The sequence below is a fragment of the Lactuca virosa genome, chromosome 1 (assembly GCF_052849685.1).
Source record: "Lactuca virosa cultivar CGN04683 chromosome 1, Lactuca_virosa_CGN04683_v6, whole genome shotgun sequence".
Taxonomy (NCBI): domain Eukaryota; kingdom Viridiplantae; phylum Streptophyta; class Magnoliopsida; order Asterales; family Asteraceae; genus Lactuca; species Lactuca virosa.
The window spans coordinates 83,807,743-83,951,921 of NC_136426.1; the positions used below are offsets into that span (position 1 = coordinate 83,807,743).

The window sequence follows — 144,179 nt, forward strand, 5'->3', positions numbered from 1 at the left end:
GAAGCTATGGAGAAAAAGAAGAAGGACCTTCTCTATTGCTTACACATGCCGAGTGGGCATCTCGTTCGAAGCAATCTGGCGAGAGAAACTCGTCAAACACTTCAAGAGGACGAGGAGGACATGGTAACCGAGGCCGGGGACGAGGCCGAGGTCGTAGACGTGGCCAAGGAGGTGGTCGCGAGTACAATACAAATCGGAATGACGATAATCCTTCTCGAAAGGATAAAAGTAAAATCAAATGTTTTACTTGTGAACAATTTGGTCATTATGCTTCGGAGTGTCCAAACAAGAATCGAGGTGAGGAGGCAAACCTCACTCAAGCCAACGTAGAAGAGCCTATTTTAATGATGGCAACCTCACAAGAATATGCACACAAAAAAGTGTCTCTAAGAGAGAAGATTTGTGTTAATCTTCTTGCATCGGGAGAAAGTCGAGTCGAGTCTGAGGTATGGTATCTCGACAACGGTGCTAGCAATCACATGACAGGAGACCGCTCAAAGTTTCGCGAACTAGATGAGCACGTTACGGGCCATGTGAAATTTGGGGATGGTTCGACCGTCGCTATTTTGGGAAAAGGGTCGATTTTATTCGATAGCAAAAATGGCGACCAAAGACTCCTTAATGAGGTATATTTCATTCCAAGTCTAAAAAACAATATTATTAGTCTTGGACAAATGACGGAGGAAGGGAGTCGGGTCATAATGGATGGGTCGGATCTGACATTGTTTGACAGAAACAAAACTCTACTTTTGAGAGTTAAACGATCCCCAAACCGGTTATATAAAACTCCTTTAAGGACCGGTAGACCGACTTGTCTTTTAGCAACAAAAGACGAACCAGCTTGGATATGGCATTCTAGACTTGGTCATGTTAACTTTCTCGCCTTAAAGAAGTTGTCCGAAAAGAATATGGCAATCGGAGTCCCAAAGATTGAGCACCCAAACCAAGTATGTGAAGGGTGCGTTCTTTCCAAACAAACCCGAATTCCTTTCCCGGATCATGCAGTTTTTCGAGCTCAAAAACCTCTACAACTTGTTCATGCGGACTTATGTGGTCCGATCACACCTACGTCTGTTGGAGGGAGTAAATATTTTCTCCTTTTAGTAGACGATTTTAGCCGGTGGATGTGGGTTTACATGCTATCGGAGAAGTCTCAAGCCTTGAGCGCTTTCAAACGGTTCAAGTTGATGGTTGAAAAGAATTCGGGTTATAAAATAAAGACACTTCGAACGGACCGAGGGGGAGAGTTCACTTCAAAAGAATTCTCATTATTTTGTGAAGAAAATGGTATTCAAAGGCATCTTACGACACCATATTCGCCTCAACAGAACGGAGTTGTAGAAAGGCGAAATCGGACCGTTATGGACATGGCAAGAAGTCTGCTCAAAGGTAGAAATGTTCCGGGAGAGTTTTGGGGAGAAGTGGTTAGACATGCAGTTTATCTTCTCAACCGCCTGCCAACAAAAGTACTTCCCGACAAGACGCCTTATGAAACATGGTTTGGCAAAAAGCCCAACCTTGAACATCTAAAAGTTTTTGGTTGTGTTGCTTTTGCTAAACTTGTAGGTGGTCACTTGAAGAAGCTTGATGATCGAAGTAAGAAGATGGTGTATTTAGGTGTGGAAGATGGAACTAAAGGCAACCGTTTGTTTGATCCACAAGACCGAAAGTTGCGAGTTAGTCGCGATGTTGTTTTTGACGAAAAAGAAGAATGGAATTGGTACAAAAACAAAGAAGAAGAGATGGCGACTCCTAAGACCTTTACCATAATTGAACCACAACCCCAAATACACCTCGAAACACCTCAAAATGACCCCGAAATCAATCTGGAACAACCAAACAGCCCAGGAATCGATGCTATCCAAGTTGGACAACCATATGCTGAATTTGACGAGCCTGAACCAGCTCCACATACTCCTGTCTCAGCCCCGTTTTCTTCAACCTCGCCCCATATGGAAAGCCCTTCTAGTGAGATTGGGCCAAGGGGATTGCGTCCGTTAACCGATATTTATTCTGAAACCGAAAATGTGTTCCTTGAACCTGGAGAATTGTTGATGATTGCAGCGGATCAACCCTTGAATTTTAAAGAGGCGGTAACCTCTAAGGCATGGCAGGAGGCTATGCAAACAGAGTTGGATGCAATCGAGAAGAACAAGACATGGCAACTTACCGATTTGCCACCCGGACACAAATCAATCGGTTTGAAATGGGTGTTTAAAGTGAAGAAAGACAACTTGGGAAAAGTGGTGAAGCATAAAGCTCGACTTGTAGCAAAAGGATTTGTACAAAAGGAAGGAGTCGACTTTGATGAAGTTTTTGCACCGGTAGCACGACTTGACACCGTAAGGCTCATTCTTGCCTTAGCAGCTCAACATGGGTGGGTTGTCCACCATCTCGATGTCAAATCGGCTTTTCTCAATGGAGATCTCAAAGAGGAGGTTTATGTCACCCAACCAGAAGGTTATGTTGATAGAGCAAACAGTCATAAGGTGTTTAAGCTTCATAAAGCTCTTTATGGTCTACGACAAGCTCCTCGAGCTTGGAACATTCGTTTGGATAAAAGCTTAAAAAGGCTTGGTTTTACAAAAAGTTCACAAGACCCAGCTGTTTACAAAAGGAACTCAAAAGACAAAATTCTTATTGTTGGTGTCTATGTTGATGACTTGATCATTACCGGGTCGAACACTAATGATGTTGTCGAATTCAAAGAACAAATGAAGAAAGAATTCGAAATGAGTGACTTGGGATTACTTTCTTACTACCTTGGAATCGAAGTTTCGCAAAAGAAGTGGGGAATATCTTTGCGACAAACGGCTTATGCAATGAAAATTTTAGAGCAATTTGGGTTGCTGGATTGCAATCCGACAACGTCACCAATGGAACCTAAGTTGAAGGTCAAGAAGGATGAAGATGGTGAAAAAGTTGATCCAACTGAATATAGGCGAGTGGTAGGTTGTTTAAGGTACTTGACTCACACTCGACCGGACTTGTCATTTTCAATTGGAATTGCAAGTCGTTTCATGGAGGAACCAACCACTTTGCATTTCCAAGTTGTGAAACACATCTTGCGATACGTAAAAGGAACTGTTGATTATGGAATCAACTATGGAAGAGGTCGTGAAATTGAAGATTTGGTTGGTTTTACCGATAGTGATCTTGGAGGTGACCCTGTTGATAGCAAGAGCACAAGTGGAATGATTTTCTATCTGGGAAGGAATGCGATAACTTGGCAATCCCAAAAGCAAAAGACTGTTGCTTTGTCCACGTGTGAAGCCGAGTTCATGGCAGCTACAACAGCAGCATGTCAAGCCATTTGGCTTGCTAATCTCGTGAAGGAGCTCACGGGACATCATATTATGCCTATCACCTTATATGTCGATAACAAGTCAGCAATCGCATTGATGAAAAATCCTGTGTTTCATGGTCGAAGCAAACACATTAACATTCGTTATCACTTCATACGAGAATGTGTTGAACGTGGGCAAATTATAGTGGAATATGTCAACTCGAAGGATCAACGGGCGGACATCTTTACAAAGGCTTTAGCATACGTGAAACATGGTGAAATGCGAAACATGATCGGAGTGACGAATCTCGAGCCAAGTTAGGTTTAAGGGGGAGAATGTGAGTGTAAACCTACTTGGGTGTGAACCTGCCATGAGTAGCTGTACCACCCTCTTTTGTTGACAAATGAATGGCTCCTTTGTTGACAATAAGAACTCAAATGGCAACTTCGTATGTTCACATAATGAACACAATAAATGGTAGCAGTAGTAATTGTAGGCTTGTTTAAGTATAAATAGAGGCTCTAACCTTAGTTGTAAGACACCACAAACAGAGAGTGTAGTGTGTAATACTTAGAGTGAGTATTAGAGGATTGTTTCTTTTTCTTATAATATTGAGCGTGTAAGCTCTTCTCTTTTGTTCTAGTTCTGAATAAAAGTGTGTTTCAACCCCAACAAGCAGGTCCGAGTTTGGAAAGACCAAAATCTGAAATTTTGGCATTCCAACTTTTATCTAAGAGTACGTTGGCGCTTTTAATATCACGGTGTAGCACTCTTTGTGTAGTCTCATCCGGATTCTGAAGATACTCTAGCCCACATGCTGCCCCAATACATATGTTAAGGCGTTGGATCCATGAGAGATTAGAGCTACTAAGATACATGTCGAGACTTCGATTCGGTAGATACTCATACACAAGGATATTCTCACCACCCTCTTCACAAAAGCCCAAGAGAGTGATCAGATTTTCATGTCTGTAGCGAGAAAGCATCATGATCTCTTTCCAAAACTCAGGGGTCCCTTGTCCAAATCTTGTATCTAAGCGCTTTGCTGCAACCATAACCTTCTCACCAGAGTGAACAAGCTCTCCTTTATAAACTTTGCCAAATCCACCTCGACCGATATTGCTGCTCTCACCAAAGTTATTGGTTGCCAATTTTATAGCTTCTAGGGAAATTTTAAGGTGTGCAAACTCTTCTATTGAAGACATTTTTTATGATTTTGGTAGATATTGAAGGAAATGGGAAGAGCTCCACATGCACAATTCGAGAGCAAATTAAAAGGTAAAAAGCTACGGTTTGATTCTACTTTTCCGGCCACTCCTTGTTCACCAAAGACGCATAGAGGACTTAACTGGGTTTAGTTATTCACGAAAATGCCTTGCAGCTACCAATTATCGGTCAACACGACAAACTACATGTACCCAACCAGAGGCGGCTGCCCATAGAAAAAGATAGAAAATATACTTTTAGGGGCAATTTCGTGAATATTCAACATAATTTTTTTTAAAGGAAAGGCACCGGAAGTGCAGGTAGCTAGCCGTAGTAAAAAGACCGAAAAATAAGAAAAATAAAATAAAATAGATAAACAATAGGAAAAAGTGATAAATTGTTGTAAGTTTAACAAATTTCGATATATATATATATATATATATATATATATATATATATATATATATATATATATATTCAGGTTCATTTGAGACCATTCTAATTTTGTGAAACCGTGAGACCAAATCTAAAAATAATTTTAAAATGCAAAATAAATGGAAAAATCCAAAAATTCTTTTTTTAAATATTATTTTCGGAACTTGAATTAACTAAAAAAAATAATAAATAATAAAAAAAATCCCGTTTTTTTTTGAAAAATACGTGAAATATTCTAATAGAATATTACACTGACATATTCTTAAAAATAATTTTAAAATGCAAAATAAATTGAAAAATCTAAAAATTCTTTTTTTAAATATTATTTTCGGAACTTGAATTAACTAAAAAAAATAAAAAATAAATAAAAAAAATAAAAAAATGTGTCTCACGGTCTCACAAAATTAGGTTGTCTCACATGAACCTAACCATATATATATATATATATATATATATATATATATATATATATATATATATATATATATATATATAGAGAGAGAGAGAGAGAGAGAGAGAGAGATTGAGAGAGAGATCATATATTCACCAGAACCCAATAACTAAAAGTGGACCACTAGATCAAATTTTTTAAGGGTGAGATTTTTTATGACAATCTCATAACTAACGCTAGGCGGTATGGATGAGGGAAAGAGTACGTGAAGCTTTCCCTCTTAGCTGAACATCATCCCTTGACTGAGGGAAATGTGGTGAGGGAAAGAGGTGAGAGAGCCCATTCCCTCACTCTCTCTCCTATTCCTATTGGCCAATTTTTTTTATCTTTTTTAATACTTATTAAATTATATACCTACTAAAAATAAATAAATAAAAATACATACATATATATATATATATATATATATATATATATATATATATATATATATATATATATATCAAAACTTATGTTTTTAATTCCCTACAAAATGAGTATAATATTTATAGGAAATATTTTTTAAAAAAAACAAAAAAAAAATAGTGAGGGAAGTTTCCAACGCACTCATTGGGTTTAGGTGAAAGAAACAAAAGTGAGGGGAATGGTCTTTTGGCCCACAAAAAGTGAGGGGAGTTTCCCACTCACACCGTCCAGTCTAACAAAAAGCTGAATGGTGTATATAGGTTTTTAACAAAAATCATAAGGGTAAATTGTGTATGAGATTATCACACCCTTAGATATCAGATTAAATACCATTTTTTCTCTCTTTCTCTCTTCTCTTTCACGTACGTCGTCCTCGCCGTCTCCTTCCTTTCTCTAACCATGACGTCTGATCCATTTTTCCCTCTATTGGCGGCAATAGTATCCTCGTCAGATCTGGAACAACAATCAGACTTGGTGCATGATTGTACAACAATCGAGAGATGTATTGATCACTCGATCTCAATCTTGAACCCACAATATGCGCTAATCCACAACTTACATAGTCTTAATGCCTTAAGACAAAATGTCTAACTTCCAAATCTGATTAAGAGAATGAAAACTCCTCACACGAAATCGTGGTGGAGAGGTTGAGAATATATAATTTATAAAAGTTACACTTTACAACCTTGAACAATAAACAAATATACAACTAAGTACAACACTATTATTGTCTAATATCCCCTTTTAAGCAAAACGGTGGTGGACCAATACGAAGCTTTTCCCGAAAGAACTCAAACTGATGACGTGACAACCATTTGGTGAAAATATCAGCCACTTGAAACTTGGTAGGAACAAACTCGGTGTGAAGTTTGCCGGATAAAACAAGCTCACGAATGAAGTGATAGTCAAGTTCAATGTGCTTAGCACGTTTGTGAGAAACCGAATTACGAGTAAGAAAGAGAGCACTTTGATTATCAAACAAAAAAGTCGGTGGATCTGGTGGAAACGCATGAAGCGCTCTCAATAAATGAGTGATCCAAACGACCACCCCGAAAAGCACGAACACCACATCTACGAGAAGAAACTGGTGGCCCCATGTGAGCCGAAAAAGTTATAGGTGGAGAGGCAGTCCCATAAAGGGAGTGCAAAAACCATTCATGGGCTTCGGCTTGTGCAAGAAGATCTTGGGCGGTAATTGTAGACCGGGAGACACGAATTACAATGCAAAAGTCTTGATAAATGGACCCAGACCACATAGGAACCAGTGGACTTTGTCTGGTTCCATTACGGGATGACCAACAGTTGAGAGTTGATCGTAAATATTCCAGAACCGACGGCCAAATTCAGCAACAGAGGATGATCCGTTGGAAAAATGACGAAGTTGGTCACGCAAAGTTCGAATACTTCGACAGAAGAGTGGTTGTATGCTTCCTCAAGAGAGACCCGGAGTTGGCGGACAATAGAGCAACCATGAAACATCCGAAAAATACGGTCCAAAATTTACGTTTTTAAATCATAAATAAAACAGTAAGTATTAATCATCATATAAAAATCATAAATCGTGTATCTCATAAATGTTATAAATTACTGTCAATATATCAAAATCATGTGTCAAACATCAAAGTAAACCATCCCAGGCTAGAAGTTGTGGTGCATGTCATGCAGTCATCGAGAGCTCTTCCCTTTGCTAGCGGAAGTACCTGAAACCAAAACTAAAAATTGTATGCACGGAGTTCAGTGAGTCTCCACACACTACCATATACCATACAAATAATCACATAATAGCATACATTGGGCCTTGCCCATTACATCGGGCCCCGCCCGACATCAGACGAATCCGACATCGGGCCCCGCCCGGTATCGGACCGAAGTTCGGCATCGGACCGAAGTCTGGTATACATATAACATATCAACAAGCATATAACATATATACATAACATAAACATATAAACGTTCCTCGGGCTTGCCCCGACATCGGACCGAAGCCCGGAAGACATAACATATAACATATAAGCTAGACATTCCTCGGGCTTGCCCCGACATCGGACCACAGCCCGGAACAAATAAACACCCACATGTAAGAATCACGAATGCATCAAGCATACAAACATTCCTCGGGCTTGCCCCGACATCAGACCGAAGCCCAGAAACATATAATCTACATCGGGCTAACCCCGACATCGGACCTAAGTTCGGAATACGCTAACAAACATAAACGGGCGCACATTGGTGCCTTCGACCCGTTCCTACTGGAGGAAAACTCACCTCATAAGCTGATTGCTGAATCTCTCGGTAAGGAAATCTCTATCGGCAGCTTTCGCGACTCCCCAGCTAACATCATTACAATAACAATTAATCAATATCCAAAATGACTACTTTACCCCTGGTCAAAGTCAACATTCTGGTCAAATTCAACGTTCTGGGTTAACTCAACTTGCCGAGATCTATAAATCAAGAAATCCTGAAATCGCGATCCAACTCGTTGAGTTGCCTTGCTACTCGAAGTTGTGATAAAGCGAGTCAACTCCTTGAGTCCCTCCTCAGACTTGTCGAGTTCTACCTGGTACAGAATCGGGACAAATCGACTCAACTCGTCGACTTCCCCTATGGACTTGACGAGTACCTCTGTCTGTTTAGGCCTTCTTAAGGGATTAAGCCCCTACTCTTCAGATCTAAGTTTCTTATTTCTCATGCACACTGAAAACGTCGTTTTAAGGGTAAAGTTTCCAACTTTACCCGTTAATACCTCTACTTCATGGGTTTAGCTCAAACCCTAACCCTTTAGGACCTAAATCTTGGTGCACAAGCCATCCATACACCAAACTAACACATACAAAGATCTAGACCCAAAGCACTCCATGAACATGTAAAGCTTCCACCTTTCACTCCATGCATGTCCTTTTGGAGCTTAAAAAGCCAAAATGACACCCTATGGCTTGCATGGGGGCTTCAATGGTCATAAAGTTTTGCACCTTTATGCCATGAAAACCCTCTATGATTCCAGATCTGATGGTCCACTCACTTGGGACGTCCAAATCCCAAAGGTCAAGATTCTTGGACCAAAAACCCTACAAAATGATGATAAAGTGATCTAAAAAGCTACTAGGCAAGTTTAAGACTTCCTTACCAGAAAATGATGAGGAAGAAATGAGGTTTCTGGATCTACAATCTTCTTCTTGAATCCCCAAACTTCTCCTTCCTTCACAAGGTTCGAGACACACAAGGTTTCACTCAAAAATGGCTCACAAGCTCAAAATTGCATTAGGGTTTCTGAATCTAGGGTTTGGGACTTGGAGGCTGGAAAATAGGCCAGCAACTGGGGATTAAGATGCTTAAATATGGTGCAAAACCCCGAAATTAGGGTTTCATTCTGGTAGCCCTACTCATCGAGTTAAGGGCTCTAAACTCGTCGAGTAGATTGCTTAAAACTCGTGTCCCTTTATAGTCTCTACTCAATGAGTTTTGGCTACCAACTCATCGAGTTGATTTATAAAAATGAATGAATTATTATTTAAATGCGTACCAAGAACCAAGCGTTACAATTCTCCCTCACTTGTCTTAGACTTCATCCTCGAAGTCCGCTGCATCGGAAACAACTCCGGTAGTGCTCCCTTATTTCCTCCTCGAACTCCCTAGTCCACTCCGAGCCCTTGTGGTCCTGTCATTGCACCTTTACTTGCTCCACCCTCTTGTTCCTCATCTCCTTTGTCTTCTTGTCGAGAATAGCTACCGGTCTCTCGATGTAATTCAGACTGTCATCAACTTGAATATCCCTAGGCGCACAACCACTGAGTCATCCACTAAGCACTTCTGCAACTGAGAAACATGTAAAGTGTTGTGGATCTGTTTGAGCTCTGCTAGAAGATCCAAACGCCAAGCAACCCGGACCACCTGAGCCAAAACCCTGAACGGACCGATGTATCTGGGGCCCAGCTTGCCCCGCTTCCTTGTAACGACCCAAAAATCAAGGGTAAAAATTTCATTTTTCATTATAGTCAAACACAAATGTTACTTCATCCAATCATTCAAACCATTAATTAAATTAAAACGGTTATCAGAGTTACGTCCCTAAATCACATAAAGCCGAAAAACACGGGTGTGTGCGCTGCGATCAACTCGAACCCTTCCTTTCCAAACCAAAGATACATGAAACCATAAACAAAACTGTAAGCACGAAGCTTAGTGAGTTCCCCAGAGCATACCCCACATAATCCACATAATCCACATAACCGCATAAACCATATCAATCACATAGGCCATATCAGTCATATAAGGCATATCAATCACATAAGCATATAAGGATGTTGTGGGCTCCTCCCTCGGTCTTACTCCAGGATTCCATGGGCTCCTCCACATGGTCTTACACCTAAGTGACATGGGCTCCCCCATGGTCTTTACTTGGAAAGCCATGAGCTCCCCCACATGGTCTGACATCCAAGCGCCAAAGGCTCACCCATGGTCTTTCATGCAAGTATCACAAAGACAACTAGCATATCACACATCATATAAACAACTAGTATACCACATATCACTTAAACAACTAGTATACCACATATTACATAAAAAATACATACAAACATATAAGGATGCCATGGGCTCCGCTACATAGTCTGACATCCAAGTGTCATGGGCTCCCCCATGGTCTTTACCTGAAACGCCATGGGCTCCCCCACATGGTCTTACATCCAAGTGTCATGGGCTCCCCCATGGTCTTTCATGAAAATATCACATAAAAAATAGAATAGCATATAACATATAACCAACTAGCATACCATATATCACTACATCAACTAATATGCCACATATCACAAAATGGGTCGTGCATTGGTGCCTTCGACCCATTGGTATGGTGAGGAGACCCACCTCACACTGTTGAAGTCCTGCGGATAAAACCCTAGCTGCTGGATGACAGATTCCCAAACTGTCCATATCAAAACAACACCCAATTAATAATTGGGTTCCAATACATAACCATAAGTCCATGCTTGGTGTAAAAGACTATTTTACCCTTAACCTAACTTGGTCCAAAACCAAGGCCCAAACTCAAACTCTGAAGCCTAAAGACAAATAATCAATCAAGGCCCAATATATGTCCTAATTTTCCAAATTGGGCCCAAACCTCTACATGAGCTTATCTTAAGGCCCAACCATCTATTCTAGGTCAAATAAGTAGCATCCCGATGGTCCAATATCTCATAATCATCAAGGCCCAATTATGGCCAGATTATGGTCTAATTTTCTAAATTGGGCCCAAGCCTTTCCAATGGGCCTTATGCTAAAGCCTAATAATTTCATTGGCCCACAAGCTTGTTCCCATTTGGCCCACGAAGGCCCAAAGCAACTTAGTCCAAGAAATGGCCCAACATGAACCCAAACCCAATTAGGGTTTTTTTACATAAAATGACGATTAGGGTTACATGTTCCTACTTAACTCATTAAGTACATAATCCATTAAGGACTTAATCCATTAAGTCCACCACTCCACTAGTCCAACCATACTACATGGTCGGGCGTAATTCAAAATTCCAAATCTAATGGTCCAAACGCGGGTCCCGACAAATCCAGAATACACATTTCCAAAATTAGGGTTTTCAAACTTTAATTACAAGCCAATTAATCCAAATTAGGTCTTTAGGTTAATTAGGGTCTCATTAAGTCAATTAGGGTTAAATAAGTCGGGCACCACCTACTACCACCTCGGGTAGTGGTGGTCAACAGCGGCTCACGACGGCGGCCACCACCTTATGGTGGTGGTTATAAATTTCCTTGATTATTCCGGCCACTTATTACAAGTGTACAACAATATCCAAAGATAAACACACACACACACACAAAATAAGATACACACACTTATAGCCACCCTTGTGGTCGCCGGCGGTGGTACAAGGTGGCACCCACCACCTCACGGTGGTGGAGATGGCTTTTCTCGCGAATTCTGGGCAAACAACCCCATACACAAACACACGCTCATAGAAAAATTACACACACATACATTTTTTGTTTGCAAAATGGACCCAGCCACCCACCTGGTGGCGTACGGTGGCGGAAGTGACACAAGAAGGCGGCAGCAGTGGTACTGTCGGCAGAAGCAACACTAGGAGGCTTCCACAACAGCGGCTAATGGCTTTTCACAGCCGCAACAAAAGCCTAGCGTCTGGCAACAGATTACCTTTAACGGAAACTGGCAGCAGCACGACGTCGGAAAGAGATGGAGAAAGAAAAGAATAGAGGATGGTGGCAGTCGAACGGAAAGGTGGCGGCTGGAGTAGTCGTTAGAACCGCAACAGTAAAGTACTGGAACAGAATCGGAGAAGGAGATGGGAGAGGTTTGCTCTTCTTTAACCACAAACGACAGCAACGACAGGCATTATTCGTCATCGTTGTCAGTAATGGAACACCAGCAGCAGTGGCTCCATCGGCCGGAGATAGCGGCGGCAACAGGTTCGTGGTGATGGCTTCAGTGGTTGGCGACTTCAACTGTGGTGGTGGTGAGGCTCCAGAAGTCAAAGAAGTGAAGTTGGTGGCTGAAACATGGCTAGGTTTAGGGTTTGGACGGGGGTGACGGGTTATATACCCCGAGCCCCATAAAACATTATCCCAACATGGTGAGTTGGGGTGCCTCAACTCGGCGTGTTGGTGTATGGGAAGGATACACTAATTTTTAGGGTGTTGCACCATATTTAAAGGCCTTAGTGCTTTGGCTGGCCTCTTTACCAACCTCCTCTGTCCAGAAACCCTAATAGTGTGTAACATCTTCCTTTGTGAGTGTGTGAGCTTGTGGAGAGCCTTGATTATTGATCTTTTTGTACTTTTTTGAAGAAGCTTTGAATTTGAAGGTGTATAGCTTAGAGGGAAGACTTAGAGCCAGAATCTCCCCACTTATTGTAGTCTCTTGGAGGTATCAAGTTTATACATTGCTTTGTTATTGTTTAGATCTCTTTTTTTGGGGGGTTTTATCTTGATTTTGGGCTCATGGTTGGGTTGTCCAAGAAGTTGAGTGTTCTAGGGGTTGTCGTGTAAGATTTGGCCATTTTATGGCCTCATTTGGCTTAAAGTTGCAAACTTTACTAGATTCTAGATCCCATTCATGCAAACAAGTCCTTTATTAATCCCTTCTTGAGCCTTAGGGTTTATTTTTAGCATGCATGGACATAAAGTTGGAAACTTTACGAGATTTTCCATCCTTTGGATGACAGGTCTGCATTTTGGGATTATGTCTTTGGAGTTTTAAGGGCTTATGGGTAAAGTTGGAAACTTTACCCTTCTAGATATCATTTTGTTGGAGATCTGAGGTTTGGAGCTCCTAGATTCGATGGAAATAGCTTAATGCATTAAGCTTGGATTTCTGGCTAACTCGGCGTGTTCATTAGTGAACACGGCGAGTTGCTAAGATTTTTCCCGATCTTTGCAATTAATAGAGAAACACGGTGAGTTAAAGGACAACTCGGCGTGTTAGGTCAACTTGGGCCGTTGACTTTGACTTTTGACTTTAGTCTTTGACCAAGTTTAACCTATAAGGGGTTTTGGGGCATTTTGAGTTGTATTTAAGGAATTGTTTTTGTTTAGGGGTTGAGTAGCGCTGATATTCAGAGCCGGGAGCTAGTCGGCTATTGTACAGTTTTCGAGGTGAGTCTTCTCACTACATTGGGTCGAAGGCACCAAGGTCGGCCCATTATTTGATATGAGATGTTTAGTTATTAAGCATACAATGGTTTGCTAATAAATCTATGTATAGACTTATGTGAAGACCATGGGAGGAGCCCATGGCACTTGGCAAGACCATGGTCGGACCCCATGGCTCGGGGATACAAGACCATGGGGGTAGCCCATGGCATTCCAAATGAAGACCATGGAGGGAGTCCATGGAAACTTATATATATATATATATATATATATATATATATATATATATATATATATATATATATATATATATATATATATATATTTGTGTTCATGGAAATATGTGATTTTGTGTATCATGTGTTTTGGGAAACTCACTAAGCATGTGCTTACAGTGTTTGTTGGGTGTTTCTGATACTTCTGGTTCTAAGGGCAAGGGCCCGGCTTGATGGCGCAGCATGCATTCTCTAGTATTTCCGTATTTAGTTTTTGATACTTTATTCTTTTAAAACATTGTGGTTATGTAATGAGATTTTTTGAAACAATGGTGGTTGGCTTTTATAAGTATAAAAGTTAAAAATTTTCCGTAAAATTTGGGCTGTTACAAGTTGTAAAATTTGAGTTGTTAAATATAGGTTATCAACAACCCTCTATACTATCAACAGTTCCAGTGGGCTAACAGCACACCCTATTGATTAATAGTACACCTCACGGGTTATCCGCAACCAAGGGGACTATTGATATTTTATTTTATTTACTTTTTTTTATAGTTTATTTTAAAAAATTTAGATGTTTTTATTATTAATGCATTGTATATTCTTTATTTTCTTTATGATGGATCGTACCGGTGCTTTTTATTTTTCATAAGGTATTTTCCAGGTTTTCGGTGTTTGTTGCGGTTGGGGGTTGATTGGAGACGGGCTTAGTGGGCCCTCGAGGCATTGTTGGGCTTGGTGGATCCATAAAAGGAGATTTGGGCCTTAAGAGTTAAGGACTTGGATATTTTGGGCTTGTGAAGATGGGTCATAAACTTTTATTTTGGGCTTGGAGTATCCATTTTTGTAGCTAAATGATGATTGGTTGGTTTAAATCACATGGATATGGAGGGGACCAAAGGAATCTTTGGTAGTGGAAGGGTGGAGTGGAGGAATGAAGAGCCAATAGTATTACAGCAACACTTGCGCGGGTGGAATTTCCGCCGCGCGGGTACCCGCGCAACTGCCCAGTTTAGGCATTTTGGTCATTTGGCACACCATAACCTTGGGGCATGAGATCTAGCAGCTATCACTTCGATTTATACCATTGGAGAGCTGAAGAAGGCGATTTTGGAGCTTGAACCCATTTCTTTTCATCTTTCCAAGTCATTGGTAGTTTCTTTCTGCAATTAGACTTTTGTGATTGTTATTTTGTTGCCATGAGTGGCTAATTTCTCTATATTGGTTAACTTTGGTTAAAACCTTTGAATGTTTGTGGGTTTTTGAAGGATGCACGCTAGATTATCAATTATCTTATGTTTATGGTTCTAGATCATATTTCTTATGCTTGTTTAATGCTTTGAACATGAGCTTGGCACTTGAATGAGCTATTGTTAGTTTATTTCTTTGGTTTTGCATTGAATCATTGAATTAACTTAGAACAAGGGCTTTATGATGGTAAAAATTATCTCTAGTTTATGAATCATAGCTCCTTTATGGATGTATAAGCATTGACATCCTCTATGAATTGGGGATTCCTTCTTTCTTAAGGCTAATTAACTTATTGGGTTCAATTGCTTCAATTAAACCCATAATCTTGATTAAGAAGGTGTGTTGTGGTCTTCCCCAACTTCCATACTACCTAAGAGGAATCTTGGCATATCATGCTTCATGATTGCTATAACCAATTTGGGATGAATGATAAGCTTCATGTTGAATCCTAATGATAAACACACAAATGTTCATTGTGTTGAATTGCCTTAGTTAACCAACTCTCTCCAATATTTGAGCATCTCACTATCTTGCTTAATTGCAAGTTTTGAGTTATTCAAAACTTTTAGTTTTCAAGCAATCATAACACCCCTCCTTTTTAGTTTAATTGTATTTAATTAGTTTATTTGCACTAGTTCTTTTAAATTGCATTGGTAATTGAATACCATTTCCCTGAGGATCGATACCCCTTTTTACCATTATATTACATTTTATTTGCAAACAAATGGTGTAATTTGCTTGGTGGACTTGACATCCCACCAACTATCTGCAGTCCCATGGACTCAACAACAGTCCAAGATTTATCAACAACTTAGTTCACATATAACAACAATCAATAAATAAGACCCAGCTAGTCATCATTAATATACTATCATACAGACAAGTATATCAAAAAGACTCACTTCGCAGATAGAGGTTAAGCGCAACAGGTCTCACATAGTGCAGACCGATGCCAAGAGACACCTAACAACAGTAAGAAAGTATCCTCTTATTCTACACCCTAAAAACCTTAAATTGACCAAAAAGTCAACCCATGCCAAAAGTTAACGGTCAAGGTCACAGTCAACAGTCAACATCACCAACAGTTGATTCTCATGTCGTCACCAGCCTATGGTCATGTTGTGGCTAACAAACTCAGCTCCGATCCAAAACTCTAGATTTAAAAAACTCAATCGCGATCAAAACCATTGTCACATTGTGATGGCCATGCCCTCACGTCATCACAGAGTCCGCCAAAACAATCGGAAAAACCCATCGTCATGTCGTGACATTTTAATGGCCACGTCATGTGTCACACCCCAAAACCGAGAACGACGGAAACGTTATGGGGCGGAGGACATCATGTATAGTATCACAACACAGTAATAGTAAATAAGTAAACAAACATCATCCATTGCATTAAATATATAATTTTAATACATGTGTGTTCTTTGCAATGTAATAGACACCAAAAATGAAAGATCAAAGACGAGTCTTGTCTGTGCTCCGTCTTCTCAAAAAACCTGTCACCGGTACCTGTCTACTGATAACCTGAGAATACAAGTTATTTTGAAAGCGAGTATCAACATTTAAGCTGGTGAATTCATAAGTATTTTAATGTCTTTGATTTGTAAAACCGTAAGGAAAAGACTTGTAAATGTTTGGTAATACAGTTCGTATAAGTGTGAAAACCCTAGGAAATCTTATATTTCCTACTAGTATAAAATGTAGTCTTCTACCAAGACCCGACTGTTTTGTATGTTTGTTTCTTGTAAAAGTATGTAATTTTCCCATGTGTAACTATTATTATCAAAATATAGTCTACTTCATCGTTTATGTGAATGTGTCACAAAGTAAAAGTAAAAGGGAAACATTATATAAACATGCAAGTATTATCCTTTGGTACTAGGATAAACACGGCATAGTAACTTGCCGAATAGTATTAACCGTAGACATCCGTTGATGTGCATTTTCCCTCTGTAGCTAACAGCTGGTTGCAGAATGGTTAGTCCCGTACTTATATAACGGTATCTACTAATATAATATGTAATAGTAACTCATCATATAGTATGTAATCGTATCTCTTCCTATAGTATGTAATAGTTTCTCTTCAAATAGTATGTAATAGTTTCTCTTCATATAGTATGTAATACAATTGTATAGACTCATGAATGAACTGACTCTTGTATGTTCCATTTGTACTGAGAATAGTAGGTAGTATTTCCTAAACTATACCTATTATCGTTTGCTAGTAATGTAGTTTGAAGTGTCCATGTAAGTTTGTACACCTTTGCTATACAAGGTGTTGGAGCTGAAATCACAGCCATCCTATTCTAATACATATATATATATATATACTTACTACATAAATGTATAGATATGATTCCTATGAATATATAAGTGAAAAATAGGTTTTGAAATCCATTTAAAGGGTTTGAAACAAGAAAATAATCATGACTTGATGTCAGTTTGTAAAGCGATTCAAAATTTGTTTGTTTGATAAAACGGTTTGAAAGTATAGTAAATCCATCTGTTTGGTAGTTATTAATCACATGTGATTGATATAATAACTATGATATTCAACTTGTATTCCCCCCATAAAAGTATTTAAAAGCATGTAAGAGCATTTAAAAGGTTCTTTAAGGGGTATGAACTCACCTGTAGTGAGTAGTTTGTTCGGAAGTGCCGAAAGTGTTGGACAAGGTGCTAGTTGTCAAGTAAAGACTTAAACACACACAATGATCCTAGTTATCATATAATAAACATATTTATCTAATTAGTCATTTAATAACTAATTAATCAAGTTAAGACACCCTAGGACATGGAAACACTTTGATTCAAGTGCTATAGGTACTAAAGGGTTGCACCTAAGGGTTGTATGGCATGGCATTGGAGTTTATGGCCCAAGGACCACTCCTTATGGAGTTTACAGCCCATGACCATTTCCCCATGAGTTTATGGCCGTAAACTCATGGTATTAAATGCCATTTTGTGTAACATCTCAAAAATCAGGTATACCTTGCGAACCTTCTTCTTTGAATGATTGTCATAGTTAGCCCTTGATAAGAAGATGTTAGGTTGGCAGGTACGCGGGGCGTACTGGGGTGTACGCTCAGCGTACTTGACCAAGTTCTAATCGTGAACGATCGCCAGGTACGTGGGGCGTACCAATATGTACGTGGGGCGTACCTGGCCCATAAGAGAAACCCTAATTCCTTGAGCCTCCCTATTTAAGCAACCTTATGGCCCTTTTGTTGGCCACCCTTCCCAGAGCATTATCATTTCTAAACCCTAAATCTCGTTCATATAGCAAGGGAGTGTCTAAGAGAGCCTTGTAGTGTGTTCTTGGCCATTTGGAGCAAAGTGAAAGCCTTGGAAAATGAGGAGTTAGAGCTCAAGCTTGTAGATCCGAGATTAGCAGTGAAAGAAGCTTCATTTTGAGGTAAAAAGCTTCAAGCTTTACATCTTTTCTGTTCATACCTTGTAAGAGAAGTTTTAGGGTTTTTGTCCCCAATTTGATAGCTTTATGATTTAATGAGCTCTTAGAAGCCGAGATCCGTCCCATTCTAGCCCATTTAGGGTTGTTATGTGATAAAGTTCCAGTCTTGGTTGTCAAAAGTTATTCATGCATGAGATATGGACCTTTAAAGGTTGGAAATGGGTTGATTTGGGTGTTGGTGACCTCTATAGCCATGCAAAGGCTTAAAGTCACCGACTTTATGGATTAAGTCGTATTAGAGAAGTCAGATCTGGAATTTGGACGCAAGTCTTAACTGATTAAGACCCAAGAATCAAAGAAGACTGAAACTGGGAGTTACGCCGGGCGTAATCCCAGTACGCGGGGCGTAGGAGTCACGTTCCCCCGTTTCTGAGAGGTTGCCGGGTACGCCCAGCGTACATGTCCGGTACGCGTAGCGTAACCCGAAGAGGGTTGACTTTTGTTGACTTTTAGGGTTTGGTCAATATTTGGGTCGTTGAGCCATGGGAAGGGTATAATGGTCTTTTGCCCTTCTAAGAGTGCCAAGAGAGAGTTTAGTCTAGCCTTTGAGAGTGATATTGATTAGAGTGTTTATCCATGTGATTAGGGGGAGGCTAGACCAGATTTCACCGAGTCAGAGATTTACCGAGACACCCGAGGTGAGTCTTCTCACTATACTTTACCTTGAGTAGGTAACCAGAGTTATGTGATAGAGTATCTTGTATGTTGTCTATGTGATGTGTTGCACTACATCATTTCTATGTGACTTATGCCGTGTGTATATCAGAGTTAGGACTGGAAGGTCCGCAGAGCTAGGACCAGAGGGTCCACAGAGTTAGGGCCCAAGGGCCCATAGAGCTATAGCCTCGAGTGGCTAATATGTGTTATACGTGGTATTTTGGGGAACTCACTAAGCATTTATGCTTACAGTATTTTGTGTTATGTGTTTCAGGTACTAGTGACGATCGCGGGAAGGCGCCGTCATGATTCGTACACACACACCCAGAGTTTTATATGTTCTTTTGATCTTGGGTATGTTTTATGAATTGAGATGTGATACATTGAGATTTTTATATTAAATATGAATGGGAATGTGTTTTGAAAATGCGAAAAATTGTTTGAATTTTTACGGTGTTACAAATTGGTATCAGAGCCTTGGTTTGAGGGATTCAGGTACACCTTCGGGCGTATCTGAACTCAAACTAAGGATTTGAGAGATATTTTTCAAAGAGTGAAACAAAGTTTTTCTAAAAGAGTAAAAGAATTTGAAAAAGAGCAGAGCAGAGCCGTGTGTACGATCAGCCAGCGCCCGAACGGTGATTTCCCAAAATACCCTTATGTTATGTGTTTATGAGACGATATGATATGTTTTGCATGCTAGAGAAGGCTAGGTATTTCTATTAGGACTAGAGTGGCCTGATTTGTGATGCCTTAGCCTAGGGGTTGCTGCTAGGAGATGCTTGAGAGGAGATAGATAGCAGCGAGAGGCTTATGAGAGATCTGCTGGAGAGTAAACTATGCTTAGTGAGAGTAGAGTACTTGGAATTTGGGATCCTAGGAGGAGGACTTGGGGTGTATACTGATGCGGTGTGGACAGTAGTATTGGGCTCGTACTACTGAAGACACCAGAGCGGTACACAGTCCAAGTAAGAATCCTTGGAGCATCAGTGATCAAGTAGGGTAGAGTTATCGAGTGCGAGTATACTCGAGCGAGTCCTTGACATTTTCTTATGTTGTATTTCAGAGACATCATGGTCAGGACACACCTTACACCAGAGAGCAGCGGTGCTAGTGATGAGGAGATTCGTAGGATCATTCACGAGGAGGTGGCTGCGGCCATCAGGGCAGAGATACCAGAGATGTTTGGGTCTATCAAGACCACGCTGATAGAGACTTTTGATGAGAGATATGCTGCTCTTTCTGATGCTGCTGTTGCTGCGGCCACTGCAGCTGTAGCTGCGGCTAGACCGCAGGGTGGTGATGCGTTGCTGTTCCGAGAGTTTAGCAACACAAAATCACCAGAGTTTGATGGGACGCAAGATCCGATTGCGGCGATGAGATGGATTTCAGACATTGAGGGGTGTTTCTTCACATGCTCATGTCCAGAGCATTTGAGGGTTCGGTTCGCGCTGAACCAGCTTCGCTTGGGAGCGAAGGACTGGTGGAAGTTTGTGACGGTGCACTATTCGCCTGCTGAGCTTGCTGTAGTGACCTGGGAGAGGTTCACCGCTATGTTCCGAGAGGAGTATGTTCCCCAGGTGGAGAGGGAGCGTTTGGCCTAGGAGTTTTTGACCCTCAAGCAGGGTATTGAGTCTGTTACAGTAATTACCAGGATGTTCCATGAGAGGGCGATGTTCTGCCCAGAGCACGTGTCTTCCGAGCAGGCACGTATGAGCCGATATCTGAGCATTCTGAGGAGGGATATACGAGAGTTCGCAACAAACTCGTCATACTGGACATTTGCCGAGCTTCAGGAAAATGCTCGGAAGAGGGAGATAGAGCTGGAGACTCAGGCTAGGGAGGAGGCGGAGTCTCAAGGGAGGGACATGCGACCGTCACAGTCTTAGCTGGCAGCCAAGCGGGCCAAGCCCGCCGATTCGAGGACAGGGAACCAGAAGGGTCGCACTTGTGGCAAGTGCGACAAGAGTCATGATGGGGTGTGCAGAGCAGGGTCTTGCTACAAATATGGCAAGGAGGGGCATATGGCCAAGGATTGCCCCAAGGGGTTTACAGTCTGTTTCCACTGCAACCAGAACGGACACCAGAAGGCAGAGTGTCCGCAGTTGCGAGGGTCAGCACAGGGAGCATCTCAGGGATCTACCCCTGCTACTATTAGAGCTATAGAGAGCCGGCCGGTGAAGGCTGAGGCACCGAAGGCACGAGGGAGAGCCTTCCAGTTGACTGCAGAGGAGGTCCGCGCAGCACCCGACGTTGTGGCTGGTATGTATACTTTCATGTATCTTTTTTTTATTGTTGAGATATTGTGCTTATATTATGATATGCGTAGGTACTTTTCTTGTGAATTTTGTACCTGCCTTGGTGTTATTTGACTCGGGTGCGAGTCGGTCTTTTGTATCTTTAGCCTTTAGTCAGCACATCAGTATTAGTCGAGAGGCGTTGAGTCGACCTCTGAGAGTTTCCATAGCTGACGAGAGAGCAGTGTATGCCACTAAGGTGATTCGAGGATGTGTACTCGAGATCTTCGGCATTGCGTTTCCTATTGATTTGGTCCCGATTGCGATGGGGGACGTCTGTGTTATCGTGGGCATGGATTGGTTGAGCAGGTTCGGAGCAGTTATTGACTGTGAGCGACAACTGGTGACCATACGAGACCCTAGTGGGGGAGTTATTACGGTATACGGTGAGGGTATGCGTTCTAGGTCGGCATTTTGTTCAGCCGCTAGAGCGAAGCAGAGTCTACAGCGGGGCTGCAGTGGGTTTGTGGCGTATGTGATGGATACGAGGGTTGATTCAGAGAGACCGAGGTCAGTTGATGAGGTTCCGATAGTGCGAGAGTTCCCGGATGTTTTCCCCGAGGAGTTGCCGGGGGTGCCTCCCGAGAGGCAGGTAGAGTTCCGTGTCGATTTGGTTCTGGGGGCAGCGCCCTATCGCCTTGCACCGCCAGAGATGCAGGAGTTATCCTCGCAGCTTCAGGAGCTGCTGGGGAAGGGGTTTATTCGGCCGAGTAGCTCGCCGTGGGGAGCACCGATCCTTTTTGTCAAGAAAAAGGATGGTTCACACCGGATGTGCATTGATTACCGGGAGCTGAACAAGCTGACGGTCAAGAACCGTTACTCCTTGCCGAGGATCGACGATTTGTTCGATCAGTTACAGGGAGCGTCTTGGTTCTCCAAGATTGATTTGAGGCCTGGATATCATCAGATGAGGGTGCGTGATGAGGATATCCAGAAGACGGCGTTTAGGACTCGTTATGGCATTACGAGTTTGTGGTGATGCCTTTCGGGCTCACCAATGCACCGGCAGCGTTCATGGATCTCATGAACAGGGTGTGCAGGCCGATGTTGGATCGTTCGATGATCGTGTTCATTGATGATATATTGGTGTATTCGAGGTGCAGAGAGCAGCACGAGGAGCATTTGAGGAAGATCCTCGGAATTCTGAGATCGGAGAGTTTGTACGCCAAATTCTCCAAGTGTGATTTCTGGTTACGAGAGGTCCAGTTTCTAGGGCACCTCGTCAACCAGAATGGGATATTGGTCGATCCAGCCAAGATCGAGGCGGTGATGAACTGGGAAGTACCGAGATCCCCTTCGGAGATCAGGAGTTTCCTGGGGTTGGCCGAATATTATCGGAGATTCATTCGGGATTTCTCCAGGATTGCGGTTCCTCTCACCAGGCTGACCCGGAAGGGCGTGACTTTCAGTTGGGGCCCGGAGCAGCATGCCTCATTCGAGACACTTCGCCAGAAGTTGTGCGAAGCCCTAGTGTTGGCCCTTCTGGAGGTAATGGAGAACTTCGTGGTATACTGTGACGCGTCGATATCAGGTCTGGGCGCGATGTTGATGCAGAGGGGGCATGTCATAGCATATGCACCGAGGCAGCTGAAGCCTCATGAGACGAGATATCCTACGCACGATCTGGAGTTGGGGGCTGTGATGTTCGCCCTCAAGATCTGGCGTCACTATTTGTACGGGGTTCGGTGTACCATATACACGGACCACAAGAGCTTGAAGTATTTGATGGATCAGCCCAACCTAAACATGCGCCAGAGGAGATGGTTGGACGTGGTAAAAGATTACGATTGTGAGATCCTGTATCACCCGGGCAAGGCTAACGTTGTAGCCGATGCCCTGAGTCGTAGGGCGGAGAGCGCCCCGATACGAGACGTTTGTATGAGGTTGACAGTGATGACTCCGGTGTTGGACACCATTCGAGGGGCCCAGGCTGAGGCCGTAAGACCGAAGAACCGTAAGAGAGAGCGGGTGATCGGACAAGTATCAGAGTTTGTCACCGATAGCCGAGGGCATATGACCTTCCAGGGTCGGATTTGGGTGCCATTTGTGGGCGGGGAACGTACCATTCTGATGGAGGAGGCACACCGATTGAGGTTTTCGATCCATCCCGGGGCCACTAAGATGTATTTAGACTTGAAGAGAGAGTATTGGTGGCCCTGTATGAAGAGGGATGTCGCATGGTTCGTAGAGAGGTGTTTGACCTGTTGTAGGGTTAAGGCCGAGCACCAGCGTCCGCATGGTAAGTTGCAGCCTTTGGAGGTTCCCGAGTGGAAGTAGGAACAGATTACCATGGACTTTATCACCAAATTGCCAAGGACTGCAAGAGGTGTCGATGCAATTTGGGTGATTGTGGACAGGTTGACGAAGAGCGCTCACTTTCTTGCTATCAGTGAGAGCTCCTCTACTGAGAGGCTGGCAGAGTTGTACGTGAGGGAAGTGGTATCGCGACATGGAGTACCGATCTCGATCGTCTCAGATCGAGATGTACGTTTCACTTCCAGGTTCTGGAAGAAATTTCATGAGGAGTTGGGGACAAGGCTGCATTTTAGTACCACATACCACCCGCAGACTGACGGGCAGAGCGAGCGGACGATTCAGACGCTCGAGGACATGCTTCGGGCATGTGTATTGGACTTCGGAAGGAGTTGGGACACGTATTTACCCTTGGTTGAGTTTTCCTATAACAACAGCCATCATTCGAGCATTGGTATGCCACCCTTTGAGTTGTTGTATGGGAGGAGGTGTCAGACTCCCATCTGCTGGGGAGAAGTAGGACAGCGAGTGATGGGTAGTACAGAGATAGTGCTTCAGATGACAGAGCAGATTCAGCAGGTCAGGCAGAGGTTGTTGACCGCCCAGAGTCGCCAGAAAAATTATGTGGATAGGCGACGATCCGAGCTCGAATTTCAGGTCAGGGATTTTGTACTCCTGAAGGTATCTCCTTGGAAAGGAGTAATCTGATTCAGGAAGAGGGGCAAGCTAGGGCCCCGGTATATCGGTCCATTCAGGGTGACCGCGAGGGTCGGACGGGTAGCGTATCGATTAGAGCTACCCGCGATGTTGGGGCAGATTCATGACACCTTCCACGTATCTCAGTTGAGGAAATGTATAGCCGATGAGTCGGAGATAGTGCCATTAGAGGATATTCAGGTTGATGCGAGCCTGAATTATGTCGAGAGGCCAGTTGCGATAGTGGATCGGAGGATTAAGGTTTTGAGGAACAAGGAGATGCCGCTAGTTCAGGTTCAGTGGCAGCATCGGAGAGGGTCGGAGCTGACTTGGGAGCCAGAGATAGATATGCGGGAGCAGCATCCGGAGTTCTTCGCGGAGTGAGACTTCGGGGGCGAAGTCTAATTCTAGTGGGGGAGAATTGTAACATCTCAAAAATCAGGTATACCTTGTGAACCTTCTTCTTTGAATGATTGTCATAGTTAGCCCTTGATAAGAAGATGTTAGGTTGGCAGGTACGCGGGGCGTACTGGGGTGTACGCTCAGCGTACTTGTCCGCATTCTGATCGTGAAGGATCGCCAGGTACGCGGGGCGTACTAATGTGTACGCGGGGCGTACCCGGCCCAAAAGAGAAACCCTAATTCCTTGAGCCTCCCTATTTAAGCAACCTTATGACCCTTTTGTTGGCCACCCTTCCCAGAGCATTATCATTTCTAAACCCTAAATCTCGTTCATATAGAAAGGGAGTGTCTAAGAGAGCCTTGTAGTGTGTTCTTGGCCATTTGGAGCAAAGTGAAAGCCTTGGAAAAGGAGGAGTTAGAGCTCAAGCTTGTAGATCCGAGATTAGCAGTGAAAGAAGCTTCATTTTGAGGTAAAAAGCTTCAAGCTTTACATCTTTTCTGTTCATACCTTGTAAGAGAAGTTTTAGGGTTTTTGTCCCCAAGTTGATAGCTTATGAGTTAATGAGCTCTTAGAAGCCGAGATCCGTCCCATGCTAGCCCATTTAGGGTTGTTATGTGATAAAGTTCCAGTCTTGGTTGTCAAAAGTTATTCATGCATGAGATATGGACCTTTAAAGGTTGGAAATGGGGTGATTTGGGTGTTGGTGACCTCCATAGCCATGCAAAGGCTTAAAGTCACCGACTTTATGGATTAAGTCGTATTAGAGAAGTCAGATCTGGAATTTGGACGCAAGTCTTAACTGATTAAGACCCAAGAATCAAAGAAGACTGAAACTGGGAGTTACGCCGGGCGTAATCCCAGTACCCGGGGCGTAGGAGTCACGTTCCCCCGTTTCTGAGAGGTTGCCGGGTACGCCCAACGTACATGTCTGGTACGCGCAGCGTAACCCGGAGAGGGTTGACTTTTGTTGACTTTTAGGGTTTGGTCAATATTTGGGTCGTTGAGCCATGGGAAGGGTATAATGGTCTTTTGCCCTTATAAGAGTGCCAAGAGAGAGTTTAGTCTAGCCTTTGAGAGTGATATTGATTAGAGTGTTTATCCATGTGATTAGGCGGAGGCTAAACCAGATTTCACCGAGTCAGAGATTTACCGAGACACCCAAGGTGAGTCTTCTCACTATACTTTACCTTGAGTAGGTAACCAGAGTTATGTGATAGAGTATCTTGTATGTTGTCTATGTGATGTGTTGCACTGCATCATTTCTATGTGACTTATGTCGTGTGTATATCAGAGTTAGGACCGGAAGGTCCGCAGAGCTAGGACCAGAGGGTCCACAGAGTTAGGGCCCAAGGGCCCATAGAGCTATAGCCTCGAGTGGCTAATATGTGTTATACGTGGTATTTTGGGGAACTCACTAAGCATTTATGCTTACAATGTTATGTGTTATGTGTTTCAGGTACTAGTGACGATCGCGGGAAGGCGCCGGCATGATTCGTACACACACACCCAGAGTTTTATATGTTCTTTTGATCTTGGGATATGTTTTATGAATTGAGATGTGATACATTGAGATTTTTATATTAAATATGAATGGGAATGTGTTTTGAAAATGCGAATTTTTTTTTTGAATTTTTACGGTGTTACATTTTGTGTTTTGAGGTCTTATAAGTCATGATTGCCGATCCAATTATCAAGTCCAAGCCTTAGGAAAGCATTAGGGGCACATTAAGACCATCTTGTGGAGTTTACGGCCAAAGGACCATATCCTTATGGGTTCACGGCTGTAAACTCTCATGGGGACTAGTTTTTATTGTTGTTTAAGGTCTTAAACACTTCTAGGAAGGATCAAGGTTGGCATCCAAGGCTTAGGAAGGGTTTAAGGTCCATTTAACCACCTTAAGAGGGGTTTACGGCCCAAGAACATCCTTGACCGTAAACTTCCTTGTTCTTATGATTCTTGATGATTTTCAAGTGTTATCAAGTTCATATTAAGCACACAAGAAGCTAGGGCAAGTGTACTTACAAGATAGAAGCTTGTTTGGGTGTTTAAGGTCCAAGAACACTAGTGTGTGTTCTTGGTGTTCTTGGTGTTCTTGGTGTTTTGAAGAACACTTGAAGATCTAGTTAAAAGCAATAATGAATGGATGAAATGATGTATAACAACTAGATGTTAGGTTATAACAACAAATAAAGTCGAGAAACACTTACTTTTTCGGAAGATCAGGTGAAGAACGGTATGCTAGTTGAGAGAGAATGGGGAGTAAACTAGAGGGTGGAAGTGGGAAATGAGCCAATTGGGGAGTAAACTCATGTCTAAGACATGAGTTCACGGCCAAGATAGAGTTCACGGCCCAAACTCCCTCTTGTTTGGCCGTGAACACCAATCCAAGGTGTTGGTGTTTCCTTTGCTATCCCGGTATTCTAGAAATCATTCCCTTTTATCCGTTCGTTTCAAGAATAAACCCTAAAAACACTCAAACATACTTTTAAATTGGCTAACAATTATTAGAAATGTAATTGAATTTTAATTGAAGTGAATGACTTTAGAGTGTGTCCAAATGAAAATTCCGGGTTGTCACATCATCCCACCGTTAGAGGGAATTTCGTCCTGAAATTAGAGTTTAAGCAAATAAAGTAGTTACAAATAACTATGCAAATAGGTGAGGATATTTTAATTTCATTTGATCCTCGCGCTCCCATTTGAATTCCGGTCCTCGCTTGGCGTTCCAACGAACCTTCACAATCGGGATACGATTTTGTTTCGTTTGCTTGACCTCTCGGTCCATGATCTCTACAGGTTCTTCCACGAAGTTGAGGCTCTCGTTGATCTCGATCTCGTCGAGTGGGATTACAAGAGTCTCGTCGGATAGACACTTTTTCAAGTTTGAGACGTGGAAAGTAGAATGTACGTTACTAAGTTCACGCGGTAGATTGAGTTTGTAAGCTACAGGGCCGATTCTAGCGAGAATCTCGAAAGACCCTATGTATCTTGGATTTAGCTTTCCACGCTTACCGAAGCGTATCAAGCGCTTCTAGGGTGAGTCTTTCAAAAGGACTCGGTCTCCCACCTGGAATTCAAAAGGTTTCCTTCGTTTGTCTGCGTAGCTTTTCTGACGGTATCTAGAGGCTTTCAATCGTTCACGAATCTGAACGATCTTCTCTGTCGTTTCCCGTATAATTTTCGGACCTGTGAGAGTGCTATCAGGAACTTGTCCTCCAGCTAACTGGGTGTCACCCACTTCAGCCCATCACAGAGGGGACCTGCACTTTCGGCCATAAAGGGCTTCAAATGGAGCAGCCTTTATGCTTGTGTGATAACGGTTGTTGTAGGAAAATTCGACAAGGGGTAAATGAGTATCCCATGCCTTCCCAAAGTCGATCACACAGGCTCTCAGCATATCTTCCAAGGTTTGGATAGTCCTCTCACTTTGCCTGTCGGTCTGTGGATGGTAGGCTGTACTCATGTCCAACCTCGTTCCTAGGGAACTTTGTAGTAACTGCCAGAACCTCGAAGTGAATCTACTATCTCTATCGGAGATAATGGATATAGGAACACCATGCAGTCGTACGATTTCCCTAATGTATGTTCTCGTAAGCTTCTCCATCTTGTCAGTCCCTTTGATTGGTAGGAAATGCGCGGATTTGGTCAATCTATCGACGATGACCCAAATGGTGTCAAGTCCACCCGTTGTCTTGAGAAACTTGGTTATAAAGTCCATAGTAATCCGCTCCCATTTCCATTCAGTTATCTCCAGTTGTTGAAGTAAACCTGACGGTTTCTGGTGTTCGACGTTAACCTTTGCGCAAGTAAGGCATTTTCTCACGAAGGTAGCAATTTCTGCTTTCATGTTAGGCCACCAGTATAACCTTTTAAGATCCAGATACATCTTATCTGAACCCGGGTGAACAGAATACCGAGTGTTGTGCGCCTCGGTCATGACTACGTCTCTGAAGCCACCGTGTTTCGGTGTCCAGATTCGGTCCATGAAATATAACGCTCCGCCACCCTTGCTTTCTAGGTTCTTATCCATTCCTCTCTGGGATTCGCTTGCCACATTTTCAGGTTTCAAAGCGTCGAGCTGAGCCTCTTTAATTTATGTGGACAAGTATGAATGGATAGTCATAGTCAAGGATTTGACTCTACGACCAGAGTATTCCTTCCGACTTAGGGCGTCAGCTACTACGTTGGCTTTGCCGGGATGATAACGAATTTCACATTCGTAGTCATTGAGTAGCTCGACCCACCGTCTTTGTCTCATGTTGAGCTCCTTCTGGTCGAAGATGTGTTGGAGGCTTTTGTGGTCTGTGAAGATAGTACTTTTTGTACTGTACTTATATTGTCTCCATATCTTCAGAGCAAACACAACTGCTCCTAACTCAAGATCGTGTGTGGTGTAATTGACCTCGTGCGTCTTCAGCTGTCTCGAGGCATAGGCTATGACCTTTCCTCATTGCATCAGAACACACCCGGGCCCTTGGTTGGATGCATCGCAATAGACCACGAAGTCTTCTATTCCTTCTGGGAGGGATAGTATTGGTGCGGTGCATAAGTCTCGTTTCAGCGTTTGGAACGCCTTCTCTTGTTTCTCTTCCCAGTCAAAGGCCACGCCTTTCTGGGTCAATGTGGTAAGTGGTTTCGCGATACTAGAGAAGTTCTGTATGAACCTGTGGTAGTAGCCAGCGAGACCTAGAAATTGACGAATTTCTATAGGTGTCTTCGGTGCTGACCAGTTCTCAATAGTTTTAATTTTAGAAGGGTCCATGTGTATTCCGTTTTTGCTAACGACGTGGCCCAAGAATTCGACCCTTCGAATCCAAAACTCGCACTTGGAGAACTTTGCGTAGAGCTTCTCCGATCGTAATGTTTCTTAAACTTTTCGTAGGTGTTGACTATGCTCCTCCTTACTTCAGGAGTAGATAAGTATGTCATCGATGAAGACGATAACGAACTGATCCAAGTAAGGACGACACACCCTATTCATCAGGTCCATGAATACAACTGGTGTGTTGGTTAATCCGAATGGCATCACTACAAATTCGTAGTGTCCATAGCGAGTTCGGAAGGCTGTCTTGAGGACATCCTCTTCTAGTACTCGCAATTGGTGATACCCGGATCGTAGATCTATATTCGAGAAGTAATTTTCTCCTTGAAGTTGATCAAATAAGTCGTCAATTCGGGGTAGAGGATAACGATTTTTAACGGTAAGTTTGTTGAGTTCCCTGTAGTTGATGCACATACGAAACGATCCGCCTTTCTTCTTGACGAACAATACGGGTGCTCCCCATGGTGAGAAGCTTGGCCTAACGAATCCCTTCTTGAGAAGTTCTTTAAGCTGACAGGAAAGTTCCTGCATCTCCGCTGGTGCCAGAAGATAAGGAGATTTGGCTACTGGTGTACCCCTGGCACTAAGTCGATTCTGAACTCGACTTGTTGTTGCGGTGGTAATCCCGGTAGTTCTTCTGGAAAGATGTCGGGAAAGTCGCATACTTCTGGGATATTCTAAATTTCCTTTACTTCTTGACTCGTATCTATGACGTGTGCATGGAACGCATAATTTTCCTTTCGTAAGCACTTTTGAGCTTGGATACTCGAAATGATGCGAAGGTTCGTACTAGATTTGTCACCGTAGATAACCAAGGTTTCGTTGTTAGGGAGGTTAAGACGAACTGCTTTCTCAAAGCACATGATGTCAGCGCGAAGACGACTTAACCAATCCATACCGATTATGACGTCGAAACTTTTAATTGAGACCGACATGAGGTCTATTTGGAAAGAATGACCATCTAAAGTTAGAGTACAACCTACGTATATGCAGTTTGTACTTTCCGTTTTTCCATTAGCCATTTCTATAGTGAATGATTCCTCTAATGTACGTGGCTTTTGTTTAAGCAAGTGAACAAATTTCTTGCTTACGAAGCTTCTCTCTGCTCCACTATCGAATAGTATGCATGCATATGAATTATCGAGGAGAAACGTACCGGTAACTATCGTAGGATCAGCTACGACTTCCTCGTGACCCATAGCCAGAACTCGTCCCACTCCACCGGTATTTGCTGCCCTCGGGCAGTTTCTGTTGAAGTGACCCACCTCGCCACAACCGTAGCAAGTTTGGCCCACACCAACATTTGGAACTTGAGTGCTTGGCTTTGCGGAAGCCCTGCAGAAATGGGCAGTATGCCCCATTCTGTTGCTGTTGGAGCAATGCATTTCCCGACAAGGTCTAATGTGGTGGAAGTTGCATTTGTTGCACTTCGGAAGGTTACCCACATAAGGCTTTGCTGGGTAGGGGTTAGTAGGAACAGCAGTAGGTACAACATCATCATTTACTGTAACTAGCTATTGTTTCTTTGAGGATTCTTGTGAAGACCCTCCTTTCCTTTTGTTCCACCCTTTCCTCCTGTTGTTGTTGCTTCCCTTTTGTTGATCAGGTGGTGCAGTTGTTGTGTTCGGGTAGTTTCCGTGATCGATAATAGATTGTGCCAGTTCTTTAGCATTGTCAAAAGTAGCAGGCCTTGAAGCTAGCTCGCTTGCTTGTATCTGAGGCGACAGACCCCAAATAAGTCGCTCTATCTTCTTGCTCTCGGGAGCAACCATATCTAGGCAAAGAATTGCCAGATCACAGAATCTATTGGCATAGGCTGATACGTCAGAACCAACCATTTTAAGACCCCAGAGTTCTTGCTCGAGCTTTTGAACTTCCCCTCGAGGACAGTACTCTCTCATCAGCATGGCCTTCAGGTTCTCCCAGCTTATTGAGTTTGCCACCACCAGAGTCAGTGACTTAACATGGCCATTCCACCAAGTTAAGGCCCTGTCAGAAAAGGTGCAAGTAGCAAACTTGACTTTATTGTTCTCCGGGCAGGCGTAGATTTCAAAGACTGCTTCGGTCTTTTCTATCCACTGCCTCAACACCATCACCCCTCCTGTTCCATTGAAATTTCAGGGTTTGGCATTCCTAAAATCCTTGTAGGTGCACTCCCTAGGGTGTCCATGACTCTCGCCATGGTAGGAAGGAGGTGTTCTAATTCCTGATCCACTAGGGACAGGAGTATTGATTTGTGACATGGCAGCCGCTACTGCCGCAGTGACAGCCGCTTGGAACATGGCAACGTCAAACGGAGGAGCTGGAGGCGGTGGTGGTGGTGTTGGTGCTTCCTCACCATTGTTACGCCTGGGATTTCTACGAGGTGGCATGTTTCAACTATAAGTTGAAAAGATAAAAACAATGTTAAGAATTCAATAGTATAGAAAATGAATGTGTCTATTGAACTAAATCGCCATAGTTCAACAACAGGTGATAGTATGAGTTTTCTGAATAGACTAGATAACATGCCAAAATTACTGGTATTAATGATGTAAATATGTTCGGGAAAATGACCTAACTGAAGGTCTTACATCATACCATAGGGAAAATATTGGCAGTTTAGTAGTCTAATAAAGTACTTGAAAGACAGGAATATTTTACAGACAAATGCTTCATAGAGCACGGATAAGAAAGGCTATTCCTTAATCAAAAGAAAAGATGTGCTAGACATCTTCTAACGACGATGGGAATTCCTCAAGCGAACCCTAAGGTCTTCCATCTGACGAATCACTTCTTGGAGGTGTCGTTCATGAGCCCTCTGGCGAACTCGAAGTTCTATGACTTCAGCTCGGGAGGCAGCTAGCTGTTGCTGCAGAGTCTCATTGGTCCTCCTGGTTCTTTCCATTGCTTCTTTGAGATGGCTAATGCGGACCGTGTTGACACCAGAGTTGGCATCAATCTCCACTACTCGGCCGATGGCTGCCCGACCTTGTTCAACATTCCGAGCAATCCTGCGGACCATGATAGGTAGGGCTCGGTCAGCCGAGCCACCCTCGCTTATGTTGTAAAAGCTTCGGTCCCCGTTGTAGGGTAAGGGTTGACCCTATTCATCACTCCAACGATTCAAGTTTGTTGCCCACAAGGGTGTGGGACCTTGAAATGCGGGTCGGGGGTTGTTATTCGGGGCTTGACCTACTTAAGGTAGTTTGTTGACTTTAGGCTCGGAGTCAGATCCATCCGAGAAGCCTTCTGCAAGGTGGTCATCCAAAGGGATTGGATGCTCATCTTCGGGCTCTTCTTCAAGCCATCCAACATTGCCGTGGGGTGGAAAGTACGGGTCGCCATGATGATGGAATCCAGCCATGTTATCTATGCGAGAAGTAGGGGTAAAAGAATCAGTTTAAGAGACGTACTAACTAAGATATTTATAGTAACACAAAATACTCCTATAGTATTTTAAGTTATGTTTTGTTCTAAAGTTCTCATTGTAGTAGTGTTGTTAAGTTTTTAGACTTGTAGCCACATCAGAACCATTCTTGGGCATACGCTAATCACTCCTCGGACCAACATAGTTGATCAGGCTATGCCACACCCAGGACTGACCATACATCCCCGAGCTTACTTGTGATATTCAACAATCGTAATACTTTTGTATTTGTCATTATGACACTGATTTTAGTATGAATGCAGGTATGTATATTTAGTTAAATATTTTATTATTTAAAAGTATAAACTCTTAGTCAGAGTGTTTTAATCCCACTGTGTTTATAGTTAGTATATCTTTTATGGGTTGATATACTCAATTCACTATAAACAATACTCTGATACCAATCTGTCACACCCCAAAACCGAGAACGGCAGAAACGTTCTGGGGCGGAGGACGTCATGTATAGTATCACAACACAGTAATAGTAAATAAGTAAACAAACATCATCCATTGCATTAAATATATAATTTTAATACATGTGTGTTCTTTGCAATGTAATAGACACCAAAAATGAAAGATCAAAGACGAGTCTTGTCTGTGCTCCGTCTTCTCAAAAAACCTGTCACCGGTACCTGTCTACTGATGACCTGAGAATACAAGTTATTTTGAAAGCGAGTATCAGCATTTAAGCTGGTGAATTCATAAGTATTTTAATGTCTTTGATTTGTAAAACCGTAAGGAAAAGACTTGTAAATGTTTGGTAATATAGTTCGTATAAGTGTGAAAACCCTAGGAAATCTTATATTTCCTACTAGTATAAAATGTAGTCTTCTACCAAGACCCGACTGTTTTGTATGTTTGTTTCTTGTAAAAGTATGTAATTTTCCCATGTGTAACTATTATTATCAAAATATAGTCTACTTCATTGTTTATGTGAATGTGTCACAAAGTAAAAGTAAAAGGGAAACATTATATAAACATGTAAGTATTATCCTTTGGTAATAGGATAAACACGACATAGTAACTTGCCGAATAGTATTAACTGTAGACATCCGTCGATGTGCATTTTCCCTCTGTAGCTAACAGCTGGGTGTAGAATGGTTAGTCCCGTACTTATATAACAGTATCTATTTATATAATATGTAATAGTAACTCATCATATAGTATGTAATCGTATCTCTTCCTATAGTATGTAATAGTTTCTCTTCATATAGTATGTAATAGTTTCTCTTCATATAGTATGTAATACAATTGTATAGACTCATGAATGAACTGACTCTTGTATGTTACATTTGTACTGAGAATAGTAGGTAGTATTTCCCAAAGTATACCTATTATAGTTTTCTAGTAATGTAGTTTGAAGTGTCCATGTAAGTTTATACACATTTTCTATACAAGGTGTTGGAGCTGAAATCACAGCCATCCTATTCAAATACATACATACATATATATATATATATATATATATATATATATATATATATATATATATATATATACTTACTACATAAGTGTATAGATATGATTTCTATGAATACATAAGTGAAAAAGAGGTTTTGTAATCCATTTAAAGGGTTTGAAATAAGAAAATAATCATGACTTGATGTTAGTTTGTAAAGCGATTCAAAATTTGTTTGTTTGATAAAATGGTTTGAAAGTATAGTAAATCCATCTGTTTGGTAGTTATTAATCACATGTGATTGATATAATAACTATGATATTCAACTTGTATTCCCCCCATAAAAGTATTTAAAAGCATGTAAGAGCATTTAAAAGGTTGTTTAAGGGGTATGAACTCACCTGTAGTGAGTAGTTTGTTCGGAAGTGCCGGAAGTGTTGGACAAGGTGCTAGTTGTCAAGTAAAGACTTGAACACACACAATGATCGTAGTTATCATATAATAAACATATATGTATCTAATTAGTCATTTAATAACTAATTAATCAAGTTAAGACACCCTAGGACATGGAAACACTTTGATTCAAGTGCTATAGGTACTAAAGGGTTGCACCTAAGGGTTGTATGGCATGACATTGGAGTTTATGGCCCAAGAACCACTCCTTATGGAGTTTATGGCCCATGACCATTTCCCCATGAGTTTATGGCCGTAAACTCATGGTACTAAGTGTCATTTTGTGTTTTGAGGTCTTATAAGTCATGATTGCACATCCAATGATCAAGTCCAAGCCTTAGGAAAGCATTAGGGGCACATTAAGACCATCTTGTGGAGTTTACGGCCAAAGGACCATATCCTTATGGGTTCACGGCCGTAAACTCTCATGGGGACTAGCTTTTATTGTTGTTTAAGGTCTTAAACACTTCTAGGAAGGATCAAGGTTGGCATCCAAGGCTTAGGAAGGGTTTAAGGCCCATTTAACCACCTTAAGAGGGGTTTACGGCCCAAGAACATCCTTGGCCGTAAACGCCCTTGTTCTTATGATTCTTGATGATTTTCAAGTGTTATCAAGTTCATATTAAGCACACAAGAAGCTAGGGAAAGTGTACTTACAAGATAGAAGCTTGTTTGGGTGTTTAAGGTCCAAGAACACTAGTGTGTGTTCTTGGTGTTCTTGGTGTTTTGAAGAACACTTGAAGATCTAGTTAAAAGCAATAATGAATGGATGAAATGATGTATAACAACTAGATGTTAGGTTATAACAACAAATAAAGTCGAGAAACACTTACGTTTTCGGAAGATCAGGTGAAGAACGGTATGCTAGTTGAGAGAGAATGGGGAGTAAACTAGAGGGTGGAAGTGGGAAATGAGCCAATTGGGGAGTAAACTTATGTCTAAGACATGAGTTCACGGCCAAGATAGATTTCACGGCCCAAACTCCCTCTTGTTTGGCCGTGAACACCAATCCAAGGTGTTGGTGTTTCCTTTGCTATCCCGGTATTCTAGAAATCATTCCCTTTTATCCGTTCGTTTCAAGAATAAACCCTAAAAACACTCAAACAGACTTTTAAATTGGGTAACAATTATTAGAAATGTAATTGAATTTTAATTGAAGTGATTGACTTTAGAGTGTGTCCGAATGAAAATTTCGGGTTGTCACATCATGACTACAACAATTTGGGACAACTTAAAGTATTCAACCCTTAATCCTATAAGCCATCCATGTCAACTTCCCAGAGGACCTTCTTACTCCAAAAACATCCTAAACCTCAGTGCTTTATAGATATGTATGTCCAATGCATGTCTTGATCTCATATAAGGTTAAAATTATGAAAAATGGAACAATAATTACGTGAATGACTTCACAACTTAGCCAAACTTCAAATCCAACATATATAATGCCCAAGGGACCTTAAGGACCCATAAGGTTGCCAAATTTATGGAATCATTCCATACAAGCTTCCACAACATGAAGAAAAAGGGACAAGGAGCTTAGATCTAGAAACATGAAACATTAATATTGGATCTGGAACACTTACAACGGTCCAGAAATGGCTCAAAATGTAATTTTAAGCCTGCCAAGAGGTTCTCTATACCATAAGGGCTTCTCATTCCTTCCAAGTGCACCAAAACACCAAGGGTAAGCGCATAATTGAAGGGGAGGGTATTAGGGTTTGCTTCAAGGTTCATGAGGGTGATGGAGGCTGGAAATGAAGCCTTAAATATGATATTAGAGGCATAAATATAGAGGAAACTCTAAAAAATAATGGGCTTGGGTTGCAACTATAGTGACGTCATGACCATACCTTTGTTACATCATGACATCCATTGGCACGTCATGTCGTGACCCCTCTTTGGTCACGTCGTGACTTATGATTTTTCCCCAAAACCATGCCTTTGACTCCTTTAGGTCCTATACTGATCCATTCTGGGACACGGGTATTAAAACCCTTGCACTTCGGGGGCATCTTCTTTTGCAAAACCACTAAAATATTCTCCCTTACTTCTACCGTTTCATTACCTTTGAGTTTCTTTTTAGATGTGAAAAATCATTTTAATAACTTGGCATACTTAGGTGCCTCCATGATATTTTTAAGGAGTGGAATGGTGACTTCAACCTTTTGTAACATTTTCATGATCTCATATTCTTTTCGTTCCTTATTTATGCTAGACAATCTTCCAAAGGATGGAGAATCTGGGTGACTTTGACTTCGGTGGCGATGTGCTTCTTTTGGTTGGATTTGTCTTTCTTTTTCTCCTCTTTTCTTGCCTCTTTGAACACTTTTTTCTTTTCCTCTTATTCCCCACCTGGCATCTTTAGATCATCATAACTCTTTCAATCCCTTAGAGTAATAGCACACACTTACTGCCTCAGGTTCTTTTCAGTTTGAGCGAGTAGTTTACCTTGAGATGCTATCCTACTAACCGAAGTAGAAAGTTGTGAAATTAGTTGCTTCATATTTTTAGTGCTTACTTTAGTCTTTTATTGGAAGCTTTGGGTGCTAGTTTCCAAACTTTTCACTATCTCATCTATGGACATACTTGATGAACCCATTTATTGAGGTGAATGTTATGGGTGCCTTGGCTGAAAGTTTTATGGTGCAAAAGTTTTCTTTTATTGGTATTGAGGTAGTTTCATGGGTTTATAGCCCATATTTTTGTTATTATTCCACCATTGATTGACTCGGGTCTGATCGTAGTTCCTTTTATTTGGCCTAGTATAACCTCTCATTGTGTGTACTTCTTTTGCATCCTCATGTAGTTATAGACACACATCGGTTGGGTGACCGAGTTGAGTAAAAATACCACAAGCATCGGGTGTGGGTTAAACACCTTTGCCCTTTCCAAGAATCATGATCAACTTCATTAATCCATATAATTAGGCTTCAAGTTCTGGGCATTCACCTCTTTTACACCCCCACAATGCATCTTTATAACATTCTTCATTCTGAGTTGAGTGCTTGGAATCTTCCTCCATATTTATGATGAGATTTCAGATTTCAGTTGGGGTCTTATTGGATAAAGACCCTCCACTTTAGGCATTGAATACCCTCCTTTCCTATGGAGTCATTCTGTCAATAAGGTATTGAAGGAGCTGGTGTTCGGTGATTTCGTGCGTCAGGCAACGGGAAAAAACCTTCTTGAACCTTTACCAATATGTATGGAAGGTTTCCCTTTTATGATGATTGATCCCAATGATATCTCTTCTTAGTGTTGAAGATTTCATTTTTGGGAATTACTTATCCCACAATAATTATGCAAGATCTATCAATATGGTAACCGTCCCCGGTGGGAGGTCATAAAGCGAATCCTTTGTTGCAACTTACACCATGAAGGGGAATGTCCTAAGCTTGATTTAGTCCTCTATGGCATTATGTGGCTTCATCCTAAGACACACAACATGGAGCTCGGTGACGAACTTGTGGGGATCTTTATTTTTGAGTCCTTTAAAGGTGGGTAGAAGGTGTATTAGTCTATATTTTAGTTCAAGGTTGGTTGCATCTGGATAGGAGATGCAAAGAGGTTGTTGAGTTACCTCTTTCCTTGCCCACTGGCGGAGGGTTTTGTCGGGTAGATTTATGCATGTGTTGATTGGTGGAATTAGTGTTTCAGTAGGTGCAAGATCTTGGATATTATGATTTGGTGAGGTTAATAGGTTGATGTCTTTGGGTGAGGACAGATGAGGTGATGATAAGGGGGCTTCTATATCTAAATCACTTGAAAGAGGGACTTCCACCCAAATGTTGACCGTTTGGGTATAAATGAAGAAAAAGTCTGAGAATTTGGTTGCTTCTTTATCCTTATGAGTTTTTTTTTTCCGTTTACGTATCAATTGGCAAAACAGTAATTGTTTAAAAGGATCTTGGCATACATAATTAGTTACATCGTGTCCCTGACAATGCCATTTTGTTAGGGTGTCAAACCCATTAAATAAAAGGGGTACAATATACTCTAAAAACACTACTATATTGCACTAAAAAGTAGCACACGACAAGTTAAATCGGTCCATAGAGACAAAGGGCTAATATCTATTCCTCTTTGCGTAAGGTATTTTGGTCACAAATGGATCTTACTTTGCAATATGTTGAGTAATGTAAATAACATTATACTGTCACAACATCCAGAAAATGTAATAGTTTTGTAAACAATGAATTAAATAGTTCCAGCTCCAGTTCTCACTGTTGTCATTTAACTTGATTATGCCTTGATATGATTTATAATTACTATTCTAACTTGATATTGAAAGATGTTAACATGCTCTAATACTTCTTGCTTGCCAAGTTATCTAATCAAAGCATGCTCTTTAACTAAACAAAGACTTACTAATTCAACCAAAACATGCTCTTTAACTAAACAAAGACTTACTAATTCAACCAAAACATGTTATTCAATTGTATTGAAAAATCGCATTAAAAGTTATACAAGCTTCCCAACACAAATCAAATTCAATGATTCGAGTTAAAAGAACTCAATTGAAAGATTTTAGTTAAAACAAAAACATAATCACTAAAATAAAATCATAAACCAAACATCGAGTCATATGTTTCAAGTCAAATGATGTTTTGAACAAGAACTAGAAACTATGGTTTTAAGACATGACTAAAGCAAATCAAACAAAGTGAATAAATTGAAATATTTTAATGCTTACAAATCGAAATACCATGTGTTTTGCAATGATTAGAAACTTTGAAAAAAAAACCTGCAAAAATTGTCTACAATCGCCCTTAATTGCTCCAAAAACTATTCATATGAAAAATGAGTCAAATTCCTCTATGTAGCACATTTGGTAACTGCTATTGGGTAAAACTCGCGACCATGAGTTTTGGAAGTTAGAACATGAATTTTTAAGTTAAGCCACATTTTGAGGTTGACTGTGAGTTTTGAACTCACGACCATGAGTTTTCGTATGGACTAAGTTCGCAACATATTTGTCTTTCAGGGATGAAACATGCAAAGTTAAATCAAACGAAAGACGAGTTAATTTTTAAAAATAGGGACTTAACATATGTTTTGACATATAGACAAGGGACAATTGGTGTAATTTACTCTTGTTTCTAATTCTACTTACGTTTCATATCAGACTTGAACGTTGGACCTTAACTTCAGAGAAGACCATAATAAATCAACATCAATTTTTGATAGATGTCAATATTTCATAAGTTTTGACACTTGTCATTTTGTGATATTTTTAAAATAAATAATACCTACTTGTCAATTTAAGGACTTTTTTTTTATTTTTTAAATTAAAAAATTACATAATACTTTTATATATATATATATATATATATATATATATATATATATATATATATATATATATATATATATATTAAATGCAATGAATGATGTAGTAGATTGCAAATTTTTTTTTTTTTTTTTTAATTTTACTTTAAAAAATAATTAATGTTTACAAGTATTTTTTTTAATCAATACCTGCTGTGATACCATTAAACAAAAAATCCTTTAATTGATGCGAGATGGAATGACATGAGTAATTGACTTACCAAAAAGCAATAATAATTAGGGTTTCGAACCAAAAAAATGTAATAAGGATAGGGTTGAAATAGAAAAAATGAGGTTTAAGTAGTAATACCTTTATAAACCAAGGGACGAAACGGATAAGGGTTTTGATAATTGTTTTAACAAAGACTTTTTACGAATCACAAGGTTCGTGAATATGGTCAAAGCCTCTTAGAGAGTAGGTAGGTAAAAAAAAAAAAAACTTGTTAGAATATATTATATATCAGTCAACATTAGAAAGAAAATTGGCACTGAAGGGAATAGCTAAACACTCTGTTACACTTTCAGGTAATCTTCAAACTGTTGGTCACAAAGACCTGATACACATTTTTGTTTCTAATGCTTTCGTTGTGTAGGGCGTTAAGCAATGGAAGATATGAGCACAACATCTAGGGTGTTAGCTCCATCAGGCGATCCTAGTGCCATAAGCATGCGGCAGCAACCACCGCCACCAATTTATATAACTTATGGGCCATCACCAACTCCCCCACCACTACCACCACTAAGTTCTTCAGAATTGTTCATAAGAGCACCACCACCACTCAGTCATCCTTGTGAGGATCTACTTTCTGGTATGTTTTACTATGGATCTTTCTTGCAATATCTTTAATTGCATCTATATATGATTGTTAATTCAACAAAACAAGTTTACTCTCTTGATCTTATGTTGCATCGTTTGATTCAAAACCCATGGATAATAGATCATTGACTTTATGTTTGGAACTATATTTTGAAGGAAGAGAAGACTACATCAATACTTGCGTTCCTTTATACCAAGCGTCATTTAATGGAGATTGGGAAGCAGCAAAAATCATCCTTAATAAACGATTAGAGCTGGTACGATATAGCATCACACACAATTTTGACACTGCACTTCACATTGCAACAGCTGCCCAACACACCAAGTTCGTTGAAGCTCTTGTGGAATTAATGGAAGCAAAGGACTTGGAACTTCAAAATATTCATGGCAACACAGCTCTCTGCTTTGCTGCTTCAGCTGGAAACATGGAAATGATTAAAATTATGGTGAGTAAGAACAGGAGGCTACTGACCATCCCTGGTGCTCAAGGAATGATGCCACTGTACATGGCTGCATTAGTCGGAAACCATGACTCGGTGAATTATCTATATGATGATTCTGATAAAATGACCGGTGACTTTTGGGTGCATCGAAATCGGGTTTGGGTCTTAATAAAATGCATCGAGGCTGATCTTTTTGGTGAGTATTTTAGAAGGTAGCTTAGATGTTTCACGTATTTCATTTATGTCATGCATTTATAGATTTTTCCGTATCTTACCAACCAATCTGCGCGCCTCTTAAGTCTTACCTATCGCTCAATAAATAAATACTATTTGTTTTGCTTCCAAAGTCGTAGACTTGCAATTAAGTGAAAACAATCCCAAAGTTTGGCCCAATTAATTAAAAGGGCCTGACCCGTTTTCCTGTGCGCCGGTTAGAACTGTTGATCCACCGGAACGCGGCGTTTCTTGTGGAGAATTTATAATCTACTAGGTGTGACACTCGTTTATTACACGGGTTGATTAAAAAAAATTAAATACAACGATATAAAATATTAAACATTTTTAAAATAAAATTTTGAAATAAATACAATTACAATGATAAATAATTAAATACTTCCGATCAATACTAATAAAAAATAATTGACATATTTTAAAGAATTGCTTTGAATCACAACTTTCTAAAAACCAACTCCACCTTTTACGGAGACTGTCATTGATTATGTTTATTTTCAATGCAAAACATATTGTTAATGGATTATTTTCTTTGAAATGTGACAATAAGATATTCTTGGAATAAAAGTATGATTTTCTATATTATTTCCAAATAAATGAATGTTGATTATATAAATTAAAGTACTACACAGTTTTTTTGAAAGATGGAGATTTTAATAAAAATAAAATAATTTAAAATTTTGAGCAAACAAGAGTGCAATAGTACATATAAGTAAAAATACGTCTCCATAACAAAAGAACAAAAAACAAATTATATTACTCCCTTTATCCTGAAATTATTGTCTACACACAAAAAACATACAGATTAAAAAAAATATTAATTACCATAATAACTTTCATATAAAGACATTAATTGAATATCATATGGTTGGATACTTTCCTTTTATTTTTTAATTAAATATTTTATTTTTAACATAAGCTTTACATATTAATAATCTCATTACAACTTTCAAAATCATTAATCTCGTGAAAGCTTCCAAGATGAGTTATGTGTTTTTAATGCCAAAAAATGTTAATTAGTCATAGGATTTACGTTGAAGGGGGAGAAAGTAGAAAAAGACTAATTAATGTAGATAATATTTCTTGATTTATTGCCTAATTAATGTTGATATGAATTCCTGATTTAATGTTTAATTTTCCTTATTTACATGTGTAGTAAATGTTTTTAAAATGCAAAAAAACCACAAAATGCATAGAAAAAAAAATAAGAAAAAGCCAGTTGGCATATTGAATAAGAAGAAGACAAGTGGCAAAAACATTATTTATTACGATAGATGTTCTAGGGCACTTCTACATATGAGCTATCACAATCTTGAGCATATGATATTTACTGTTCATATTAAAATGTAAACCCAGGCACTTCTTGAGATCCTAAGATCTGATCAAGTTTCTTTTGGTGTTTCGGGATTTGGAGGTTTAAAAATGAATCCAACCATTCATTTGCAAGGGTTTTAACGTAAAAAATTTATGCTCTGTTTCGCAAATTTCTAGTTTATTTCTGTTGCTTTTGCTACAACATTTACCCCTATTAAGTGATTATAAAATCTTTTGTAGATATTGCACTAAAGATAGTAGTTGACCGGCCGGAAGTTGTTCCAAATGTGGGTGTACTTCTAGCTTTGGCTCAAAAGCGTCATGCCTTTGACGATATGAAACCAAATGTTTTTCAGGGAATTGTTAAATCAAGTGAGTATTATCTTCTCTAGATTTTCCTCCTACAAATAGTCTTCAAACATTAACAATCATGTTGAATGCATATATAATATATGGTTACATCTTTGATTAGTTTTCAATTTTTGGCTGTAGTTGATGTGAAGTTAGGAGTTACAGAAGCGAGAAGGGAAGCCATGAAGTTAGTAAGACTGATTTTGAAAAATATTATGAGAATGCGTAAGAAGTTTGTTGACGAGTTACTCAGAGGCCCTCATGACACAATGATGAAAAATGGAAAGGCAGTCCCGGATATGAAAGACGGAAAGCGGATGTACTCTTCCAGAATACTATTTGTTGCTGTAGAAATGGGAAACACTAATTTCGTGATCGAGCTCATTAGTCAATATCCTGAACTTATATGGGAGCTAAATGATAACAACCAAAGCATATTTCATGTTGCTGTCTCTCATCGTCAGGAGAGAATCTACAATTTATTATATGATATAGGCTCCATGAAGGATATGATAACTCGTCTCGAAGACCCTGAAGGAAATAATATGTTGCATTTGGTTGGGAAGAAGGCAGAGAAAAACCAACTTCAGAATGTCTCGGGAGTCGCTTTTCAAATGCAACGAGAATTATTGTGGTTCAAGGTAAATATGTTTCTACTAGCTTCTGTTCTGGGCTGCTTGCCATATTTCTTCCTTGAATTTTTATTTTCTTTCCGGTGTTGATGCATTTACATAACTTCCTTTTCAACAAAGCCATCTAAATATGTCACATATCTTGCATGACGAAGTTACACCATACAACAATGAAACCGGATTTTAGTACATGCAATGGAAAATTAGGGACTTGTGATGCTCTAAACTGCTTTTGTGTTTCATTGATCATACTTAAATTTGTAGGAAGCATGTTAACTCACATATATATTATAGAATGAGTTACATATATTTAGCAACGTTCGAAAAGGCATGGCTAGGTTGTATTAATATTTAATTACATTATATGTATTATATAAAATATATTAAATTTTTGGAAGCGTTGAATCAACAACAAATAACAAAAAGTTAACAAAAACTCAATGACTCCATAACCTATCAGAAAATGCAAGACAAAGAAGAAAAAACAGGCCTCGGATAGAAAAAACTTGTGGCTCGTCTTGCCGCGTGCCACGCCTAACGGTGCCGTCATGAAGGTTTCGGGACGGCAGAGTGACATCTCATGTCACGGCTCACCTTGACGCGCCTTTTAAAACCTTGATATTTAGTGACAGTTTGCGATCATTGTTTATAGTTCCTTTTAGAAAATAGTAGGTTGTTCACTTCCCTATTTTCTTAATAGTATCACTACTAGAAAATAGGCTTTTAATCACACGCATTGCATGTAATTAAAGTGTGCAACATGTGCATCATTAAAAGTCACAAATGAGAGACAAGTGAGTGTCATTAAAGTCCAAGTCATAAATGAAGATAACATGCATTTGTGTCTCATGTATTTATGACATACAATTTGTATGTCGTAAATTGTTTAGACATTCGTATGTCATGATTTTTGATAAATTAAAAAAAGTATATATTTTTTAAAATTTACTAATATTCAACTTACATTACACATATAAAGGATATATGCATACTTAGTTTCACATTATATATATATATATATATATATATATATATATATATATATATATATATATATATATATATATATATATATGTGTGTGTGTGTGTGTGTGTGTGTTAAATTGAGAATGATAAGTATTGTTTGAATATAAGAATGATTTTAGAACGTTAGACGGAAAGAATCAATGGTCTATTGAAAATTCAAATAATATTTGTTCAATAAATAAATCACTTTACTTTAGGAACGTTTTGATTCTCATTAAAATCGTTGATTCTTTCTCTAACGTTTCAAATTTGTTGTCGCATTCATATAATACTTATGATTTTGATATAAATCTAATATTATTTATATATATATATATATATATATATACACATACATACATACATACATACATACATACTAGCCTTATACATCTGTGTTAATCAGTTATTAGCATCTTCATTTTAGAATACATATATTACATGAAACATGGAACCAACAATAAATCATGAAGTAGAGGAGCAACACGTGTAACATCCCAAAATTCAAGATCAAAAATTTCATTTTTTATTAAGTAATTTATAAAACGGTAGTCTGAAAACATCAAGAGTGTCATCCAAATCATAATCAAACCCAAGTGTCAAAACAAGTCATAGGAAAATAATATCAAAGTAAAAATCCCAAGAATCTCATAATGCGGAAAATCACGGTGTGATGCGCTGCGATCATGCCAGCTCCTTTCCTTTCGAAGAAGAAGTACCTGAAATAAAAACTGAAAACCGTAAACATGAAGCTTAGTGAGTTCCTCCATCATACCACATACCATACAATAAGCGTATTTCCTAGCATATCCGGGTGATGGCCTACCACTTCGGTCTCTTTCGACCGGATACTACCGAGCATATCTAGGTGCTGGCCTACCCCTTCAGTTTCATTCAACCGGATACTATCGAGCATATCTAGTTGTTGGCCTACCCCTTCGGTCTATTTCAACCGGTTATGGGGTCTATTTCACCCCTTACCATATAATATCATAGCATACAAGTACATAAGTCACATACTGCCTAGCATATCTTGCTGCTGGTCTACCCCTTCAGTCTCTTTCAACCGGTTACGGGGTCTATTTCACCCATACCACTACCATATAATATCATAGAGTACAAGCACATAAAACACAACAGATAGTGGCATACCAGACAATTATCACAAAGACAATCATCTCTAGTATAAAAAACTACTAGTCGGCCGGTATTGGTGCCTTCGATCCACTCATTCCGAGAAGGTAACTCACCTCAACTATGTGTGCCGAAATCGTACTCCTCGGATGGCTCAGGACTCCTCTCCCTAAAGCATCATATGTCCCCTAGTTAGATATTAGGTCCATGTATGACCCCCGTATGGCAGAACTTCTAATTCATCTCCTAAGGCAATGTCCCATATTCCTTGCCCTAATGGGACTCTTCCCCCAAGGTCCAACCCATAAACAACTTATGGCCCAAATCCTTTCCTTTAAGCTTTAAGGCCCAGTAAGGCCCAAAAATGACCAATACCATAAATCCCAGCCCTACGCCCAAAGGCCTTACTCCACAGTGGGTCATGAGGCCCAACAAATTCAGGGCCAAATTCCTAAGGCCCAAAACACCTTAACCACTCTGCATGTATACACGCGACGTACCTAACATGTACGTCCGACATACGCTGGCCTTGGCCAGAAGCGGGAGGCGGACCCGGAACACGCAGCGTACTAGGGGTATACCCAACATTCCTGACAGTCACCCTAAAATCCTTTTTTTTGACTTAATCTATTAAGTCCCAACGTCCAGAACATAGATCTAGGCTCCTAACAACGTCCTTAACCATAAACTTATGAACTTTATGCTTTTGCATGCATGGATAGGGATTATGACACCCATTAAGTCCATAAGCTCACTTTGTGGCCATCTATCGCTTGCATGGTTGGGGCTAAACCATCAAGATCTGATTTTTATGGTTCTAAATGCTTTCAAGAGCTCAAAAGGACAACTCTTATGGACACATTCATCCAAAACTCAAAGGACCTCAAGTATGGGACCAAAATGTGACATAAAACACACCCCAAAACTACATCTAAGCATATAATGGTCAAGGATGGAGCTTGGTACCTCAAATGATTCAGAAAAGATGTCAAACTTCTGGATCTACAAGCTCTCTTCAAGTCCTTGCTCCTTCTTCAAGCTCCATGCTCTTCAAAACCACCAAAACAACACCAAAATGCTCAAAGTAAGCTCAAGATACATGCAATGCAGTTAGGGTTCGAGTTAGGCACTATGAGGACAAGGGAGGCTGAGAGGATAAGGGTTTGGAGGGTTGTAAGCTGCTTAAATAGGGTGCAAGCACTAAAATTTAGGGTTTACATCTGATCAACCTACGCCCAGCGTACACATGGGTACGCCCAACGTACACATGGGGACTCCCGACTCCGCGCCTCATATATGTACGCCATGCGTACACCATGTACGCCCAACGTACGCTCCGACCCTTAAACTCAATATAAACATAAGTATAACTTGAATAGGAAGCAACATAATACCAAGCAAATCCCGGACATTACAAGTCTCCCCCACTTAAATTAGACTTTGTCTTCGAGGTCTGTTGTTGCTGGAAAAAGCTCCGCGATGTGTTCCCTCATCTCGTCCTCTGGCTCACACGTCCATTTTGAGCCCTTTCAATGCTGACACTGCACCTTCACCAACTCTACCCTCTTTTTTCTCAGATCCTTCGTCTTCCTATCGAGAATGGCTACTGGGCTCTCGATGTAATTCAGGCGGTCATCCACCTAAATGTCCTCCAAAGGAACGACCGCGAAATCGTCGGCTATACATTTCCACAGCTGTGAAACATGAAAAGTGTTGTGGATCTTCCTAAGCTCCTCCGGAAGATCTAGCCGATACGTTACCTTGCCTACTCGGGCTATAACCCTGAAAGGTCCGATATACCTAGGGCCCAGCTTGCCCCGATTTCTGAGGCGGATGACACCTTCAGAAGGACCATATCCCCGATCTGGAACTCCAAGTCTGATCGAAGTCTGTCGGCATAGCTCTTCTGCCGACTCAAGCTGTCTGGAGCCTACTCCGGACTTACTGGATCATCTATGTCGTCTTGAGTACCACTTTGTTACTCCCCATGACCCTCTGACCAACCTCACCCCAACATATCGGGGTCCTGCACTTCCTCCCATAAAGCATCTCGAAGGGAGGCCGGTCGATATTGGCGTGGTAGCTATTGTTATAAGAAAACTCTGCCAAGGGGAGGTAGGTATCCCAGCTACCCCCGAAGTCTAACACACACGCCCGCAACATATCCTCCAAGGTATGGATGGTCCACTGGCTCTGACCATCCGTCTGTGGGTGGAAAGTCGTGCTGAAATGTAGACGAGTACCCAACTCGTCATGGAATTTCTTCCAGAATCTGGAAGTGAACCTTACATCTCTGTCAGAATCAAAAAAAGCGACACCCCGCGCCCAACTACCACCTCCCTGATGTAGATGTCAGCTACCTTCTCAGTTGATTTACTCTCCTGGATCGGGATAAAATACACACTCTTGGTTAATCGATCCACGATGACCCATATCAAATCAACTCCACGTGCAGTCCTGGGAAGCTTTATGATGAAATTTCCCATTTCCACATGGGAATCTCTAACAGCTGCATCTCGCCGTGAGGTCGTTGGCCTTGATTTTCTTGCAAGTCAAGCACTGCTCCACGAACCATGCTATATCCTGCTTCATGCAGAGCCACCAATAATCAGGCGAAGATCCAGATACATCTTCGTCGCCTGGGATGAATGGTGAATCTCGACTTGTAAGCCTCCTCCATGAGGACTTGGCACACACCACCCCAGTAAGGAACCTAGAAAGTACGATGCAGGGTCGACAATCCACATCTGTCATAATCGAATGAAGCCACCTAACCTATGATCCGCTCACACTTCCGGCACTCCTCTTTCATCTCCTCAACCTGAGCCTCCCGAATCCGTTCCAACAATGGGGTAATCACGGTCATTTGAATCATACATCCCTGATCGGAGACGCGACCGCCTTGCGGCTGACAGCATCAGCCACCACATTGGCCTCTCTCGGGTGGTAGACGATCTCGCAATCATAATCCTGCACCACATCTAACCAATGTCGCTGCCTCATGTTCAGATTTGGCCGAACCATCAAGTACCTCAGGCTCTTGTGGTCCGTGTAGACAGTACAACGGATCCCATAGAGGTAGTGTCGCTAAATCTAGAGGGAAAAAATAACTGCTCCCAACTCCAGGTCATGTATCGGGTAATTTTCCTCGTGAGGCTTCAACTGCCTCGAGACGTAAGCGATGACGTGCCCTCTCTGCATCAATAATGTGCCTAAGCCCGTGATACACGTGTCACAATACACTACGAAATCCTCAACGCCCTCTGGTAGGGTCAATATCGGTGCGTCGCACAACTTCTGCCTCAAAGTATCGAAAGCTGCCTGCTGCTCAGGCCCCAACAGAATGTCACCGACTTCTTGGTTAGTCGGGTCAGTGGAACAGAAATCTTGGAGAAATCTTGGATGAATCTCTGATAATAACCTGTCAGACCAAGAAAACTTTGAATCTCAGATGGAGACCTCGGAACCTCCCATCTGATCACGACCTCTACCTTGGCAGGATCGACCAGTATACCGTTCTGGTTGACAAGGTGTCACACCCCAAAACCGAGAACGGCAGAAACGTTCTGGGGCGGAGGACGTCCTGTAAAGTATCACAACAATGCAAAGTAGTAAACAAGCAACAACATCATCCATTGCATTAATAGTATAATTTTAAATACATGTGTGTTCTTTCATAGAATAAAACAACATAATGAATAATCAAAATAAAAGACGAGTCTTGACTGCTCCGTCTTCACAAAACCTGGTCGTCGTACCTGTCTATTTGTGACCTGAGAATACAAGTTATTTTGAAAGCGAGTATCAGCAATAAAGCTGGTGAATTCATAAGTATTTATGTGTCTTTGATTTGTAAAAACTGTAAAGAAAAGACTTGTAAATGTTTGAAGAAAAGTTCGTATAAGTATGAAAACCCTAGAAAATCCCATATTTCCTACTAGTATAAAATGTAGTCTTCTACCAAGACTCGACTGTTTTGAAGGTTTGAACCTCTACATAAGTGAAAGTTTTTCCTTTGTACAACTATTATTATTCAAATCTAATCTACCTCATCGATTATGTGAACGTGACACAAAATAAAGGTAATAAGGAAAATAATATAATAACTGAAATCATATCCTTTTGTACTAGGATATTCACGGCGTGGTAACTCGCTGAACAGTACAACCGTAGACATCTGTCGATGTGCATTTTCCCTACTGTAGCTAACAGCCTTGGGTGTAGAATGGTCAGTCCCGTATCGTATGTAATAGTCTCTATGTAATAGTATCTATGTAATAGTATCTATGTAATCGTATCTCTGTAATAGTATCTCTTCATATAGTATGTAATAGTATTTCTGTAATTGTACTTCTGTAATAGTATGTAATAGTATCTCTTCATATAGTATGTAATCTATTAGTATAGACTCATGAATGAACTGATTCTTGTGTGATTCCTTGTACTTGGAATAGTAAGTAGTATCTCCTAACTATATCTATTATAGTTACTAGTAATGTACGTGTATAACCGAAGGTATGCCTTTGCTACCCAAAGGTACTAAATTGACTGATAGAACTTTTATGTCTATATATGTATACATGATATATAACTAATATTTAGACGACATTCGGACGAATAACCGATACCCTAAGGCCACATCCAAACAAGGAAAAGGAATTAAAGCGAGCTAGCAGTCCTAAGTCCTTTAAACATTACTTATATAACTATACATATGTAGGCATGCAATTGACAATATAAAAGTATAAAAGAAGTTTTATGAAACCTTTGAAAAGTTTAATAAATAAGAATTGATGACTTGATGTCCGTTTATAAAATGATTTGAAAACAGTTTGTTTGATAAGAACAGTTTAAAGTATAAGAAATCCTTTGTTTGAAACACAGAGTTTAAAAGGAAGGTTACAGTATGTAAGACGGTTTGATAAAGAGTTTAACATGTAAAAACGTTTTGGTAACTCATTTAGAAGTAGTATACTGAGTAAACAGCTAAAAGTGTAGTAAATCCATTTGTATGCTAGTTATTAATCACATGTGATTGATATAATAACTAGCATGATTCAACTTGTATCCCCCCCATAAAAGCATTTATAAACATTTAAAAAAAAGTTAAAAGGTTAATTAAGGGGTATGAACTCACCTGTAGTGAGTGGATCGTATGGAAGTGTCGGACAAGTGCTAGGTGTCAAGTGAAGACTTGAACACACACAATGATCCTATTAACATATAAAGACATATGTATGTATACAATTAGTGATTATAACACTAATTAGACAAGTATAAACACCCTAATGTGTGGAAAACACTTTGGTCAAAGTGTTAGGAGGCCATTGGGTTGCAACAAAGGAGTATAAGGCATTGTATTTGAGTTTATGGCCTAAGGACCATACTCAATGGAGTTTACGGCCCAGGGGAGTTTACTCCTGGCCGTAAACTCTCTAAAGGGTCTTATTTAGAGGCTTGAAGGTTGATAGGTTTTAGGTAAAACAAATAAACTAGAAAACAATTCCTAAGTTCACATGCAACCTACTTTGGATCTATGTTTTAACTATTGAACATACAACTTTGAATTGCAAAACAAGAACCCTAGAGGAGGAGGCTAATTTCGAAATTAACAAACTAGGGTTTGGGAGATACATACCTTTCAATTGTTATAGCAAACAATTGATAATCCTCTTGATCTTGATCTTGATCTTCTTGGAAGCTTAGCACCACAAATGTAATGCCTCTAATGGAATCACACCCAAGAACTAGCAAGAAGGAAACTTGGAGGAGAGAGGATGGAGAGAGTATGAAATTTCGGCCTTAGGGTTTCTTCCAAAGAATCAGTCACCTCAAATGTGAGCCAGGAGGCTCCTTAAATAGCTGAGGGATCTAGGGTTTAGGGAAAACCCTAGTTATCCTTTGCTTAGGGCCTAAGCAAAACCCAAGGGCCTTATCTGGACCCCTTGGACGAAATCTCTAGGGTTTCCCCTAAGAATTTCGTCCACCTCCTTCCAAGGGGGTTCTGGATCCTTCCACTCAACTATTAGTTAATTGCAAACTAGTCCCTGCACTTTATAATTAATTCTTTTAACCCCAAAATTAATTCTGATTAATTTCTGGCTAACTATTAATTAAACATAATGATTTCTAATTAATATATTAATCCATTAACATATTAATAAATCATTTACATATTAATTTATTAATCTTATAAATTAATATCTCTCCTTTCATAATTTCCTTGTCCAGTTGCTAGGTTGAGGGCAACCCAAAAGGACTGTGCTGCTATCAATTCAAGTACATACCAATTATAGTTATGGGCTTAGACACCTAATCCAACAGTCTCCCACTTGGATAAGTCTGTAACTATAATTGCTAGTATGCCTTCTAAATTTGACCAGCAAATTGTAGCTTCCAAAAGCTGCTGCCAAACTCTAACCCAGTCAGTTACGTGTCCTAAGATAAGTGATCATATAATCCTTCGTTCAGCTAGATATCCCTAGACATAAGACATGGAATGTAATCAATCTCTTTGTCCAGAATCTATGTTTCCCGATTCCTGATTTGTGATGATGTAGGACTTCTAATCGAACACATCAATTTAGTCCTGGCTGGGCCCAGCACATAAGTCAACACCAAATCATCGAGGGGCCCACAGATATCGCTTTTCCGGTTAGGGCAAAAGGAACGAATAAACGTTGACTCATATGCTTGTACCTTTTACTCATCAAATTATACATGACAATACGTTTTATAACACCAAGTTACTGATGCGTTTTCGTATCACCAATGCATAACCGACTTGTAAATTACAACTCATATATCTTCGTTTCAAGATTATAAGATATTATCGTCTCAGTATTACTTGTGATGAATTCCATGAAGTGATACTCTGAACGAGGTTTTATCCAATACTCAAATCTCAATTTCTGAGTACTCATGAACGTTGCAGCAATTCTATTGCCATGTCTATCCTTAGACAATCTACAATCCAGTTCATGACAGTCTTGATTCACTACTTACTTCCAAAAGTACGAGCGACTGTGGAGTTTGAATAATCTTATTATTCGGGAAGTAAAACATGCAAAAATATGAAACACAATAATAAACAATTGACAGAAGGCAGTAACCAAACTTATAAACAATACTTTATTATTTAATCACCAAAAGTCAATTACATTTACTTTGTTACAAGTTTCAGAACAAAACTAATCTAACTACTAAAACTAATATCATCTTTCAGTCCTATGCTCCGAGCATGCTGAATATGCTTAGCCCTACTCAGACCCTTTGTGAGAGGATCTGCTGGGTTATCTTCAGATGACACCCTCTTTACTATAAGATGGCCTTCTTCTACTCTATGTCTGATGAAATGGTACTTTCTGTCGATATGTCTGGTCTTACCATGATCTCTCGGTTCCTTTGTCAAGGCAACCGCTCCTTCATTATCGCAGAACAGTTCCATAGGCTCCTGGATGGTTGGAACAACTCCGAGATCTCCGATGAAGTTCCTCAACCAAGCTGCTTCTTTCGACGCTTCACTCGCTGCTATGTACTCTGATTCACAAGTAGAATCAGCCACCGTATCTTGCTTGGAACTTTTCCAAGTAACTGCTCCTCCATTCAGTAAAAATACCCAGCCTGATTGAGAACGGAAGTTATCTCTATCCGTCTGAAAGCTGGCATCACTATAACCATCTACTCTCAAAGTATCATTGCCACCAAGCACAAGGACCCAGTCCTTTGTCCTTCGCAAATACTTCAGTATATTCTTTACTGCTATCCAATGAGCTCTACCTGGGTTTCCCTGATAGCGACTGACCATGCTCAAAGCAAAAGCCACATCAGGGCGAGTACATGTCATAGCGTACATGATCGATCCGACAGCGGAAGCATAAGGTACACGACTCATATCATCTATTTCCTCATCTGTACCCGGGCATTGAGTATTACTCAATTTGGTATTGCTCTGGATAGGTAGCCCTCCCTTCTTGGAATTTTCCATACTAAACCTCTTTAGTACCTTATCCAAGTATGTGCTCTGACTAAGTCCAATTAGTCTCTTCTTTCTATCTCTCAATATTCTAATCCCAAGAATATAGGTAGCTTCTCCAAGGTCTTTCATGGCAAAACACTTTCCAAGCCAAGACTTAACTTCTTTCAAGGTTGGAACGTCGTTACCAATGAGTAATATGTCATCGACATATAACACCAGAAAAGTTACTATACTCCCACTAGCCTTGATATACACACAAAACTCATCTTCACTTCTAGAGAAACCAAACTCTTTGACTTTCTCATGGAAGCAAAGATTCCAGCTGCGAGATGCTTGTTTCAATCCATAAATGGATTTCTCAAGCTTGCACACTCTTTTGGGAAACTTTGCATCAACAAAACCCTCTGGCTGATTCATGTAAACATCCTCAGCCAACTTCCCGTTAAGGAAAGCAGTCTTGACATCCATCTGCCAGATTTCATAGTCATGAAAGGCAGCTATGGCGAACAATATCCTAATAGATTTAATCTTGGCTACTGGCGAAAAGGTCTCATCATAGTCAACCCCTGGGGTTTGAGTGAAACCTTTTGCAACCAGTCGAGCCTTGAATGTATGCACATTCCCATCCATGTCTGTCTTCTTCTTGAAGATCCATTTGCGCCCAACTGTCTTACGACCTGGTGCACTATCAACCAAATTCCAAACTTGGTTGTCATACATGGACTAAATCTCGCTGTCCATTGCCTCTTTCCACTTGGAAGCCTCTGGGCCCGCCATTGCTTCCTTATAAGTGACTGGTTCATCTAAGTTTACCAGTGTTCTGTCACTTATGAATGTGTCACCATCTAAAGTAATATGAAAACCATACAACTCAGGTGGCACACTCACCCTAGTGGACCTTCGAAGAGGTAATGAATTATCAACTGGTTCAACAGGAACTGTTTCCTCTGGTTGAGTGCTAGTGTCATCTAAGGTTCCTTCATTGGCTAACTCTTGAATTTCTTCAAGTTCAATGGTGCTCCCACTGTCCTCTTTGAATATGAGCTCCCTTTCTAGAAAGACTCCTCTTCGTGCTACAAAGACCACGTTTTCACTAGGCCTGTAGAACAAATATCCAAAAGACTGCTTTGGGTAACCAATGAAAACACATTTCTCACTTCTAGCTGCTAGCTTGTCATGAGTCTCTCGTCTTACGAAAGCTTCACAACCCTAGACTTTAATATGTGCTAACGAGGGAACTTTCCCAGTCCATATTTCGTGAGGTGTTTTGGCAACCTTCTTTGTAGGGACAAGATTGAGGATGTGGGCGGCTGTCTCTAAGGAATACCCCCAGAAGTGAATAGGAAGCGAAGCACGACTCATCATAGAACGAACCATGTCTAACAAGGTCCGATTACGCCTCTCAGCTACACCATTTAACTGTGGTGTCCTAGGAGGAGTCAATTGTGAGACTATCCCACATTCTTTCAGATAGTCGTTGAACTCGATACTAAGATACTCCCCGCCTCTATCGGATCTAAGTATCTTTATCTTTCCGCCCAATTGATTTTCGACCTCATGCTTAAACTCTTTGAACTTTTCAAAGGTTTCTGACTTACGTTTGATCAAGTAGATATAACCATATCTGCTATAATCGTCAGTGAAAGTCACATAGAATCGATTAGCATCCCTTGTGGTTGATCTGAAGGGCCCACACACATCTGTGTGTATGAGATCCAACAGACCTTCACCTCTTTCACAAGACCCTGTGAATGGTGATTTTGTCATCTTTCCCAAAAGACAAGATTCACACATATCATCTGCTTTTAGGTCAAATGATTCCAACACTCCATCCTTTTGGAGTTGAGCTATGCGTTTCTTGTTAATGTGTCCAAGACGACAATGCCACAAGCATGCCTTGTCTACACTATTAGACAAGTCAATATTAAGTACACTATTTCCTAAGCTATCAACACAGGTCACTGTTTCATACACACCATCACAAGGTAAAGCTTCAAACATAAAAACACCATTCTTGTAAACAGAAATTGAACCATTCAAATCATTAAAAGAATATTTAAAACCTTGTCTGAACAATGCATGAAATGAAATAATGTTTCTCGTCATCTCAGACGAATAGCAACAATTTATCAAATCTAATCTAACATCATTACTAAGCAAAAGCTGATAAACTCCGATCTTGGTTACTGGTGAAGACTTTCTGTTTCCCATGATCAAGTTTATCCTTCCTCGCTCTATCTCCTCACTTTCCTTTAGCCCCTGCATATCAGAACAGATATGAAAACCACATCCTGTATCAAGGACCCAAGAACGAGAAGATAATGAGTTATTAGCAGAAATAGTGTAAATACCTGCCGAAGATGGCTTCACTTTGCCATCCTTGATATCCTGCAGATATTGTGGGCAAGATCTCTTCCAATGCCCCTTTTGATTCCAGTAAAAGCAAACGGCCTCTTTTGGATCAGAAACATGGGGAGTGGAACCATTGGGCTTAGCCTTTGGGCCATTACTAGATGACCCAGCTTGAGCCTTGCTCTTCCAGTTTTGCTTGGGAGGACCTTTCCTCTTTTTCCCCTTTCCATGTCCAATAGCCAAGACAGGGGCACTTGCAGGTGTGGAGGGTATACTTTTACCCTTCATCCCTGCTTCAGCTGTCTGCAACAAGTTGTGCAATTGGGCCAGAGTCTGCTCAGTGTTGTTCAAATGGTAAGTTAGAATAAACTGACCATAACATTCAGGAAGTGAGTTCAAAACCATGTCAATGGCCAATTCCTCATCAAAGTGAATATTGAGCTTGACCAAACGCTCTATGTAGCGTTGCATTCTTTGCACATGGGACACAACTGACTCCCCTTCTTTCATCTTGCAAGCCATGAGTGACTTGACTACTTCAAACTTTTCTTGACGAGCTCGCTTATGGTACTTTTCCATAAGGTCCTTGTTCATCTCAAAAGGCCAGTAGTCCTCATAGTACCTCTGCAGTTCTGGGGACATAGTTGCTACCATGATGCATGCCACTTTGGTAGCATCATCATAGTGTTTCTTGTAGGCAGCAAGCTCTTCAGGAGTAGCTTCAGAATCATCAAGTTCTTTGAGCTCCTTTTCAAGAACATATTCTTTGTTCTCAAAACGAAGAGCCATATTGATGTTGCGCATCCAATCGTTATAGTTAGAGCCATCCATAACGACTTTGGAGCAGATATTGAGCAAAGAGAAGTTTTGGTTGGAGGATGAAGCAGAAGTGTTTCCAGGAGTAGACATCTGAAAGGAAAGAAAGTTTTAGTTAGATTTCAAGATACCTCAATATAATAACCCAAAGATAAAATATCAAGGTTAGGATCCAACTATGAAGATTCACAACTTAGAAATGGGATGCCGAGATCCAAGAGTAAATTTCATAAAGGTAGGTGAATGACGATTCACCAATTCCACTATTAGACGAAACAAACGAAGTGAAATTCCTAATTCTTTTGAGATACATTGAAACTATTCAATGGCATGTTTTAATCTCAGATTATGCTCTTCTATTTGTGACTGGGATGCCGAGGATCACAAACAAGATGTGAATAACCATGCAAATGTGCTTGGTAACCTCATTGTCTTTATCGTTAACTATTGATGTGCTGGTAAACCACACAAGCTCCATCAAAATGACAATTATGAGATACCCATTACTACTCTTTATTAGTGCCTTTTAGTGTGCTGGTTAACCACACACGCTCCACTAACGACCAATAAAGCATAATGTGCAATTTCATGGATTAGCATACTTTTCACATTTTTCCTAAAGTAACTAGAGTTGGGATTTTGAAAAATAATGTTCTAGTACTTTCTTTAATAGCATTATAATTTTAATGAGAAGTAGTTGTCCTATCAAATCCGTTCTGCTAACGACCCTCCACTAATCAAGGGAGCGGTGGGTGAGAGTGGACACCCATTCAACTACCATTTTATAGGCAGTTTCCTTATACCCCCCTTATAGACTAGCTTCGTGAATGAGGCATACTAGCGATTTGACTGACCATATTCTTATACATATATAATATTAAACATTTAATCATAATACATATATAAGGTGTGTTTTAAAACTTTTTAAAACTTCAAGGTTTATATAAATTTCAAAATTTAAACTATTAAATTAAATTTAAATAAACCAATTAACTAGATTTAATATTTATCTATTAATTAACTTTTAATCAATTTATTAAATCTTTTAAGGATTATCTAATTAAATTAATCAATTAATTTAATCCTAATCCTTATCCCTCTAAATTTCGAAAATTAGGGTAAGGATAATTATCCAATTAATCTAATCAAGTAACAATTATCCAAAACAAGAAACCCTAAAGCTTCTAGGCATATTTCAAAATTTACAAGGGAGGAGGCTAGGGTTTTCAAAACCCTAACCCTAATTTCGATTAGGGTTCTTTGGAGGCTAGGGTTTTCGAAAACCCTTCAATCCAAAACCCTAATTGCGAAAACTTGGCCTTTAGGGTTTAATGGCTATAAACCCTAATTTGCAATTCAACTATTGTAGCAATTCAATTCAAAACAAACAATGGCTCTGATACCACTGATAGGTTTTAGGTAAAACAAATAAACTAGAAAACAATTCCTAAGTTCACATGCAACGTACTTTGGATCTATGTTTTAACTATTGAACATACAACTTTGAATTGCAAAACAAGAACCCTAGAGGAGGAGGCTAATTTCGAAATTAACAAACTAGGGTTTGGGAGATACATACCTTTCAATTGTTATAGCAAACAATTGATAATCCTCTTGATCTTGATCTTGATCTTCTTGGAAGCTTAGCACCACAAATGTAATGCCTCTAATGGAATCACACCCAAGAACTAGCAAGAAGGAAACTTGGAGGAGAGAGGATGGAGAGAGTATGAAATTTCAGCCTTAGGGTTTCTTCCAAAGAATCAGTCACCTCAAATGTGAGCCAGGAGGCTCCTTAAATAGCTGAGGGATCTAGGGTTTAGGGAAAACCCTAGTTATCCTTTGCTTAGGGCCTAAGCAAAACCCAAGGGCCTTATTTGGACCCCTTAGACGAAATCTCTAGGGTTTCCCCTAAGAATTTCGTCCACCTCCTTCCAAGGGGGTTCTGGATCCTTCCACTCAACTATTAGTTAATTGCAAACTAGTCCCTGCACTTTATAATTAATTCTTTTAACCCCAAAATTAATTCTGATTAATTTCTGGCTAACTATTAATTAAACATAATGATTTCTAATTAATATATTAATCCATTAACATATTAATAAATCATTTACATATTAATTTATTAATCTTATAAATTAATATCTCTCCTTTCATAATTTCCTTGTCCAGTTGCTAGGTTGAGGGCAACCCAAAAGGACTGTGCTGCTATCAATTCAAGTACATACCAATTATAGTTATGGGCTTAGACACCTAATCCAACAAAGGTATGATATCTTAAGTGGTTAAGTGTTCCAAGGTTAAACAAGAGGCTAGGTGAGTTTAAGGTCCAAGAATTGACCTTAACTTGTGTTTACGGCCTGGGGACCACTTCCCCATGAGTTTACGGCCGTAAACTCATGGCATGAAGTACCATTTTGATGCTTGAGGTCCCTAGTTCAATGGTGGTTGGTTCTAGGCTAAGTTCTGGGCATAAGGAAGGAAGAGAGGGCATCATTGCACCCTTAAAGGGAGTTTACGGCCTTGGGAGATCCTTGGCTGTAAACTCTCATTCAACCTTTGATTCTTGATGTTTCTAAGGCCTAAACATGTTAAACCTAGTGTACGACGAATTAGAACAAGAGTACTTACGATAAAGGAGCTTGAATGGTTGGTTTTGGCGAAGAACACTAGTGTGTGTTCTTGGTGTTCTTGGTGAAACTCGAAGATCTACACAAATGGAATGATTTCACGGATGAAATCATGTAAGATCACTAGCTCAAGTAAGATATCAACTAGTTAGGGCAAGAAACTTACTAGTTTTGAAGATCGGGGATGAATATCAGGATGATAGTTGAGAGGAATTGGAAAGGAATCAGCCAAGGAAAAGAAAGGAATGAACAAATGGCCTACACTTGATCATATAAGGAGAGTTTATGGCCCACATAGAGTTTACGGCCGTAAACTCCATTTTGGTGGCCGTGAACTCATGGTCAAGGTGTTTCAGGCTTGTTCTTTGTACTATACCTTCATCAGATAAACCCCGACACTTATCCCTTAAGTGTACAAGGCTCAGAACACTCAAACAGACTCCAAATTGTGGTAAATGATAGCAGGAATGAGTTTTTTCAATGAAGTGTTAGAATGAACAGGATAAAAAATTTCGGGTTGTCACATCATCCCCCCATTTGAGGGAATTTCGTCCCGAAATTAGAATTTAAGGTAAGGAAATAGGTACGAATAATCGAGCAAAGAGGTGGGGATACTTCCTATTCGATTGATTCTCGGGCTCCCAAGTGATTCAGAAAAGATGGAGCTTGGTACCTCAAATGATTCAGAAAAGATGCCAAACTTCTGGATCTACAAGCTCTCTTCAAGTCCTTGCTCCTTCTTCAAGTTCAATGGTCTTCAAAACCACCAAAACAACACCAAAATGCTCAAAGTAAGCTCAAGATACATGCAATGCAGTTAGGGTTCGAGTTAGGCACTATGAGGACAAGGGAGGCTGAGAGGATAAGGGTTTGGAGGGTTATATGCTGCTTAAATAGGGTGCAAGCACTAAAATTTAGGGTTTGCATCTGATCAACCTACGCCCAGCGTACACATGGGTACGCCCAACGTACACATGGGGACTCCCGACTCCGCGCCTCATATATGTACGCCATGCGTACACCATGTACGCCCAACGTACGCTCCGACCCTTAAACCCAATATAAACATAAGTATAACTTGAATAGGAAGCAACATAATACCTGGCAAATCCCGGACATTACAAGTCTCCCCCACTTAAATTAGACTTTGTCTTTGAAGTCTGTTGTTGCTGGAAAAAGATTCGTGATGTGTTCCATCATCTCGTCCTCTGGCTCCCACGTCCATTTTGAGCCCTTTCAATGCTGCCACTGCACATTCACCAACTCTACCCTCTTTTTTCTCAGATCCTTCATCTTCCTATCGAGAATGGCTACTGGGCTCTCGATGTAATTCAGGTGGTCATCCACTCGAATGTCCTCCAAAGGAACGACCGCGAAATCGTTGACTATACATTTTCGCAGCTGCGAAACATTAAAAGTGTTGTGGATCTTCCTAAGCTCCTCCGGAAGATCTAGCCGATACGTTACCTTGCCTACTCGGGCTATAACCCTGAAAGGTTCGATATAGCTAGGGCCCAGCTTGCCCCGCTTTCTGAGGCGGATGACACCTTCAGAAGGACCATATCCCCAATCTAGAACTCCAAGTCTGATCGGAGTCTGTCGGCGTAGCTCTTCTACTGACTCAAGCCGTGTGGAGCCTACTCCGAACTTACTGGATCATCTATGTCGTCATGAGTACCATTTTGGAACTCCCCATGACCCTCTGACCAACCTCACCCCAACATATCGGGGTCCTGCACTTCCTCCCAAAGAGCATCTCGAAGGGAGGCCGGTCGATATTGGCGTGGTAGCTATTGTTATAAGAAAACTCTGCCAAGGGGAGGTAGGTATCCCAGCTACCCCCGAAGTCTAACACACACGACCGCAACATATCCTCCAAGGTATGGATGGTCCACTCGCTCTGACCATCCGTCTGTGGGTGGAAAGTCGTGCTGAAATGTAGACGAGTACCCAACTCGTCATGGAATTTCTTCCAAAATCTGGAAGTGAACCTCACATCTCTGTCAGAATCACAAAAACCGACACCCCGTGCCCAGCTACCACCTCCCCGATGTAGATGTCAGCTACCTTCTCAGTTGATATACTCTCCTGGATCGGGATGAAATGTGCACTCTTGGTCAATCGATCCACGATGACCCATATCAAATCAACTCCACGTGCAGTCTTGGGAAGCTTTGTGATGAAATTTCCCATTTCCACATGGGAATCTCTAACAGCTGCATCTCGCCGTGAGGTCGCTGGCCTTGACTTTATTGCAAGTCAAGCACCGCTCCACGAACAATTCTATATCCCGCTTCATGCAGAGCCACCAATAATCAGGCGGAGATCCAGATACATCTTCATCTCCTGGGATGAATGACCGGTGAATCTCGACTTGTAAGCCTCCTCCATGAGGACTTGGCACACACCACCCCAGTAAGGAACATAGAAACTACGATGCAGGGTTGACAATCCAAGCTGTCATAATCGAATGAAGCGACCTAACCTATGATCCACTCACACTTCCGACGCTCCTCTTTCATCCCCTCAACCTGAGCTTCCCGAATCCGTTCCAACAATGAGGTAATCACAGTCATTTCAATCATACATCCCTGATCGGAGACGCGACCGCCTTGCGGCTGAGAGCATCGGCCACCATATTGGCCTTTCTCGGGTGGTAGACGATCTCACAATCATAATCTGGCACCCCATCTAACCAATGTCAATGCCTCATGTTCAGATTTGGCCGAACCATCAAGTACCTCAGGCTCTTGTGGTCCGTGTAGATAGTACAACGGACCCCATAGAGGTAGTGTCGCTAAATCTTGAGGGCAAAAATAACTGCTCCCAACTCCAGGTCATGTGTCGGGTAATTTTCCTCGTGAGGCTTCAACTGCCTCGAGACGTAAGCGATGGCGTGCCCTCTCTGCATCAATACTACGCCTAAGCCCGTGATACACGTGTCGCAATACACTACGAAATCCTCAACACCCTCTGGTAGGGTCAATATCGGTGCGTCGCACAACTTCTGTCTTAAAGTATCGAAAGCTGCCTGTTGCTCAGGCCCCAACAGAATGTCACTGACTTCTTGGTTAGTCGGGTCAGTGGAACAGAAATCTTGGAGAAATCTTGGATGAATCTCTGATAATAACCTGTCAGACCATGAAAACTCTGAATCTCAGATGGAGACCTCGGAACCTCCCATCTCATCACTACCTCTACCTTGGCTGGATCGACCAGTATACCATTCTGGTTGACAAGGTGCCCCAGAAACTACACCTCGTGCAACCAAAACTCGCACTTGGAGAACTTTGCAAAATGTCTCTCCCTCCTCAACGTCTCCAGCACCTCCCTCGGGTGCTCCTCGTGTTGCTCCTGCGTCTTGGAGTAAACCCAGATGTCATCAATAAAGACTATCATAGACCAATCCAGCATCGGCCGACATACACGGTTCATGAGATCCATGGGCACGGCAAGAGCATTGGCGAACCCAAACGGCATCACCACGAACTCGTAATGACCATAGCAAGTCCGAAAGGCTGTATTCTGCACATCATCATCCCTGACTCGCATATGGTGATAACCCGATCGCAAATCAATCTTGGAGAACCAAGATGCACCCTTTAGCTGTCAAATAGATCATCAATCCTCAGGAGGGATAACGGTTCTTCACCGTTACCTTATTCAACTCCTGGTAGTTTATAAACATCCGATGAGACCCGTCCTTCTTCTTCATCAACAGAATTTGGGCTCCCCATGGCGAACTGCTCGACCTGATAAATCCATTGTCTAACAGCTCTTGTAGCTGTGTAGACAACTCCTACATGTGGGGAGGAGCCAACCGATACAGGGCCTTGGCTATCGGAGTCGTACCCAGACTTAGGTCAATCCTGAACTCCACCTGTCTCTCCGGCGGTACCCCAGGCAAATCCTCTAGGAACACGTTGGGGTACTCCCGCACAACTTGCATTTCATCCACGGCCGCCTTACCATTCTCCCAGGTATCCATAACATAGGAGAAAAAACCTGCGCATCCCTGATGAAGGTAGCGTCTGGCTCTCGTTGCAGAACACATGACCGGTCCACGCTGCGGTCTGTTACCCTGAATCACCAGCTCTCACTCACTTAGGGTCCTAACCTGAACCAACTGTTGCTCACAGTCAATCACCGTGCCATTGGGGCTCGACTAATCCATACCTATGATGACCTTGTTCCCACGCAAGGGTATGTGAACCAAATCCATGAGATAACGCTAGTCACACATCCTCATAACACAATCCCTATAAACCTCTGAAGCTTGTACGGATCGATTGTCCGAAATCTCGACCTCTAATGGACAATATAACATGCTCGTAGACTCGACAAACCTCTTGCAGAGTGCAAGAGATACAAAAGATCGGGTAGCCTCCGAATCGAAACTAACACTGGGATACCGTTCACATGGAACGACCCTAAAACAAAATACATGGAATATAAATAACAAAATCGACATGAAATAAATATTAGGGAGAAGAAACATACCCGTCACTACATCTGGTGCGAGATGCGGCTCCTCGGCGGTCAGCTGGAAGGCTCGGCTCCTCACCACAGGAGCATCTGACTTGCCTTGGCGGCCATCTGTGATTCGCAGGGTCGCTGCAGTTGGCGCCACCACTGGCGCTCGTGATACCAATCTCGGGCAATTGGCCTTTTTATGGCCCTTCTTATTGCAATGGAAGCAAATCAGGTCTAATGTCTAAATGGTGGGGGTAGGGGCAGTACAATCCCCGCTAAAGTGCCCAGTCTTGCCGCACTTATAGTAGCCTGATCCCCCTACTTTCCAAGCTCCCTCATGCGTCTTGCCGCATTCCCCACAACGGCTCCGGCCCACAACAGCTTCGGCCCTACTGAACCTCCACAGCTGGCGCAAACTCCGCCTGGAAACTGGCCACAAAATCCGAGCAGGTCATGGCCTCAATGGCTCGGGCTCACAAAGTATCACCGGCTTCCTTAAGGCAGAAGTTCGTCACCTATGCAGACTCAATGTCTACGATCCATCTCCTAGCCACAATGGGGTCTTTCACCCCGCAGAAGTCTAGTGCTCCACATCCCCTGAAATCCTTAAAGGAGAGCGTTGGAGTCTCTGACTAGCCAGGTGCCATGCTACTCCTGAATGCCCTAAGGCGATCCTCGATCAGCTCAATGATACCCTCCTTGATCGACCCGAAAATCACCGAGGTCGCCTGAAGGATGCCTCTCATAATCTCGGATGCAATAAACTCGCGCAATCATTCATCAATTGGTTCGGAACTCGTACCTGAACCTGAACCATATCCTGAGCCCCCCTGCTCCATGACGCGCCTATTCTGAAACAAAATACACAATCGTCAAGGTCATACATAACATCGAGAGGTCTTACACTCTGCCACTCTTGGTTCCTCGCAGCTCCCCAAGAGTCAAGTACAGATCCTCTTCTTTCTGTAGTACGGGCCTATACTACCTTCCACATCTATCCGTGCTTTCCTCCTGGTTTGCCTTGGTTTACCAAAGCCGCCTCCTATCCATGTATACGATTCGCAATCAAATAATATATGATACTGATATCATCCTAGGCTTGCCCTAGGGTATTCTCCAACCCACTCTCCGCCATCACCTACATAAGAAGTCCCTGCTATCTCTCCCTAACTAGCTCGCGAATACCATTACATATTACTAAGACTAGATAACTCTTCGAATGAGAGGTACTACCCTACAATGGTTGGACTCAGACAAGAGCTATGAAATAGGGCTAGACCTAACCTTCTGAAATTATTTAGTCCTCGTAATATGTAACTTAACGTATTCATTTACTAGTTAATTAAAGATAACTAGGACTCCTAAAAGCACAAACCAAGCAGCATTCGAGCATTGAGTAACCAAAACCAAGCATATCCTAATCAGGCCATCATATCGCTGACTAATCAGTACTAGCATGCAGTTCAATAAGCACATACAGTAGGCATACAATGCATCCTTCCTAGATCCTTAGCCCTAATATAGCATGTAGTTCACATATTCATACTTCATTTCATAACATAACATATATGGGTATCTTGGGGAAAACATACTTGAGCTAGGTCGATTGCTCACATCACACTTGTTGTTATTTATTAGAAACCCTTAATTTTAATTTTGAAAAAATTATTTTTCTTGTAAAAACCTATCAAACCTTCAATTTGAGTCTAGACACCCCCGAATGTATGTCCGAATCCCTCAAACCAAGGCTCTGATACCAACTTGTAACATCCCAAAATTCAAGACCAAAAATTTCATTTTTTGATTAAGTAATTTATAAAAAAGTAGTCTGAAAACATCAATAGTGTAATCCAAATCATAATCAAACCCAAGTGTCAAAACATGTCATAGGAAAATAATATCAGAGCACAAATCCCAAGAATCTCATAATACGGAAAATCATGGTGTGATGCGATGAGATCATGCCGGCTCCTTTCCTTTCGAATAAGAAGTACCTGAAACCAAAACTGAAAAACCGTAAGCACGAAGCTTAGTGAGTTCCCCCATCATACCACATACCATACAATAAACGTACTGTCTAGCATATTCGGGTGCTGGCCTACCCTTTCGGTATCTTTTGACCGGATACTGCCGAGCATATCTAGCTATTGGCCTACCCCTTCGGTTTCTTTCAGCCAGATATTGTCGAGTATATCTAGGTGTTGGCCTACCCCTTCGGTCTCTTTCAACAGGCTATGGGGTGTATTTCACCCCTACCACTACCATATAATATCATAGCATACAAGCACATAAATCAAATACTGGCTAGCATATCTGGGTTCTGGTTTACCCCTTCGGCTCTTTCAACCGGTCACTGTCGAGCATATCTGGGTGTTGGCCTACACCTTTGGTCTCTTTCAACCGGTTACGGGGTCTATTTCACCCCTACCACTACCACATAATATCATAGAGTACAAGCACATAAAACACAACAGATAGTGGCATACCAGACAATTATCACAAAGACAATCATCTCTGCTATAAACAAGTACTAGTCGGCTGACATTGGTGCCTTCGACCCGCTCATTCCGGGAAGGTATCTCACCTCAACTGTGTGTGCCGAAATCGTACTCCTCGGATGGCTCGGGACTCCTCCCCCTAAAGCATAATAAGTCCCCTAGTTAGATATTGGGTCCAAGTATGACTCACTTATGGCCCAACTTCTAATTCGTGTCCCAAGGCAGGGTCCCCTAGTCCTTGCCCTAATGGGCCTCTTCCCTCAAGGTCCAACCCATAAACAACTTACGACCCAAATCCATTCATTTATGCTTTAAGGCCCAATAATGCCTAAAAAGGCCCAATACCATAAATCCCAATCCTACGTCCAGAGGCCTTACTCCATAGTGGGTCATGAGGCCCAACAAATTCAGGCCCAAATTCCTAAGGCCCAAAAACACCTTAACCACTCTGCATGCGTACGCACGGCGTACCTGGCACGTACGCTCGGCGTACGCTGGCCTTGACCAGAAGCGGGAAGTTGACCCAGAACGCGCAATGTACTAGGCGATATGCACAACATTCCTGTCAGTCACCTTAAAATCCTTCTTTTGACTTAATCCATTAAGTCCCAATGTCAAGAACATAGATCTAAGCTCCTAACAACGTCCTTAGCCATAAAGTTATTATGGTTTTTCATGCATGGATGGGGATTAAGACACCCATTAAGTCCATAAGCTCACTTTGTGGCCATCTATCACTTGCATGGTTGGGGCTAAACCATCAAGATCTGATTTTTATGGTTCTAAATGCTTCCAAGAGCTCAAAAGGACAACTCTTATGGACAGATTCTTCCAAAACTCAAAGGACCTCAAGTATGGGAGCAAAATGTGACATAAAACACACCCCAAAACTACATCTAAGCATACAATGGTCAAGGATGGATCTTGATACCTCAAATGATTCAGAAAAGATGCCAAACTTCTGGATCTACAAGCTCTCTTCAAGTCCTTGCTCCTTCTTCAAGCTCCTTGCTCTTCAAAACCACCAAAACAACACCAAAATGCTCAATGTAAGCTCAAGATACATGCAATGGAGTTAGGGTTCGAGTTGGGCACTGTGAGGACAAGGGAGGCTTAGAGGATAAGGGTTTGGAGGGTTCTAAGTTTCTTAAATATGGTGCAAACCCTAAAATTTAGGGTTTGCATCTGATCAACCTACGCCCAGCATACGCATGGGTACGCCCAGCGTACGCATGGGGACTCCCCGCTCCGCACCTCATATATGTACGACGTGCGTACACCATATACCTCCAGCATACGCTCCGGCCCTCAAACCCAATATAAACATAAGTATAACTTGAATAGGAAGCAACATAATACCTGACAAATCCCGGACATTACAACACTGATTAACAATGTTTGGTTACAAACCACACTTTCATCATAATGAACACATATATACACACAACAATATCATTGGTGACTAAAATATGAAAATGTACAGTAAATGAGACATACACCATGATTTAAATGGTTCAAATAGTATGCAAGATTATAATCTACATTCATGCCAACATCATTTCTTTTCCTTTTATTACATGTTATTCAATAATTTCTAATCTCCTTATTTGTTCCGGATTATTGATGAACAACTCAATGACTTACCCAAAATATTCCAAAGAAATAAACCCGCTAAAGTGCCCAGTCTTGCCGCACTTATAGTAGCCTGATCCCCCTACTTTCCAAGCTCCCTCATGCGTCTTGCCGCATTCCCCACAACGGCTCCGGCCCACAACAGCTTCGGCCCTACTGAACCTCCACAGCTGGCGCAAACTCCGCCTGGAAACTGGCCACAAAATCCGAGCAGGTCATGGCCTCAATGGCTCGGGCTCACAAAGTATCACCGGCTTCCTTAAGGCAGAATTTCGTCACCTATGCAGACTCAATGTCTACGATCCATCTCCTAGCCACAATGGGGTCTTTCACCCCGCAGAAGTCTAGTGCTCCACATCCCCTTGAAATCCTTAAAGGAGAGCGTTGGAGTCTCTGACTAGCCAGGTGCCATGCTACTCCTGAATGCCCTAAGGCGATCCTCGATCAGCTCAATGATACCCTCCTTGATCGACCCGAAAATCACCGAGGTCGCCTGAAGGATGCCTCTCATAATCTCGGATGCAATAAACTCGCGCAATCATTCATCAATTGGTTCGGAACTCGTACCTGAACCTGAACCATATCCTGAGCCCCCCTGCTCCATGACGCGCCTATTCTGAAACAAAATACAGAATCGTCAAGGTCATACATAACATCGAGAGGTCTTACACTCTGCCACTCTTGGTTCCTCGCAGCTCCCCAAGAGTCAAGTACAGATCCTCTTCTTTCTGTAGTACGGGCCTATACTACCTTCCACATCTATCCGTACTTTCCTCCTGGTTTGCCTTGGTTTACCAAAGCCGCCTCCTATCCATGTATACGATTCGCAATCAAATAATATATGATACTGATATCATCCTAGGCTTGCCCTAGGGTATTCTCCGACCCACTCTCCGCCATCACCTACATAAGAAGTCCCTGCTATCTCTCCCTAACTAGCTCGCGAATACCATTACATATTACTAAGACTAGATAACTCTTCGAATGAGAGGTACTACCCTACAATGGTTGGACTCAGACAAGAGCTATGAAATAGGGCTAGACCTAACCTTCTGAAATTATTTAGTCCTCGTAATATGTAACTTAACGTATTCATTTACTAGTTAATTAAAGATAACTAGGACTCCTAAAAGCACAAACCAAGCAGCATTCGAGCATTGAGTAACCAAAACCAAGCATATCCTAATCAGGCCATCATATCGCTGACTAATCAGTACTAGCATGCAGTTCAATAAGCACATACAGTAGGCATACAATGCATCCTTCCTAGATCCTTAGCCCTAATATAGCATGTAGTTCACATATTCATACTTCATTTCATAACATAACATATATGGGTATCTTGGGGAAAACATACTTGAGCTAGGCCGATTGCTCACATCACACTTGTTGTTATTTATTAGAAACCCTTAATTTTAATTTTGAAAAAATTATTTTTCTTGTAAAAACCTATCCAACCTTCAATTTGAGTCTAGACACCCCCGAATGTATGTCCGAATCCCTCAAACCAAGGCTCTGATACCAACTTGTAACATCCCAAAATTCAAGACCAAAAATTTCATTTTTTGATTAAGTAATTTATAAAAAAGTAGTCTGAAAACATCAATAGTGTAATCCAAATCATAATCAAACCCAAGTGTCAAAACATGTCATAGGAAAATAATATCAGAGCACAAATCCCAAGAATCTCATAATACGGAAAATCATGGTGTGATGCGATGAGATCATGCCGGCTCCTTTCCTTTCGAATAAGAAGTACCTGAAACCAAAACTGAAAAACCGTAAGCACGAAGCTTAGTGAGTTCCCCCATCATACCACATACCATACAATAAACGTACTGTCTAGCATATTCGGGTGCTGGCCTACCCTTTCGGTATCTTTTGACCGGATACTGCCGAGCATATCTAGCTATTGGCCTACCCCTTCGGTTTCTTTCAGCCAGATATTGTCGAGTATATCTAGGTGTTGGCCTACCCCTTCGGTCTCTTTCAACAGGCTATGGGGTGTATTTCACCCCTACCACTACCATATAATATCATAGCATACAAGCACATAAATCAAATACTGGCTAGCATATTTGGGTTCTGGTTTACCCCTTCGGCTCTTTCAACCGGTCACTGTCGAGCATATCTGGGTGTTGGCCTACACCTTTGGTCTCTTTCAACCGGTTACGGGGTCTATTTCACCCCTACCACTACCACATAATATCATAGAGTACAAGCACATAAAACACAACAGATAGTGGCATACCAGACAATTATCACAAAGACAATCATCTCTGCTATAAACAAGTACTAGTCGGCTGACATTGGTGCCTTCGACCCGCTCATTCCGGGAAGGTATCTCACCTCAACTGTGTGTGCCGAAATCGTACTCCTCGGATGGCTCGGGACTCCTCCCCCTAAAGCATAATAAGTCCCCTAGTTAGATATTGGGTCCAAGTATGACTCACTTATGGCCCAACTTCTAATTCGTGTCCCAAGGCAGGGTCCCCTAGTCCTTGCCCTAATGGGCCTCTTCCCTCAAGGTCCAACCCATAAACAACTTACGACCCAAATCCATTCATTTATGCTTTAAGGCCCAATAATGCCTAAAAAGGCCCAATACCATAAATCCCAATCCTACGTCCAGAGGCCTTACTCCATAGTGGGTCATGAGGCCCAACAAATTCAGGCCCAAATTCCTAAGGCCCAAAAACACCTTAACCACTCTGCATGCGTACGCACGGCGTACCTGGCACGTACGCTCGGCGTACGCTGGCCTTGACCAGAAGCGGGAAGTTGACCCAGAACGCGCAATGTACTAGGCGATATGCACAACATTCCTGTCAGTCACCTTAAAATCCTTCTTTTGACTTAATCCATTAAGTCCCAATGTCAAGAACATAGATCTAAGCTCCTAACAACGTCCTTAGCCATAAAGTTATTATGGTTTTTCATGCATGGATGGGGATTAAGACACCCATTAAGTCCATAAGCTCACTTTGTGGCCATCTATCACTTGCATGGTTGGGGCTAAACCATCAAGATCTGATTTTTATGGTTCTAAATGCTTCCAAGAGCTCAAAAGGACAACTCTTATGGACAGATTCTTCCAAAACTCAAAGGACCTCAAGTATGGGAGCAAAATGTGACATAAAACACACCCCAAAACTACATCTAAGCATACAATGGTCAAGGATGGATCTTGATACCTCAAATGATTCAGAAAAGATGCCAAACTTCTGGATCTACAAGCTCTCTTCAAGTCCTTGCTCCTTCTTCAAGCTCCTTGCTCTTCAAAACCACCAAAACAACACCAAAATGCTCAATGTAAGCTCAAGATACATGCAATGGAGTTAGGGTTCGAGTTGGGCACTGTGAGGACAAGGGAGGCTTAGAGGATAAGGGTTTGGAGGGTTCTAAGTTTCTTAAATATGGTGCAAACCCTAAAATTTAGGGTTTGCATCTGATCAACCTACGCCCAGCATACGCATGGGTACGCCCAGCGTACGCATGGGGACTCCCCGCTCCGCACCTCATATATGTACGACGTGCGTACACCATATACCTCCAGCATACGCTCCGGCCCTCAAACCCAATATAAACATAAGTATAACTTGAATAGGAAGCAACATAATACCTGACAAATCCCGGACATTACAACACAGATTAACAATGTTTGGTTACAAACCACACTTTCATCATAATGAACACATATATACACACAACAATATCATTGGTGACTAAAATATGAAAATGTACAGTAAATGAGACATACACCATGATTTAAATGGTTCAAATAGTATGCAAGATTATAATCTACATTCATGCCAACATCATTTCTTTTCCTTTTATTACATGTTATTCAATAATTTCTAATCTCCTTATTTGTTCCGGATTATTGATGAACAACTCAATGACTTACCCAAAATATTCCAAAGAAATAAACCCGCTAAAGTGCCCAGTCTTGCCGCACTTATAGTAGCCTGATCCCCCTACTTTCCAAGCTCCCTCATGCGTCTTGCCGCATTCCCCACAACGGCTCCGGCCCACAACAGCTTCGGCCCTACTGAACCTCCACAGCTGGCGCAAACTCCGCCTGGAAACTGGCCACAAAATCCGAGCAGGTCATGGCCTCAATGGCTCGGGCTCACAAAGTATCACCGGCTTCCTTAAGGCAGAATTTCGTCACCTATGCAGACTCAATGTCTACGATCCATCTCCTAGCCACAATGGGGTCTTTCACCCCGCAGAAGTCTAGTGCTCCACATCCCCTGAAATCCTTAAAGGAGAGCGTTGGAGTCTCTGACTAGCCAGGTGCCATGCTACTCCTGAATGCCCTAAGGCGATCCTCGATCAGCTCAATGATACCCTCCTTGATCGACCCGAAAATCACCGAGGTCGCCTGAAGGATGCCTCTCATAATCTCGGATGCAATAAACTCGCGCAATCATTCATCAATTGGTTCGGAACTCGTACCTGAACCTGAACCATATCCTGAGCCCCCCTGCTCCATGACGCGCCTATTCTGAAACAAAATACAGAATCGTCAAGGTCATACATAACATCGAGAGGTCTTACACTCTGCCACTCTTGGTTCCTCGCAGCTCCCCAAGAGTCAAGTACAGATCCTCTTCTTTCTGTAGTACGGGCCTATACTACCTTCCACATCTATCCGTACTTTCCTCCTGGTTTGCCTTGGTTTACCAAAGCCGCCTCCTATCCATGTATACGATTCGCAATCAAATAATATATGATACTGATATCATCCTAGGCTTGCCCTAGGGTATTCTCCGACCCACTCTCCGCCATCACCTACATAAGAAGTCCCTGCTATCTCTCCCTAACTAGCTCGCGAATACCATTACATATTACTAAGACTAGATAACTCTTCGAATGAGAGGTACTACCCTACAATGGTTGGACTCAGACAAGAGCTATGAAATAGGGCTAGACCTAACCTTCTGAAATTATTTAGTCCTCGTAATATGTAACTTAACGTATTCATTTACTAGTTAATTAAAGATAACTAGGACTCCTAAAAGCACAAACCAAGCAGCATTCGAGCATTGAGTAACCAAAACCAAGCATATCCTAATCAGGCCATCATATCGCTGACTAATCAGTACTAGCATGCAGTTCAATAAGCACATACAGTAGGCATACAATGCATCCTTCCTAGATCCTTAGCCCTAATATAGCATGTAGTTCACATATTCATACTTCATTTCATAACATAACATATATGGGTATCTTGGGGAAAACATACTTGAGCTAGGCCGATTGCTCACATCACACTTGTTGTTATTTATTAGAAACCCTTAATTTTAATTTTGAAAAAATTATTTTTCTTGTAAAAACCTATCCAACCTTCAATTTGAGTCTAGACACCCCCGAATGTATGTCCGAATCCCTCAAACCAAGGCTCTGATACCAACTTGTAACATCCCAAAATTCAAGACCAAAAATTTCATTTTTTGATTAAGTAATTTATAAAAAAGTAGTCTGAAAACATCAATAGTGTAATCCAAATCATAATCAAACCCAAGTGTCAAAACATGTCATAGGAAAATAATATCAGAGCACAAATCCCAAGAATCTCATAATACGGAAAATCATGGTGTGATGCGATGAGATCATGCCGGCTCCTTTCCTTTCGAATAAGAAGTACCTGAAACCAAAACTGAAAAACCGTAAGCACGAAGCTTAGTGAGTTCCCCCATCATACCACATACCATACAATAAACGTACTGTCTAGCATATTCGGGTGCTGGCCTACCCTTTCGGTATCTTTTGACCGGATACTGCCGAGCATATCTAGCTATTGGCCTACCCCTTCGGTTTCTTTCAGCCAGATATTGTCGAGTATATCTAGGTGTTGGCCTACCCCTTCGGTCTCTTTCAACAGGCTATGGGGTGTATTTCACCCCTACCACTACCATATAATATCATAGCATACAAGCACATAAATCAAATACTGGCTAGCATATCTGGGTTCTGGTTTACCCCTTCGGCTCTTTCAACCGGTCACTGTCGAGCATATCTGGGTGTTGGCCTACACCTTTGGTCTCTTTCAACCGGTTACGGGGTCTATTTCACCCCTACCACTACCACATAATATCATAGAGTACAAGCACATAAAACACAACAGATAGTGGCATACCAGACAATTATCACAAAGACAATCATCTCTGCTATAAACAAGTACTAGTCGGCTGACATTGGTGCCTTCGACCCGCTCATTCCGGGAAGGTATCTCACCTCAACTGTGTGTGCCGAAATCGTACTCCTCGGATGGCTCGGGACTCCTCCCCCTAAAGCATAATAAGTCCCCTAGTTAGATATTGGGTCCAAGTATGACTCACTTATGGCCCAACTTCTAATTCGTGTCCCAAGGCAGGGTCCCCTAGTCCTTGCCCTAATGGGCCTCTTCCCTCAAGGTCCAACCCATAAACAACTTACGACCCAAATCCATTCATTTATGCTTTAAGGCCCAATAATGCCTAAAAAGGCCCAATACCATAAATCCCAATCCTACGTCCAGAGGCCTTACTCCATAGTGGGTCATGAGGCCCAACAAATTCAGGCCCAAATTCCTAAGGCCCAAAAACACCTTAACCACTCTGCATGCGTACGCACGGCGTACCTGGCACGTACGCTCGGCGTACGCTGGCCTTGACCAGAAGCGGGAAGTTGACCCAGAACGCGCAATGTACTAGGCGATATGCACAACATTCCTGTCAGTCACCTTAAAATCCTTCTTTTGACTTAATCCATTAAGTCCCAATGTCAAGAACATAGATCTAAGCTCCTAACAACGTCCTTAGCCATAAAGTTATTATGGTTTTTCATGCATGGATGGGGATTAAGACACCCATTAAGTCCATAAGCTCACTTTGTGGCCATCTATCACTTGCATGGTTGGGGCTAAACCATCAAGATCTGATTTTTATGGTTCTAAATGCTTCCAAGAGCTCAAAAGGACAACTCTTATGGACAGATTCTTCCAAAACTCAAAGGACCTCAAGTATGGGAGCAAAATGTGACATAAAACACACCCCAAAACTACATCTAAGCATACAATGGTCAAGGATGGATCTTGATACCTCAAATGATTCAGAAAAGATGCCAAACTTCTGGATCTACAAGCTCTCTTCAAGTCCTTGCTCCTTCTTCAAGCTCCTTGCTCTTCAAAACCACCAAAACAACACCAAAATGCTCAATGTAAGCTCAAGATACATGCAATGGAGTTAGGGTTCGAGTTGGGCACTGTGAGGACAAGGGAGGCTTAGAGGATAAGGGTTTGGAGGGTTCTAAGTTTCTTAAATATGGTGCAAACCCTAAAATTTAGGGTTTGCATCTGATCAACCTACGCCCAACATACGCATGGGTACGCCCAGCGTACGCATGGGGACTCCCCGCTCCGCACCTCATATATGTACGACGTGCGTACACCATATACCTCCAGCATACGCTCCGGCCCTCAAACCCAATATAAACATAAGTATAACTTGAATAGGAAGCAACATAATACCTGACAAATCCCGGACATTACAACACAGATTAACAATGTTTGGTTACAAACCACACTTTCATCATAATGAACACATATATACACACAACAATATCATTGGTGACTAAAATATGAAAATGTACAGTAAATGAGACATACACCATGATTTAAATGGTTCAAATAGTATGCAAGATTATAATCTACATTCATGCCAACATCATTTCTTTTCCTTTTATTACATGTTATTCAATAATTTCTAATCTCCTTATTTGTTCCGGATTATTGATGAACAACTCAATGACTTACCCAAAATATTCCAAAGAAATAAACCCCAGTATGCTAATTAGGATTAGCCTTTTCCCCATTATTATTAGCATTTTCCTTTTGTTGGAATGCAATATTGTACGTTAATTTGGCCTATATTTAGCCCATAGGCTTGTAGGGTTTCCTATGTCTAGGGAATTCTACACTCAAAAAGTGATGTTTGTTTCAATGGAAATATTGTTTGGACATTTTGAAGGATTATGGGATGATTGAAACAAAACTTTGTGAGTCCCCAATAATTCTGAAATGAAAAGTGTAAAGTGGAGATACATTTGAGAACGTAGAGAAATACCGAAGAATTAGGGAAAAACTTAACTACATGACTATTGCATGTCCATGCATTGCTTTTTTTTTCGGTAAGTGTTGTAAGTCAGGTTATATCATCTCTGACTACAATAGGTTCAGATACCGACTACGATGAGGATCCTATAAACAGTCGGTCTACTAAAGGCTATTGTGTTTGTCGAGGGGAATCTAGTTTCGTCGAAAAGTAAGAAACAATATGTCGTTTTAATTCCATGTGTTGAATTTGAATACATGACTATGGCTGAGACTACATGTGAGATGATAAAGGGTTTCAATAAACTATTTTACCCTCAATATATTCCTTGTTTACACCTTTTATCATATACCTTTGCATTCTTCATTTATATTCTTTGTTTTCCTTTTCATTCAGCCTAATTATATATAGACAGACACCTACCTAATTATCACTTACGCCTACCTAATTATCATTTAAATGACATGACACCAAGGTTTTATAATTGGACTAAAACCCAAAATACTTTGATCAGTGAAACCTGTTCACAAGCATGTACATAATCTGGATCTTTATTTTGATCTTGTGTTGGTTCTACCCACTTTAGTTACTAGTTACTTTATATAATACTCGTGTACATGCAATCTATTTCGCCATTGCATCTATTATGTTCAAGAAACCATCCATGCAATCTATTTCGCCATTGCAACTATTATGCTCAAGAAACCATCTTTCAATCTATATTTCATATGAAAATACTTTTTCTAGATTTCACAATTACTATGAAAGAGGTTAACACATGAAAAACTAACAGATCAAAGGCCTATCCAACCGTCAAGAAAATGTCATTTTTTAAATGACATCTGTTCATGGGATCCACGGATATAAATTTAGCTTTACGTGATTTCAAATGCTGTTAATGAATGACATTAATGATCTGATATTTCTGTTGTAGGAAGTAGAGGCTATGATACTTCCTTCTTTAAGAGAAAAAAGGAATGCAGCTGGCCTAACACCTCATGAATTATTCACCGAGAACCATAAGCAGCTAGTTTCTAAAGGTGAAGAGTGGATAAAAGGAACAGCTAACCAATGCATGGTGGTTGCTGCACTTATAGCCACCATGGTATTTGGGGTAGCCTTTTCAATTCCTGGTGGGTACCACCAAGACACTGGCCTTCCAATGTTTATCCGAAAAGAAATCTACATTGTCTTTGTCATATCCGATGCTATTTCTTTGTTCTCCTCTTCAGCTTCAATCCTCATGTTCTTATCCATGCTAACATCTCGTTATGCTGAGCAAGATTTCTTAGAAGTATTACCAAAACAACTAATGATAGGTCTAGCAACACTTTTCCTCTCCATAATGACCATGATGGTTGCTTTTAGTTTCAGCTTCTTCGTGCTTTACCATAACAAGTTGATCTGGGTGCCGATATTTATTGCTGTGGTTGCTGCAATACCGGTTATTTTATTTGCTAAACTGCAGTATCCTCTTTTGATGGATATATACGGCTCAATATATGGTTCCAGGTATATCTTTAAACCAAAGAAACATATGCTTCAGAATCGGAATCCAAGGTGGTAAATGTTGTCTTTAGTCTTGAATATGAAGTTCCATTTGTAGATTTTCTTTCAAGCCTAGCTATTTATTAAAACATCAGTAACTTTGTATGTGAATGATTACATTCCATTTTCTTTGTAATGTTGATTTTAGCCGTGCGGTTGGTATCCTGCAACGTTTTTTGTGCTCTCAGATTATTTAATCCATCGGTTCTTTAATTTATTAATGTGACTTGATTTTTTGTTGCTTTTGTTAGAGTAACTTGGAAATATCCGAATCATAGGGACCATCTACAAATTAGCATTTTCCTAGTTTAAAAATTAAAATAGACCCTACTTGGCATTTCATCCCTATTTGTTTTGTATATTATATATGTATTCTGGAATACTATTTCCAAGCCTTTGGCTCAACTTTTCTAGCCATCCTACACAATTCCTATCATTGTAGAGTTATAAGTATGTATGATCGACGTCGACTGCCAGAGAACTGACGTTCATGCAGGACCTTCAAAAGGCTAAAATATTAGGATTCGTTAATGCATAGATTTTCATCAACAGTATCTGGAGGTACACCACCGCGAAACAAATTTGGGACATTTTTTCCACAGTTTACCACTTTTATTGTCTGTTACAAATATTAGTTGTGGCCAGATTTTTAGAAAAACGACAACAACCAAATCAATCCATTAGTGCATCAATGCATATGTATTTTATATTCAAGTCATAGAAGATCAAACGAAGTTGGATTAGCCCAAATTTTTTTATAGAACTACCAAGTAATTCAGGGTTTATTATAGTCGGTTGGATCTAACCGAAAGGCTCCAAAACAAGTTTGAGAATTCAGGGGAATCAATCCTAGACATTCATCCTCTTCCTACTTTAGACGAGGCTATCTCCAAGCTACTAAGTGAGAAAACTAGAATCCGGCATGGGGGTCCGTATGATGTAGTTCTTGGCATGTTCTTGTTAGAAAACAACACTAAACTAAATGAACCTCGATATCCAGGCCAACAAAAAAGAAATGATTGTGCTTTCTTTCATGAAACATCCCATTTGCTCTTGGACTGCCATATTTGCTCATGCATCTGGTGTAGTATGAAACATATGGGACATTACCGATTATGTTGTGCAGAATCAAAATATCAAGGATATCCTTGGAATAGGCTTTAAGGTTGAACGTATGTTTAAATTTCTCTAGCGCCATCCACCCAAGTCATCCGCCAATCTGGTTGCCTCCACATCTAGCTCGTCATTATTTGACATATGCCATGTTCATTTTGGTCATTATATGTTTTAAGACTAAGATTATATTTTAACTCTGGTTTGCTGGGAAATACTAAAATTGAGCCAATTTCTTATTATGTGTTAATTGGCAAAACAACATGACTTACCAATTAATGTAAATGAATTTAAGTCAACTCCTTTTCTAACCTAATAAACAAAAATATTTTTTTCACATGTCTTCTTCTCTTTCATTTTGACATATGTTATTTTGTGGGAGTTTTAGAATTTTTATTTTCCACTTGTCATTTTTTCGAAATTTCTATTTTTTTTAAATAAAATTCTAACGAGTTTTATAAGGAAAGAGAATCATTCTGTTAATTTGATAATAAAGTCTCAAAAATTCTCCAAAGAGTTTTTTATTTTTTTTATAAATATTCCAAAAGATTACATTATGTTATGTAAATGTATTACTTTATAAAACATTTAATATTTAAATATTGATATTAAATTTTTATTTTTAATAAACTCGTATAGTACAAGGGTCTCACACATAATGGTTTAATATAGTATATTGTTTAAAACATGCACCTTACCCTTCTGAAGGGAGGAGCTAGGCTTTTTTTTATGATCATACACATTTCACATGGATTTATATTATGAATCATTGATGTGAATTGCCCATTATATAAATTTACATTTGCTTAAATAATTTAGAAACAATTCTCAAAACGTATAGAGGTATTATGTGTTGACAATGATATAAAATACATAGAATTGTCACTCTCATCGTTCATCCATCAAGAAGGTGTTGTTCTACAATACACATGCCCAAGTACCACAAAAAATGTATGTATGTATATGTTAGAAATAGGGGATGAACAGATTACTTGGATTCTCTGAAAGTCGTGATTCACTATTAAATTGAAGTATTCCGATGGTACAGATCGAACACTCAATTAGATGAAATTCAGAGATACGAAATCAGAGAATGTATGTGAAAATGTTCCTCAAAAAGATGTACCAGAAAAATGACCAAAAACGGCTATATGATTCCTGTCTGAAAACTGTCACTAGACACTTACAAACTGTCATCAAAACTATCAAACCTGTCATAAAACAGATCTCAGGGTAAAGGGTCAATTTTCTCAAAAATTGAATTTTTGATGCATTTTTTGATATAGCAAACCTATCATAAAACGAATCTCTGCCCTTGGACCCCCGTTTGTTTAGGGGCTTCGGCCCTAAATAACAGTGTACTTTGAATCTTGAAAAACTTGAACAAATGTGCACTCCTACACCATCCTAACTTGTTCAATATTCAACAAGATCACTTTTGGTCAACAAAATTAATCCTATTATACTTAAATAATATTGATGATATTAAATCACCAACATATGTATATATATATATATATATATATATATATATATATATATATGTGTGTGTGTGTGTGTGTGTATGTATGTATGTATGTATATGTATGTATTAAGTCGTGGGGATTGATTCACTCTATTGACCCTATAGTGGCTAGGCAGACCAAGCAATGGTTTTTCTCACAATTGGTAAAGGAAACTTGGTATGAAAATTAAAGAAAAGTATACATGTGTTGAAGCAAGTTGCAAGACAATAGTAATTGAAGTTTGATAGCTTCATGCAGAGGAGCGGTATATGAGGGATGGATTCTAAAAAGATCACAATCGGTCATATGTTCATAACGAGAGGTATGAGGATCAATTGGATGTTCATGTTACAGAATAGTGTTTCTCTTTCAACCATATAAGTAGTGTACATGGCAATTATAGAAGAAAACAAGGAGCTTATATGGTTGAAAAACTTACTATCGGAACTTGGGATGCAACATGAAGATCATGTACTGCATTGTGTCAACCAGAATGCAAAATTTAGCACAAAATCCAGTGTTTCATAATATGATGAAATACATTCAAATGAGTCACAACTTTATCCAAGAATTGAGTCGTGATGAGACTTTGAATTTGAAGAAAAAAAACCTTTGTACGAAGAATTCGGTAAACATGTTTACCAAGGTCGTGGCTACAAAGAAGTTAAATTTGTCTATGGATTAAATTATCCTTCTATGTAACTGAAGTGAAGGTGTTGACTAGAGAAAGATGGGTTACCAAGTTCGAGAATAGATGGCAACAAATTTGTTCATCATCATCCAAGTAGGAGGTTGTTAAGTTGTGAGATTGATTCACTTTTTTTACCCTATAGCCACCCCTGTAGGGGATATGAGAAACACGTATGAAGAAAATTTTAGTGGGCTAGTTCCTATATCATATTCTCCTTAGGATTTTATTATGGGTCTGATTTTTCAAAGTTTCGGGGCTTGGCATTATTGGAAGTTTTAATTCAACTCACTAGTATATATTCCCTAAATTTGTGTAACCTAACGTAACATAGAAGCCATTCAGCGTAATCGATCAAATCTATCTCACATGTTCGCTCGTAGACATAGACAATTACAATGATTGTGTGAAGCACATAAATTGATTATGTTCTTGGTTCACATTATCACTCTACGTAAAATCATTATTGTTTGCTAAAGTGCTTAATCCATAACAACTAGTATCAAAGTTATGAGTGAAGACAATAAGGTTAAGATCAAAAAAAATGAAGGTCACGATTTTATATTATGGAGAATGCATATCGAATATTACCTTTATCAGAAGAAATTACATGAACCTTTCGCCGAAAAGAAACCCAAAAAGATGAAACATGAGGAATGGGGTTGTAATGTATATTCACAATAAGGTTAAAATCGAAAAATAGAATGTCATAATTTCATATTATGGATAATTCATATCGAATATTACCTTTATCTGAAGAAGTTACATGAACCCTTCACCAAAAAGAAACCCAAAGAGATGAAACAGGAGGTATGGGGCTTTAATGTATATTCACAATAAGGTTTTAGGAAGGATACGATTTGTTAGGAAATTATGTAGTAATTTTTTTTTCTCTGGGAAAATCCTTAGCTAATAAGACGTCGTAGCTTCATGAGGTTTAGTACCTAAGCTTAGGTGGGGTTGTAATATATATTCAATTTTTCCAATATATGGGAAAGTGAATATACATTATACCTACACCTAAGCTTAGCTACAACACCCTCTAAATGACGTCATTTTGGAACTTACTATACCATCCGAACGCATTTTCTTCCTCTCTTTTGTAATTCATCTCGATCGAGATTACTTCTTCCCACCATCACGGACATAATCAATATGCCTTTTTCCATATCAAGATTTCACCTTCAAACATGATCTCCTAAACAAGTTTTTTCAAAAGATTTTCTTCTGATTTATCATTCTAGCCGATGTACTAAATTTATTTCTTGTTTGTGATTGCCTAGTTTCGGGTTTTTTATGAGAGAAATTATTTTGATACGTGATTTTTTCTAGTTCGTTTAGTTCGTCAAATGAATTGATTCCCCTGTTTCGGGTTTTTATATGCGAGAAATTATAGATGATTTACGCTTAAACGAAATCAGTGATTATAACTAATGACGACAAATAATTATAGGAATTTTAGTTTTATTCAAAATCAAGTGTTGAAGACGATTTATTATAAACAACATGGTAGTGTTTTGGCTAATATTGTTTTTTGAACGGAAAGAACATTGGATGAGGAATGATTTGTAGTTTGTGGGTGAATTTGATAAATTTGTTGATTGAATGGAAATTTTGAAAAATTGACAAATGGGGTTGTGAAATATTATTGGTTCAAATATGCAAGTTTACTAGTGCCAATTATGAAGTCAAAGGTTGTGAATGTTATTAATTTTGACAAATTGATTGTGTTGTACCATAATTCGTATGACCCGACTGATACCAATAGATCGGAATGTATTGAAGTGCGTCATATTGGTTAACATTGATGTTCCAGGTCAAAATTGAAGTGAAATGTTGTCTTGGTGTTTCATCTAGCAAATGTGCAGCTAAAAAAGACTACCAACCGCGCCTTCGTCCTCCTCACGAGTTGTCGGCTTCTTAGTCCGTCCTAAATCGAATTGAATCTACAAAAAAAGCATAACAATCAAGTACATATTTGTGGTAAAGAATAGAGGGTCACATATAGATAAATATCTTACTTGCCTATGCGAATTCATGATAGGTGTCTGTATGATGATGAATAATATGGATTAGGAAGATTGTGATTTACACAGTGTTGAGAGAAGAACTTTGAATAGATTTGTGGAATAGTAAGTTAATCTCAATGGATCTTTTAATAAGCTCAACAATGAAGAAATATGCAGAATGATAAAGAGATATATATAGCAACAAGATTAATCAGTAAATATAAGCAAATATTTATACTTAGTTGAATCGTAACAAGGTTTGCATTCAAACACAAGTTAGTAAATGATTAACAACATAAGTATGAGATAATGAAGACTTGTATTCAATAAGAGTAGTACACTAAAAGCCTGGGAAGTGGCGGTTAGATCGATCGACCTGATCATCTATATATTGCAAAATGTGGTACATGATAAATAATAAAATATTCTAAAGTCAAGCGGCCATGCTTGCCACGCTTGAACTGACATAACTCATCTAACACATAACGTCATAAAAGATGAATATTATCTTTTTGACACTACGACATACAAAATACAAAAGATGTTTCTCTTCAGGTTAACCTCTTTCACTCCGGTAATCCAAGTCTTCAGTATTGTCCCCAAGCTCTTTGGAACTGATCATCCAACAAAATCTTCTACCACAACAAACAAAACTGGTCTTTGGGAATTCAATACACCTTTTAGCTTCTGAGGGTCAGTTCATGTTTCAACAATTTCCCTCTAAGTGACGTCACAACTATCATTTTCATAGATTATGCTTGAGAAACTTAATTATGAGCCACCAGAACTTCCTACCTTTAACAATCCACTTGATCCCTATGGAGATTTCATACCTCACCTCTTGAGTGGTGTTCTTGTTCTTTTGAGCCATGGAAAGAGTTCCTTCCATCAATTTAGGGGAACAATGATGAAAAGTAGTGGCTGGTAGAAAGAACTTTTCACTATATCTGGAGAGCCTGGAAACAATGCCAAGTTCCGGGAAGGTTGTTGATCTGAGGCTTAAATTTTGAATTCCTTTAGTAATGTAATTGGGGTGTTTAAATGGAGGGAAGTTCATCTTTTATGCATGGACAGAATGGATCTCAGCATCGATTGTTCTAAAGTCACATACAAGGGCTTTGAAGAAATCAGCAGCCATGATATATGCATCTTCAATCTTCGAGTATGTTGGAGCTTTGAGCTGGAAGACCCTTGAAATCAGAAAGATTTCTTTGGAATTCATAAGATCAAGTCTTCTTGAGTTCTGTGGTATTAGCGTGAAAGAGTGTATTGATAATGTGTTTCTCCTTTGAACGACCTTGTTTTGAATGTTGTCACAACATCAGGTGTGTCACTTGACTAAGATTTCTTCAGTTGATTTCCCATAATTTTTGTGAAACAAGTTTAATATTTCAAGCTCCATGGGCATCCTTCTCTCATCAGGGATATGTTGGTCAAAAGACTGAAATACTGGGAAGTATTTATCGTTGGGAGAGAGAGGAATGTCCTAGTATGCTCCACAGGGTTTAGAGTAGGTGTAATGAGGAACATAATCAGTTTCCAAGAATCTTCTTGTCGGATTTACCCACAATTGATAAGAGTTTCATCTATCCTAATATCAAATCCATGAGTTTGGCAGATATACTCGACTGTCTTGGCTGATCTCCAGTTTCCCTTCTTTTGCCTTGTCTTGGGAGAGTCATAGGAATTATCATTGGACATAGAAGGCTCCAATTCGGCTACAACGACTGGCAAAGGTATTTTCGGTGGAGGAGTTGGAGTTTTACTTTTCTAAGATCTTGGGGAGACAATGATGGAGTTTTTTTCTTTTATAATCGAAGGAGGAGTTGGAATTTTGGGAGGGGGAGACTTCAGTTTCTCAGTTTCAGAAGAGTAGCTTGTGCTTTCATCGACTTGAATTGCTTGATCTTGAGTTTCTTGATCTTTTCCTCCTTTTGAGGAAGAAGGCTTTCCCCTCTCCTCAAACAAAGCATGCAGATCTTTCAGCACCGAGAAGGTTTTGTTGAACTGAAGTCTATTTTTCTCTTTACTAAATGGCTTTGAGTCTTTCCTCGAAAGACTGAAGAGGTTGATTGGCAGGAGGCTACGGGGGCTGTTGAGAAGACACGGCAGTGAGAATTTGATCGATTTTGTTTTTGAGATCAAGAAATTATTTTCTTGATACTGCAACCTTCTTTTTCTTATTATGATTCAGCTTGGAAGTGGAGTGTTGAGACCCACTAGATTCCTCATCCTGGAAAAGCATATCAAAATCCTCAATTTGACATTGGCTTTGTACTTCCTCTTCGTCATGAAAACCAAAATCAAATATTGGTTCCTGACTGATTTGAATCTTGGTACCGTCATCATTGGCGTCACTAATTTCAATTGGTGAATGAGTGGGCTTTGATCCTCCAGCTAAATTCCCTTTATATTGTTGAGCTTTTCGCATGGTATCTTCCATATAATCAATCCATATTTGGAGTAGTCTGAAGATCATAGATGGTCTTCAGGTTGATGATCCAATCTGCCCAGTAGGCTGCAACATACTTGATTTCTTCTTCCTTCCTTTATTGGTGCAAGGTTTGTCTTTCCTTTCTTACACGCAGGACCTTCTTAAAAGCTTCAAATCATTTTTCCCTGATTCGGTAGAGGGTTGGTAATTGGTTCATCTATCATATGCAATCAAGTGTGGTTCAGTCACCATCAGAGTGTCCCCGGGGTTCATGGATCCTTGCACATTGGTGCTCAGCATGCCTATGTCGCTTGGTTGTATTATTGACATTGAAGTATTTCCAAGGCTTCCTTGATCTCCTTGGTCGATAACCAAGTTTGGCCTCGGTCGTGTTTTGGCTAGGGCATCTGAAAAAGGACCATGCAGTGTATTTGCTGTTTGCAGTGTATGTGTTAGAAAAAGAAAGATGGAGTGCAGCTCCTCAGGTGTAAAAACATGCAAGTGTGTTCTCCTGGTGACCTTAGGGTTTTTATCGACACCAGAATCCACTTGGAATCCTAATTGGCCATTATATCCATGATCAATATTTTAAACAATTACAATTATAGTACCGGAGTGGACAGATGGGGTTCTTGTGACATCCCCAAATTTGACGGCCAGAAAAGCCCGATCTATTTAGGCTTATTTAAAATCAGAGTATCATTTTAAAAGATTATTATTATGGAATTCGTTCCCAAAAATATGATAATAATATTATCAAAGCATTTTTGAAGAAATTTATTTTATTTATATTGAAAATGTTGGGATGTCATCGTGAATACAGTACATAAGCATAAAACGGAAATTATACACGCCTTACAATAATTTATCTAAACTACTGGCCTATAAGTGTCCTTAAATCGCTCATCATAGCATCACAATTGTGTTTCCCTGCCACTACATGTAATATAAGAAACTGAGTGGGTCGGGCTTGGGCCTGGTGAGCACATCGGGTTTTCAACCCATAATAATTAGTTTATTTTCATCAAAACATTCAAGCTGATTACCTATTCCTGTTATCATCGCTTTCTGCCCCTAAAGCATCTAATTCATGGGACCTATCCTATGGAATTTTCTTCAAGATTGACAATAATGTTTAGGAGATACCTTAGCAATATATGTAAATAAGCTAACCATAGGGGGGATGGAGTACACCTAGTGAACACTTAGTTCAAAAACACCTACTAGTTGCGAGCCTACTAGCATTCTACTAGACTGTGTAGAATAGTTTGTAGTCATCATATATACCCCACTAGACAACTGGATCATCATTAAAATCAAGTCTCTCATCATTCATCACATCTTTCATCTCTCATCCTCTATATCATCTCAAATCTACCCATCTTTACCTTCATTATATTTATAGGTATAAAAATACGTATATGTAAAGCCCGGTTCCTGGTATGTATTTAATTCAACATTTATTTATTTTTGTATAGAAACTCGACGAGTTGGAGGCCCCAAACTCGCCGAGTAGAGATGGATTTGGATGCGGGTTGTGAAGTCTACTCGATGAGTTGAGAGCCTTAACTCGACGAGTAGGTTTGACAGAATGAAACCCTAATTTTCAAGGATTTGCACCCTATTTAAACATTAACCCCCATAAGATGGCCTCACCTCCAGCCTCCATTGCCCCAAACCCTAGCTACGAAACCCTAATTCACTTTTGAAAGTTTTGAGCCATTATTGTATTGGATTAGGTGTCTAAGCTCATAACTATTATTGGTATGTACTTGACCCGAGAGTAGCATGGTCCGTTTGGGTTGCATATCACCAGGACAATTTGATAGGATGGACATTTGAGAAGAGGTTATTTATGATTTGTTAATATATTATAAGTTCTAATATATTAATATGAAATCATATTATTTAATTAGTATTGATCAAGAAATAATTTGGAATTAATTCAGTGATCAAAACGAGACTGATTAAATATAAGGGGTTGATTGGTAAATCATTCATTCTTATGGTGTGGGCCAATGATCCATGATTCCTTAGGTTGGGCTAAACCCATGCGACAACCCATGGATGATCCATGGAGGTTTAAACCCATGGATCCTAAGGAATATGGAAGGTCATGGCTATTAATGTTTACATGGTGTAACCCTAATGTGCCACACAATATAATAAGCCCTTAGCATTCAAAATTGGCGATGACATACACTAGTGATTATTGGAATCCATAAGCCAGTTTTGGAGTGTAAGAAACTCTCTCAAAAGTCATCTTTTGTTCTAGGTGTGTTGTGATTCTATTTGAGGCATTCATACTATTGGTGCTAAGTTCTTAAAGGCCAAACACAACAAGGCTTCCAACTACAACAAAAGGTATGTCATCTAACTAGAACTTTGTAGTAAAGATACTCTATTGTATGCTAGTTAGGATGATGCTTTGGAATTTTAAAGTTTGCATGTATATTAGAGAAAACATAGATCCAAAGCATCTAGGGTTAAATGTACACCATAGGAGTGTTAGAATGCTCAAAACCCAACATCTTGTGCATTCTTTGTGATTTTGAAGAAGAAGATACATGAAGGAGCAAGGACGTGTAAGAGAAGAGTAGATCTAGAAGTTGAGCTTCATTCTGGTTCATCTGAGGTGTAAAGCTCCTATCTTATCTATTGAATGTTTAGAGCTAGTTTTAGAGTGATTTCTTCATGTTTTGGTCCAAGAATGTTGGTATTTGGGACCTAGACATCCACTGTGGGAAAATCCTTCAGATCTAGGGTCTTTAAGGGACTTCATGGCATAAAGGTGCCAACTTTATGACCATGAAGGTCCCATGCAACTTGTGGACCACCATTTTGGCCTTTTGAGCCAATTAGCCCATGCATGCAAGTAAAGATAGGAACTTTACATGACCAAACTGTCCCTGGGGTCCAGATCTATGACCCATGGCGTATCTTGAAGTTTTGAGGGATTTTGGAATTGGATCTAAGCCATTTTGAGTAAGGTTTAGGGCTCATTTCTTCTAGAATGGGTCTTAATGGGCAAAGTCGGAAACTTTACCCTTCTAGATGTGTATTTAACACATATATGGAAATATGGGACTTACATTTGAAGGATAGTGGCTTAACACATTAAGAAATCCAAACAAACTAAAGAACTTGACGAGTTCATAGAGGAACTCGGCGAGTTGGGTCAAAATGCCCCGATTCTGTAAAAGGAAGAACTCGACGAGTTCAAGGATGGACTCGACGGATTGACTAGAGAAGTCCCAATGTTGTCGATAGGGAGGAACCCGACGAGTTGGATTGCGATTCCAGGGTTTTATGGTTTATGGAACTCGGCGAGTTGAGTCAACCCAAAATGTTGACTTTGACCAGGGTGTTGACTTTAACCAAAGTTGACCCTTAATGGGTTATGAGTATGGAAGGGTAATTAAAGGAATTGTTTAATGTGTAGGAGTTTGAGAGAGATAGATTTTAGAGTTGGAGCTTTTTACAGCTACTTCCAATTATCAAGGTGAGTTACCTTCTAGTACAAATGGGTTGAAGGCACCAATGCCGACCTACTAGTAGTTGATTATATTTGAGATGATTGTCTTTGTGATAATTTTCTGGTATGCCACTATCTGTTATGCTTTATGTGCTAGTATGCTATGATATTATGTGATAGTGGTAGGAGGGGTGAGCTAGACCCCGTTACCGGTCGAAAGGACCGAAGGTGTAGCCCAGTACCCTGATATGCTAGGCAGTATGTGACTTATATGTTTTTGTATTAGGATGATATGTGGTAGTGATAAGGGGTGAAATAGTCCCCGTTACCGGTTGAAAGAGACCGAAGGGGTAGGCCAACACCCAGATATGCTAGGCAGTTACCGGTTGAAAAAGATCAAAGGGGTAGATCAGCACCCTGATATGTTTGGCAGTTACCGGTTGAAAGATACCGGAGGGGTAGGCCAACACCTGGATATGCTAGGCAGTATGTTATTGTATGGTATGTGGTATGATAGGGGAACTCACTAAGCTTTGTGCTTACAATTTTCATTTTTGGTTTCAGGAAGCTCTTCTTCAAAAGGAAAGGGGTCGACATGACTGTAATGCATCACACATGATTTTCCACACTAGGGGATTCTTGGGATTTTGTACTCTGACATTATTACACTATGACATGTTTTGAGCTATGTAACTTATGGGTTTTTATGATATCATATAACTATGATGATGTTTTCAGTAATCTGTTTTATAAATCAAAAACGAAATTTTTGGTCTTAAATTTTGGGATGTTACAAGTTGGTATCAGAGCCTTGGTTTGAGGGATTCGGACACACCTTCAGGGGTGTCTGAACTCAAATTGAGGGTTTGAAAGGTTTTTACAAAAATTTAATTTTCAAAAAATTTAAAATTAGGGCTTTTTTAGAAAGAACATGGTGTCTGATGCATGCAATCGGTCGAGCTCAAGTATGTTTTCCCCAAGATACCCATACATGTTATGTTTTGATATGATTATGAGAACTGCATGCTAGATTAGGGCTAAGGATCTAGGAAGGATGCCTTGTATGCATGATATATGTGTATGAGAACTGCATGCTAGATTAGGGCTAAGGATATAGGAAGGATGCCTTATATGCATGTTGTATGTGCTTAGTGAACTGTATGTTAGTACAAATTAGTCAGTGATATGATAGCCTGAAGTGGATATTCTTGGTTTTGGTTACTCAATGCTCGAATCATGCATGCTTAGTGCTTTTGGGAGTCCTAGCAATCTTTAATTCACTAGTAAACGAATTCGTTAAGTTACATATTACGAGAACTAAATAATTTCAGAAGGTTAGGTCTAGCCCTATTTCGCAGCTCTTGTTTGAGTCCAACCGTTGTAGGGTAGGACTTTTCATTCGAAGAATTATCTGGTCTTAGTAGTATGTAATGGTATTCGCGAGCTAGTTAGGGAGAGATGGCAGGGACTTCTTATGCAGCTAATGGTGGAGAGTGTGTTGGGGATTACCCTAGGGAAACCATAGGATGAGATTCGTATCAGAGATTATTTGATTGAGAATCATATACATAGATGGGAAGCGGCTTTGGGAAACCAAGGCGAACCAAGGGGACAGTGCGGATAGATGTGGAAGGTAGTATGGGCTCGTAATATTGAAAGCAGAGGATCCGTACTTGACTCTTGGGGAGCTGCGGGGAACCAAGAGTGGCAGAGTGTGAGACCTCTTGATGTTATGTATGAACCTGACGAATTGTGTGTTTTGTTTCAGAATGGTGGTGACACATCATGGAGTAGGAGGATCAGGGTCTTGGTCAGGATCAGGCATGGGTTCCAAGATGGTTGATGACGGATTGTGCAAGTTCATTGCATCCGAGATTACGAGAGGCATCCTTGAGGCGACCCCGATGATTTTCAGGTCGATCAAGGAAGGGATCATTGAGTTGATGGAGGATCGCCTCAGGGAATTCAGTAGTGGCATGGCACCAAGCCAGTCAGGGACTTGCACACTATCCTTCAAGGATTTTAGGGGATGCGGAGCGCCAAACTTCAGCGGGGTGAAGGACCCCAGTGTAGCGAGATGGTGGGATCGTGGACATTAAGTCTGTGCAGGTGACGAGCTTCTCCCCTGAGGGGTCGAAGGTCAGGTTTGCTACGCGATGTTTTAGAGAGAGGGCTAGAGACTGGTGGGAGGCAGTCAGTGATATGTTGGGAGCACCAGCCGTTGAGGCTATGACCTGTTCAGACTTTGTGGCCAGATTCCAGGCCAAGTTTGGACCATCTATGGAGATTCGTTAGTTGGCCAGTGAGTTTCTGGATATGAGACAAACGGCTGAGTCAGTAGCGGAGGTCATAGCAAAGTTCAGGGAGAAGGCTTTACTGGTGCCTCAGTATACTGGTGATGAGGAGATGAAGAAAACCAGGTGTTATGACATGTTGAGACCTGACATTCGGAAATATCTCATCTACTCGACATGCCCAAATTTGGATGACATGATAGCGAGGGAGAGGGAGAGGGAGATTGATATAGAGCACATTACGAAGAGGAAGGTGGAGGCTGGGAGACAACTAGGGTTTCTGGGAAGAAACCCAAGATATTCGACTCTAGGTCGAAGGGCCAGCAGAGCCAGAGCCGCTGTGGAAAATGCGGAAAGACACATCAGGGAGTTTGCAGATTAGGGGCATCAGGCTGCTATAAGGTGTAACGACCCAAATTTATTTCCGTCGTCGATATTACTTTCCGTTTGACAAATATTTATATTCATAGGATTATTTTGGTTTTATGGTTATGTAACGAAATAAATTAAAAAAAGAAGAAGAAGATGTATTTAATATCTAAAATAATTAATCCAAAATTAAAAAGGTGTGTAATTTAATGAAATTAATTTATGAATTATTAGGATAAATATAATTCGTTTTAATGGGGTAATTGGGGTTGAGGGACTCAAATGTCATAAAAGGAAATCCAATTTGTCAAAATAACTAGGGTTATTATAAAAGGGGTACAACATGGAGAATTAAGGGGCTGGATGGTAAAATTCAAATATAACCCCCATGTAGAGGGATCGACAATCGCCAAGGGGCGTGTGTTTTTTTCCACGTACCTTTTATTCATGAAGGAGATCGATCGGCCCTCCTTATGTGTATGATCGTGCGACGCAAGCTGCAAGGAAAGAAAAAAATGACTTGAGGGGGAAAAAGACATCAACGAACCAAAGGAGGAGGAGGGAGGAAAGAAACCTTGCTTGATCGATCCAAGAGAGAAGAAAGAGGGCTGCGATTTTGGGCAACAATTGGTAAAAAAATTCTCTTCTAATCTCTTTTATTGTGTTTATATATCAAATCCCATGTCAATTGATGATTGTTGTTGTCAATTCTCTTCCTAATTGATGACTACAATCTCATCTTCTTCTTCCTAGAAACCTTTGAAACTTCATATGGTTTGATATGGGTGTTTTTGATGGCTTAATTACTGTCAAAATTTCTTATGAACACCTTAAATAATTTCCTTGTTCAAGTTCATGTTTTTGTTATCTTCAATTCTCTTGGATTCGTGTGATTAATTTCCTTCATATAAGACCTTGTTTTGAACCATCCAAAAGTTCCTCAAAACAGTCCCTAAAAGGTATTAATGTGAGGCTTAATGGTGGAGAAAACTCAAGCTCTAGTGGTGTTTTCTCTTTTAACAAATTACTTTGTTTTTCGCATATAAGCAATGTACTTTGAATCATGGCTTGAGGTTGGGACTGTTATTTTAACTTCTTGACATGTTGCTACTGTTTAGTACTTAATTTTCATCTATATAGTTGATTTTGGTTGTGGCTTAATGTCACACCCCGCTAAAGCGGAAACATGAGGCGTGGCAATATAAAGGGTTTCATAGCAAAAGTTAAAAGACAACACCAACCATAGTTTAAAAATCATTACAAATTTACAATGGGTTTGAACAAATTTTTAAAAGAAATTACAATGTAAACTGAAATACAACACATGCGAATGCTCCTAAAGTGATGTGTCCCTAAGTGCCACTTACTCGATGATTCCTGAAAAAGCATGTAAAACGAGCGTCAACTATAAAAATAGTTGGTGAGTACTCACAGGTTAAGAATAATATTGGTTTCATGAATCGTAATCAAAGTTTCAATAGAAGTTTCCATAAATAAGGTATATTGTTAAAATGAGTAAATAAGTTTGTATAAACAAAGTTCATTGTCATCATGAGAGATAAAGTATGTTGCCCAAATGGGATGCAACGTTCATATTCTCATGGCAAATAATGTTTCCATAAATAGACATATATTGCAAATGAGTAAATAAGTTTACATAAACAAAGTTCGTTGTCATCATGAGAGATAAAGTATGTTGCCCAAATAAGATGCAACGTTCATATTCTCATGGGAAATAAAGTTTCCATAAGTAGAAATATATTGCAAATGAGTAAATAAGTTTACATAAACAAAGTTCGTTGTCATCATGAGAGATAAAGTATGTTGCCCAAATAAGATGCAACGTTCATATTCTCATGGGAAATAAAGTTTCCATAAATAGAAATATATTGCAAATGAGTAAATAAGTTTACGTAAACAAAGTTCGTTGTCATCATGAGAGATAAAGTATGTTGCCCAAAAAAGCTGCAACGTTAATATTCTCATGGGAAATAAAGTTTGTTACTAAAACGAGATACAAGGTTCGTATGTGCATAATGATTATACCATGAGTTCACAACCCAAGCCTAATGACCGAGGGTGCCCTCTTCTATGTCTATCGCTAACATAGGGAAATATGGCAAAATGCACTCAAGCGAATCGTACGAGTGAGGAGTTGTCTACCTCCTAATAGCGCTATCCATAATAACCATAGGCTCAAATGAGTTAATGAGTTGTGTAAACTGATTCCAGGGACTTAAACGCGATAAGGCCTCATGAATTAACAATAGCATACACATACATAGCAACAAGTAACAACCAAGTTTGATACAAATCAAATTAAATACAACGAACATAAATATTTTAGGACATGTTTTTCCACCCCAAAACATAAAAACCGAAAATAGGGGGAGTCGTGAATACTCACAATATGCATTGAGGTGATGCAAATGGTGCCTTCAACTACGATCCACTTGTACCACTATCAATTCCTACACGATGTTACACACTAATGAGTCTCTAATCGAAATCTAGCACTAGTATACTTACGACTACAATAGAATGAGTAAATAAGTTTGTATAAACAAAGTTCATTGTCATCATGAGAGATAAAGTATGTTGCCCAAATGGGATGCAACGTTCATATTCTCATGGCAAATAATGTTTCCATAAATAGACATATATTGCAAATGAGTAAATAAGTTTACATAAACAAAGTTCGTTGTCATCATGAGAGATAAAGTATGTTTCCCAAATAAGATGCAACGTTCATATTCTCATGGGAAATAAAGTTTCCATAAATAGAAATATATTGCAAATGAGTAAATAAGTTTACATAAACAAAGTTCGTTGTCATCATGAGAGATAAAGTATGTTGCCCAAATAAGATGCAACGTTCATATTCTCATGGGAAATAAAGTTTCCATAAATAGAAATATATTGCAAATGAGTAAATAAGTTTACGTAAACAAAGTTCGTTGTCATCATGAGAGATAAAGTATGTTGCCCAAAAAAGCTGCAACGTTAATATTCTCATGGGAAATAAAGTTTGTTGCTAAAATGAGATACAAGGTTCGTATGTGCATAATGATTATACCATGAGTTCACAACCCAAGCCTAATGACCGAGGGTGCCCTCTTCTATGTCTATCGCTAACATATGGAAATATGGCAAAATGCACTCAAGCGAATCGTGCGAGTGAGGAGTTGTCTACCTCCTAATAGCGTTATCCATAATAACCATAGGCTCAAATGAGTTAATGAGTTGTGTAAACTGATTCCAGGGACTTAAACGCGATAAGGCCTCATGAATTAACAATAGCATACACATACATAGCAACAAGTAACAACCAAGTTTGATACAAATCAAATTAAATACAACGAACATAAATCTTTTAGGACATGTTTTTCCACCCCAAAACATAAAAACCGAAAATAGGGGGAGTCGTGAATACTCACAATATGCATTGAGGTGATGCAAATGGTGCCTTCAACTACGATCCACTTGTACCACTATCAATTCCTACACGATGTTACACACTAATGAGTCTCTAATCGAAATCTAGCACTAGTATATTTACTACTACAATAGAATTATGCCAATATTGTGTCAAACTTTAATATTGATAAGTTACAAACATTTTTCTGTAGAAATTAAATTTCAAAGAATCAATTGTTATATAACAATTTAAGTGGAAAATTCTCATTATTGAAATGTTAATATTTAACATTTTAAGAGGTGTTCCAATGATTAAATATTCAAAAACGAAATCAATTAAGTCCTAAAATTTCTCAAACGTTGCATTTCAGTTTTAATTGAAGTCAAAGACCTCAAGATAAAGTTTTTTGAATTTTTGATTTGTCTACCTATTTTTCTCCATTTTAATTTCTTGAATAACCATAAAATCATGAAAAATACTATTCAATTAATAAAATTTACCAAACTTCAAATTTTGGTTCTAACTACATTAAGAGACTTCCAGATAAATTTTCATGGATTATAGATACGCATAACCGTTTTTCTTATATTTAATTCTCTAAATTAATTAAGATTCATGAAAAATAGCAATGAGTTAGGAAAATTCCCTAAACTTTTTATAATACTGCCATTACACATACTTAAGGTGGGAAAAATATAAAAATGGGTTTCTAAACTGTTTAACCAAATTTTATGATTTTTGAGCATTTATTCTAATAAAAGTTGAAATAAATAGAAAATAGTTTCCAAAATTGCCCAAAATTTTTGTAACACTGTTATTAAACATTATTAAGCTGGGAAAAATATAAAAATGAATTTATAAACTGTTTAACCAAATTTTAGGATTTTTGTGTATTTATTTTAATAAAATATGGGTTTAAGTGTATTTAATCTTGGGAAAATAGAAGAAAAATAGCATACAGAAGTGAAAAATTATCAAAATTTTTATGTAGCATCCTAATACATTATAAGAGTTTCTGGTAAATACTCATGAATTTTGGATGAGTAAAACTGTTTATCCTGTGTTTAATCCATTATAAACACAAAAATCATGGAAAAATAGATATACATTTTGAAGGGTCATCTACGAATATTTCCTGTGTTTAATCCATACTAAACAGTAACAAAAATTGATAAAACTTCATGTGAGATGTTTATTAACTTAAAGGGTCATCTACGAATATTTCCAGAATTTATTTACAAGTGTAACTATTTTATATTATTTAACACTATTTTATTATTATTTTCATGTACAAATAAAGAAAATATATACTAAGCTGAAAATTTCCAGAATGCATCTTCATACAATTTCATAACAATGAAATTTTTTTTTCTTATTTTTGATGTCGAAAAACATGCCTAAAGGCTCAATAAATAATAGAGGAAACTTGGTTCTTGTGATTTTGGTAAAGATTATTGATGTTACTTTGAGAATTTTTGCAACATGTTCCAAAGACTTTTGAATCAAGATCTTTTTGTACCTCTTAATACATAATGTTAAGAGTTCAAAATAATTTTTAAATGATTTTTAGTGATGAATAAGTCATTTGAACATGCAACACAAAACAAATGTTCATAAGGAAAGTGCTGTTTGAGCAACAGTTTTCTAAAAATTGTTAAAAATCGAAATATTGGAATTTTCCAGTCAGGTCAAATGGGTTTGAAAGCTAACTCAAAATATTATATTTCAGAAAACGAATCACGAATTTTGGTTAAGAAATGAATGAGATATGGCAGTTTAAAGTCAGGTAAAGAAATCTGGCTGATTGCATGCATGATGATTGGTTAGAAAAGTGAGTTTTCATCATTTCCTTGAGTAAATCTTTTGAAATATTTTAAATATATCATGATAAACTCATATTTTAGTCATGTTTACATAGATCAAAAGATTAAAACTTATCAAAATGTATACATGCATTTATGAATAAATTTTGTTTCTCAAAAACTCTTAACTTGAGTATGATGTTTTAATCCTTAAAATCGATTTTTGCACTAAGATTATGAACATGCAACCTTGTTTATCATACATGCATAGTGTTAAAACAAATCCATGATGTTCTAAAAACCATTTTAACAAAAAGAAAACAAGTTTGAAGAAGATGAAGAAGTAGAAAGTGTAAGAAAATTAGCAAAACTTGAAGGAAAAGTGAAGTAGAAATCGATTTTACCTTCAAGAACATCACAAGATGATGAAGATTTCGAGTTTGAGGAGTGTTCTTGGGTTTGTTTTCTGGAAAATTTCGTGGTTCTTAGAGGGAGGAAGAGAGAATGGAGTGGTGTTTGGAGAAAAATTTAGAGAGAAGGTAGAGAGAGTTTTCTAGAGAGAGAAAGAAGAGAGATGTGTGTGTGTTGGAGAATGAGAGTGTGAGAGAGATATGGGGAGAGAGGGATCCGAATTTTTTAGTATAATACCCCTTTCTCATTCATTTTCTTTTATAAAATTTAAGTTCTTTTATAAAATATCTCAATTTTTATATAATATGTGCACTTAAATCAAGTTTTTATTCATAAAAGCTTAATTTTTGATTTATAAATTAAGGGCAAATGTTAATGAGTTAAATTTTATTTTCCTTGAATGCATTTTTATAATTTTAATTATTATAAGATCATATTATGGGGTTCATAACTATTTTTATAGAATTTTTAAGGTTAAATTTCATAAATTTAGGTTTTTAGGGCATTTAGGGTTTTTGAGAGTTTGTAAATCTTTGGATATCAAAATCAATAGAATATTTATGGTATTATAACTCTTTTATAGTTATAATAATGTTTGTAACTTATTTTATCAGCTTACTGGCATTTCTATGTAGTGGTTTCGAGATTCAAGCGAAATTGAGGAAATCAAGTATACTAGTCCTAGTTTTCAACTTTGACTTAAGTTTCTATGAGACTATGACCTAATTTCTACAACTAGGTCAAGTGCATGATGTGTGTATATGATTCATGAAATGGTGTTCGAGTCAAAGAGTGACCCGAATATGGATAGCCTCTACAGTTAAGTAGTAGTAGAATTCACATACCAATGTGAAATCCAAGCATATTATCCATTGTTTCTAATTGTTTCCAAGTTTCTAATAGGTTATATCATAACTTCTAGTTACTAAGTCTAGTATGTGTCGTGCCTATATGTGCAACTAAGTTTGTTCAAATCTAGAACCGACTCGAATTTTGACGGTTGTTACACTTAATGGGTTAAGTTGTCAATTAACCCTTAAAATGCATTGTTGGAAAATTCTGAAAATTTACCAATATGCCCCTGTTTTGGAAAAAATGTAGAAAAATCATCAAAGTCGTATCAGTGATCCGTAAACTCTAAAAGTTTTCAGTTTGTCCATGTTTTTTTCTAGGACCTGTTGTTGCCTCCAACTTAGGTGAAAATTGCATTTTTCACCACCTGGTCAGAATTTAGCTGCACGGATACGCTGTTTTTTAAAATGCATATAAAATTGTAGAAAAATCGTTTGGACCTTCAAAAATACTTTCTGAAAAGCTAAGAATCTAAAATACTGGAATATAGAAAAATATTGTATATTTTGCAGTTCTTGGTTGTGTTAAACTGGCTTTGAACAGGTGGCTATTACGGGTCAAAATCTTGAACTTTGTTCTAAACGTTCGTCTATATGTTTAGGCATTCTACTCTCAATATTTTTGTGTCATTTGTTTGATATTCTCATAAAAGTACATAATTGATGTATTAATACTATCATTCAATCCTCTTGTGTGTAAAATTGAGTGACTATAATCCTTTACCTAAAGTCTTGAAGCATATGGTATTTTTGGCGAATGTTGAAATTCTACACAGCAACTTTTCCCCATCTTGCTAGAGCTATAGCTGCTAATCTGGGCAGAATTGGTAGATGCTCCTCTCTCATGAAGTTCTATGAAATCAAGTGTAGTTTCCAGAATTTCCAATGTCATCCCAATTAGAGCTGTAGATTTGGTTTTATGCTTAAAATACTGAATGGGGGTCGGGCTAGGAATATATGTGTGGGTTTTAGGTGGAGCATTGAGAACTTCAAGTAAGTTCAAGATTTGGAATAAAAGGAGGATTTCTTCAAGGCTAAAGGTGAGTTCATAGTTTTAACTCACTAATGTTTCATGATTGAAACGTGCAATCTATAGATGGTGATTTGATTCACTTTAGGATAACCATGTCATTACTTGTGTTTGACAATGATATGATATGTGTGATGCTAATATATGCTTTGTGCTAATGCCATGTTATGATCTAGTTGTTATGTTGCTTACACTTTGATGAACTTGATGTATATAGCATGCTAGCTTAAGTTGCTTGAAATATGATTTATGGTTGTGTTTTGATGTGTTGGTTATGAGTACATTGCATGTTTAATACACATTTATATGGTATGCATTTCATGATTTGCTTAATGTATAAATGACATTGCGGGGTTATGCATAGAGGGTTTGGGTAGTTCATGATCTTTGCCTAAAACCTTTATCGGATCATTGAGGGTGCCTAATAGGTTGAAAGAGTACTTATACGAAGAGCTACAACCACAAAGGTTGTTAGTTGCCGGTCTTTTTAGATGACCGTGTGACACATGGTTTGTACGCACTTTGGTGTTCGTGGGCTGGAGTGATGTTGGTCCCTCGTTCGCGGCCAGCGCAAACATCACGTGGGAATCGGGAGGTGTATCGGTAGAATTGACACCGTTTGTACCGATCCTAAACGGCATTGCAAGGTACTTGTACTTTGCAAAGTCGGAATAGCAAAATTGGAGTCATGGGGTTGGTGTTTCGGGTGGAAGTCGTGAGCCACTTAAAGCATTCGGTTGGTCATGCACAGAAGTAGTGAACGGGGTGTTTCTCTTGGGTTAGGTAGCATTAAGGGACACTTTTCTATCAATCGGTTGGATACATATATTAAAAGGTTGAATATGTAACAAATGGTTGGTTGCATATTAAAAAATTGAATATATAACAAAGGTTGGTTGTATATTAAAAGGTTGAATATGTAACAAAATGTTGGTTATTAATAAAAGGTTGAGCAAATAAAGGTTGCTTATATATGAAATGTGATTAATTATATGCTATGCGGTTTCTTATGTGGTGTTTGGTTGATCAAATATGTTATATGGTAGAATTGTGGTTAAACATATATGCATGTATGCGGTTGAATATGTGGTTGAAGAATTATGATATGTGGTTGTTTTCTAAGCGGTATTTGTCTATCATTTTCATGCTTCATCATGAAATGAATGATTGACCCATTTGGGGTTTGTATGTTTTATGCGCAACTTTATGAACTCACTCAGCAGGGGATGACACTTGTATCTTTTCTCTTTTGTGCCTTATGATCGGTGCAGGCAGTTTAGAAGATTGGCCTTGGTGAGAGGGGTTCTTATGGGTAGGAGATTTATAATAACGATACCAATCTTGCACACGTTTTGATTATTTACTTTAAAGTACTTTTTTTTACGTTTTAAATGGTTTGGAATTATGTTTGAATTTTTGTAGTAACGTTGTGGTTTTGAAAATGTTTTGAATTAAAAACTAAGTCTTCCGCTAATGTATTCTGTTAAATAAATGTTTTAAAAAGAAAAAAAATTATGGTGAAAATCACGACGTTACATAAGTGTGGCAAGCTTGGGCACTTTGGCAGGGATTGTACTGCCCCTACCCCCACCCTTCAGACATCAGAACTGATTTTCTTTCATTGCAATCAGAAGGGCCATAAAAAGGCCAACTGCCCGAGATTGGTATCAGTAGTGCCTGTGGTTGTGCCAGCTCCAACTATCTTGCGGATCACGGATGGCCGACAGGGCAAGACAGATGCTCCAGTGGTGAGGAGTTAAGCCTTCCAGCTGACTGCTGAGGAGGCACATGTTGCACCGGAAGTGGTGACGGGTAAGTTTCTTCTCCCTATCTCTTATGATATGTCAGTTTTGATATTTACATTCTATGTGTTTCATTTAGGATCGTTCCATGTGAACGGCATCCCAGTACATGTATTATTTGACTCGAGGGATACCCTATCATTTATATCTCTTACACTCAGTAAGAGGTTTGCCGAGTCTACGAGCATGTTGGATTGTCCTTTAGAGGTCAAGATTGCGGACGATCGGTCTGTACGGGCATCAGAGGTTTACAGAGATTGTGTCCTGAGGATGTATGATGAGCGTTACCTCGTGGATTTGGTTCCCATTACTTTGCGTGGGAACAATTTTATTATAGGAATGGATTGGTTGAGCCCTAATGGGGCGGTGATCGACTGCGAGCAGAAGTTGGTTCGGGTCAGGACCCCAAGTGGGGGAGAAATGGTGATTCAGGGTGAGAGACTGCAACATGTATCGCTCATGTTTTCTGCAGCGAGAGCCAAACGTTATCTTCATCAGGCATATACAGGGTTTGTCGCCTACATTATGGATACCCGAGAGATGGTAAGGCGATTGTGGATGATGTGCCGGTTGTGAGAGAGTATGCGGACGTACTCCCGGAGGATTTACCTGGGGTACCTCCAGAGAGACAGGTGGAGTTCAGGATTGACCTGACTCCGGGCGCGGCTGCGATAGCCAAGGCCACATATTGGTTCGCTCCTCCCGAGATGCAGGAGTTGTCTACACAGATGCAGGAGTTATTAGACAATGGATTCATTAGACCGAGCAGTTCATCCTGGGGAGCCCCGATTCTATTTGTGAAGAAGAAGGACGGATCTCACCGGATGTGTATAGACTACCGGGAGTTGAACATGGTAACGGTGAAGAACCTTTACCCACTCCCGAGGATTGATGACCTCTTCGACTAGCTACATGGTGCATCTTGGTTTTCCAAGATCGATTTGCGTTCAGGCTGCCACCAAATGAGAGTTAGAGAGGATGATATACAGAGGACTTCTTTCCAAACTCGCTATGGCCATTACGAGTTTTTGGTGATGCTGTTTGGGCTCAGCAATGCTCCTGTCGCGTTCATGGACCTCTTGAACCGCGTATGCAAGCCGATGTTGAATCGGTTTGTGATAGTCTTTATTGATGACATATTGGTTTACTCCAAGACGCAGGAGCAGTACAAGGAGCACTTGCGAGAGGTGTTGGATACCCTGAGGAGGGAGAGCTTGTACGCCAGGTTCTCCAAGTGCGAGTTCTGGTTGCACGAGATGCAGTTCTTGGGGCACCTTGTCAACTAGAATGATATTCTGGTCGACCCCGCCAAGGTGGAGGTCGTGATGAGATGGGAGGTTCCGAAGTCTCCATCTGAGATTCGGAGTTTCCTCGGTTTAGCAAGCTATTATTGGAGATTCATTCAGGATTTCTCCAAGATAGTGATATCCCTGACTCCGCTGACGAAGAAGGCTGTTGTTTTTCACTAGGGGCCTGAGCAGCAGGCCGTGTGCGAGACTTTGAGACAGAGGTTGTGTGAGGTGCTGATCCTAGCCCTTCCAAAGGGTGTTGAGGAGTTTTTAGTATACTGTAATGCGTCCATCTCGAGTTTGGGCGCGATGTTGATGCAAAGGGAGCATGTCATCGCTTACGCCTCGAGGCAGCCGAAGCCTCTTGAGGCGAACTACCCGACACACGATCTAGAGTCGGGGGCCGTTGTTTTTGCCCTCAATATTTGGTGACACTACCTCTATGGGGTTCGTTGTACCATTTACACGGACCACAAGAGCCTAAGGTACCCGAGGGATCAGCCAAATCTGAACATGAGGCAGAGGAGTTGGATGGATGTGGTGAAGGATTATGACTATGAGATCCTCTACCACTCGGGGAAGGCCAATGTTGTGGCCGATGCACTTAACCGAAAGGCAGTCACCGCCCCGATCAGAGACATTTGCCTGAGGATGACGGTAGTGACTCCACTATTGGAGAGGATTCGGGAGGTTCAGCATGAGGCTATGAAGGAGGAGCACCAGAAGAGTGAGTGTATCGTGGGTCAGATTTCCTCCTTCGACTATGATAGTCGTGGGTTGTTGACACTCCATCGCAGAGTGTAGGTTCCGTACATGGGCGGTGTGTGCCAGTTCCTAATGGAGGATACACACAAATCCAGATTTTCCATACATCACAGGGAAACGAAGATGTATAGAGGTCTTCGTCCTGATTACTGGTGGCCCTGCATGAAATGGGATGTAGCCTGGTACATTGAGAAGTGCTTGACCTGTAGGAAGGTCAAGGCCGAGCACCAGGGACCTCACGGCAAGACGCAACCGTTGGATATCCCGGTGTAGAAATGGAAGGATATTACTATGGATTTCATTACAAAGCTTCCCAGGACCACACGGCGAGCGGATTCGATTTGGGTCATCGTGGATCGGTTGACCAAGAGTGCTCATTTCATTCTGATTCAGGAGAGCATTTTTCGGCCGAGAAATTGGCTGACATCTACATCAGAGAGGTAGTAACTCGACACGGGGTGCTAGTTTCTGTGATTTCTAACCGAGATGTACAATTTACTTCCATATTCAGGAAGAAATTTCATTACGAGTTAGGGACTCATCTGCACTTTACAACGGCTTTTCACCCGCAGACGGATGGTCAGAGCGAGCGAACCATCCAGACCTTGGAGGATATGTTGCGGGCATGCATTTTAGATTTCGGTGGTAGCTGGGATACCTAATTTTCCTTGGCAGAGTTTTCCTATAATAATAGCTACCACGCCAGCATCGACTGTCCACCCTTCGAGATGCTTTGTGGGAGGAAGTGCATAACCCCGATATGTTGGGGTGAGGTTGGACAGAGGGTCATGGGGAGTACCAAAGTGGTACTCAAGACGACAGATAGGATCCAGCAGGTCCGGAGTAGACTCCAGACAGCCTAGAGTCGGCAGAAGAGCTATGCCAACAGACATCGATCCGACCTAGAGTTTCAGGTAGGAGATATGGTCCTCTTGAAGGTGCTACCTTGTAAAGGTGTCATCTGGTTCAGGAAGCGGGGAAAGTTGCGCCCCAGATACATCGGACCTTTTAGGGTTATAGCCCAGGTGGGCAAGGTTGCATACCGGTTGGATCTGCTAGCTGAGCTTTACCAAATCCACAACACTTTTCATGTCTCCCAGTTGTGGAAGTGCTTAGTAGACGACTCCGCAGTCGTGCCTTTAGAGGACATTCAGGTGGATGATAGCCTGAACTACATCGAGAGACCAGTAGCCATTCTCGATAGGAAGACGAAGGATCTGAGGAACAAGATGGTAGAGTTGGTGAAGGTGCAGTGGCATCACCGCAAGGGCTCGGAATGGACATGGGAGCCAGAGGATGAGATGAGCGAGCACTACCCAGAGCTATTTCAAGATGCAACAGACTTCGAGGATGAAGTCTGAAATAAGTGGGGGAGATTTGTAAATCCCGGTTCCTGATATATATTTAATTCAAAATTTATTCATATTTGTATAGAAACTCGGCGAGTTGGAGGCCCCAAACTCGTCGAGTAGAGATGGATTTGGAGGTGGGTTATGAAGTCTACTCGACGAGTTGAGATCCTTAACTATACGAGTTGGCCTGGAAGAATGAAACCCTAATTTTCAGGGATTTGCACCCTATTTAAAAACATTAACCCCCATAAGCTAGCCTTACCTCCAGCCTCCATTGTCCCAAACCCTAGCTATGAAACCCTAATTCACTTTTGAGAGTTTTGAGCCATTCTTGTGCATTCTTTGTGATTTTGAAGAAGAAGATACTTGAAGAAGGAGCAAGGACGTGTAAGACAAGAGTAGATCCAAAAGTTGAGCTTCATTCTGGTTCATCGGAGGTATAAGGGTCCTATCTTGTCTATTGAATGTTTAGATCTAGTTTTAGATTGATTTCTTCATGTTTTGGTCCAAGAATCTTGGTCTTTGGGATTTGGACGTCCAATGTCGAAAAACCCTTTAGATCTAGAGTCTTTAAGGGGCTTCATGACATAAAGGTGCCAAATTTATGGCCATGAAGGTCCCATGCAACTTGTGGACCACCCTTTTGGCCTTTTGAGCCAAGTAGCCCATGCATGCAAGTAAAGATAAGAACTTTACGTGACAAAACTGTCCCTAGGGTCCAGATCTATGACCCCTTGGCTTATCTTGAACTTTTGAGGGCTTTTAGAGTTGGATCTAAGCCATTTTGAGTAAGGGTTAGGGCTCATTTCTTCTGGAATGGGTCTCAATGGGTAAAGTCAGAAACATTACCCTCCTAGATGTGTATTTAATCCAGATATGGAAATATGGGACTTAAATTCGTATGATAATGGATTAACACATTAAGAAAGCCAAACAGACTAAAGAACTCGACGAGTTCATAGAGGAACTCGACGAGTTGGATTGAAATGCCCCGATTCTGTAAAAAGGAAGAACTCGACAAGTTCAAGGATGGACTCAACCGGTTGACTAGAGAAGTCCCAATGCTATCGATATGGAGGAACTTGACAAGTTCATGAAAGAACTCGACTAATTGGATCGCAATTGCATGGTTTTATGGTTTATGGAACTCAGCAAGTTGACGAGCCAACTCGGCGAGTTGAGTCAACCCAAAATGTTGACTTTGAACAGGGTGTTGAAATTGACCTTGACTTTGACCAAAGTTGACCATTAAGAGGTCATTAGTATAGAAGGTCAATTAAAGGAAATGTTTTATGTGTAGGAGTTTGAGAGGGATTGATTTCAGAGTCGGAGCTTTTTGCAGCTACTTCTAGTTATAAAAGTGAGTTACCTTATGGTAGAAATGCGTCGAAGGCACCAATGCCAGCCCACTAGTAGTTGATTATATTTGAGATGATTATATATGTGATAATTGTCTGGTATGCCACTATTTGTTATTCTTTATGTGCTAGTATGTGTGACAACTCATTATTTTCTATCTTGTAAAAGTCAACAAAAGTCAAACATATCAAATAAAGGTCAAAATTTTTGTTTTGTTAATTTAATTAAGTTAAAGTAAAACAATTTGATATGTATAAGCATTGTGTTAAAGTGTTGTAACGTTGGGAAGTTAAAACACTCAAGAAACCGATGATTCTCGCCTCAACCGAAAACCCTCGGACAACCCTTCCCTCTTCGGACCGCAAACCGAAGGCAGCAAACCGTTTACGACCGAGAACCCTCGGACCGCAAACATGCGAGGCTGATTCGTGAAGACTTATCTCCTCAGAAAAAGTCCTTATCTCCTCAGTTTGAGTTCCCAACCGAGAACCCTTCCTCGGTTTATGTTCTCGACCGAGAACTATAAACAGTTGCAAACCTCGCTTCGGACCGCAAACCCTCGCCTCGGTTTGAGTTCCCAACCGAGAACCTCTAACCGCCACCACTTTATGCTCATATATACATGCAGGAACCGAAAACACTCCTCATTTTCACATAATACATCCAAAAACTACAACTTTTCTCTCTAGGAATCCAACCGAAAACTCCCTTCTCTCTTACAAGAACATGCGAAACCCTCACCTCTCATGAATTCCATGCTAAAATACTTTGTATCTTCTTAAAGATCTTGCAAGTATCATCCATTGATGTTGTTATCTTTCCAAAAACACCTTTCAATCTTCTTATTTTGACCAAAAACACCAAAATACATTAGTTTTCACGAAGAACGCCCACATACTATTCTAAGAATTATTAATTCGGTTTTATCGCGGGTTCTAGCTTGTGAAATTAACGCGACTACACAGTATCTTCAACCGGAAACTCACAAAAGGTGAGTTCATACCCTTATATTTTCATGATTTTTAACTGTTTTTTTTTGGGGGGGGGGGGATATAAGTGAAACACAATAAAAACTGTGTTGATATCTAAATGGTTTTAATGCTTTTAAATTGTTGTCATTATCAAAATTATATATATATATATATATATATATATATATATATATATATGTGTGTGTGTGTGTGTGTGTGTGTGTATATATATAAAATTTGGATTCAACATATTTAGAATATGTAATTTGACCGCATTTCCTGTTCCTTGTTTGGTTGTGGGCTTGGGGTAAAGTTATTTATTTGAAGGTCTATTTAATCACAATTATATAAATATTATATTTATATAAGTATAAAATGATTTGCAAACTTGTTCAACAGAAACATCAGTTTTGCAAACTGTTTTAGTATCAGATGATTATACACAGTGGATTTCAAGGAACAATAGTATTACAGATTTTTACAAGAATTGACAATGATTTTCATTACAGTAAAACAAACATATAAACTATAATAGGTATAGTTTATGAAACTTACTCATTTCTTTCAAGGTTCAGATTACAAAACAGAAATCGAGCATATAAACTATAATGGGTATAGTTTATGGGTCATATGCATTACTTTACATGTTCAAAGTACATTACAGAAAACAAACTGAGTGTTTATTTCAGAAAACAAACAGATAAACTATATTAAATATAGTTTATGAGACATACTTACAGTGTGTTTATTACAAAGTAACTTTTCATTATTCTACGCATAATCATCAATATAGCATTTGTGAGACACACTTCAAGTACTTATCTAAGTACCAACCAAGTCCTGAAATTATAACCAGAGTCTCCTAGAGGGACATCGTGACACTTGTGTATAGATCTATACGGGACTGACAATCCCGCACCAGAGCTGCTTGCAACAGCTAGGTCGGCAGACCTATGGTGATAAATGTCATAACATTTGCGACGCCTGAAGAACGCCTTGTTCAGGCCATCTTAGGTCATCAAGCATGGTTATAATAACTCACAATTTGGTATTGAACAAAATGATTAGTGTATCAATAAGTAAACAACTTCACATAGTTTTATTTAATAATAAAACTATAATATAGTATTTTACAAGTATAGTTGGTTACACTAAACAATTAGAAACACATGGGTTGCATACTAGTACAAGTACAGAATACTATTTCAGTACAGAGAAAACATACTTTTCATTGTTTCATGTGAACTAAACGACATTTTCCTTCTTTAGAGTACATTAACATTTACACGTTTTGCTTACAAGATACTACAACAGAAAATATAGGATTTTCTGGGAAAAACATGTTTACATTATCAAAGAACAAGAAAACAGATTTTAGTTACAAACATACTTATGAACTCACCAACTTAATTGTTGACACCTTTTTAAACCTACTTGTATTCTCAGGGAATCAGTAGACAGGTACATCCCCAGATTTTTTAGAAGACGGAGCTCTATAGACTCATGTCTTTTAACTTGTAGTTTTGGTGTCATATACACAATATTTTGAACATAGATGTAAAACTTATAACTTTGTTAATACAATGGTTGTTGTACTTTGATTACTATTATGTATTGTTGTGATACTGTACATGAAGTCCTCCGTACCTGAACGTTTCCGCCGTTCCGATTTGGGGGTGTGATAGTATGCTATGATAATAGGTGATAGTGGTAGGAGGGGTGGGACAGACCCCGTTACCGGTCGAAAGGACCGAAGGGGTAGGCCAGCACCCTGATATGCTAGGCAGTATGTGACTTATATGCTCTCGTATTAAGATGATATGTGGTAGTGATGGGGGTGAAATAGTCCATGTTACCGGTTGAAAAAGACTGAAGGGGGGCCAGCACCCAGATATGCTAGGCAGTTACTAGTTGAAAGAGACTGAATGGGTAGGTTAGCACCCTGATATGCTAGGCAGTTACCAGTTGAAAGAGACCGAAGGGTTAGGCCAGCACCCAGATATGCTAGGCAGTATGTTATTGTATGGTATGTGGTATGATGGGGGAACTCACTAAGCTTTGTGCTTACAATTTTCAGTTTTGGTTTTAGGTACCTCTTCTTCAAAGGGAAAGGGGTCGGCATGATTGCAGCGCATCATACATGATTTTCCGCACTAGGGGATTCTTGGGATTTTGCATAGATCTTCTTTTGGGCGTGTTTATGGGTATTTTGGTCCATTTTGGTTGGTTCTTGTGAGCTAAGGCCGTTTCATAAGCTTAACCTTTTAGATCTGGACATTTTAGGGGTCCCTTAAGCATAGAAATGTAAACTTTATGGTGTATATGGACTCATGCATGTGTTAAGACCCTTGGTTAAGCTCTTTTGAGCGATAGAGCCTCATTAAGCCATGCATGCACGTAAAGTTGTCAACTTTATGCGATAAGTCATCTTTTGGGTCAAGATCTAAGAGTATGGAGTTAGGGGTGAATGGACTAGGTGCTTTTTGATATGGGTTGGCCAACTGGGGAGTACATTGGGCGTATAAGCTGGTACGCTACACATACTAGCTCCAGAGCGTGTACGCTAAGCATACACGCTGAGTTCGCCTAGCATACTCAGCAGGTGGGCTTCGGTTTTGGGATTTTTGATTTTGGGCCATGTGTGGACCTTAGGAGTTTAGGGATTTCTTGGGCCATTAGATTTCTAGTTTGGATTTTTGGATGAAGGCCTATGAAGGGGTTTAGGCCCAATTTGGATGATTAGGCCATATTTGGGCCTTAGGTGACTATATTTTAAATTGGGCCTTTTTGAGTAATTGGATTGGGCTTTGGCCTTGGGCTAAATTAGGTAAAAGGTAAAATGGTATTTTACCCTAGTTTGGACTCTTAGTATGAATCAGGACCCACTTATTAATTGGTTGTTATTTTATGTGATAGCGTGAGGATTTTTGGACCAACAACTAGAGATTCATCTGTGAGATTCAGCAGTCTGAGGTGAGTCTTCCTCACTGTGTTTAGCGGGTTGAAGGCACCAATGCCGACCCATGATTTATTATGTTAGAGTACTAGGTGTCTGCGTGACTCTTGCATGTGTATGTATGCTTAGTAGGCGGGGACCAATGGATAATTTGTATACCATTTCTTGTTATACTTGTATGTTTGTATGGTGGGTGGGGCCCGTTGTGAGAGTTAGGGCGAGGCTCATTATACTTAGTGGTTAGAGCCCGTTATACATGTTAGGGCGAGGCCCGTTATACATGTTAGGGCAAGGCCCGTTATACTCAGTGGGCGGGGCCTGTTACACTCATCGGGTGGGACCTATTATATGTTTGATATGTGTGGTATGTGGTATTTGGGGGAGACTCGCTAATCTTCGTGATTAAGGTTTTCAGTTTATGTTTCAAGTACTTTTGGTGCAAAATGGAAGAGCTCGGGGTAATTATAGTGCACACACAATATAATTACGTATTTACATGATAACTCTGATAATTTATGATGTTTTGATACATTTGATCCTTTTGAGATTTATGATGTTGTTTTGGGATAATGTTTTTATTAACTGAAAATGGAATTTTTGGGTCTTACTTTTGGGATGTTACAAGTTGGTATCAGAGCCTTAGTTTGAGGGATTCGTACATACGCTCGGGGTGTGTCTGAACTCAAACTGAGGATTTGGTAAAAAAAATTCAAAAATAAATGTTTTTAAAGAAAAGGGTTTTCTAATTCAAGGAACGGGTGTGGTGCATGCAATCGACTAAGCTCAAGTAAGTTTTCCCAAAATACTCGTACAAGTTATTTGATATGATTTGATTTGTGAATTAGTGAATTGCATGCTATTTAGGGATAACGATTTGCTCAGTATTTGCCTGATAGAGTTCTAGGAGTTATGCGTTTGTATGCCTATTGTATGAGCTTGTATACTTGCATGCTAGTACTGATCAGTCAGTGATAGGATGGCCTAATTAGGTTATGCTTAGTTCTGATTACTTGATGCTCGGATGTTGCTTGCTCTGTGCTTTTTAGGAGTTCTCACTACTTTCAGCTAACTAGTAAGTGAATATGTTAAGTTACTTATTACTGAGACTAGATAATTTTAGAAGGTTAGGTTTAAACTCTATTGCACAACTCTTATTTGAGTCCAACCGTTGTAGAGTGAGACCTCGCATTTGAAGAATTATCTGTTTTTGGTGATATGTAATTGTATTTGTGAGCTAGTTAGAGGAAGCTAGCGGGAGTTCCCTCTGCAGCTGATGGCGGAGAGTGGTGTGGAGTTTTCCCTAAAAGAACCTAGGAATAGATTTAGTGTCGGGAGCCTTATCTTGATGAGGGTTAATTGTATGGATATAAAGTGACTTGGCAGATTCAAGGAAATCCTTCAGGAAAGTACGGATAGATGTGGAAGGTAGTATGGGCTCGTACTACTGGAAGCAAAGGATCCGTACTCGAGTCAAGGAGATCTGCGATGAAACTAGGAAGCTTGTATAATATGTGATCCCTCGATATATTTTGATGTGTATTATGATGATTTATATGGTCTATTTTTAGTATGGTGACTCTGTGAGGCAGACCGGTTGGCAGTTATGGTGTTGGGGAGCGCTCGGGCTTAGGTTCTGGAGCCAAGCAGTTAGATGATCAGATGAGGGAGTCCATTTAGTCTGAGATTATGTTTTTCATTCTTGAGCAGACTCATGTGATCTTTAGTATGATCAAGGAAGGCATTATGGAGATTTTGGATGAGCGATTGAGCTCCTTTCATTCTGAGATGGTGGCCTTGGTAGGAGCATATTCTTTGACTTTCAGGGAGTTCTAGGCATGTGCAGCTCCAGACTATCACGGGGCGAAGGACCCGATAACCAGCAGGAGGTGGTTAGCATATGTTTATAATGCCTTCCGCACCAGCACTTGTCCCGAGTTGGCAAAGGTCAGACTTGCTTCCTCTCTTCCGAAGGATAGGGCACGAGACCGATGGGAGGAGGTTGGATGCTCCGTTGGTGATGAGGCTAGTGATTCGATGTCATGGGATGGTTTTATAACTAGATTTAGGGTTGAATTTTCACTAGTGATTGAGGTCCATCAGTTGACACGAGAGTTTCAGGATCGCCGCCAGACTACTGAGACGGTGGCTGTGATCACCACAATCTTTCGTGAGAGGGAACTATTGGTTCCGCAGTATATGGAAGAAGAGGATATGATGAAGGCGAGGTACCATGAGAGTTGAGGAGTGATATTTGGTAGTTTATGAGCCGGTCCAGCTACAGGACGTTGGAGGATATGATAACAAGGGCTAGTGAGAGAGATATTGATCTGGAGATGGAGAAGAAGAGGAAGCCAGATTATATGCCGAGTACAGAGGGTTTGGGCAAGAGGCCCAAGGTTGTTGATACGAGATCGAAGGGACATCAGGGTCGGGGTAGCTATGGAAAGTGTGACATGAAGAGTGATGTGGCGTGCGGGGTGGGTGGTTCCAGTTGCTTCAAGTGCGGTCGAACGGGTCATATCCGCAGAGATCGTAATGATACTACCATCACCACCCCGTTATCTAATATGATTTGCTTTCATTGCAATCAAAGGGGCCACAAGAAGGCCTATTGCTTGATTTTGACTGTAGCAGGACCAGTGTCAGCACTTGCTCCTACAACTCTATGCATTACTAACGACCTCCTAGTCAAGGCGGATGCACCTGTGGTGAAGATTAGGACTTTCCAGCTGACAGCCGAAGAGGCTCATGCTGCTCTTGATGTGGCGACGGGTATGTATCTTCTCCTTATTTCTTTATTTATATTGAATTTCCTGTTTATATTCATGTGTTTTATTTTAGGGTCGCTCCCTGTGAACGATATTTCTGCATTTTTATTGTTTGATTTGTGGGCTACCTGGTACTTTGTGTCGCTTGCGCTTAGCAAGAGGTTTGTCGGATCTCCATTTGAGTTAGATTGTCCTTTAGATGTCGAGATTGCAAATGATCGATCTTTTCGGGTAGCAAGAGTTTATCGGAATTATACTCACCAGTTGTTCGGCGACCAGTATCTGGTTGATTTGGTTCCCATTCCTTTGCGTGGGAACAAGGATATTATCGGTATGGATTGGCTAAGCCCCAATGGGGCGGTAATCGATTGTGAGCAGTAGTTAGTTCGAATTCGAACCCCAAGTGGAGGAGAGTTAGTGGTTCGGGGAGAAAGAGCTCAAAGTGGGCCGATGTTGTGTTCAACAGAGAGGTCCAAATGCTATATTCAAAAGGGTTCATCTGGATTTGTTGCCTATACATGGATACCCGTGATAAGGGTAAGGCGACTAAGGATGATGTACCTATTGTGCGGTATTATCTGGATGTGTTTTTGGAGGATTTTCCCGGGGTGCCTTCGGAGAGGCGGGTTGAGTTCAGGATTGATCTGGTTCCAGGTGTGGCTCTGATAGCCAAAGCACCGTATCGGTTGGATCCTTATGAGATATTGGAGTTTTCTACACATCTACATGAGCTATTAGACAAGGGATTCATTCAACCAGGCAGTTCGCCATGGGGAGCACCGATCTTGTTTGTGAAGAAGAAGGATGGGTCTCATCGTATGTGTATTGACTACCAGGAGCTGAATAAGGTAACGGTGAAGAACCGTTATCCACTCCCGAGGATTAATAATCTATTTGACTAGCTTTACGGTGCATCTTGGTTTTCCAAGATTGATTTGCATTCAAGTTATCATCAGATGAGGGTTAGAGATGAGGATGTGCAGAATACAGCTTTCTGGACTCGTTATGGTAATTACGAGTTCGTGGTGATGCTTTGGGCTCACCAATGCTCTAGCTGCATTCATGGATGTCATGAGCCGCATGTGCAGGCCGATGATGGATCGGTATATGATTATATTCATTGATGATATCTTGGTTTATTTTAAGAACCAAGAGCAGCACGAGGAGCACTTGAGGGAGGTGCTGAAGACTTTAAGGAGGGAGAGACTTTTTGCAAAGTTCTTCAAGTATGAGTATTGGTTGCGCGAGGTGCAGTTTCTGGGTCACCTTGTCAACCAGAATGGTATTCTAGTCGATCTGGCCAGGGTCAAGGCCCTGATGCGGTGGGAGGTTCTGAGGTCTCCATCTGAGATTCGGAGTTTCCTTGGTCTAGCAGGTTATTATCGGAGATTCCTCTAAGATTTCTCCAAGATAGTTATTCCTTTGACCCGGTTGACAAAGAAGACGGTTACATTTCACTGGGGGTCTGAGCAGTAGGCAGTTTTTGTGACGTTGTGACAGCAGTTGTGTGAGGCACCGATTTTGACCCTGCCGGAGGGTGTTGATGATTATGTGGTTTATTGTGATGCGTCGATCACATGTTTGGGGGCAATGTTGATGCAAAGGGATCACATGATCACCTATGCTTCAAGGCAGCTGAAGTCTCATGAGGCGAATTATCCTACGCATGATTTGGAGCTGGGGGCTGTGGTTTTCGCCTTCAGGATTTGGCAACATTACCTTTATGGGGTCCACTGTACAATTTAAATGGACCATAAGAGCCTGAGGTATCTGATGGATCATGCAAATCTAAATATGAGGAAGTGTTGATGGTTGGATGTGGGGAAAGATTATGATTGTGAGATCCTTTATCACCTACGGAAGGCTAATGTGGTGGCCGATGCTCTTAGCCACAAGGTGGTTGTGGCTCCGATCAGGGATATATGTTTAAGGATGACTGAGATTAGTCCGCTTTTGGAGCGGATTAGGGAGGCTCAGGTCGAGGCTATGAAGGAAGAGCACCAGAATAGTAAGCGTATTGTGGGTTAGGTGGCTTCCTTCAATTATGATAGTCGTGGGTTGTTGACTCTTCATCGGCTGGTTTGGATTACGTATAAGGGGCGGTGTGCATCATGTTCTGATGGAGGAGATGGACAAGTTTAGGTTATGCGTTCATCTTGGGGCGACGAAGATGTATAGAGATCTTTGTCCTGATTATTAGTGGCCCTGCATGAAGCGGGATGTGGCTTGGTATGTGGAGAGGTGATTGACTTGCAGGAAAGTCAAGGTCGAGCATCAGCGACCTCATGGCAAGATGAAGTCGTTGGAGATTCCCATATGGAAATGGGAAGATATTACCATGGATTTTATTACGAAGTTACCTCGGACTGTGCACGGGGTGGATTCGATTTGGCTCATCATGGATCGGTTGACCAATAGCACGTATTTCAACCCGATTTAGGAGAGTATTTCTATGGAAAAATTGGATGAGGTATATATCAGGGAGGTTGTGGCACGACATCGGGTGCCGATTTTCGTGGTTTCAAACAGGGATGTCAGGTTTACTTCCAGGTTTTGGAAGAGGTTCAATGACGATTGGTTACTCGTCTCCATTTAAGAACAGTGTTCCATCCGCAGACCGATGATCAGAGCGAGCGAATTATTCAGACCTTAGATGATATGCTTCGGGGGTGTGTTTTGGACTTTGGTGGGAGTTGGGATACGTATCTTCTGTTAGAGGAATTTTCGTATAACAACCACTACCATCCCATCATCCATCGACCTCCTTTTGAGAAGCTCTATGGATGGAAATGCAGGCCCCCGATTTGTTGGGGTGAGGTCGTTCAGCAGGTTATGTGGAGTACCAAGGTAGTACTCAAGACTACCGAACTGATCCAACAGGTTTGGAGTAGGCTTCAGACAGCTCAAAGTTGGCAGAAATGTTATGTCGACAAACACCAATCAGACTTAGAGTTCCACGTGGGGGATATGGTTCTCCCAAAGGTGTCACCTTGAGGAAAGGTGTCATCCAATTCAGGAAGAGGGGTAAGTTAGGCCCCAGGTATATCAGTCCTTTCAGGGTTTTGTTTCGGGTGGGCCTGGTTGCATATCGCTTGGACCTTCCAGATGAGCTCAATCAAATCCATATCACGTTCCATGTCTCTCAGTTGCAGAAGTGTTTAGTGGATGATTCCGTAGTAGTTCCATTGGAGGATATTCAGGTGGATGACCCCCTGAATTATATTGAGAGACCGGTGGTAATTCTTCACCGGAAGACAGAAACCTTGAGGAAAAAGGTTGGTGAAAGTCCAGTGGCAGCATCGCAAGGGTTCTGAATGGACATGGGATCCGGAAGATGAGATGAGGGAGCACTATCCGGAGTTATTTGGAGCAGCGGACTTCGAGGACGATGTCTGATTCAAGTGGGGGAGAATTGTAACACTTGAAGTTGGTAAGTTTCATATTTAATCTCTATTCTCACAAGTTCGCAAAATTGGTCCTTAATCTAGTACGCAGGGCGTACTGGGTGGTACGATTAACGTACTAGCCTATTATGATCATAGAGCTCATCCACGTATGTTGGGCGTACGTGGAGTATGTATGGCGTACGTGAGCAATTATGAAACCCTAATTTTAGGGCGTGCACCCTATATAAACCATATGATAGCCTCATTTCGTCATGTTTACCTTGCCTCCATATCTTCAGTACCCTAATATTGTCCCTTAGCTTTTATGTGGTGCTTTTGAGCTCTTGTAAAGATCTTTGATGTGTTTTGTGCATCATTAAGTGGTAGAAAGTACAAGAAGGGTGAGCTAAAAACTAACTGTAAGTCAAGTTACCTCATAATGACCGAACTGTAGAGTATCAGCCATGAAGATAACCTGCTAAAAAATATATCTCTGAGGTTTTGATCAAATCAGTTAAGAAGTTGAGACCAATTTTTCAGGCGATGGGGGATTAAGTGGTAGAAGATGGTGGTGGGGAAGTAGGCTATAGACGCTAACAAAGAAGAAGGAATCGTTAGAAAATAGATAGAAAAGGGATCGTGCTTGTTACATAAGGCGGTTGGGGAATTCTCATTTGTGCTGTAAAAGAAGACAATTCGGAAATTCTTGATTAACGCTTGAAGCTGGGGATTCACGATTGAAGCTGAAATCTTGATATGGAATAAGGAGTATTAATTATGTTCATGATTGTGGGAAGAAGTAATCTCCATCGAGATGAAGTAATGAATATAGAAAGGAGGAAGAACATACATCCAGATGGTATACTAAGCTCTAAAACGACCTCACTTAGAGTGTTTTGTGTTTAAGCTTAGGAGTTGTAATGTGTATAAATTTTTTATTTCAAATTAGATAATGAACTTAATTTGTTAAATTAAATGTCCTCATTCTTGGTAACCTTTTATTTACTTTTAAAACATTAAAATCCTAAGAATTAAATAATACAATGACTTACTTATTCTAAGCAACCTACATATAATTGTAAATATTTAATATCATATATAAGTTTGCTACCTTTTGAATTTGTTCGGAATATATATATATATATATATATATATATATATATATATATATATATATATATATATATATATATATATATATATATTAAATCTGAAATTTTATTATATTAAAAATAGTTAATATTTTAAAATTAATGTGGCCTAGTCAACTATCAAGCTAATATACATAATTTATTAATTAAATATATTATTGATATAAATTATTATAATTTTAGTGTTTCACCTTTTGAATTGTCAAATTATTTTTATTGGTTAATTTAAATATGATATAAAACATAAAACATAAATAGTAAATTATATCTAAGATGATGTAATTCTAAAGGATGTCTATTTTATGATATGGTTCACAGTAATTAGAATATTTATATCAAAGTAATATAATAATAATTATTTCACAATTACTAATATTAATATAGTTATTTTGAACACAATATATTTGTTAATATTTTAACTATATAATTATATTTTGTGCAACACACGGGATTTTGCCTAATATATATTTGTGTCTGAAAGAAATTTATTGGAATTATTTACATATGACAATTATAAATCACTGTAGCAAGCTACAACTTTTGTGGCATATACACAAAAAAGATAACTATTCACGAGGGTAAAGAACTATTGGTTTTGTTCATGACTCACTAATTTCATTTTTTTTGTTCATATTCGACCCTCCAACTTGTTAAAGTTGTTCACATAATACCATTGTTTCATAAATTTAAATTGGTAATTGAAGTCAGGAACATTTGCTCCAACCTTTGTTGCCTGAAACCACTTATAGCCTTCTTTGGTAAACTGTCACCAACTATTACCATTAATGTACTAAAACTGATGCAAAACTCTCAACATATATCAAGTAAGAAAATACAATCAATCAGCTAGCACATAATAGCATATAAATCTACCGTCTAAAGTATGTTAGTACATCTTTAAAGTTATAACCATGTAAACATAGGGTCTAATGAGTTCGTTGTGGTTTTAAGGGAAATACCTTAGTGTACTTATACCCTTAAGGTGTGTTTAATGGAAATAACTTAGTGTACTTAGACCATGTTTAAATTTCACCTTAGTGACGTCGAGAAGTTATGTGTGTTCGACAAGAAGATTAAAAATGAACTCTAATCACTTTACTCATATAATTCGGCCGCACAAAAGAAAATAAATATACAAGAATTTGATTTTGTTGATATTGACAGCTTCTCACACAAATCAAATGGTTGTATATTTATTTTCTTTTGTGCGACCGAATTATATTAGTAAAGTAATTGGAGTTCATTTTTAATCTTATTTTCAAATACACCTAACTTGTCGACATCATCAAGGTGAAATTTTAACATAGCCTAAATACACTATGATATTTCCCTTAAATACCCCTTAACGGTCTTAGTACACTAAGGTATTTCACATAAAACCACAAACTCATTATGTCGTATGCTTACATAGTTAGAACTTAAAAGGTGCACTAGCATACTTTAGACGGTTGATTTATATGCTACTATGTGTTGGCTAGTGGATTGTATTTTCTTACTTGATATATAGGCCATTAGTAGTTAGAGGTAACGAGAGTGGAGTGAATGTTCCAGACTTCAACTACCGATTTAAATTTCTGAAACAATGATATTAAGTGAACAACTTTAACAAGTTGGAGGGTCGAACATGAACAAAAAAAAATAAAAAATAAAAAAAATTGTCTACACGTGAACAGTACCAATAGTTCATTACCCTCTTGGGTAATTATCTTTGCTACGTTGTATGTCACGTAAACTGTAACTTGCTATAGTTGGTCATAATGACCATATATGAACATTTCCAACAAATTCGTTGCCTACATGTATAAAAAAAAATTTCTAAATGTGAACACTTTAAATAAGTTTATAATTCTAACAAGTCAATTTGGATGTTTTTAGTTGTGTTATATATAGTATGTACGGACAAAAGGATTTTGGCCTAGCTGGTGAATTGTTGTCCCTCCCTTTTCAAAGAAAAAAAATATATGTACGAAATTATTTGAAGTTTTAATGTTTGTTCTAAGTTGAACAATTTTGAAAAAGAGGATAAAATATTGGAACAATCAATAAATTTATAAGTTAAGATTAAACCGGCTGGAACTAGTTTGGACTCTCGTCACCAAATTAAATCCGTTTCAACATTCATGTTTTTCGTACTCAATAATAGAGGAGCTCAACAAGCAATACCATCATTCCCACGTTTTTCATGACTCCTTGCCGGAAGAGTTTAATAATCCCCTGCATCATTTTTATATATTTATAAATCTTTCTCTTATCTTCTCAAAACCTCATTTTTTTTATTAGTTGTTATTTTCAAGAGACTAGTCAAGCCACCACTACTGGATTTCAACAAGGTATACTTTGGTGGCAATGCATTTGCCATAAGTTTAATCTATATCTTCTAAATTCAGATCCGATTAGGTATTAATACTAACTCTCCTCATGATTGCAAATTAAAATGACAAAAGTATGTTTAATTTGTACGAATAAACGTTTCGCATGCAATCGTGAAGAAAGAAATGATATCTTACTAAAATTATAATAAATTTGCCTTTGAAAAGTTTGATATCATAAATGCTACGTATATAAAATACGATTCCAGTGGTTATTGCTATCGATGTGTAGTGCAATACGTACAGTAGGAGAGCAGGCTTAAATCTTAATTAGTTCCAATGGTTGAGCTTAATGCAATAATCCGGCAGAATCCTGCACCACCAACGCCACCACCACCACCACCACCATCACCGTTGCAACAAAATCTTCCTTGTCAAGATTTTCTTGCTGGTAAGCTTTGTATATCATACAAGGAATCTTATCACCAACACTCTCTTACATGTTTGGTGCTCAACCTTAATTTACAGAAAAGCCTTTGTCATTAACTTGATTTTGGTAATATTAGATGACAGAAGAGGAGAATTCAATGACATTTGTGTTCGTCTATGCAAAGCATCAATCAAAGGAGATTGGAAAACTGCAAAAGCCATTCTTCAAAAGAACAAAGAACTCATCCGTTGTAGCATCACTGAAAAACATGAAACAGCACTTCATGTTGCAGCATTAGCCGAAAGCACCAGTTTCGTGAATAATCTTGTGGAAATCATGGAACCCAAGGACTTGCTACTTCAAACTAAAACTGGCGACACTGCCCTCTGTTTAGCAGCTGCAGCTGGAAATGTCAGGATGGCAAAGATCATGGTGGCTAAGAACGAGAGCCTGCTGAACATCCGTGGTAGTGAAGGATTAGAACCACTTTGTGTTGCTGCATTTTATGGAAACCGTGATATGGTGGATTATCTTTATGAAAAGTCTAACAAAATGACAGGGCTTGATTGGAAAGCTTCAACTAAACAATGGCTTTTGTTAAAATGCATTGAGTTTGACCTCTTTGGTAAGATTTGTCATGTTTTGGATTTTTGGTGATTCCGTAAGTAATTTTGAAATTATTCGCAGATGCTGCACTAAATATACTCGAAGACCACCCAGACCTCGCTCAAAGTGGGACTATACTTGGAGTTTTAGCTCAAAAGCCTTATGCGTTTAACGAACCACAACCACATATCATTTGGAGAATCATCAAGTCAAGTAAGTAGTTATTATCCATATATTATCATAAATGATCTTCAATTGTAATTATAGTTGTTGTGTTTTTTGTAGCCATTTGTTTGAAGGTAGGACCTGATGCAAGGGAAAGCCAGGCCATGCAAGTTCTAAGAAAAGTTTGGACAAAAATTGTTCAAAGGCCAAAGGCTGAAGTAGATAATATACTCAGAGGTCCCGGGACTGTGATTAATGGAAGGGTGATATACTCCTCTCATATACTGTTTGTTGCAGCCGAAATGGGGAACACAGAGTTTGTACTTGAGCTTATTAGTAAATATCCTGATCTTATATGGAAAAACAATGAAAATAAACAAAGTATCTTTCACATTGCTGTGTCTCATCGTAATGAGGGTATCTACAAACTATTATATGAGATAGGATCAATGAAGGATATGATAACTCGTATCACAGACACAGATCGCAATAATATGTTGCATTTAGTTGGTAAGAATGCAGTGAAAAACCGACTTGAGGATGTCTCAGGAGTAGCTTTTCAAATGCAGCGTGAATTAATATGGTTCAAGGTACATCATTCTCTTCAAGCTACTTTATTTGTGAAAAAATATGGATATATAATAACTTACATTGTGGTGTAGGAGGTAGAATCTATGATTCCTCCTTTTTATAGAAAAGAGAAGAACAATGATGGTCTAACACCACTTGAATTATTCACCGAAAGCCATAAAGATTTAGTGTCGAAAGGTGAGGAATGGATGAAAGGAACTGCTAGTCAATGCATGGTGGTTGCTGCACTTATAGCCACCATCGTGTTTGCAGTTGCTTTTACAATTCCAGGTGGTTACAACCAAAATGGCCTTCCTGTGTTCCTCCCAAAAGGACTCTTCATAGCATTTGTCATAGTGGATGCCATTTCTTTAGTTTTATCCTCGACTTCAATCCTTGTGTTCTTATCCATCCTTACATCTCGTTATGCTCAACAGGATTTCTTAAAAGCATTACCCAAAAAGTTATTGATAGGTCTAGGAACACTTTTCCTCTCAATAATGACTATGATGATTTCTTTCAGCATCAGCTTCTTCTTGCTATATGAAGAAAAGTTAATCACGGTAGCAATTCCAATTAGCATATTTGCTGTTATACCTATCATTTCGTATGCTAAACTTCATTATCCTCTTCTGATGGATTCGTTTCACTCGACACGTAGTTCAAGATATCTCTTTAAACCGCGGAGACGACTGTTTTTCTATGAAAATCCCAGATTGTAATTGTTATGATTGTTTGAATTTGAGCTTCCATTTACTAACTTTGATTATGTGTATTTGAAAGATGCAGTTAATGTGTAGTTTAAAATTGTTTAGTAGTACGAAAAAAGAACAATGTAATGTTAGATTTTGGGGTTTTAAGAATATCAATTTACTTGGATAGGATCGTGATTACAATCACTTTCCAATGTCTCTGATTACCCTATAACCTATAACATGGGGTATCACGAAATCAGATTTGGGATCATCTAAAGAATGACTATTTAGAAGTTATGTCACTTCTAAATCTGAAACACAGGAAAATACTTTGTTGTTTTGTGTTCTTGAAGAGATAGATAGAATCAGAATTATGATTCTCAAGAATATCTATGTTCCAACCGAATTTTGGAACTTCAATCATCCTTAAATGGAAGATAGAAATCGGTTGTAAGTTGGTTACATGTATTTTGGCGCCAAAAAGATTTAGTTACAAGACATAACTACCTTATGCCATCATCATGATATCACTACTACTTTTGGCGGGAATTTACATGGCTGGACCTTTTCCACCGTCAGAGGCTTCTGCCCCTTGGACCCTGCAAGGGGCGCTACCCCTAGACCCCATGCAGGGGCAAAGCCCCTCGGAACCCGTGCAGCCCCTTGGAACCCTGCACTGAGAGGCTCTGCCCCCTTAGACCCTCGTATTCCCAAGTTCACATTTATCACTCCGAGTGTGCACCCCGCTCCTGTCTCGGTTAGTAAATGGAGCTCAGTCTATCTCAATATTAATTATAACAACTACACTAAAATATGTTGATAACACTAAAATCACCAACATGTAAGTGAGAAACGGAAAACTACATTGTTGTTTTATGAGTTTTAAATATACAGTCCAACTTAACTCGTAAATGTTGTCAAACATACTAAAAGTGGAAAAAGCATAATCACTTCTACATATGTAACCATTAGAACCAATCCTAAAAATGAATATGGTTGAACACGTTTTACAAGTTCAAGTTCAATCACATATGGTATATAAAAGGATTCTTAACATAACGTTACCCTTATTTTGAATTGAGAAGTATCATGCATAAGGTAAAGCTTGAAATATACGTCACATAGCCATTTTAAACACAAAACGTTTACAATGTAAAGAAATCAACTTACATATAAGACAACAACAGAAACAAGTAAAATAACTAAACGTGGTATGTCGAGTTGCAAACACACTTTATAGAAATAATACATTGTTTAAAGCTTCAAATTCCTCTTAATTTTCTTCTGCAAACACCAGAAGTAGTCCTTACTTGAGTCTGAAGAAGGTAGTGAAGGTGCATCTAACACCTTTTAGGGTGACATGGCAGTCGTCCACATAATAGCCAATGATTTTTGCGTGTTTCTTTACTTCCCAAGGAAGCAAAGTAACACCCGTGTAAGTCCAATCCATGGAAAGTTTAATTCCAGTTGCATAACCATGAAAAGCTTGACAAAGAAAAGTGTTTAACCAAAACACTTTTCTGTCGACCTAGCCTGGTTTGACCCTAATGACCCTAATGATCATCCGGTATCGGTTAGGTCGGTCAAGTGGAACAAAAACTCGAATTTCAATATCTATTGTGTTGGAATATAGTATAAAGAACAACAATTCAATCTCATACTCACGATATAAGTTAACACAAAGGATTGGGGAAGCTTTTCGGTATTACTTTTTAGAAGCTCAAAGGGAACTACATTTCTTGGAGGAGAAATTAAATATCGTCCTACTTTTTGTTTCCTACTATCTTCCTACACACTTAAGATTGTGACACTTTAAATAAAATTAATAAATTCTTATTACATTTATCATAATCTAAAAGTGATAGGAGGATTGGTAGGAAAAATAACTAAGAGGATATTTAATTTCTCTTCTTGGAACTATTGAAAAAACACCTTCTGCTACGAATCAATAAAGAGGAAATCAAAATGCACGGAACTACTTTCTACCTAAAATGAAGGACACATGCACACTGACGTAATCACTGTGACTCCATGCAGCATATATAACTAAACTACTAAAACAGACACTTCATAAAAAAAATCTATAACATCCCCAAATTACAAAAAGAGATTTTTCATTTAAAATAATTTAACCAATTAAAACCTTTTACTTAAAAGAATTAAGTGACATTCATTTGTTCAAAAATCATAATGTTAATAGAGTTGAATTACAAAACAACAGAAATCAAATCTCCGCTGCGATTGTACATTTCTGCCGAGCTCTTCTTACAGACAACCTGCAAAACATTTAATCCATAACTGTAGGCATAAAGCTTAGTGAGTTCACCAGTATATCACATATTCCACCATACATACAATACATACAAACAAAGTTATCGGCTCTAGCACCAAGATGTCAACTCTCATTTCAACATGAATACAATAATCATATGTATCATCCATTGGTACTATGCCACTATACTGATTGTCAGGGGCTATATCCTGGTCTTTCATACATATGTCAGGGGGTACATCCTAGTCATTCATACATATGTCATGGGCTACATCTTGGTCTTTTATTCAATTCATGTTCATATCCAAAGTGGGGCCAGTACTAATACTAACGACCGCCTCATGAGTACATAGTCATATGTAATCGGGAATCAGATAACCAGTCGAACAATTGATCCCACCCAAAAGCAATATATCAAACAAGAACCATGCAATAAGTCTTTAGACCAAGAGTTCTTGGGCTATCTAATTTAAATTACATACAACCCCTAGCAGGGCCGACCCAAGGGGTGTTCAAAAGGTGCCCATGAACATAGCCCGCTAAAATATAGGGCCCTAAATTTATTCCAGAATTCATATTGGCCTATGTTGATTTTTTTGGCTAAATAGGTTAAGTAAGTATTAGGCTGGATAAGAAACGTATGCAGGCAGCTAAGCAGAAACAAGAAATCGGAAATCTTATGAGCGGGAATCAGATTTTTTGGGAAAACGATATGACGCTTTGGTTACTTCATTCTCGCTAGGAATCGAAATTGTTAATTGGTGTTGCATCAATTAATGATTGCTAGCAGAGTAGCAGCCTAGCAGTTAACATACACTTTTCTTATGTGCTTATTGCTTAAATTCATAAAATTCTTTCAAAAGAAAACCCTTAATCCGCGAAATTCAGATCAAAATCACTCATTCAATAAAATGCTTTGAGTTCATACTTCTTTCATCATAAATCTTACAAAATCAAAAGACATCATTTTGTTAATCAAAATTCAACAATCATCAGTAAAGGTTTTCTTTTTATTCCTATTTCAGCGAATCACAAGGAAATTGAAACCAAAAGTGAGGTTCGAAAATCAGAATTTGAGCCTAGGGACGAGAACCAAAAGGTAAAACGTATTTTTCATTATTCTTTTGTTTCCTATTTCCGACATTGTTTATAAATTATAAGTAAATCAATTTTTTTCATTCTTTTTACTCCTATTTTCTTGAATTCAGAAACATTGAAGCAACATTATCGTGTTTGTCAATCGAGCTTTTTGAGATTTAGAAGTTTGTGCTTTCTGGTTGTCTTGAATTGTCAAAATAAGAAGGTATTATACATTTTTTTCACTATCTAATACATTTATGATATTGTTTTTAAGTAAATCAATATTTTTTTTCCATTGTTTAATGTTTATGACTCTTAGTTTCTCAAATTCAGAAGCATTAAAGCAACAATCTCATGACTGTCAATTCAACTTTTTGAGGTTTAGAAGTTTCTTATTTGAAATTGTCTTGGAGTGACAAAAATCCAAAGGTAAATTTCTAATTTCTGGTTTTTTTTATTAGAAGCAAATCAACATTTTTATTTTCTGATAATGCAATATAACTCTATGAATTATTTTTTGATTTCTATTACAGTTTTTTTAAAAGACGAAGGTGTCAACTTTTGCTACTTGAGTTTCAGAATAGCTAATAAGGATGGTTGTTTTCAAGTAGAAGCAAATATCTTTTCTTTTTGTGTATTTTGAATAAATTTTAATTTATGTATGTTTACAATAGAAAATGAAAATTTATAATTATTTTGCTTAAGTTTTTAGATTTTTTAAAATTAGGACATATTTTTTTGTTAAATTGCACAAGGCCTTCGAAATCTCAAGGTCGGCCCGGACCCCTAGGGTATCCACTCAACGACCAAGCAACAATATCATTACCCTAATCAATCCTGACAACTAATAGTATCATACAATCCATAGGCAAGACCTTACCAGTTTAGCATATCATGACACCAAGTGTCCTATACTACACGCACATTCACTTCAAGGAGTTATCCTACTTAAATAGCATACATGTACTCTAACAGTACCTATATCCTACCATATAGAGGATATACAATGCCATACGTGGCAGAGTGAAAAGACTCACCTGAATTGCAAAATCAGAGAAACACCGCTACACTCTCAACTCCTTGCATTGATCGAACCTATGAACCGACTATCACCAAATAAAGGTCAAACTGCAGTCTTCAACCCAAAATCTTCAAGTTTGACCCAAGGTCAAACTGGTCAAAAGTCAACCGTCAATAGTCAACAAAAGTCAATGGTTAACGACCACCGCGCCGTGGAGAATCCTTGGTTGCGTCATGGCCAAGTCCAGACAAAATAGACGTGTTGCATCACGCCACCACGTCGTGGGCCTTCCTTGGCTGCACAACGGTTTCGTCAACAATGACTTTTCTTAATAAAGAGCTTAATCCTTATAGATCAAGGCTCATCTTTTTATATATGGTTCTTCTCAAAGACTTAATGGATAAAACTTCCAACCTTATCTAATTAGACATCATCACAAGGCAAGATCTTAAATCCTAAGTCCATTAAGCTCTCTAAAAGCTAAGTCTTTGTGCATGGATTCAAGAAAACCCAAACATGGTCCTTTTTCTCTCTCAACTGAAGTACAATGACCATACAAGGGCCATAATAAGCTTTGGAGTTCTTCACTTCCAATAACATCCATAAAAGGTACCAAAACCAGCCATATTGAGCACAACTTCGATCTAGAAGAACAAAGATCAAGGTATGAACTTTATACCTCAATGTCTCAAAAATCTAAAGTATATGATGGATCTAAGCTTGCTCCTTGTTACCTTGCACCAATATCGAGTCCCTTATTCCTCAAGCTTCACAAAATCAAAAGAATAAGCTTAAAACTAAGAAAATAATCTCACAACCATGTATGAAGGCTAGGGTTTCGATTTGGGAGGATGGAGGCTAAAGAGAATGACCAAACCCTTGAGTTTATGCCTTTAAATACGGAAGAAACCCTAATGTTCATGGGCTTGGGCTGTATCATGCACCGCACCATGGCGACTATCTTACTGTGTCACGATCTCCAAGCAGACGAGTTCTTCATTTAAGTGGTGTGGCCACGTCGCGGTCAACAACCTACCGCGTTGTGGCATAAGATTTTTATAAAAAAACCTTATTTTTGAGATCCTTAAGTCTTTAATTGATCAAATCGGGAAAACGGGTGTTGCAAAACCAAAAAAACGACCCGTGACCGAACTTAACCCATCAAGATTACCCAACATATTGCAGTCCTGTTTTCAAACATACTCAACCTACCTCCCATTTTGCTTTAACTTCTTGTTTCTTTTTTCATAAAGGCATACACACACATACACTACTCTATTCCTAAATCTACGCCTTTCCTCCACAACGGAACTAGAACCCTCAACCTTTGGCTGAGGTGTAACTCCTTCGTCTCTTTCTAGATATTTCTTACAAAAATATGTATTTACATCGGTCAACAATTGTAAAACTTCTTATAAATAAATGAAAGAGAATTATTTAATGATGCATGTGTTTATATATAATATTATTTGGATATAATATTTGTGTGTGAAAACTTATTTTAAAAACTTAATAAATAAGGCTAAATGAAATTTAAAAACTAAAAGATTGTTTAGGATAAATAATATACCCAAAAGTTGTAGATCATGATCACAAGGTCGTACATATAAAGAATGCTTAAATCTGACTTCGTAAGAGGAAGTTGTGATTTTTCGAAGTTTTGTGTTCAACCCTGCACGACAACGTGTGTCATAAAATATGAATCAAAGATATGTTGCTTATTAGCCTAAGTGATCTAAACAAAATTCATAGTAATCGTAATTACAAAAGCATGCATATAAATAACGCCTAAAGCTGACTTCGTATCAAGAAGCTATGATTTTTTGAAGTTTCAGTGCGACACGGTACAACAGTGTGCGACACAGAAACCGAAATAAAAATCGGTTGATTGTTAGCCAAAACAATCTATACTAAAGTCGGAGTTCTCGTAAATACGAAACTGACGACATAGAGAACGTCGATAATGGAGTTCGAATGAAAAAGTTAAGAATTTTTCAAGGTCTTTTTATAGTGTAATCTTCGTAGAATGTAAAATTAAAAAATAGAATGAGAATTAGCCGGTGAAGTCTAAATGAAAGTTGGAGTATTGGTCGATACAAAAGCAAGGATACAAAGAACACTAAAAACAGAGCCCGTATACGAAAAATATGATTTTTTGAAGATTTGAAAATTTACCTGCTTTATATGACGCGGACCAACCAGGACATGACATGTATCATCACAGGACACAAAGCCGTGCTGCCTATGTCTGACCGTGGTGTGGCATGCCTTAAACTGTGGCGGGGTGTGTCACTTTCTCAGCCTACAAATAAGTCGTGAAGTTAGCTCATTTCCCCACCATTTCAATTTCCAAACTTCTCTAAACCTTCCCACACCTTGAGTCTGAATTCCCTAGTTATTTGGAGTGTTTTAGGGGAGCTTTGAGTTGCCAGAGAGCCAACAAAAAGAAGCCTTCAGATTAGAAGTCCTGCCTGCGGACTTTCCGAGATTTTGTCAGAAAACTCTGTAAGTTAAGTTGCACTTACTATGCTTTAAGTGTAACTTATATTTTGATTCATAGTCGTATTTATAAACCTATAAATAAGATTTATTAGTCAATCCAGTCGTAATACTGATTAATCTACTTACGGGAGTAATGTCTATGCTAGATCTAGTGAGATGTTTAAAGTGGATTTTCCAAACAGTATACTATGCATGATAGGATTTTGCTACCTACTTGATATATTGGGTTGAGTTAGTTTTGGTATTAAAAGGTTGTGCGAAATAATAAGGTGAGTCTGTGACCATTATGGTACTATTGTACCACTATGACCAATCATCTAACAGAGTATAGATGACGACTACAAATTATTCTAGACAGTCCAGTGGAACACTGGCAAACTCGCAATATGTAGGTGTTAATGAACGGTGTGTTCGTTCATGTACTCTATCCCCCATGGTTTCCTTATTGACATATATGTTGGATTAACGTGTCTAAGGTCCTAAGTAAATTGGTATAATGTGATAAATAAAAGTAAAGTCCTTTTTGGGTTGCGCTCATAACCAAGAAATTACTTAGATTGATTATAAGAGATAGATAAATGATTTATTAGTATATTATATGATTAATATATTAATTAGGATTAGTTGTAATTAATTTAGAATTAATCAAAATTAGTTTGGAATTAATTTTGGGTTAATTAGAATTAATTAAAGGTTAAAGGACTAAAGATGTAATTATTCAAAAAGTTGAGCAGAAAAGAGGTTCCAGAACCTTCCTCCTATGGACGGTTTTTAGGAGACACTCTAGAGTGTCTACAAGCTTCAATTTAGATAATCAAGGAACTTGATAACTGACTTATTTGAGATAATATTATTTTATGTCTAAATTAGGGTTTCTAGATGTTTCCTAATCAGTTATATAATAGGGCCTTAAACCATGAAATTTGCGGCCACTCTATACCTCCATACCATATCCAAAAATTAGACTTTTCTCCTAATCTTTCTAGGGTTCTTGTGTTGTGAGTGTGAACCATTAGAGGCTCGCACACAATTGGAGCTTGTTTTCAAAGAGAATTTTGGATTGAACTTGTTGGAATCAAAGGTTTTGTTTACAATAACAAATCAGATTGATGTAATTGTTTGTGAATTTCGATTTCTACTAGGGCTTAGAAGTTTTCTTGTGCAATAGTATGTTCCTTCAATAGTGTTATGACATAGATCAAAGTAGGTTGCATGTACCCTTATGAGTATAAGGATTTTTCTGCATTATTACATGTAAAAACCCATCAGTGGTATAAGAGCATTGGGTTTTCTAAGAATTAAATGTGCATTAGTTGAACTTGAACAAATTGGACATTACAGAATTGTCATTATGTCGTAGCACCACTGGGTATCTCTCTGCCACATCATGGCAATCTTCTGATCTGCATTTTATTTTTCATCTCACGACGTGACGTGGAGAATTATCTATCACGTCGTGAACAGCCTCTGTTCAGCGAAAAAATTAATTAAAATTGATTAGGATAATTACCTTCGTTAATATTATTTTAACTATACAAAATCTAAATATTCAACTTGGTAATTTCATTTCCTAAAATCTTGAATTTGTGAATTTTCCTCATGGTTTGATTACATTTAATTATTCAATTAATTAAAAGATAAATATTGAAATCATTAATTTGTTTAGATAATTAGTAAATTAAAATTTTTAATTAATAATTAATTTCTAAACCTTATTTTAAAATATTTAAAATACACCCTTATACTTATATATTAAATGTTTAATACTATGTGTATGATATGAGTCATTCGAATCACTAGTATGCCTTATTTACGAAGCCATGCTATAAAGAGGGTATAAGGAAACGACCTATAAAATGACCATTGAATGGGTGTCCATTTCACCCACCGCTCTCCTGTGTGGTGGAGGGTCATTAGTAAAACGGGTTCGATATGACATAACCTCATTAAAAGTATAATGTTATAAAGTACTCGAACTTTTTTAAAAGCCCACTCTACTTACTTTAGGAAAATGTGAAAATATATGTTAATCCATGAAAACGCACATCAATCCTTATGAGTCATTAGTGGAGCATGCGTGGTTAACCAACATACTAATTTGGGAATATAAAGTAGTTATGATGGCACAACTTGAAAAATATCATTAATTGATAGAGTGTGTGTAGTTTACCGTCACATCAATTTGAGATGATAAAAGACTTCGAGGTTTTCAAGTGGGTTTGCATGGTTATTCACATCTTATTTGTGACCCTCGGTATCCCAGTCACAAATTGAAGAACATAATCTGAGATTAAACATGCCATTGATAAGATTCAGTGAATCTCAAATAATCTAGGAATTTCATATAGATTAAAATTGGTAAAGTGCATTACCTACCTTAAATGAATTTGTAATTAGATTACGGCATCCCTTTTCTTAATTTTGAATGGCATTATTGGATCCTAGCCTTGAATATTAATTGGGATAAAATATTAAGGATTGAATCAACTAATTAAAATTGTGTCTTTTTCAAAGATGTCTTCAAGTGGTGAACTTCCTTCTCCTCCATCAAACCACAACTTCACTCTACTATTAGTCCTTGATAAGGACAAGCTTGTCGGTCTAAACAACATGGTCTGGATGAGAAATATGAAGATGATGCTTCGTTACAAGAACAAAGAGTATGTTTTCACTACTCTAGTTATAGAAATCAACAAAAGAAACTTTCGCTCCTGAGGAGATTGTTGATTATGATCAGCACGCGGATGATGCCACAAAGGTCTCTTGCATTATTAATGCAACTATGGCACCTGAGCTCCAAAAGACTTATAAGGATTATTGGACATATAAGCTTCACACGGCTTTGTTTCAAATGTTTCATAAAAAGATAAGACAAGAGAGTTATGAAGTGGTCAAGTCCTTAATGGTGTGCAAAATAAAAGAAGGGGAATCTGTGTGCGCTCATGTGCATAAAATACAGAGGCACATGGAAAGATTGGAAAAGCTCAACGTGAACTTTGATAAGGACCTTGACATTGACAAGGTCCTCAATTCTCTGCCTAGTATTTATGATTAGTTCATATTGATCTATCATTTGAACAATAAAGAGACCACGTTGATTGAGCTTCACGATCTGTTGCAAACGGCTGAAGCGAAAATGAAGAAGTCTCATTCCAATAGTTTTGCAAATGATCCTGCGATGGCTGCCAACAAAGCATAGGAAAGAAGAGAAAATCCCCTTCCCAATCCAAATGGAAAGGGAAGGCCCACCATGGAGAGTCTAGTCCTCCTATTGTTGATCCAAAGGAGGCCGTGTGCTTTCATTGTGGCCAAAAGGGCCATTGGAGAAGAAGTTTCCTCAAGTACTTGCTGGAATGGAAAGATGCCAAGGCCAAAGCAACTAGCTCTTCTTTTGGTACATATTATATTCAAGTCAATAATACTTGCATTTCAAATTCTTGGGTTCTTGATATGGGATGTGGTTTCCACATTTGTTGTAATATGAAGGGACTAAAGGAAAGAGAAGAGGTCGAAAATGGGAAGTTGAACCTGATCATGGGGAACAAGCGAAGGTCGGCTGTTACCAGGATTGGGACTTATGAGCTTATGTTTGATAGTATTAGGGTTAGTTTGGATAATTGTTGCTATTAGCCAGAAATGGCTCAAAACATTATTTCTTTTCATTCTTTATTTTGAAAAGGAAATCGTTATTGTTTTGATAATAATGATGGTACTATTTTAGTTTATTTTAATGGCGCATTTGTTTTCAAAGCTTATCCTTATGATGGGGTTTATGAGACTATTGTTTTTGTGAATGAATTAGGCAACAATGTGTATAATATTGGTTCTTCTAATAGTTTAGACAAGTCATACCTATGGCATTGTCGTCTTGGGCACATTAACAACAAGCACATCGCCCAACTCAAAAAGGATGGAGTGTTGGAGTCGTTTGATCTAAAACCAGACGATGAATGCGAGTCTTTTGTGATGGGCAAGATGACTAAAGCACCTTTCACTGGTACATATGAAAGAGGTGAAGATTTGTTGTCCCTCATCCATACGGATGTGTGTGGTCCATTCATATCTTCCACAAAGGATGAAAATCATTACTATGTTACATTTACTGATGATTATAGTATATATGGTTATGTTTACTTGATCAAACATAAATCGAAAACTTTTGAAAAGTTTAAGAACAAAGTAGAGAACCAATTGGGCAAGAAGATAAAGATGTTACGATCTGATAGAGGTGGTGAGTATCTTAGTATCGAGTTTAATGATTGTCTGAAGGAATGTGGAATTGTTTCACAATTGACACCTCCTAGGACACCACAAATAAATGGTGTAGCTGAGAAGCATAATCGTACCTTACTTGATATGGTTTGTTCCATGATGAGTCGAGCTTCGCTTCTAATATCATTATGAGGGTATGCCTTAGAAAAAGATGCTCACATCCTTAATATTGTTCCAACTAAGAAGGTTGCCAAAACACCTTATGAAATATGGATAGGCAAACCTCAGACAAACATGAACCCAAATTCGAGATGCGTTTTTTCATCAGTTATCCACATAAGTCCTTTGGATACTTGTTCTACAGACCCAGTGACAACATGGTGTTTGTAGCTCGAATAGGAGTAGAGAGAGCTCTCCAAAGAGGGCAGTGAGAGTACGATTGATCTTTAATAAACTCAAGAGTTATAAAAGATCGGTTGTGCATTGGTTTACTCCAACACATCTCATAACTGGGTGATATAAAGTGTAATTCCATGTATGACTTGATAAGTAAAAATGTATGATTAGATAGTCAAAGTTTATTCGTTCTTTTTTCCATAATAGGAAAATGATATCTTTGGGCCCCTCGGTGTTTTGATGTTGACAGTGTAGTGTTGGGCCCAACCAAGACTAAATTGATGTGTTTAATTTGTAGTCTAATAAAGTCATCACAAAACGAGATTATCAGGAAAAAGAATCTTATACAAGAGATTTATTCTAATCCATGTCTCATGTTCATACGATATCGGGAAGAACAAAGGAATAGTTGATCACTTATCTTAGGACCAACAGAGTCTGGTAGTGTGTTTGAAAACACTATTTACTAGTTATTGTGAGTTGTACTTTCAATTATAGTTAGCGACTTATCCAAGTGAGAGACTGTTGGATTAAGGTGTCTAAGGTCATAACTAAATTGGTATAATATGATAAATAAATGTAAAGTCATTTTCGGGTTGCCCTTATAACCAAAAAATTGCTTAGATTGATTATAGGAAATAGATAAATGGTTTATTAATATATTATATGATTAATATATTAATTAGAAATAGTTATAATTAATTTAGAATTAATCAGATCTAATTAGGAGTTAATTAAAGGTTAAAGGACTAAAGTTATAATTGTTCAAAAGTTAAGCAGGGGAGAGGTTCTAGATACTTCCTCCTATGGACGGTTTTTAGGAGACCCCTTAAGGTTTATGAAAGCCTCCATTTAGATAATCAAGGAACTAAATAATTGCCTTATTTGACATAATATTCTTTTATGTTTAAATTAGGGTTTCTAAATATTTCCTACTCAGCTATAAACATGGCCTTAAAGCATGGAATTTTTGGCCACTCTATTCCTCCATACCATATCCAAAATTGATGCTCTCTCCCCTCTCTCCTAATCTTTCTAGGGTTCTTGTGTTGTGGGTGTGAGCCATTAGAGGCTCGCACACAATTGGATCTTGTTTTGAAAGAGACGTTTGGATTGATCTTTTATGAATCAAAGAGTTTGTTTACAATAACAAATCATAGGTATGTAATTATTTATGACTTTCGATTTGGACTAGGCTTTAGAAGTTTTGTTGTTCAATAGTATGTGGCTTCAATAGTGTTATGATATAGATCAAAGTAGGTTGCATGTACCCTTAAGAGTGTAAGGATTTTTGCTCATTATTACATGTAAAACCCATTAATATATTGTCATGGAATCCCCGAAGCAATATTGTCTACTCGTTGCTTACACTGGTCATTTAGGATAGGTCCCTTGTGATCATCATTTTAGGATCAGAGAGTCAAAATAACAGGAATGAGTAATCGGGATAATTATTTTGTGATATATATATATATATATATATATATATATATATATATATATATATATATATATATATAAGATTTATTTATATTATTGTGGGTTTAAAACCTTATGTGCTCACCAGACTCCCTGTAACGCCTGTGTTTCCGGGCTCGTCATTAATGATGATGTGATAGTTTAGGTTAACCTTTGTAACCCGTCTTGAACTAATAAAGATGTATTATTTGAGTATTATGTGTTTTGTGCTTAATTATGTGGCTTAATTGAATTAAGGATAAAAATAAGCGATAAAATAAAATGTTAGATAAACCTGATATCTATGAAGGATGTGGTAGTGGTCGTAACGAGGTTTCCGAATATATATAGAATGCTGAAATCCGAGTTATAACGAAGAAGTTATGACCTGTCGAAGTTTCGCGACAGAACCGACACGACGCTGAATGACGTAAAATACGAATTTAATATAGAGCGATATTTAGCCTTATTAATCTAAACGAAAGTCGTAGAATACGTTAAACCGAGAGCGTGCATAAAAAGAATGCCCAAATCTGACTTCGTATGAGGAAGTTATGATTTTTCTAAGTTTCAGCTTAGCAGTATGCAGCCCGAAGTTCGATTTGAGATCGAGTGATTTATAGCCGAAAAAATCTAAACGAGAGTCGAAGATCTCGTCAATAGTAGTGCAACGGTAAAAAGGCAGACGAAAACGGATGTCGGATGAAGAAGTTATGGATTTATAACGGAGTTTTCCTGTCCCGGCCTACTAAAAATAATATAACAAAAATAAAGTCAAAGTTAGCCAACGGAGTCTAAACGAGAGTTGTAGAGCATGATCTCACCTACGCATGGATATAGAGAACGTCGAAAACGGAGCTCGTATGCGAAAGATATGAATTTCTGAAGTTCGGAACACATTATTCGAGGCTGTGTCAGAATTCACGAGTTGAGCACAGTGCTCACGACGTGAGAACAGACTGGACGTCCTCCAGAGCAAGTGGACGAATGACGAACGCAGTGACCTACTGTGCTCACGACGTGAACTCTTAAAACTCATGACGTGAGTACAGAATGTTGGCCCTATAAATAGAATTCAAGGGGCAGCCGAGTTTGGTTGCTCAATCTCTTCTCTCTCACTCCCGATACTCTCTCTAAGCCCTATTTTAACCCCCCCCCCCCCCCCCCGAAGCCCCGGTATCATCCCGAGACCCGAAGCGAGTCTCGAAGCCCGAAGATCCCGAGAAGAAAAAGAGTTTCCAAGCCGAAGCTCTGCCCGCGAGAAGCCCGGTGTTTGAAGATATTCTAGTTTCACCGAAGAGCTACTACTCTTAGAGCCGTAGTGCTGTCCGATCATCTTCTGATCAAGTGAGTGTATATTCATTTTCTTCTAACACATAGATATGAAGCATTCTTATAAAATACGTGCTATGTGTTTGTATATTATTTGTTTATTTGAACTAGTTGTTGAATGGATGTTTTGTACAGGTTTTAAGCTGTATATAAATGTATATGTTTTATCTACTAATATGTTGGGTAGAACATGGGTAGTCAGTTGGTGTGTGATGAAATAAAAATGATGAGAGGCCTCGATGTCGTTGTTGATCTAGTCATCTAGCGGAGTATGGATGACGACCATGGACTCATTCTAGACAGTCCAGTGGAACACTAGCAGGCTCATAACCTGTAGGTGTTGTGAACGATGTGTTCACCGGTGTACTCTATCCCCCTCATGGTTGCCTTTAGGACATCTATTGCTAAGGAAGCCCCTTTAGGTCCCTTGTAATAGTTGTTGTTTTAGGGACATAAAGTGAGGATAACGGGAATGGGTAATCGGGTTATTGTTGGTTGGTAAAATTAAATATAACTATTTATTGTGGGTTGAAAGCCTTATATGCTCACCAGGCTCCCAAGCCTGACCCACTCAGTTTCTTTGTATTACAGGTAGTGGCGCGAGAGCATAAGTTGGATGACTTATCAAGATCTTTTGATATTAGACCAGTTGTTATATGTGACTGTTGTATGGTCTATCTTTTGTTGTTTATGCTTTTGGTCTGTTTATCGGAACATGACATCCCAAATATTGTTATATAATGAAAATGCATCTCTTGATGAAATGCTTTGATAAACTTTATTTTATCATATTTTGTTTTGGGGACAAATTCCGCAACTCTTTTAAATCAATGGATTTACTCTGAAACTATTTTAAAAGTATAAATGAAACCGGTCTTTTCTGGCCGTGATTTTGGGGATGTCACAGTTGGTATCAGAACATTAGTCACAGTTGGTATTAGAGCATTAGTTTAAGCGAACTAGGAATTTGTAGGATTTCTAGACTTAAACTTAGAATGCTAAGCGATGATTGTGAGATGTGAGCACTAGCTTATTTAGGAAAGTATGCCTAATATGCTTTATGTGCTAAATGATTTATGCCTTATATGCTGTTATTTGTTCGGATCTATGGTCTGTTGCCGACCGGATCTGGAAACATTATGTGTTTAGGATTCTAAACGTACGACCACGGTATTAGAACTAGCATATAAACGTTTCGGAGTGATAAGGACGATTTGATTTCTATCGTGATTGAGGATCTAAATTCACCTTATTCGGTGTATAGATCAAGAATGGAAAGAACAAGAAGCGGAGTTGGAAACGCGAACGAGAACATGAATCAAACACCTGTAATCGAGCAAATACCTGTTGTAGCTGTTGCACCTGAGCCGGTGACAATGGCTGGTGTGCAATTGATGATTCAGACGATGTTGGATCGTCAGATGGAAGAAACTAGACGTCTGCTTCAACAAAATCATGAAGAACTTTCAATTCAAGTTGAAGAGCCCGAAGTGAATGGAGGGCCGTCGGAAGGAGGAAACTTCAGTGGGACTGTTGGTCAAGCCAACCCACCGATTGTTAGACAAAACAATCGTGATGGAGGAAATGATGGAAGAGGATGTAAATACAAGGATTTTATGGCATCTAAGCCACCATGTCTATCCGGAAGCCCGACGCCGGTGCAAGTTATGGATTGGATCTCCGAAATGGAGACAATGTTTGAAAGTTGCGAATGCAGCAACAGGCAGAAGACCGCTCTTGCGATCCCTTTGTTAAAATCTGGCATGTTGAGTTGGTGGAAGCTGTTAGCTGACTCTATGCCCAAGGGATAAGCGAGCAAAATGTCTTGGGAAGACTTTGTGGTGCAACTCAAATTGCAATACTGCTCCGAGCAGGACCTTCTGGAAATCAATAATGAGTTTCAGAATTTGAAGAAGGGAAAAATGAGCGTTACTGAATACACTGCAAGTTTCACAGAAAAGATGAAGCTTATTCCATACCTAGTTCCAACAGAACTCTCAAAGGTCAATAAGTTTGCCCTCGGATTACCAGCAGACTATGGTCCAATGGTTAAGCAAGCCACAACTTTGAAAGCCGCCATCTGGGCTGCTAAGAATGTTGAGACTCAGATCAGGGAGAAGGGTCTGGAGAGATCAGAGATTTGTGAGAAGAGGAAGTTTGATGGGCCTTCAGGGTCCAACAAGAAAAATAAATTCTCAAAATCTGGTTCGAGAGGAGGTGGAGGAGGCGAAGCGAAATGGTGCGACAAATGCAAGAAGAAGCATCTTGGGAAATGTGGCGGGGAAGCCAACATTCCGCCAAAGCCGAAGGCGAGAGCCTTCCAGATGACACTGGAAGCTGCTAAAGAAGAAGCTGATGTCGCTTCAGGTACCTTTCTCGTAAACGAATTGCCTGCCCAAATTTTATTTGATTCTGGAGCCAACTACTCCTTTATTTCGCATGAATTTGGTAGAAAACTAGCTTTGCCTGTCGATAGACTAGATAATGCTTTATTAGTCGAAGTTACTAGTGGCAAGTTTGTACCTGTTAGCCATCGTATGAAAAACATCTTAATTGATTTGAATGGGAATAAGTTTCACGAGGAATTATTGCCTATCAAACTTAACGGTTTCGACATCGTGCTTGGAATGGATTGGCTTAGCGCCAATGATGCCGAAATATTGTGCAAGAAGAAGATTGTAAAAGTAAACCCGCCAGGGAAAGAGTCATTTGTGGTGTATGGGGACAAACGCAGAGTAAATTCTGGAATCATTTCGCTAATGAAAGCCAGAAAGTGTTTGGCCAAAGGATGTACATCATATTTGGCATTCGTGATCGATGCTAAGAAGGAGAAAAAGGAGATGCAGAGCATTCCTGTCGTGTGTGATTATCCGGAAGTATTTCCCGAAGATCTTCCCGGATTACCGCCTGATAGACAAGTGGAGTTCAGAATAGAGTTGTTACCAGGGACGACGCCAATAGCAAAAGCACCTTACCGACTAGCACCAATGGAGATGAAGGAGCTGATGATGCAACTTCAGGAGTTATTGGACAAAGGTTTCATTAGACTTAGTTCATCACCCTGGGGAGCTCCAGTGTTATTCGTAAAGAAAAAGGACGGGAGTATGAGAATGTGCATTGATTACAGAGAGCTGAACAAGGCAACAATAAAGAATAGATATCTGTTGCCAAGGATTGATGACATGTTCGATCAACTACAAGGTTCAAGTTATTTTTCAAAGATCGACCTAAGGTCAGGATATCATCAGCTGAAAGTAAGAGAGCAGGATATCGAGAAGACTGCATTCAGAACACGATATGGACACTACGAGTTTTTGGTTATGTCGTTTGGACTAACCAATGCTCCAGCAGCATTCATGGATTTAATGAACAGGGTTTGCAATCCGTTCCTTGATAAATCTGTGATAGTGTTCATAGATGACATTCTGATTTATTCGAAAAGCCAAGAGGAGCATGGCAGACACTTACGAGAAGTGTTGGAAGTCTTGAAGAAGGAGAAGTTGTATGCTAAGTTCTCCAAATGTGATTTTTGGATTCGAGAAGTCTAATTCTTGGGTCACGTGGTCAACCAAGAAGGGATAATGGTTGATCCAGCAAAGATTGAAGCTGTCATGAAGTGGGAACAACCGAAAAGTCCCACGGAGATCCGAAGCTTTTTAGGATTAGTCGGATATTACCGAAGGTTTATCCAAGGCTTTTCTTCAATTGCTACTCCACTAACAGCTTTGACCCACAAAGGAGCTGCTTATGCTTGGAGTGATAAGCATAGAGAAGCATTCGAGTTGTTAAAGAAGAAGCTATGTGAGGCACCGATTTTATCTCTACCCGATGGAGTTGAAGACTTCGCTGTTTATATCAATGCGTCTGGAGTTGGATTGGGTTGTGTTTTGACCCAAAGAGATAAGGTGATCGCGTATGCATCTCGACAGCTGAAAGAGCATGAAAGGAACTACCCCACTCATGATTTGGAGTTGGCAGCAGTAGTTTTCGCTCTGAAAATATGGAGGCATTACCTCTATGGCTCGAACTGCAAACTTTTCACTGATCATAAGAGTCTCCAATATCTCTTTAATAAAAAAGAATTGAATATGAGGCAAAGACGCTGGCTAGAATTACTTAAGGACTACGACTGTGAGATACTTTACCACCCCGGTAAAGCCAATGTTGTTGCTGATGCTCTCAGTCGGAAAGTCAATCTTGAAAGAAAAAGGCCAAGAGCGTTGAGAATAGAAGTTGTCTCGACAATTGTGGAGAGTATAAAGAAGGCTTAAGAAGAAGCTTCAAAGAAGAATGACCGAAAGGAGGAACGTTTGGGCAAAACGTTAGTGTTTGGTACAAACGGTCATGGAATGAAGGTATTCCAAGAACGTATTTGGGTACCTAAGTCAGGAGGAATAAGAGATCTTCTAATGAAAGAAGCTCACAAAACCATGTACTCAATTCATCCCGGTAGCACTAAAATGTATAGGGACCTGAAACCCTATTACTGGTGGCCGACGATGAAGCTCGACATTGCGAAGTATGTGGCGGAGTGTGTGACATGTGCGAGAGTCAAGACACAACATCAGAAACCATATGGGAGTTTAGAACCTTTACCTGTGCCTATGGGTAAGTGGGAAGACATCACAATGGATTTTGTGACTAAACTGCCCAGAACAAAGAATGGTCACGACATGATTTGGGTGGTCGTTGATCGCTTCACTAAGAGTGCGCATTTCATAGCGGCTAATGAGAAATGGTCTATGGATAAGCTTGCGAATTCTTACGTGAAGGAAATTGTGAGGCTTCACGGTGTTCCGTTAACGATTGTGTCAGATCGTGACAGCCGTTTCACCTCGCGGTTTTGGAGAAGTCTACAAGAGGAATTGGGTACCAAGTTGTGTTTGAGTACAGCTTACCATCCACAGACTGATGGTCAGAGCGAACGAACGATACAAACGCTTGAAGATATGCTGAGAGCATGTACCCTGGAATTCCAAGGTAACTGGGATGAACATTTACCTTTGGTAGAATTTTCCTACAATAATAGTTTCCACTCGAGCATTAAGATGGCACCTTATCAAGCTATGTACGGACAAAAATGTCGTACGCCGTCTTGTTGGCTTGAGGCTGGGGAAAAGCAGTTTATGGGACCGGAGATAGTCCATCAAACTGCTGAAAAGTTGAAAATAATTAGGGAGAGAATGTTAGCAGCTCAGGATCGTCAAAAGAGCTATGCTGACAACAAGCGAAGACCGATGACTTTTGAAGTTGGAGATTCGGTTTTGCTTAAAGTCTCACCATGGAAGGGACTTATAAGATTTGGTAAAAGGGGAAAGTTAAGTCCAAGGTTTATTGGACCGTTTAAAGTTCTTCAGAGGATTGGGAACCAAGCTTACAAGCTGGAATTACCAGAAGAACTGAATGGAATTCATAACACTTTCCATGTGTGTTATTTGAGGAAATTCATGGGAGAAGTTCCCGACATGATTCCACTTTCAGAACTGAGAATTGATGAGAACAAAAGGTTAATTGAAGAACCAGAGGCAATCGTTGACCGAAAGACTAAGAAGTTGCGACGCAAGATGGTCGAGTTAGTGCTTGTCCGATGGAAACATACGAATGGGCCGAATCTCACCTGGGAGACGGAGAGTGACGTGATGAGTCGCTATCCGCATTTGTTTGTAGATGTGTGATTCCGGGGACGGAATCATTCTAAGGTGGAGAGAATTGTAACGCCTGTGTTTCCGGGCTTGTCATTAATGATGATGTGATAGTCTAGTTTAACCTTTGTAACCCGTCTTGAAATAAAAAGATGTATTATTTGAGTATTATGTGTTTTGTGCTTAATTATGTGGCTTAATTGAATTAAGGATAAAAATAAGCGATAAAATAAAATGTTAGATAAACCCGATATCTATGAAGGATGTGGTAGTGGTCGTAACGAGGTTTCCGAATATATATAGAATGCTGAAATCCTAGTTATAACGAAGAAGTTATGACCTGTCGAAGTTTCGCGACAGAACCGACACGACGTTGAATGACGTAAAATACGAATTTAAGATAGAGCGAGATTTAGCCTTAGTAATCTAAACGAAAGTCGTAGAATACGTTAAACCGAGAGCGTGCATAAAAAGAATGCCCAAATCTGACTTCGTATGAGGAAGTTATGATTTTTCTAAGTTTCAGCTTAGCAGTATGCAGCTCGAAGTTCGATTTCGAGATCGAGTGATTTCTAGCCGAAACAATCTAAACAAGAATCGAAGATCTCGTCAATATTAGTGCAATGGTAAAAAGACAGACGAAAACGGATGTCGGATGAAGAAGTTATGGATTTATAACGGAGTTTTCCTGTCCCGGCCTACTAAAAATAATATAATAAAAATAAATTCAAAACTAGCCAACGGAATCTAAACGAGAGTTGTAGAGCATGATCTCACCTACGCGTGGATATAGAGAACTTCGAAAACGGAGCTCCTATGCGAAAGATATGAATTTCTGAAGTTCGGAACACATTATTCGAGGCTGTGTCAGAACTCACGAGGTGAGCACAGTGCTCACGACGTGAGAACAGACTGGACGTCCTTCAGAGCAAGTGGACGAATGACGAACGCAGTGACCTACTGTGCTCACGACGTGAACTCTTAAAACTCACGACGTGAGTACAGAATGTTGGCCCTATAAATAGAATTCAAGGGGCAGCCGAGTTTGGTTGCTCAATCTCTTCTCTCTCACTCCCGATACTCTCTCTAAGCCCTATTTTAACCCCCCGAAGCCCCGGTATCATCCCGAGACCCGAAGCGAGTCTCGAAGCCCGAAGATCCCGAGAAGAAAAAGAGTTTCCGAGCCGAAGCTCTGCCCGCGAGAAGCCCGGTGTTTGAAGATATTCTAGTTTCACCGAAGAGCTACTACTTTTAGAGTCGTAGTGCTGTCCGATCATCTTCTGATCAAGTGATTGTATATTCGTTTTCTTCTAACACATAGATATGAAGCATTCTTATAAAATACGTGCTATGTGTTTGTATATTATTTGTTTATTTGAACTAGTTGTTGAATGGATGTTTTGTACAGGTTTTAAGCTGTATATAAATGTATATGTTTTATCTACTAATATGTTGGGTAGAACATGGGTAGTCAGTTGGTGTGTGATGAAATAAAAATGATGAGAGACCTCGATGTCGTTGTTGATCTAGTCATCTAGCGGAGTATGGATGACGACCACAGACTCATTCTAGACAGTCCAGTGGAACACTAGCATGCTCATAACCTGTAGGTGTTGTGAACGATGTGTTCACCGGTGTACTCTATCCCCCTCATGGTTGCCTTTAGGACATCTATTTCTAAGGAAGCCCCTTTGCAGTAATGTCCGTCCATATGAAAATCCTAGATTAGGTCCCTTGTAATAGTTGTTGTTTTAGGGACATAAAGTGAGGATAACGGGAATGGGTAATCGGGTTATTGTTGGTTGGTAAAATTAAATATAACTATTTATTGTGGGTTGAAAGCCCTATATGCTCACCAGGCTCCCAAGCCTGACCCACTCAGCTTCTTTGTATTACAGGTAGTCGCGCGAGAGCATAAGTTGGATGACTTATCAAGATCTTTTGATATTAGACCAGTTGTTATATGTAACTGTTGTATGGTCTATCTTTTGTTATTTATGCTTTTGGTATCGGAACATGACATCCCGAATATTGTTATATAATGAAAATTCATCTCTTGATGAAATGCTTTGATAAACTTTATTTTATCATATTTTGTTTTGGGAACAAATTCCGCAACTCTTTTAAATCAATGGATTTACTCTGAAACTATTTTAAAAGCATAAATAAAACCGGTCTCTTCTGGACGTGATTTTGGGGATGTCACACTCCCACACCTGACCCACTCAATTTCTGGGTATCACATGTAGCAGTAAGAAGGTATACGGAT

At 39.4% G+C, this 144,179-nt stretch overlaps 2 protein-coding genes and 1 pseudogene across 4 annotated transcripts; 2 read left to right on the top strand and 1 right to left on the bottom strand.

The window, feature by feature from the left end:
* Positions 1–3,949: 3,949 nt before the first annotated feature.
* Positions 3,950–4,492, bottom strand: LOC145116223 (receptor-like protein kinase HERK 1 pseudogene; annotated as a pseudogene).
* A 36,067-nt stretch (positions 4,493–40,559) lies between these two features.
* LOC145149649 (uncharacterized) lies at positions 40,560–78,243 on the top strand. Its single transcript, XM_079075224.1, has 6 exons — positions 40,560–40,594; positions 40,663–40,878; positions 41,043–41,525; positions 43,115–43,246; positions 43,367–43,866; positions 77,409–78,243. Exons 2-6 carry the CDS (start codon positions 40,674–40,676, stop codon positions 78,039–78,041), a joined length of 1,953 nt encoding a protein of 650 aa, XP_078931350.1. The 5' UTR covers positions 40,560–40,594; positions 40,663–40,673; the 3' UTR covers positions 78,042–78,243.
* A 41,272-nt stretch (positions 78,244–119,515) lies between these two features.
* On the top strand, positions 119,516–125,960 carry LOC145149666 (uncharacterized). 3 transcript variants are annotated; one of them, XR_013730533.1, is made up of 9 exons: positions 119,516–119,550; positions 119,822–119,980; positions 120,096–120,584; positions 120,647–120,778; positions 120,851–121,320; positions 125,293–125,366; positions 125,476–125,570; positions 125,681–125,776; positions 125,881–125,960. XR_013730533.1 is itself a non-coding variant. In XM_079075225.1 (6 exons), the coding sequence occupies exons 2-6, from the start codon at positions 119,869–119,871 to the stop codon at positions 122,020–122,022; spliced, it is 1,833 nt and encodes a 610-aa protein (XP_078931351.1). In that variant the 5' UTR covers positions 119,528–119,550; positions 119,822–119,868; the 3' UTR covers positions 122,023–122,063. The 3 variants fall into 3 exon arrangements, 2 of the variants coding, with proteins under 2 accessions (XP_078931351.1, XP_078931352.1); XM_079075225.1 differs by lacking the exons at positions 125,293–125,366; positions 125,476–125,570; positions 125,681–125,776; positions 125,881–125,960 and adding an exon at positions 121,393–122,063 and having other exon boundaries at positions 119,528–119,550; XM_079075226.1 differs by lacking the exons at positions 125,293–125,366; positions 125,476–125,570; positions 125,681–125,776; positions 125,881–125,960 and adding an exon at positions 121,824–122,063 and having other exon boundaries at positions 119,528–119,550.
* Positions 125,961–144,179: the final 18,219 nt, after the last annotated feature.

What these genes read in the sequence shown, in the direction of transcription:
- LOC145149649 (XM_079075224.1), top strand. Translation starts at nt 40,674, where the DNA reads ATGGAAGATATGAGCACAACATCTAGGGTGTTAGCTCCATCAGGCGAT. An exon ending in CATCGAGGCTGATCTTTTTG is followed by an intron (nt 41,526 to 43,114) that starts GTGAGTATTTTA and finishes AATCTTTTGTAG; the next exon opens with ATATTGCACTAAAGATAGTA. An exon ending in GAGAATTATTGTGGTTCAAG is followed by an intron (nt 43,867 to 77,408) that starts GTAAATATGTTT and finishes TTTCTGTTGTAG; the next exon opens with GAAGTAGAGGCTATGATACT.
- LOC145149666 (XM_079075225.1), top strand. Translation starts at nt 119,869, where the DNA reads ATGGTTGAGCTTAATGCAATAATCCGGCAGAATCCTGCACCACCAACG. An exon ending in CATTGAGTTTGACCTCTTTG is followed by an intron (nt 120,585 to 120,646) that starts GTAAGATTTGTC and finishes AATTATTCGCAG; the next exon opens with ATGCTGCACTAAATATACTC. An exon ending in GTGAATTAATATGGTTCAAG is followed by an intron (nt 121,321 to 121,392) that starts GTACATCATTCT and finishes ATTGTGGTGTAG; the next exon opens with GAGGTAGAATCTATGATTCC.